We start from the raw sequence: 144,179 nt of genomic DNA on the forward strand, positions 1-144,179 counted from the left end.
TTCTGTGCTTTTTTTAGGCCTGTGATGGATGCCAGCCGTCCCTGGGCGCCCTCCGAAGCTTCACCAGAGAGGGGGATTAAACAGATTTCTCTTTTTTTTCAGAAAAGGGGATGGATGAGTGTAATCACCTATAATCTCAAATTCTAGGCCTCTTGATAATGAACCAGTGGCTGTTTCGGCCATTTGGATCAGCTCCCTCTAGTCACCTACTTAAACCATGAAAAGGACCTGTCATAATAGCCTCAAACTAGTGGAGAGGAAGCAGAGTTGAGGTAGACAAGCACAGGACTTCTAAACTCTATTTTCTGCTCATGTGGGCCGCACTGTCAAAACATGGCTCACTCAGAAAACTGAGCACTGAGAACCGAAGCCACTTCGGCCAACGAGCACTTGGCTATTGATCCTGACTAAAATGGAAACCCTTAGGAAGTTAAGCTCTCATCCAACATGTAATGGGGAGGATAAAACGGCAGACTAGGACATGCACTCTCTCTAATCTTATGAAAACTAAGAAGTGGAGCAGCATTTTAATTTACTGGGCTAAGGAAGAAATGGGAAAGCGTACATCTTGTGTTCCTTCAAATGCAGCAAACAGTCACAAATGCACGCCTATAAACATGAGTATACTGACCTATCTATCTATCTATCTATCTATCTATCTATCTATCTATCTATCTATCTATCTATCTATCTATCTATCTATCTATCTATCTATCTATCTATCTATCTATCTATCTATCTATCTCGTGAGTCATATCTCTATCTTTAGGTGAACAGGTGTAAAAACGAGGATTTTTTATATGCTCCAAAGCCAGTAAAACGAAATGATTAATAATCGGCTCACTCAATTTTAAAAACACTGAAGGATAAAATAGAGAGAAAGAGAGACAGATGCAGCTGTAGCTATATAGATAGATGGATATGCAGGATGTACAGTACCGCAGCCGTGCACTATAGAGGTGACATTGTATTTTTTAAAGATGACTTACCTTTGTCATAATACATTGGAAGTAAAAAAAAAAAAAAGACGGTGGGAGTGTTCATTTGAGTTAAAGACTTCCATCCTGTCAGAAATATCGATACTGCCAGACAGCCAATGCACTGGGGGTGTGCTCGAAAATAAAATTCATGAGAGAAAGAATAGCAGAGAGGATAGGTGTGAAAATTAAAGGTCATTCCTTGACAGGGATGTCTCAGAATTAAGCTGGCAGTGAGGTGTGACAAAGTTCTTTCGGTGACAAGGCAGGAGAAGACAATTGTCAACACTTTTTTTCTTCCTTCAACAAGTGCTGGCTTAGAGATGTAGCAGAGAAGGAGGGTGAGAGAGAGAGAAGGAGGTGAATGAATGTTCATTCTGTGTGGGCATGATTACACATATGAGCGCTGCTGTCTCCTTCATAAAGTAAATACATGAAGGATGTATGACATTTATCGAGTGATCTTTGCAGTTTGTATTGTTTGCACGTATCTCCTCCCACCGTATAAAGACATGTGTGTCAGGTATACTGAAGAGACAAAAACACGAGTGTGTGTATATGTGACTATACTATACAGCACATCTGTGTCTAAACACGAGCATTTGTGCCTATGGGGAAAATATCTATCTATCTTGTAACCTTCATTTATTTCACAATTTGTTACAATTACAAGTTAAAAAGCGACACTTAATATTATTTGACAAACCCTCCAGCAAAGTGATGGCTGCTATAATTGTAATGCTTAGCTTGACATTTGCAAACAAAACATAATTATTTGTGAATTTGAAAAAAAAAGATTGATTTTTCTTTCAATAATTGAAGAAGCAAAAAAAGAAAAGAAAAAACAAGCAAACAAATAAACAAATCAAAACAACATTGGTCATTTGTTAAAATTCATAAAGGAATTGTTTATTTAGGTAAACACCTGTATTGACTTTCCTGCACTGTCTGTGTACAAATCCACAAACTATTACTTAAACATTTCAGTAGAAAAAGTGATATAAGATGTTAATTATAGATAAATCTTTATTGTCAGTGTTAAAACACAATGGAAATTAGTTTGTGGCTCTACAGCAAAAATAAATAAATAAATATTGAATATGAAATGAATATATAAATATTAATGACATTTCAAAACATGAAGAGGAAGAGATTTATTTTAACCTTTTTCCACCTGACTCTAGTTCCTTTTCCCCCCTTTTTAAGATAAGTTAAGCTAACTGCCTGCTGGGTGTAGCAAGAAAGAAAGTAAGTTTGTTTCCCAAAAGTTAAATGATTATTACATTTTCTTGATGAGCAATCTGTTGAAGTTATGACATAAAGCATATCTTCCCCATGGGAAAATTACATGGTTGTTTGTTAAAATTATGTTTATTTTCTGATCCAAAAGTCGTAATTATCATAGCATTATTGTCATACCACAACAAATACACAGGGAGGAGGGCATATATTTTTGTTGAACCAAGGATGACCACGCACTGACCTCTCTGCTCTCCTTTTTCTTTCTTTTTTCATTTTAAATCTTTTTTTTTTTTTTTTTAAACCATGACAGCTGTCTCCTCTTAACTATAGAAGTGGGAGTTCAGAATATGCAAATGTGAGTCATTTTGGATCCAATATTGGTTATGCATTTGAAAACCGTCTTTTGTGAGGATATGTCTTGAAACAAATGAAAATGACCAAGAGGATTTCCAGGCCAGTATGATGCTGGATCCTATCTGCCTCCGCTTGGCTCTCTTTTATATCATTCAGTATTGTGATCAGGGTCTTCTCACAACTCTTTTGCTTTTTGCTTTTGAAAAGCCATTGGCAAGTTGAAGAGACTGCTTTTGGAAAGAACTCATCAGTTTTATGACCTTGGGTCTTGGGAGTAAATGTGTACCAGCATGCTCCCCTCTCTTTCAAAGACATGCTAATGTGGACCTCAGTCCAAAGCTTGATGTTAGTCTGTGCCATCTCTCCACATCTGATGCATCTCATGATCATATCCCGAGTCCCTCTTTGATCAAAGTCCCCGGTAAGCAGCCAGTTTCACCATAATAGCCTCATTCGATTACAACGTGTAAAGTACTCCATTAGTTTCTCTGTTCATGAATCATTAAGTGCTGGTTATGATGAACTGCAGATTGAGGAAATGGAAACTGCAGGAGCTGCCTGAGGTCGCAGGTGGATACAATATTCCTAAATGCTAAATGAACAAATGCATATTAAGGTGGCCTATGAGGTTAGGTGGTGTGGTAGTGTGTGGTATGGAGAATCAAGAACCATTCAACCATACAAAGAAATTTTGCATTAAAACAAAGCTATTTAAAGTGGGTTATTTCATTTTCTAGGAAATCGCTTGAGATAAAACTGAACACAGAAAAACAAATTAACTTTGTTAAACCATCTCTTTCTTCTGGTGTCATCCCTTTAATCCTAAATATAGTGTCTGCAGTGGAGAAAGAAGCACATTGGTATTTATAGTTGTTTAAATCTTTATTTCCTCAGCAAAAATTGCTTCACTGAAACATCAAAGATAATAAACAATACATGTATTGTTACATACATTTCCGTTCTGGTTTTATTTCTTTTTATGGGTTTCTTTGTGAAACATAATGATATCTCTGTAAAAGAAAATACCTTACAAGTAAAGTCATACAAGATGTGTGTTAAGGGGATAAGCTTTGGTGCCACATTGGCTGGAGATCATTGTATTTGTTTTGTGAGGGAGGGGTAAGAAGAAGTGAGAGAAGACTGTAGAAACAAAGTGGTTTGAATGATAAAGTTGGATCTTGAAGGAGTACAAATAGAGGTGACAGAAAAGAGGCAGAAAAGACATGTTGAACGGTGAAGATAGTACAAGAGGGTGAAAGATGGCGGAGTGAGTCACGGAGGACTAGACAGTGACTGTTATCCATAAGCCATGTGCAGTGCTTGGTAGAGTGAAATTGATTACTTCATCTTCGTCTCATTATTGTCATGATGGATCAGATTGCTGACTTCCCTCAAAGGCGGCTTAATGACTCGTTGACACAAATCTGAATGACTGGCTTCACCGGTGGCGTCCATTAGTGTGCCACACAAAGCGCTCAGATGTGCTTAAACAAAATTGATAATTAAGAGCTTTCATCATTATAATAAATGGCATCAATAAAGGGACAATTCATATTGCATTTAATACATTCAGTCCTGCTATTGAGGATGCCCAGGCAGTTATGAAGTCCACAGATGATTTTTAACTCTCATTTATCATTCCTTTGTTTCAATGCAACAATGAATTATAATAATCTCCATTGACAAATACTGTGGAATAAACACAGAAATGCCAGGTAAGCAAAATGATCTGACTGTATCATTGGCACTGTGATTGAGCTGTTCTCCCAGCCAGACCTCATGCAATACAGGCTATAATAACAAGGTGGCAATATTACCATAATTACAGCATCTTCTTTCTTGTCCAGCTCATTCACTCTCTTCCTCTATCTTCCTCCTCCTCTGGTTTGTGTTGTTTCTTGCCGTTGTTAATGCTCAGCCTCTAATGGCCATGGCGTCTTCTCCGACGAGGCTTAAAAACATTTGTCTGCCTCCTCCATCCCCTTACTTATTCAATAATGAGACCACACAAGGCAGTGTCTCTATTCATAATGGAGCAGCAACGGAGCCATCTTGGTTGGCATACAAATCCTGACAGACTGGAGCAATGCAGCAGGATAGATCTAATTGAGAGATAAATTAGACCTCTGTTGTTGATTGACTCAAGTACTAGTTGAACTGAGTCCCTGTCAGTATGGGCTCTGTGAGTCTGTTGAAAGTCGCTGCCTCCTGCGTTTACACACACAAACACACACACGTGTCTAAATATGGAGCTCTGAAGGCATTGTTGTGTTTGTGCCGGTGTTGTTTCGACATCCTGATGGTTGTTGGTGGCGGTGACAAGCACGCTTCATTGTTTATTTCTCTCTATTTGCGCTGGAGAGTTCAGGATCCCATGCCACCCCGTCTCATCTAAAAGAAAACAACAAATCATTTCTTCCAAGTATGATTTCAGCATGGTTGAATGGCATGGTGTCACTCTTACCAATCCCTGTATTTTAACATATATTAAATTAGGATCATAAACACACTGTAATCACACAACTGCATCATAGTATTGACTTTCTGTGCCATTTTTACTGTGTTGTACAGAATTTATAGATTCTGAGGGCCAAATGCAACAATTTTAATTATAAATTCCTCTCAGGCACTGTAGCGTTATTTACAGCAACAGAATTAAGAATTGGTTTGTCCGCTCTATATTGCTAGCAGTCAAGTAGGAGCCCTTCATATTTCACCCTTACAGTCCCCGGAGCATCACGATTCGTGTTGATGATGCAGGTGGGCAGTGATAAACTGGAAAACAGGGACAACACTTAATACGCAGGTGCTTGTATGAGCTTTGCAAAAAGCCAAGGAAGGCCAGCAACTGTCTGTGGGGATTTAACCATGTTACAGCTTTGATGCATTTTAAATTGACCTCAAGCATACTTTGGAGACAAGGAGAGAGGGCAGAAACACACAAAGCAGACGATCAATTACTATTCTATAATTGGACAGGGCTTTAATGAGGCTGGCGGATGCAGCCTTGTGCACCTTTGTCAGCTGGAGTCACTGACGTGGGTGGCCCAATCAAAGCATGTCCTCATTAGCATATCTATGCACATGCAACACTAGCCCTCAGAGTGAACACCACTTCAAACAGAGGAGTTTCTTCTTGTCCAATTTCCCCACGATGACCGACCCCTACACATTTCTGCATTGCATAATAACTCACAACTGACATGGTAACATATTAAATTCTTTAAGCAGCTAAACCAGGGACATAATGACAACAAAAACAGACTATGTTAAAGGGTAAATATCATAGAATCACAGCTTTTAAAGGGAATATCAAAGCAGATGTTCAGTGACATGCTGCAGCAAAATACTTATCTATTCGCTTTAAAGCATTACTTCAACGCGGGCAGTGAGAGGTTGAACGGAAAAGCTAGTGTTTTAGTCTCATACATCTGCTCTGGTGATCCACTCATCCCCTACACCAGGAATTAGAGCTGAGTCAGAGGTGCAGAATACTGCAATACAAAATCAAAACAACAAGGTTTAAGCAGCCTTTTGTGTTTAACAGCTGGCACTGAATCTGCACCATGTGTGATGTTGGTATTTGGTATTACTGTCTCATATGCTTTATTGTCACACATTAATTTATTCATATAATTATGGTTTTAGTTTGCACTACTGCTTTATCTGTTTGTGTGTGTGTGATGTAAGTGGGAGGTAGACTTGCACAGCTGCTTTTCTTCTCTGCATGTTTTTGTGTGTATGTGTGTTTGGGGGAGGGAGTAGAAGCAGATGATGGGGATGCGTCGTCTCTGAATGATGCATTGTGTTGTGTAGCGTTGAACCTTTTTTTTGTACTGTTTACTGTTTATATGTTTGCACCACTGACCAAATGAATTTCCTACATCAATAGTTAAGTTCATTCAGGCTCGGCTTAATTATATACAGGACTGTATCAATAACACACACACACACGCACATAATTATGATAAATTAGAATTAAATGTATGATGTTGTATGTATGTTTTGGGTACCTGTATCACATGGTATAATGGTTTTAAAAAGGTGGTGACGGTACAAAACCAGATGAGGGGCATCAGGAAAAAACACCTTAAATATTCCTCCTTCTGTCTGACACAAGCAGTTTTGAGTGAAGGCTGTAATGACATGAAAATAATGCAAATGAGTGCAAAGGAAGTATCCTCACACAGTTGTTTAAACATTTGTAGCTTTATACTGTGAGCTGGAAGACTAGACCAGCAGGACATCTGGTCCAGTCTGTTCAAACCATAGACTCTGTGAATCTGGAGTTCCACCATGGTGATGTTACATTTGTAGGCATTGCCTTTAGTTTTCAGACCTGGAACTACCTGCCTGATCTCAAATGATATTGTCAACAGTAAGTACCATTGTGGTCAAATATATCATCTAAACCACATGACTTTCCTAATTTTTTTATCACATCAGAAAAATCTATCAAAATAATATTGTATTGTCTTTATTTATTTGTACAGTACAGCTTCTACACAGCTCAATGTTACCCCTATTATCTTGCATCATCATCCCCCGAGAATGTGTATTTTCATTTTTTTCGTTTATTTATTTTTTTTGTAATTACCTAGTGTGTTTGTTTTTACTGTGGAAATAAAATGTTAAAAAAAGAGCCGGTTAAACCATGATTTTCATGAGCAATGAGTTGACCTCATTAACAAAGTCTGTCTTGTTGTGTCCTAAAAATCCTCTATTTACTTCCAATCTTTAAAGTACTTTTGTACTGTTGGCAATTAATATAAATACATCAGACAAGTAGGCACTTACTTACTTGGAAGCACTACAGCTGCAAGTACTGGGACAGACAACACAACTCCTGGTTCACTGTATGATTCATCACGCACTCAATGTCTGCAGAACTCTGCATCAATACAAAGCAACTTGAAACAAGTACTCTATTGTTTTTGACAATCAAAGTCAACATCCTGTGTTTTTTTTTTTCTGCCCAGCTGACGCCTCATTATGGTTAAATCACTTAAACCATAATGCTGTCTACAGGAAGCAGCCATGTATTAATGTTTATGTAGAGTGAAACATAAAAATTGACATTTCAAACTTTCCTGTCTCAAAAGTTATTAGATGGGATAAGTCAGGAGCATATGGGCACATGAGAAAGTGTGTACTCAATTAAATGTACGAGATTGGAGTATTTCAGCCTCTTTGATGCAGTTCTTTCAAAGCCAGTTTAGTTTGCTTTGTGTTTACTGAAAAAGCTGAGCTCACATAAAGGCTTCACATTAAATCTCTTTGCTGTTCTTTTGATCAACAAATAAACTCATATCCATTTTTTATTAATGTTGAAAAAAGACGCATTTGTGCGCATTTGTCTGATAGTAATTTCCAGCAGACTGGATGCTGAAAAACTCTTCAATAGTGGTTTGTTTTTAGCGAATATAGGAACCCTGAGACAGATGCAGAAACCACAAAGTGTTTATATGACTGTGGATGCATAAGATCCGTCAGTTTGGAGTACACCTGAACATCCTGTACATTGTAAAATGATATTGAGCAAATCAAACATTTTGTATCAGCCAGTTTCAATTACAATGGACAATATGTGCTGTATTCACATAAAATGTACCAACTTTGCCTCTGTCAGCCACTAATGGGGATGGACAAGGATATCTGCAATATTTGACAGCGAGGTTAAAATATACAAAATGAAGAATTGAGAAAAGGAACAAATGCAAATCTCCCTCTGGTTAGCCCAACTAGACGAAGCCAAGCCCTTTCAAATCTCAACCCAGTCTTCTACTGAACAAAAGTGGTAATCCTTTATTTATTAATAAAATCAAATTGAGCAAATGAGACTTTTGGTTGCTGTCTTGTCTATTATGCTGAAACTTGAAACCGTGGAATTCCTCTCAGACAAATTGAAGCAACGTCTCCATGCACGCAGGGCATTTTATGGTAGGTTTAGCAGGGAAATCTCAAAGGCTCATTAGACGTCTTCTGTCTCTGCTTGGCAGCTAAAGGGTATCTGCAATTCTTATCTGAAGTGGCAAGCTCGACTCAAATAAGACAAGAGCTATTATGAAACTAGGCCTCGCAAAACTTTATGAGACGTGGTACCCAAGGAAGAGGAATGCTTAATGTCCTTACCATGTTGGTGGAGAGAGGCACCTGCGATGATGCCTCCAGCCCCAGAGCCTTGTAACCCCTGTGTCCAGTTAAACTGATAGGCCACATCATTACCAGGTTTCCACAGCACAGTGGAGAGAGGGACAGGCAGGTACCGACAGGGAGGAAAGGAAAGAGCAGTGCCTGGGATCAGCTCACTGTAGCTGGTGGGGCTCAGCTGCCCTCATATGCAATTCAAATGTAGAGCATGGTGTGCTGCAACAGGTCTGTGCTGGACCAGGTACATCTGTATCTCTTCCGGCTCAATGTGGAGGAGGTGGTGAGTGACAGCAGGTGGGGATGCAGCCCAATTAGAGCAGAGCTGTTGGAGGATGATGAATGGGTCTGGCTTAGAAAGCCTAGGAGAAACATAGGCATAGGCAGGCTCGAGATGCCCACAGCTGTCTCGAATGAGTATAAACATGCTGAGGGGCTCCTACATACAGAATAATGCAACCAGCATGTGTGTGCCGCCCTGTCTTTTTCTACCTCTTCTTTACAGTCTTTGACAGTTATGAACTCACCTCCTTGACTGGCATGGCCTTGAACTAAATTTAGAGAATCATGCAGCTTGACACTCACCCCCTGTAGACTATATAGAGGCAAAAGAATACACTGTGCCTTGTACAAAATGCAGCTTTGTGTATGTGAGTGTAATGCTTATCTTTGTGTGTAGAGAAGGCTATTGTGTGAAGTGTGAGCACAGACCCATCACCTGTTGCTAGGGAATACAATGATGCTGTCATTGCGATGTAGAGCTTTCAATATGTTCTTAAAAATGTGAGTCTGAGTTTAGTACCCACAGGGGTAAGCATTTATATTTCAAACCATCAAACCTAATGCACAGATTCCGCTTTTTTTCTCTAGAAGTGTTGAAATAAGATAATTTCATTAGGGCAAGCAGATAAGCAGATAGATAGTATCATAAATTGTCAGTGAAAATGCAAACTGCAGATACAGCACTGCATTTGCCACAGGAAATACTGACTGTACTGATTTCAGGAGTAAGTCTGATAAGAAATGCAAATCAGACTTTAGAAGGTGTGCTGATTGGAGGGCTCAGGCACACCTGCGGGTGAGGGAATATCTTCCGAACCTTTGTGAAAGAGATTAGTAGAGGTTTATAATTCAATTTCATTACTGTATGAAATAGGAGGAGACTTCTTCCAGGCCACCTGTCTACTCCTGTCTTTCTGTGTCATTACCTTAATCCCCTAGTGTTAGGTGGAAAGGCGCTTAGCTCCCCTTTTCCTCCATAATGTAGGGTTGGTTCAACAATGTCTTTGAAAGTTAATTATATAAACTTCTTGTTTGCATACTGTGAGAAAGATATTGGCCGGGTTTGAGCAGGGAAGGACGTAATGCAGTACAGCAGTGTTCGGGATGAAGAGCATACCTTTGACCTGTTAATTCCCTTGTGAGTTACCTCGCCTTGCGTCAGTTAGTGGGTGAGATTGAATGAGCAAGGCGATCGAAGAACATATACAGTAGATGAAGAAAGATAAACAGCATTAGATGGCTGTAAGAGAGGAAGGAAGAGGAAGAACAGGGTGTGATATTGGATAAAGGAAAAGAAAAAAAATGAAAGAGAGAGAGAGACTTTACGTTGGTGATCCATATTGGTGAATACATTTGTCTTGTTGCACCATCTGCCACAGAAACGGACCCTGTTCATAATCAATGGTAATCCATAGCTTGAATAAAACAAAGAAAACCATTATCTACTGCCAGTTCCATAAAGTAAAGCTAAGAGAGGAGGGAGGGCGTGAAATTTACACTGCCCACATTAACCAAATGGTAGAAATGACACCATGCAGAGGATGTGAAAACCCAATAGTCCCTCAGTTTCACAGCAGCACGTCTTAAGGCCAGCTCTTATCAATCATTCACAACAACACTGGATGCAACTCGCAAAAAATCCCAAGACGTCTGATCTTAAACGCTCTAAAACTGGGCTGTTCACATCAAAGCAAAGCAGGCGGACACAGATTACCGTTTCCATAGCAACGACGCCACCCCACTACTTCTGCTGTGATCCATTGTATCACTGCAAGTGGATAAACTGGATATCTGTTTGTTTTTGATAGCCTGCACACTACGTTACCATGAGCAGATTAAACGTTTCTGCAGTTTAGCTGGTGACAGGTGTTGTTTGTTAGCTAACTTAACTCACAGTATTAGTTTATTAGTTTAACATAAATGAAAAATAACATGTTTAACTTACCAGACACACCCAGATGTCCTTTGGAATTGAGCAAAGGGTGTTATTTATGTTTATTTTATTGGATGTATTTTATGTTTTTGAGCTACAACCTAAAGTGAATGCTGTTTTTCAAAAAAGTGGGATGAGCTGGTTTGCCCTCTCACTCTCTGACCAGAAATCAACCATGTTTTTGTACTGGGCTGTGCCGAATTGGCCAAAGAGAAACAGCTAGGTCCTTATGCTCCAAAACTGCACTTTGACAAATTTGACAAGGTACGTAGGTCTTTTCAGAGCCTAGGCAATGGCTTCAGCCGCTCTTCACACCGCTGCAATTTTCTCTACAACATTCGCCTGTTTTGTCTCGTTGTGAATCATTGACCTGAACCGGCCTTTATGAAAACCTGTCGAGCTCACAACTTTAACAATGATAATGACCATGAAACAATACAAGCCATTTTCTCTCCTTTTTAAACATGTATTTCTTGTAGAAAATATAAAAACTTTGACAAAAAGCCTAACAGAACAGACACAAGTGGGGCAGACGGCTTACATAAATACATAAGAACTTAAACACAGAAATATCACAACAAATGACACTATTAACAACAACACTAATAGCAACTAAAACATCCAGCAAATGATGAATATGGCATTCAGCCAGCTAGTCATAAAGTAACTAGTAAGTAAGAAATATTTTCAAATTCAATTGAGATACAGGGTTAATGTAAGAAACCCACGCCCTTACTATATATCACCTGGACCACTACTAAAACTATTCTCATCATCAATTAATCTGTTGAAATGTTTTTGGTGAATTGTCATTAAGTTTCTAGAACCCAGGTTTACATCTTCAAATGTTTTGTCTAACCAGTGGATCAAATTCAACATTTGGTTTACATTCAAATGGTGAAAAGCAGCAAAACCCTCACCTTTTAGAAGCTGGTGTTTTTCTGACTCAAACAAGTATTTCATCATCAAAATTGTTACCAGTTAATTCTGTGTCAAATTAATTAATTGTTTTCAGCTATAACCACCGCTGAACACTGTTAACTGACACAATCTGGCTTTACAGAGAGCAATACATCATTTTCAGTGTTCAAAATCTATTGGTTTTAATAAATGTTAATTCTCTGAACATTTTAGTTCTATGGGCTCTCTCAGAAATTGGATCATAATGTTAGGTGATTTCATTTAACAACAGGAAAATCAAATGTACAAGGGTTTTAATTTATTGATAACAAGCTCAGGACATGAACAGAGTTTCAATTCAACCTTTTGCTAAAGTCAAGATTTTCACCTTGCAGAGGTGAAGGTTAGGGTCTTCTCTAGGCTGACAGGAATAATCCCCCCCTCCCAAACGTCTGTGTTCAAACACTAATCACCACCTCCAGCATAATTGACTGATCCAAGTTTGGCTTGGGCTAATTTATGTGTGCAACACCAGGAAGGCTTAAAGACAATCCTGGGGTGTCATTTATGTGATAGATCTCTCCCCTTGTGCCCTCCTCGCTGCGTGAAGTCTCATATGTTTACATATTGAGATTTGACAGTATTGGCAATGAAATGTAGGCTTTGAGGCATTTCCATCAAATGGTCCCACCCACACCTCAAAGCACTAAACATACATACTTTTAAGATTATGCTGCTGTTGATGCTAACATCTGTAATACTATAAACCTCTTATCATAAGCATGCATCAAGCTAACAAAAATGTATAGCGTTGCCTATGATTTGCGACATATTCACATATCTGTAGCTTACATTGCGGATGTTCATTAATGGGGGAATATCTTGGGCATTAACAGGGGATAAATTGATGAAATGTACTGATTATGTTACTATGCAAGCCTGATATTAGCATTTGCTTCTTTTTTTGTGATATTTTGAGAGGAAAGAATAAATATCTAAATTATATATTGAAGGCGCTCATACTGCAACTGCTTCATTCAAAAATTGGTTGCTCTGATTCTGCCTTTAAACCTTTATAAAAGGTAAACAAAGGTGCATTATTAGAAATTACATTTTTTAGTGATGATGATAATGAGTGGTTTTGGATGTTCTGCCCCCTGTTGAAACCCTGTTCTAAAGGATATTGAATACAATGATAATCTCATTATGGGCTGTTTTACAGTATAATGATAATTACATGTTTTTTATAATGTACTAAAAATCTATTTTTTGATTGGCTCTGACTTTGAAAGTCAATATTTCTTTACAGTGGGAGAGAGGACGAGTAACAACTTGCACAGAATGTAATGTTCAGGCTGTTGTGTTTTAAGCTTCCACTTTACACATACATTTATAGTTTTTTCTTATTTCCATATTTACATCCAAAACAACCTGCAAATGAATACATTTCAGATGATGTGAACAAAACCAGATTACCATCTGCAGTGGCTACAAAACAAGATGGACCTGAGAGCATAGAAATGTTTACATGTTAACACAGAATGTATATGCAAAATAGTGTATTCACTACAATATCCCCTTTTGTGTGATAAACACGTGTAAGATTATTTTAAGTCAATCAAGGCACTTTGTTAAGTTTACTGAGAAAGATCATGGTCTTGGTTAAATACTGGAAAAAGTCAAAAGTGACTTCAAACATAAGACAGGATATTTTTATTAATATTTGACTCACATCACTTTTTCCACAATGTTAACCAAAGTGTTCTTCTAATTTTTATTTTATTTTACTACTAACCACACACAGAATTCAGGACGCAAATGTTGTTATCTGCACTTTCATTGCCCATCATCCAGTCTGACCAGCTCCCCACTACATCCAGAAGTGAGCTAAAAGAATTGAGCACATATTTGAAAAAAACAAATACATTTCTATATATTTCTGTATAATATTGTAGGGTTGCCTTACAGCTTTACAACACTGGTAGAAAGACAATCTATACAGCAGCAGACGATTCAAGGACACTAAAGTTGTAAATAACTAATTGCTTTTAATGAATGACAACAGTTTTGGTAAATGCACATCCCACATTGGGGAAATGCACATTTATAAACCAAATGCACAAATGCTTGTTATCTTGTTCATATATTATTAACACATATCTGATCTGTGAATAGGCACTGTATGTGTTGTGAATGTATCTAATCTACATGTGGCAAGCAAATCTAAATTTGGTCACTGCTTGCTGGTGTGCAGGCATAGCTGCTACTGGGCCCTAATTAGTTGTCTGGTTTAGAAATTTAGAAGTAAACACATACTGCAAGATGGCTTCAAAGGTACCTCAGATACGTATAAAGAAGACCGAGTCAAATTACTTGCATCACCTATCAGTTGTATCCACAAGCTCTGTTCCTTAGACAGAAAGTACAAAAAACAATTACATCAGCTACTACTTTAAAATTTAAACCCTGAGCACTACACTGACCTGCCAGAAAATTGTTGTTTGGAGAATTAAATGAATTATGAAAGTGCAGAAAAAAACAATTTAGTCTTGCATATCCAGCTGCTATTCTAATAAATCAATGCCACCCAAAAAGAACTAATTTGTGTTGTTGTACTGCAAGCATGATTGATGAGCATGCTCTGGGTTGCACTAAAGGAGACGCAGTTCAACAATGCTGCATTATATCTTTGAAAATCTGAGAAAAAAAATCCCATCTTTAATCTCTTCAACTGGCATCCATTATTGATATTGATGCACCAGTGCTTTAATGTGCGAACTGAATTCCTCCCAAGCAAAAGCTAAAAGAATTGTACCTTTATTGTTTTTGCCGATGTTGTTTTCGTTCGGTGTGACAGAACAAACATTTGACAAACGCTCCACCTTGAAATCATGTGTTGCAGCTGTCACTTGTGACTGTACGGTCTGAATTTATTCCAGTCAAGCGGTGTCTGTATTGCCACCCTGCTGATTCTTCATTGTTGTTGACTACAATAAAAGCTATAACTTCTCCATTTCCCTTTCACATTTCCTTGCACTTGAGTGAGAGGAAGCTGCTTTTTTTAAAATAACACCTGCCAAAAAGTCCTCCCCCCCCCAGCTGAGATCATGTACTAATGATTCTGAGTGTGGATTGCATTATTCTAGCTTGTGGTGTCACATCTTATTATCATTTTCTATGTTGTCACATTTGATGTCTATAAGTCATTTTGCAGATGTCCCCTAATTCTTAAACCTTTTCTACAGTCCAAGAACCCTAAAAGGGACACATGGTTACATACTTACACAAACCAATGTAAATGTACATACAGCTTGCAAGCACACACAGACACATTCACTCTATCTTGGCAACAAATTGAGAGAGAAATACTGGTAGCCCTGAGTAGCAAAGCCGTGTTGTTGAATAGGGGCAGATCTGACACCACAGACATCACATTGATATTAATATCTATGAGAAGCCTTTACCTTTTGAGTTATAGCTCTAGCGGTCAAATGCCTTCGAGGGGCAAGGCACAGCTGAGAACATGAATGTTTAACAAGACTGCTGCATAGTTCACCTCAATGCAAGCCTCCAGATCTGAGCTGAATTATTAAACACTGCAAGGTTGGTCCAATTGACTACCAAGATTACAGTTATAAGTCTACAAACAACACATAGTCAAAATGTGTCAAAAATCAAGAAATCCCTAATGTAATTACATAAGTGACACTGGTAACAGTTTAATTTGCAAGGAACACATATGGGACAACATGAGTGATCCACGTGCTCCTGTATATGGTATCAATGATTGTTTAAGAGTGATTTAAAAAAAACAAAAAACAAAAAGGGGTAAACACAGGCAAATATTTAGAGTATGAGTCAAACAGCATTTCATATTTATAGATTCAGTGTATCTAACTTTGTGCTTACACCTGGAGCAGCAACAAGAGACAAAGATAGTGGTACCCATTCATTTTAAATGAGTGGTGCAGCAGAGAGTGCAGCGACAGACAGCGGGCACAGACATCTCATTGACTTGTCGACAGGAGAAAGTTTAGCTGAGTTCAACTTTATGCAAATGAGCAGCGATACAGTCCAGCACGGGCCTATTGTACTGTAATGAACTGCTTTTGACTTTAGTTCCCATCAAACTGTTCCTATCACTTTCAAAATGTAAGAAAAGGTAGTCATAGCCACATTCCCTGAAGAGTACAGTGTGCCCTGTATATGTACAGGGGATATCAGTAAAACGAATAAATCATGGAGGGAGGCACTCAAGGTGATAGGAATCTCTAAAGAGCTTTCTTAGAATATATTATCAAATAACATAATGTCAGTATATCCTAAATTAACCCATATTCACATATCAATTTAATGCAACTTACTAAAATTATAATGGTGCCTAAATCTAATAAAGAGCAGGACAGTGCTGCCAGTGCTAAACTAAACTGGTCATACAGCTGATGAAATGCTACACCGTCAATGTGCTAATTGTAAACACTGTAAATGTTTAGGTCTATAATGTCACAAACTGATATAGTTTGCTAATGATGTGCTCCTTTGCTTTGGGGGCAGGGTTAGGGTTAGGGTGCCAGTTTACTCAGTCATGTTTTTGACTTTGCATTTAATAAGTATCACTGTGTCTTTTCATCAAAATGTCTTTTTTCCAGAGTATTGATCTTACAATGGAAAAAGGCTTGACAGGCCTGCAATGCCTACTTGCTGTTGCTAAGCTATGATTGGACAATTGCTGTTTGGGGTAGGGGCACAATGAAGAGTCATTTGGGACAGACAATTTATTTTTTTTTTTTATGATAAATAGTTTAAAATAGTTACTTTTCAGAAAAAGAAAAAGAGTTTCACAATAACTATTGTATATCCCTCGACCCCATCCCACCTTACAATCCTAAGATCCCAAAGTAGGGGGGAAATAGAGTGGCAGCAAAAGACAGACAAAAGACAAATTCACTGCTGGTGGGTGAAGAAACTATGACAAACTCTTCCTTCAAGATGTATTTGTATTCTGTAACTAAGATACAGTTTGTCTTCCTGTCTTTGTGTCACTCTGTCTTCTTTTCCTTCCCACACTGACACAAACATAGACACACACTCACAGACCTGCAACTATTTGCACAGACAAGAGCCCTGCAAACTTGTGGCATTCACAGTGTACCTGCAGCGTTACTAAAATCACATTAGGAGTGGGATAACGGGAGCCCATGCCACACATAATGAACAGAACTTGCACCATATGTAGCAGTTATGTAGTGCAGATTAGAATGGGCAAACCAGGAGTTGGTCTGATTGGCAGCTGCATTGATAAACAGCTCTCTAATAAGCTGTGGATAGGAACATCCCATCCATGACTGACTCTGACAGCTATCCTGCACTGCTTCAAAGCAACACATCCACTTCTCACTCCAGCACCAGGCCTCATTTTCACAAACTGCTTCGGAAAAAAAAGACATGGTTGGCAGCCATCTCAACCGCCAAACCGACCGCAACACCCACCCACTTTCTCTGGTACAATACATATACAAGAATAACACTACAGTTTGTTGACACTGGGAGTTTCCTTCACATGGTAATTGCTTGATCTGTCTGAGAAGTGATAGTAATGAATACAGTAGGTAACCTCTGTTGGCTTGGAAAAACTTGAGTAGTGTGGCTTCTCCTGTGGATATGGGAGAGGGCAGTGAGATGTTGTGGAGAGAGAGGCCAGTGCAGTATGGTAAGAAATCAAATACACAGACATGTTGTTCATAAAACACATGCTCTGCTTGGTACATTGCTGGAAGCGCCTTGTAGGGGAGTCTGAAATACAGTCAGCTTCCTCAGGCTCTGGTGCAAGTGAGATATGTTAGTGGCCATGGCCGTAGCTACCATTGAGGACACCGAGGTCATGTCCTCGGTATTTTTTTCTTGAAGTTTTGTTTAATTGTGAAGTGAAAATAGCCGACGAGACAATTATCCTTGCATCAACGGACCGTCATGTGACACGTACTTGAAGATTCCCCTGCCATGTCAAAACGAAAGTATCCGGCTATAGCCAGCGGTTGAGTGAAGCCTTGAAATCGCCAGAAATATGTTGTCTACATTTGTGAATTGGATTTGACCCGATTTTGCAAACTGTTCATTCATTGGATGAGCCCTTTTCTCCCTTTCCCAGCAGGCCGTGCTCCATTCCACATTTTAAGAACAAACAAAGAAAATAATATATTGCAGTTATAATTTTTAAATATACAACCATGGAAGTTGTAGAATACTGAAATAGGAGTTGATTTAAGTTGCACAATTGGAAATGATAAGAAAGAACTGGACCACAAGAATGACCATGATTGAGAAATGCACAGCAAGAAAGCAGTATGAATACATCATGGATTCAACCGAATTCACATAAATTGTAGTCTCATTTTTGACCTCGGTATTTGAAAAATCCTGGCTACGGCCTTGTTAGTGGCTAGCCTTCTCCATCAAACAGCAACATATACAGCACTGCACTGTACAGTCATGTGCTTTATATTGCCAAAAGGGATTGCATTGCTTTAGAAATAATCACAGTTAAAATGATACATACATTGAAGAATGTATTATCATTTTTGCTGTTATGGTGATGTACGAGGACTCGAGGTTTGAGTTTCAGCACTCTACGATTGATTGATGTAGATTATGACAAATATCAAGGGTGCTATGATAGAAAAAAGACACCACAAATCTGATTAACATTTCTCAATAGCAGAGTAAAGACAGTGTCTTCAATGGCCGTACATCCTGTACTGTTCATGTTTCAACACAATAAAAAGCGATTTTTAAAAAAAAGTGATTGTCTCGATTAATTTGTCCACTCTGGTTTCAGATTTCTTTCAATCTATATGCAGTACATTTATGAAAATATAATCCATTGCAAACTTTTACTTCCATTCTCTTAACCTCCTATTATTATGATAGAGCATTTAGAACTTTTTGTTCTATATGCTTAGAACAAAAAGTCCTGACCTATTGCTGGCATACTCTACTGTTGGTGTGTTTATGAAACAACAACAAAAATCAGAGAAAATATCTACAGCATGTTGTAAACATAAAGTACTGACAGGGATAATCTCTTTTGTTCTGTGACCAGGGTAGCACAGCCTAAATGTCAAAACTCCTCACTTGAACCAGTGTGTGCAACAGGGTTGAGTATTCTCACCTACAGAGAACCTTACCAATGTTTCTCACCTCAAACCTCACCTGAAGTCAGTTTGCTTGGTTAGGCCAAGCTCACCAGCAGTCACATAGCTCGTTATAGTGTTGAGGAGAGGAAAAGGCTGCCTCAGTCATGTGTTTTCAGACTGGAAAGCAGGTAAAATCTATACCCTGCTTAAAGAAATTTACTGAACTCTGAAAGTAAAGTCTGAAAAAGTGTTGCTTGCATGCAGTTCTCTAACAATGTGCATTTGTTTTGTTTTTTTAATTTATAAATTAGATTCAAATTTGCACAACATTTGGATGGAAGCCTAGCTACTGGCTTACAGCAGCAGTCACATTGTTATATGATTATCATACCATTCTGATACTGTCAGAATTTTGTCCCAGGCTATCTTTGGTTGCAATACTATATCAACAGCCATCTTTGAGCCTCTCTCACTGTGCAATGTAGGACCACCGTTTTAGAGCCAAAGGCAATATCATCACGTTTCTTTCCATTGGTCATCTTTCATCAGGGGTAGCCCAAAACCGCACAGTGTATACCCAGTTTAAGGAGTTATTTTGGGCTTCCCTGGTTTTGAAAGTAAAAATCCACTCCATTATTTCTTTGTCATACATTGTATATGAGTCACAGTTGGCTTAGGCTTGAATGGCTATGAAACTCCCAGTTAGTATCATCAGTACAAAAATGAACTACAGCGTTTCAAAACATCTTGTTCTTTAGTTTAAAAAAAAGCAGAAAATACAAGTCTGTGTACGCAAGACATTTGGTGGAGAAGTTAGCTACCACTCCTAAGGTGCATGACAGCAAGAAACATCTGCTAACAGAGCCTACAGTTATGTTGCGTGCACAGCCGACAGTGGGAGGAAGCCAAAGATTACATAGTTGAGAAAGCTGAAAACACAAAGGTGAGCTCAAGTAAATATTTTTTCAAGCAAACTTTTTTAAATGCTATAACCTGAGCTGCTGTGTTTTTGCTAATCTTGTAATAGCCTACAAAACAAGCTAAAAACAAATCACTGCTGTCCTGTTTTGATTAGACATGTGAATGAACCAGAGTTGCTAATCTTAGATTGTAAATTAAAAGATTGATTGACATGCTAAAGATTATACATCTAAAGTTTCACCGTCCTCAAACTGAAACAAATATGTAACAAAATATAAAAATGTATGTCTGAAGAAATGTTTACATTGAGCCTCCAGTACCACCAAGTTTGAATACATGTGACAGAGTTGTGTAATTCGTATACAAAAAAAGGTAACTGTATTTCATTAGAGTTAAAATAAATACATCAGAATACCATTACATGTGGTAAGAAGGGGGATTATTAGCAGGATTATAACTTGCTGACAAACTGTGGACAGTCAGCACTTGTGCGTGCTTGCAGCAATGTCTCTCGCTCTGTCATAAAAGCTGCAGCGTGTGGTTGGCACACCCACGATGGCTTTAGGGTGTGGAAGCAGAGCTCTGCACACACACTGCATCCCACGGCAGAGGAGGGGTGACTTTTTGAGCTCTAACCTCAAATGTTTCCTCAAAAGTGCTACATTTTATAGATTTTTAAAATAATTTCAACTTTGTGTCATTTCCCCTTAGTCTCTCTGAACAGACCGACAAATCAAGTGGAGGGTTATTGTGTGTGTCGTGTTGCATTCAATCGCATCATCTCAGTGAGCAAACTTGTGTAGTGAGGAGCCAGAAAGAGGGAAGAATTGGTGAGAAGAGGACAGAAGTGGGAATCTGGATTTGAGTAGTGAGGAAGACAGAGAAAAGGCAGGAGTGAAAGAGAGAGTGAGGAAAGAGAATGACAGAGAGAACAGGAAAATAAATGTGAAAACTTGTGGAACAGGTGAAGAGAGACAAGAGACAAAAATGTGATGAGGAGAAAGGAGTGAAGAACAGAGGAGTAAACCAGAGCAGAGGTGCCAGGAGTAGATATAAGAGAATAAGATGTGCATTTAATATTTTTTGCATCTTAAGTTCATGATTAGAAATCTTAATACTTTTTTTGTTTTATGTTTTTCTTCTTGCAGTGGAGGACATTAAACAAATGGAGCTGAGAGAATGAAAGACGTTAAGAAGAGAAGAGGAGGACAGTTAAAGTACCATAAAATAATAATATATGCCCATGTTGTTTATCCTACTATGCTAGTCCCTAAAAAACATAATATAATTTGAGTAAATGTTCTTCTGTTGGTCTAATACTTAATTTAGAGTATTGAAGACCACATTTACTCAGCACTTCTGGCTATCCTCAATTTGCAATTAGAGCAGCCCAGATTATTATGGGATGGATTCAAATGCAGCAGATTCGTCAGCTTAACAATAATTATGTAAACTCTACTCCTGCATACATACAAACCAACACAAATAGGTTTTCAGATTAGTAATGCTTTATACACCGAATTCCCACCCTACCGATGTTACATGACCCATCCTCCTCCTAATAAGAAAGTTGGCTCATGTAGATGTCATCTGAACTACACTTTAAATGTTAACATGATGATATGATATGATATGTATTGTTGAATTGTTATAATGCTACATTTTACACATTTTGAAAGTATTGAAACCGACAATGCCAACATTTCATTCTGGCGACTGGGCTGGCTGCCTCGCTGTCACACTGATAGTAACTAACGCTTTAGTAACAGCATGAGAAGATGCACCTTATTGCAGTCAGTGCTCGGCTCAATCTACTGAACACTGAAATACTCTTCTGGACCTGCATTTAAACTGCCATCGATTTTTCTGCTGTCTTACAGAATCAAGTAAGTCACCTAAGTTACCCTATTGATATTTATTTCCTCTTGTCTTTATTTGCATATTTTTTACAGTAATCTAGTTACATTACATCTAGATTACTAATAACATTTTTTATCAATGAATCGGTAAATGTATCAGATTACATCCTAAACGTAACCTCCCCAAAGCTGTCAAAAAAAAAAGATGTTAAATTACCATAAAGTGAAACTTAAGGTTAACCTAATGTTACAGTTACTTAATGTTAGACCTATGACTGGAGAAAAGAGCATACATGTAAAGAGACAACTTGGAGCTGTGTGTGCGTGTGTATGAGTGAGAGAGGTGAAATCAAAACCTGACCCCCCCCCCCTAGACCTGTGATGACTAGGATGGACCACTGAGTTCAAATAAAGCTAGTGCATCCCAGCAGAGTATTTCAACAGCTCGTCTAAGTGCTTCTGAGTACAAAAGTGAATCCAAAGAACAACAGGCAAAGGAGGAGGGCACAGCAAAATGGAATGGGTGCACAGGATTACTGGTCACAATGACTGAAGGTGAGGACTTTATTGTTAATGATGGAGACAGTAAAGGTTATCTAATTATTCATGGAGTGTCGGCCTGATGCTCATTGGTGATATTTTGTTATTGTCTGAGATTGACTTCTGTGAAAAAGCAAGGCCATATTACATGTTTCTTTTGTATGAGACTTGTTTTTATTTTGTATTTGATTTTAAGATTATTAAGGACATGTTTCATATCACAACATTTAAAATGGTTTGTATTGCACGTTCAAACCTTAATACCAGTCTATTATAACAGGTAAGCAGATGTTTCCTGCAGGAGTCTATAATGAGTTTGTAGAGCAATCTGTGTACATACAGGAAATTCATTGAAAATTCTAAAGAAACATCTAAATAATGCATTACAACTAAATCTGCAGTAGATTTAGGATTAGGGTTAAAATGTGATGACATTTATTCAACGACAGCTAAAACAACATAGATGACTAAAACATGACTAAAACTAAATGGCATTTTAGTCAAAAGACTACAACTAAATCAAAATTTGCTGTGAATGTTGACACTGAAAAGCTTTCATCTAGTTTGTTTAGCACTTGTCGGGTGCTTTAAATAATTAGTTGGTAGCTCATTGCAACACTTGCAAAGACTGGATAACCAGGATTTAGTGAATCAATAAATATCTAATGAAGAAAAGACACAAGGTCATGTATGTGGAATATGAATATTTCCTCATAAATTGTTTACTCTAATACATTAGCTCATTGAATCAGGGGGTGCTTGCTCTTCAGATTTTTCTCTAAAATGCAGCTTTCTGTTTTTGTTCTTGTTTTATTTTTGTTTTTTTTTGTGTTTTTACCATGGGTAGAGTGGCCAGGTCAGGAGCATAGAGTAAAATGAACACACACACTTCGACCAGCCGGCAGGTCACTACACAACTGGGAGCCCTTAAAATGAGTGCAACCTTTGAAAGAACTGTTGTTTGCTGAACCAAAAAAAAGCTGTGGTCACAGTGGAAAAGAGAGCACAAGTACTTTTTCTTGTAAGCACTGAGATATCACAACCACGAACCTGCTGCTAATATTGCCTGTCAGTCTGGCAAGGTCATTTGACAAAGGCTTACAGAAGAATCAGGCATCTTTGGATTGCAGTTGGCATTGTTCTCAGCTTTGCTTGCCAGAATGCGTTAGTGAAAGCACTTCTTCCTCCCGTCGTTTGTGCCATGTGGCCTCTGTTAAATCAAAATGTAGACTAAATGGAAGGGGTGAAGGGAATGAGGCGTTCTCTATAAACTTCAGTTGTTAAAGCTGAACCCTTCACTATTATTAGAGTTTTCATGCTGTGATTTTAATTGCATTTCAATTAAATTCAGACCCACAAGCATTTTGCAAATAAAGTTAGTTATAGGCTAAATCAGTCCTTGGCTAAGAAATGAGCAAGGACACAAAATACAAACACATTATGTTTTTCTAAACCAGTCATTTCCATGGTTTGAAAATGATTTTGCAGCATTGATCACAGAGTCATGCAGAACAAATTAATAGGCCAATTAACTGAGTTTAATAACTTAAATACAACTTTAAAGAGAAATGTAGTATGTGATTGACAGACAGTCAGGTATGTTCCTTTTCAGTTGAATTTGAATTGACCTACATTTCCTATATATTAGTAAAAACTGTTTTAGGAGAAATGTAATGTTTGTCAGCTTATCTTTTATCACTATATTTACTCACTTGGTCAAAGCAAGTGATTGGAAAATGGTTATTCACCCTCCACCCTGACCACCACAACCTGACAGATGCTTAACATCAGCATTAAACAGAAATCACTAATGCAGGATAGTCAGAAAACAATTACTGAATAGTGAATTATTAGCTTCATTTCCTTTTTTAATGGCTGCTTTTTAAACTCAGATCTTAGACTTAAGTATGGCTAAAAAATGTGAATGGAAATAATTGTAACGAATACAGATTGTCCTTCAGCATTGAGACAATTGGATTTGGTTGAATATTCTGTTGCTATAGCAACCAGTTAAACACTGTTACGGCCACCATTTTGTCATATCTGTGACTTAACAAATGTTGGCAAACATCCTATATCTGCTCTCTAAATGCCTTGGTCTAAAATATGAAGATATTCTGTTTGGATTTTGGGACTATAAACCTGCCTCTTTAGTCTGATAATGTTTTCTGGTCACCATTTCATTTATTTAATCATTTATTTTTATTGTAGTCATGTTTTAAAATATGTTATCCCCCCTTGTCTATTATATTGTTTTTATACTCTGCTTTATTGATTATATTATTACATTTGGGAGAGGGCGCAAACCATAAATAATGTGAATCTTAGAGACACATGTTGCGTTTTTAGGATTTTATGCTTTCTCTAAGCCGGTATACTTAAATTCAGACTCATCTCAGCTTCCTCAGAGTAGAAACACGATTACATTTTGGCCTGTGCCCTTTAACCAATGTCGTCTTACATGTCAAGACAAGATTTTTTTCTAGCTTGTCATCAGATCTTATTCTGTTCACCACCATGCTTAGATTTAGTCCATCAGCTACTCCCCAAATATCTAGCATTTACTGTTTATCCGTATCTATTTGACAGCTTTAAGGGAGGAAGAAAAAAGCAACTTTTTTGATTATTTTCAGGGAAGAGTTTAAGACAGAACATTTTTGGATCCTGGATATCCATAAATTATTCCACTTGTGCATATTTAAGGCTAAATAGCTAAATTAGGGCTGATATAAAAATGGAGATAGGGGAAAGAACAAGTTGCGATGCTGATACCTTAGTGCAGGCCCTGAGGCCACTGCTCCTCTGCCTTCCAGTGGGAGGCAGATAGAGTCATCATTAGAAAAGGCTTGAGAGGGAAAGGCTTGAGAAAGAGAGCGGGTATCAAACAGAGAGAGAGAGACAGAGAGAGGAAGAGAGAGAGAGAGCGAAATAACAGGTTTAAACTCAACTCCCTGCTCTTACCAATTCTGTTTGAACTCACAGCCAATTTTGCATGCTTGCGCAGACCTTCGCCTGTAAGCCAGAAGAGCCCAGCGCTTCCGACATCTAACCCCTGTGTTCAACCTGTGGAGCTGACGCCTTCCTCGCTGCCTCAACTGCCTGCTTCAGAACAGGGGCCAAAGTTGAGGGAGAGAAGTTGAAACACCCCTTAGCTTTAGTAATCACCTGTGGCATATGCTTCCTTTTCTCTGCTGCTTGCGTGAGACAGTTTTAGCCTGAAGATAAGTGGTTTTACAATGGTAAGCGCAGCAAAGCACATTTTGACCAAATGTGTTGAATGACAAGTAGAAATGCACAATGGTTTTTAAAAATGAAGGTAACAGCTCACATTTTATTTCACACACACATAGATATTGTGAGCACAGTAATTGATGTCATTATTGCGGTAACAGAGAAACTCTATTAATCTTACATATGCGCATACTCTTACAACAAGTTAGCATTAAAGGGGAACTCTATTTTAGACATCAAAGTCAGTTTGGTCTTGGGGAGTATAACCGCCCATGTGAGAAAAAAAAAGATGGGTAGAGAGTGATGTCATGTAAGGCAATATTGGTTGGGGCTGAAGACTACAGGTTTGAAAATTAAAAAAAAATATGTGGGTGTGGAGTTAGAAAGAAATGACCTTTATAGCCCACACTCCATCTTTTCTTGAGGCAAGCAGCTCAAGGCTACATTAGCTACTAGTGGCATAAGACACCTGAATCACCATCATCACCCTGAAGTGGGAGCTTAAAATCAGCAGCCTCACGGAAAAGGCTGAGCAGAGGATGTACTTTCTGTGGCAGCTGTAGGCATTCAGCCATCTCTGAGTCCATCATGACATCCTCCGTCTCCATCTTATGTGCTGCTGCTATTGCCAAGGACAAGGGCAGACTGCAGCATATCATCCTCTCTGCTGAGAAGGGGGTCGGCTGCAACCTGCTGCACTCCAGGACACTGAGGTGAGCAGGAAAGATCATGGCCAACTCCTCCCACCCTGGACATAAACCTTTTGAAACGCTCACCTCCGGCGAGAGGCTGCGGTCTATCTTGACCAAAACCACAGTTTCTTCCCGTCTGCGGCTAGACTCCTCAGCAAGGCCAAGGACCCCCACTGAAAGGGACACCTAACATTTGGCATAAGCTCATGAAAAGCTAGAAAGGCTTGCATTACTGTGACGTAACGGATATTGATACCATCCATCTGTACCTTATGGTAGGAAGCTAACATTAGCATGACTGATAGCATGGCAATACCTTGAAACCATAAATCCATATATTTTGTGCAAAATCACAAAAGACAAATCATATCCCACAATACCTTGTTCCTGTTACAGCTAGGTGTTCAATTATCAAATTACAAGTGCTTAATCAATCTTGTGATGGGCTCATTGCATGACTACAGTGTGCTCTCAAAAATATAAAGTGCAGGTCTCCTTCAAAAAACTTATGATAGATAGAGATAGATAGATGCAAACTTTATTGATCCCCTTGGGGAAATTTAGGGTCCAGCAGCTTAATACACAAAGACATCAAAGAACAATATACTAAAACATTAAATACAAAATACTATACAAAATACTAAATACTAAACACTAAATACTAAATACTAAATAAGAAGAAAAACTAAATATTAAATACTAAATACTAAATACTAAATATTAAATACTAAAAACTAAAATACTAAAATAAGAACAACAAGGTCTGAGGATGAGGCTGTGTGATAAAGTGCAGAAATAAAATAAAAAACTGAAAACAAACCTAAAAAATATAGTGCAATATACAATTTAAAGTGAATTCAATGAATATACTTTTTACAATTTAAATTTACAATTTAAAGTACAAGGCACACTGTAGTGTTTGTGTAAAAAAATAAAACCTTCATTTCACATTGCAGAGTTTTAATGACCCTATAAGAGCTTAATATTGCAGAGCAATGTCACATACTTTTCCTTCCTTCTGCTCATGTCAACTCACCAACTTTACATGCCAGATGCCTGTTTCCACCGGGGGGGCGAGGTGTGTGTCCTTGACAAAATGTGAGGTATGTAGGTTTGTTAGTGGCCGCTCTCGCCACCATTCAAGCAACTACTGTGTATTTAGAAATCCCCAGACTTGGCAGAGATCTCCAATCTTCTTGCATCGCAAGACTACATTTACATACAGTATACTGTACTACTACACTATGTACATGTAATTCCTGGTTAATATTTTGTATATTTAATTTTGTTCTATTCTCTCTCAAGCAACTGTTTTGTATGTGCAAACCTTCTTTGATTCTGAATCTGATCTCCAGCAGAACTGTTGGCAGCCAAGTTGCATTGTGGGTAATGCAGGCGCCAGGTTGACAAGGAAGAAGAACGCATGGAATGAAAAAACGGGTCCTATTTTCCTGAAATAAAGCACAGGTGCGGAATGACTCATGTGGATGTGACCATCAATTCTTTAGCAATTTTCCTGACCATCAGCCATCAACCCAGGATTATTAATACATTTAAACTCTGCAGTTCTGCTCCTATTCTGCATATTTGAAAGCTCTCATTTATGCTTTTAAGAATCTTCTTCAATAAACAAATACAGAATTGGGTTTGGAAATCGGCCGGTTAGTATTTGAAAAGTTCCATCAGTGTTTTGTCACAATATTTCACTAAAGAATGATCCATGCTGTGTGTAAAGATAACAGGATTTAGAATAGGATTTTGTTAGAACAGGATTTTGTTTTTTTCAAAAGATTTTTTTCAGCATAGACACCTTTATTCAGAAGTTGACAGACAGGAAACATGGGAGAGAGAGGGGGGTGGGACATGCAGCAAAGGAGCTCGTACGTGGCATGCGCTCTAACCATTCAACCACCTGCGTGCCAAACCTGTTTTAAAACGTTTTCACAAACAATGTTTTATTTATTCATGGCACATAGGAAGTTGATGTATACCTGCTGTGTTTAGGAAGGAGCGCTCACGACACAGGACGTCCGGTTGTCAGAGGCTGTTTTACACGTCCATACGCGGAACTGACCACTGCAAATATTTTGAAACTTGACTGCAAGTAGCATTACTGAAAACTCACTGTAATAATCCCCATGACGTGATGGAAACAATTTGATCCTCTAAACTCAGTTTGAACTTTTAGTCAATAAAAATGTCCGGATAGATTCTATGGAGCTCAGACACATACTTAGGACAGCCTTTAAATTGCTTTAAATTATTTCATTGCTAAACTTGGAATCTGTGAGTAACAGCTTTCCAGTCTTAGTTACATTAGATCCTGACGGATCCTGTCGCCACATTGGGAGATTAAAATAACTAATGAAGTTTCCTTAAGATCCTTTACATTTCTTAACATATGTGTCCAACCACTATCCTTCCCCCCGCACTCTTTGTTTCAGCACACCACTTCCTGCACTAGCCATAAATTGTTAGGTGTGGAATTGTCCAATACCGACACAATTATCAGGGATACTGTGCAGGTCCAATATCCCACTGCAGATACAGACTTTGTATCGCTATAATATGGAGTGGAAGTTATTCAACAAATAACCTGACCTTTCTTGATAGTCTACACTATACACTCCAGCCCAATTTCTTCCCCAGATTCTTGGAGAACATTTACTGCTCCATGAGAAATCTAGTAACTGCTAACTCAGACATTGAGCAGCAGATTGTTCTGCTTGTACCACCAAACAAAGCTCCCCAACAGATTCTTACCATCTTATTCTTCTTGCCCTATGATATATCCCACAAGAGAAAAGGAATGAAGCGACAACTCCTGGAGGTGGCAGAACCCAGAGTTGGATCTCAAATTAGAGGAGCTGTGGATGAACAAGAGAGGGGACAGCATAGATCCATGAGTCACCCCTTGGTATGTCTAACACTGCTCTAAAGCTGAAGGAAATTCTGTCTGTTTGAGAGTAAGTCATTTATTCTATGGTTGAGACACATCCTCAAATTATAGATCACAATGTTTGCCTTCATACAAAGTTCTGATTTACTGCTCAAACCCTGTTTTGGGTGATGTTATGAGAGTGATTGAGGAATTTTATGTTATGTTATTTTACAGATATAACATTTTTTTGCACAATATTTGGCACTGGATGCATGAGAGGGAGACAGAGAAATCAGTGGTGAGTCAAAGGTGCTAAGCAAATAGAGTCTGATGATGTCATGATAGCAATAACAATTTTCTGTTCTCCAACAGGCTAATGTATTTTCAAACAGACAGATTTGGGCACTCTCCCCCTCATTCCAGAGTGAGTTCACACATTTTCACATGGATTTGATCATTTAATGTTATTGGAGAGTGAATTCTGCTGTCCATTTTATAAAGTCAGACTGGACAAACAGAATAAGAAGACAATAAGTTGACAATAAGTATCATTCAATTCCTATTTTCTTACATGCTTTATATAAAGCATTATGCTGGATATTAATTTATAAATTCATGCAGTTGGAATGAAAAATTGAAAAAAACCTGGAGAGAGTGCTCATTAGAATATTATTGTGGTCAAACAACCAAACTTTTTTTGACTTGAAATTTGCTCTTTTACAGTGTTTTCCATTTTATTAAACTAACTAAGACAGTGGATGTGTTTTCCTTGTGATGGTCTTTGCATTGTGTGTGTGTGTGTGTGTGTGTGTGTGTGTGTGTGTGTGTGTGCGTGTGTGCGTGTGTGCGTGTGTGCGTGTGTGTGTGTGTGTGCGTGTGTGCGTGTGTGCGTGCGTGCGTGTGTGCGTGCGTGCGTGTGTGCGTGTGTGCGTGTGTGTGTGCGCGTGTGTGTAAGTGTTAGAGACATATTAGAAAGATTCAATCTTAAGGTGTGTGCATCTCTGAGTGAATTAGCACATTAGTTTTCTTTTTCATGTTGTATTATTGCAGCTACCTGTGCTCTCCAAGAACACAATCAGTGCAATTGTTGATGCATTTAGTTGCTTTGTTCCCTCTAAGAACCACGGATACTAGCTATCATTACTGGCAGAAATATAACTTCACTGAAATGCAAGTTGCTTTTCATTAGTGAAATGGATCAAGCAGAGACTGAAAATGCATTTCGTTGTAGTTTATGTTTTAAATGTTGTTTTTCTATTTATTAAGTTAAAGTCCTGTTTATTTCATGTAAGAGGGGCTTTCAGCTAATATTTCTCTCTCACCTGCATTGTTATCGTAGCCCATAACAAGCAGGCCTGAGGTTGTTGAATCAGACCTGTTGAGAAAATGTTTCACTCCTTTGATCCTTACTCATTTCTCTTCACTACTCAGGAATAGAGTCCTTGCTTATCATTAGAAAATAATTGCTGTGTCATACTGAGCGTGAAGTAGGCATGGGCACATGCTTATTTGTACTAAAGGTGAACTGACTTACAGTAACTTTGTGTGGATGTTTCGTTGGGAATTGAAGTGAATCATCTCATGCTGCAGTATAAGAGATGGCAATTAAAAATGTCATGCTTCCTGAAGATGTCTCATCAAACCTTCAATATGTTTAAAGGTGTGGAAATAAAATGGGATCTGTTTCAGGGCAAATGTACACTGAGCATAATTCTTCATAATTTCTTGGCTCAGGTTCTGTAGGTGCCATTTTGTGCATTTCATGTGATCTTATAGAGAACAGACTTAGCAAATATTTTACGTGCTGCGTGTTAGCAAATCTCCACTCATGAATCATTTTAAGCTTGAATCCATGAACTTTGAAATTAAATTACATTTCACCACTTTAGAAACTGTATGGCCAGTGCATTGTTACTAAGGAAATAGATATTTTATTTAAATGTGTGAATACCCCTCCCCTCCCCCTCTCCTTCAAAGCACATAGTAGAACCTATGGTGGCTGTGAAACTTGCGAAAAACATGAAAGGCCTTCCTTAGAGCCAGTGTTTTATTTGTCCGTTCTGGGCTACTGTAGAAACATGGTGGTGGAACATGGAGGACTCCATGAAAGGGGACTCGCTCCTTCTGTAGACATAAAAGGGCTCATTTTAAAGTTAAGGTTTAACAACAATTTTCATGGGATTATACACAAATTTAAACATGATGAATATTATATTCCATTTCTGCCAAGTCTGTTCCAACAGTTGCCACTAAATTCTACACCCTTATCTTTTAAACACTTTACACAAACAAATGAGACATTTTCTATTGTTTTTAGTTGCTGTGTATCCCAGTGAGGTCGGTGCTGCAGCTGAGGAGGGGCTGAGCGCGCCCAGCGGCTGTGTCCTCACTGATGCAGTCCAAACTCAAAGAGACACCATTTACTCAATTAATGAGGTTGCCTAGGAGTAAAATAAATCAGACTTGTTTTATATGACATAAGCTGGACATTGAAAGATCTGCTTTATAAATAAGGTTATTCTTTTCCATACTTAGTGTTTTTACAATCAATGCATCACATCCACATGCTGGCACATGGCAGTAACATTTGGCTTAGATGCCAAGGGATAGGGGTCACAGTTGGGGCCAACACAACCATTAGCGTCAGGGTAAAGCCACATTATGTAGCAGAGCACACAGCCCTCACAATTTTGTAAACCTTTTCATGCTTGTATAAAAGTTTTCCGCCTGTGGAATAGAGGCAACACCATCTGCCCTTCAGAAGCCTGATGGTGTACAACAGCGTGTGCCTGGAAATGCCTGGCAATGGCACAACTTGTAGTTTCTTTCCTCTGAGCTGTGTGGCTTGGAGAAAGGGGTGAGCAGCCACTGCTTGAGGGGACCCACTGTCGCCTGCAATGTTACTAACTGGGCACTGAAATAGAGAAAATTTGCAATTGATTTAGAATTTCCTAAATTAATCATTCGTTCCTAGAAGCCAGCCATCTTACACAGCTCCTGCTTCGAGTCTGTGCCCATCACTGCTGTTTCTCCATATGAATGACTCATGGGTTGACCCAGGCCACCAAACCACTACATTACCAAGTACCATGTCTGTATCACATATGATTTGGACATTCTCTTTGTAGACATTTTAGAATGAAAATGCTTTTGATTAATAAACGCAGATTCATTCTCACTTGATGCTCTTATAGCAACATGAGGGCAGTCAATAGCTCCGATTACATTTCGGAAACTGGACATTGCTGCAAATGGCACTTCCTGTTCACCCACCATGTGTAAAACCATATATAGAAATGTGTGAAACTAGCTATAACTCGTAACACATCTGGCATCCTTAAGAGCCATTTAAGTTAAATGACTCTTAAGGATTAACCTTAAATGATTTAAGGTGTCTTATGTTCAATCTAAATAGTCGATTTTTGAGTAAGCTACTAGTCACACGGAGCAACTTGTTTTCCTTTCCTTCCACATCCAACAAAGATGACTACTTAGAGTCAAACATAAATACAGCTTTCTTTACTCTTAGACAGTTTTGCTGTGAATGTGTATTTTGTCCTGTCAGTTATCTGAAACATATTGTCGACATCTATTTTCTCCATCACCATTGGCTAACGAGATGCCTTGTTTAAACTGTCACTGGTTAGTCCTAAAAAACAGACGATGGTGCTTAGCATTGTTGTAAGCATTATAAACATCATGTTTACTGTGGCTGGATTTCAAATAAAAATGGCAACAAAATCTCGAGAAAAATCAGCCGTTTGTTTTCTTGAGATAGTTAGATAAATTAACCAGTTCTTCAATTATTAAAAATGTTGCTGATTAATTTCTGTGAATAAAAAACTAATCAAGTAGTCATTTCACCTCTACAAAGATCACCTGAAACCCTTAAAACTTAATTTACTGCTTATTAGCACATTGAGGGATATTAAACACTTGAGGCAGAGAAATGTGTTAACTTAATTAACACAATTAATTAACAACTTACTAATTACCTAAATGGGTTTTATATGATACCAATTATATAATATATTATATAATCTTTTTGCAAAATTACATACCAGTAAAAGTTAGGATGGCTTCATATTAGTACTCAGAGAGAGGCTTAAATGAGCAAAGTGCCAATTTGCCATTGTAACTTACAGGTGCAGCTGTATACATGGAAAGCAGAGAAAGACCTGACGAGTAATTCTCATTGCGTTCTTAAGAGATGAAAAAGCATACCGTGTGGAATGCATTTGACTTTCCTTTCTATCAAAGAAGGCAAACATCTGGGGGGCAGAACATCCACTCTGTGCTCTCTATACACATCCACCCACATGTAGAGCGTCTACTTACTTTGCCGACATGGTGTGCAGTGAAAAGGAGCCTCTATTACAAATGGCTCTATTAAGTGCCCTCAATGGAAGATTTTTAAGTAGCCTTGTGGTAATGATGGCTCCCACCTTCTCTCTCTGCTCACTCTCTTACTCTCTTGCGCCTTTCCTCTCTTTTCTATCTTTTTCTTTGCTCCAACCGACCCTGAGAGCACTAAAAGACACTTGTCTCCTCATCTCTTTTCAACAACTGAGAAAAGAAGATGACTTTTCTCTCTTATTCTGCCCCCTTATGCATATCTTGGGCACTTTTAAAAAGGGGCCTTCAGAATTTAGCAGGGCCGTTTTGTATTCAGCCTGGCCAGCTTATGGTAGGGATGAATGCAGATCAGTGCTTTTACACGAGAATGTTTGATAGATCCAAAAATCCCTCGTAGAAATGATTATGAATTCTGGGGGAATCTTGGGCCCTGTTTGAATAGGGCGAGCTGTAGGCTGATTCCACTGCTAAGAAGAACAGAGGAGATCAGCCTTCATTGTCAGGCCTGACAAGATTAAGCCGACTCAAAAAGCTGATCAAACCAAGCCAGATTCTGCGTGGCGAGGCGAGAAGTGGTGGCATAGGTGGCTGCTCTGAGGTGTAAACAGAGTTCTGACATTGACAGGGACACTTCATCTCACCCTGCAGGGCCAGACAGAGGCCGTACCCTCCCTTGCATCACTGCAACCACACAACCACCTTGTGAGGAGACGCGATGGCCATGAAATCCTTATCTCCGTCACTTCAGCACTAGCAGATATTGCTTCACAGTGGCATCCTTGCTACAGTAAAATAAGTGGCAGTCAGGTTTTATCTGTCTGCAAAGGGATGAGTCAACTGGTTCTGTTTCATTTTTTGCAAAAGTGATCATTATCTTTAACCTCATTATTCCGGTGGACCTATATGTACGTTTTCTGAGAAATTTCCCTCACCTCAGTTGCTGAGTTTTCTTCTCTTTTTTTAGCTGTGTTAATAACTGTCGCCTGGTAATGAATGTGGTTATTAAAGGAACAGCTGTACAGAATGGTACAAACATAAATTGGAATTCTGCTGGAGCAGACAACCCATTTAATAGCATAACCGATAAATACATCTCATTTGAAATGTCACCTCATGCACCCCTCACCCATCTTCACTTATTCTGTTTTATGTGTGGTCTCTTATGACCAGCCATGCTAGTTGATTATAACATTAGAAGAGTTGCCTGCTCAGCAGTCGAAAGTATTACAGCCACAACTACTGTAACAGCCATGTGTCTTCCTCTCGACATTTTCATCTCCTATGCAAATACAGACCCAATGGAGCCAGTAATCATTCATCAGGAAACTGTCTCCAAATGGTAACTGCTTCTGTCCTGCTCATTCATTATTCATCACCATGGACGGGTCAGGCAGCAAGAGGCTCCACTAGTACCACATACACAGTCAGCCTCATTCCACTGTTTATCTCGCTTACTCTGAGTATTGAAATAAGGGAAAAGTCCAATGTTCACTTACTTAGCTCTCTCCTGAGTGTCAGAAGTGAATGTGTAGCTTGGTTCACTCCTCTGCCCCTGGTATTGATAAAACACCTGGCCCGCTGCTGATACTCCTGTTCATTACTGTGTTTAATGAGAAACTTCTGCATACACTGCACAGAACACACAGCGATTGCACATTTCACAAATAAGAGGGAAATGTATTTAGGAGGAGCTGGAGGCAGAGTTTCATCATAAATATGACAGGCGATATGACATGTAAGAAACACCCTCATAAACAGGCCAATATACAAACACCATAGTGGTAACTCATTCATATCAGTAATATAGTGTTGCGCTCTCCCGCTATCATGTGCAGTGTTTAATTCAAATTACACAGAGGCAGTGAAAAACATCAAACCAACATGTTAACCTAGCAAAAGAAGAAAAATGAGCTTCCTTGGATGCAGAAGCACCGCGCCACTGTTTCTTTCTGGTGTCTCGTCTTGATCCCTGCAGGAATTTTCTGTCTGTGTATTAATAACCACTTCAAAGAAGCGAATACGCTCCCCTGAATGTGTTCTGCATGCATTTAGAGGTCTATCTCCTTCTGTTATGATCCCCTGCAGCAGACTACATGTAAACATACCAAAGGCAAATGCATGCCGACCTGCTGGCTGCATAGTCTATCACTGCATGTAAGTCAACTGTTTGGGCTTTTGGTTGTTTTCATGCAAGAGCCCATACATATGATTGATGATTTCCACATGCAGTATTCATCAACTCTGTCAAATGGGTTACTTGTCACCATTTAAATGAATGGAGAATACTATTTTTATAATGCTATGAAACTATTGAATGGCAAAATTTAAATGTACTTTGCTAATGGAACACATCCAGAAATATTATATGCTTTCTGTCTTCAAGTTTGCTGATAAGCTAAATTTATAGTACCTGACTTTTGCCCTGAAGCGACAACTCCAGCAGGGAGATGCCAGGAGTTTTAGTTTTCAACTGTGAGGGTTTTGTGAAGTTTATAGAAGGGGCCTGGATACATCCCCTCTAGTCTGTCATCATACTTAAGTGGAGCATTGTCTAGGCCCTGCAGCACCCCCAGATAAAACTGCCAGTGGTGCAATTTCCCAAGACCCCTCAGGGCCCATAATTCTCTTTGTAGGTTGTCTGACAATTTGCTAAGCAGTTGAGTTGGGGACACAGGAAGACTGAGAAGTGCTGCAGCTTACAGTGTTTTCACTGAACATGAGGTTCTGCAGACAATTTTACAAGGTTATGTGCACCGTTTAACTTTCAAATTTACATATTAAGCAGTGAAAATCGAAGTATACCTTCTATCGTTCATGGCTATAGGATGCACACAGCACTGCAAACAGTCACGCAAACACACTAGGAGTTTAGTGGTGATCATCCAAAGAAAAGGAAATCCAACAGATATACCGAATGAGCCTCAGGAACCAGAAGGAAAAAGAAGGAAAGGATTTTGAGTCCTACTCCATCTAGCACTGGTGCTTTCTGGGCAACCCAGATTTAGTGCATCACATGCGTTAATCACCTTGCCAAGTGTAAAAATTGCACCAAAGGAGGGCGTTGGCTCTAAGCTAAAATGACATACATTCCACACACAAGACACACCGACTGATGTATTACTGTACATGGAGGAAGCCAAGTCCTGCAATGATGCTCAATTTTCCCCTCCACTTGTCATGTTTCAGACATGATGATGAGGGAAGTGTTTGTGTGTGTGTGTGTGTGTGTGTGAGAGAGAGAGGGTGTGTGTGTGTGTGCGTGCGTGTGTATGTGTTTGGGAGGGGGGGTGATCAAGCCATCTGTAATCCTGAAAGTTACACTGAAAGTTAAATTTATGCAGAAATCTGTTGCGCTGCCTGTAAATAACTTTATATTTGTGGTGATTTATGTGTATGTGTGTGTACAGGTAAGGAGAAGAGAAGGATGGAAATTTTTCTTTCTTTTCTTTTCTTTTTTATATTGTTACAGTCACCCGTGGATGTAAAATCATATTTCCAATCTTTTCTCACATTTTTCTCCTCACAGTAAACCATTCACAATCAACCTGTAATTGATTGTAAGAATGAAATTGCCTGTTACAATCTGGGATAGAACTACCAGAGGGATGGCATGAGGGAACTAAATAACAAATGAGAGGACAGGATGAAAGACACTGCTTTAATTCACCACAACTGATTTGATAATAAAACTCAAGCCCATTTCACAGTATAGCCAATTATGTCTTCAGTCAGTTCTGCTGTCACGGCTGTTGGAGCTCTATGCCTCACAATCAATTCTGTGGCATATTCAAAACCGATGTGTTTTCTGCCACTTTTTGATGTTTTTGAGAATACCTTGACATATACAATTATGCAGATATTACACATAATTAAACACCAAATTGTGATAATATGAATACCTTTCATTATTTAAAACTTTTCAACATGTTTTAAAGCCCTCTCCACTTTCAAAACTTGTATTTTACAGCAGGGGCGTCACTAGGTTTTAAGGACAGGGGGGGCTTAGCCCCCAGGAGATGCACAGGATGTGAGCGAACGTTTAATTTCACAAACAGTTAACAAAAACTGAGAAACTGCTATTCCACTTTTTGGACAGATTTAACAGAGATACTTTACTGTGTAAATGTTTTAGGCCACCATTACATTTTTAACACAGTACAACAACAAACACAGGAAGTACTGTATGTTTACAGCATTAACAACAACAAAAAAAGAAAAAATCCACATAGCTACAGTGCCGTATTCAACCAATGCTTCTTATTCATTAAGAGCCCACATGTATTATCGAAAACTGTATGCAAAAAAAAGAGCACTGTGTTCTCACAAAGTACACCATTTTAAAATAACATGGCTACAATTGGCAGTTACTTGGTGGGTGGAAGCATCAAAGAATGTCGTCTGTTTTTAAGGGTGGCAAAGTGTAATAAGATGTGTCATTGTGTGCTCATGTGCGTCCTTGAGGAGGGTGAGTTTACTATTTGTGTGTGGTTGGCGTTTTATGTGATTATTGTATGTAAAGTGCACTAAATGACGATCGCTACGGTGCTAGCTTAGTTGCTATGATGATCGCTACGGCGCTATGTTAGTTGCCATGACAACCGCTACGGCGTCAGTTTAGTTGCTAATATTGAAACCAGTTATACTTGAGACAATATATTTTCAATATATTGAAGAATATATTGTTAACACTCAAGTCATATATTTGAGTGTTGTTTGATCTTAATTCTCCTGTAATCATATATGTGTCTCCTATTTCACATGTGTAAGATAAGCTAAATGGCAGAGTTATGATCACTTCTATCTGTATTATTCTGATTCAGTTCCTGCAGCCGTTGGCCTGGCCCAAATAGTACAAAAAAGTCACAACAAAATACACCTCTAGTAAGAAGAAGAAGAGCCATTGACTTATTATTAATGAATCAAAAAATCCATTATTTTAACGAGTCTCAGGTCTTCAGTTCAGATAAACAATCATACTTACTTTAACGTTACATCACTTCAGACACACACACACACACACACACACACACACACACACACACACACACACACACACACACACACACACACACACACACAGCCAAATCGACTGCCAGTTCACACAAAGTAAATAAGTTCATACACAACATACCATGGCATTTATCGCGGCCGCTAGTCTACTTTTCTCTCCTTCTTGCCGCCTCTAGATTGTTGTTGACGTCTGTACGTCATACGACGTCTTCTCTGGAGATGCGTTAAATGGCTACCGTAATAACTGGTAATTTTATCTGCGCGCATTTTTCCCCCAATCAGTGTCAAAATCGGGGACATTTCCGGGGACAGGTCACCCACAACGGGGACTGTCCCCGGAAATCGGGGACGTCTGGTCACCTTATCCTAATGCTACTCTAGTTGCTTCTGTATGCTCCGCTCACACATGCTGCAGGTACCCAGGTAGAGAGTGCAACCCGGAAAACGTGGACTGGATTTCTGTGATGTGGGTGTGCTCTATAGGAACAAGTGGAATGGATTGGATAAAGACGCACTGACTCGGACTCTCTACCCTCCGCTACGAAGTGAAGGGAAACTAAGATTTATGATCTTATTTAAGTTGATAATGACTGGTTATATGATTATTTATTTGAACTCATATTCTGGCCACATTATATTGAATTTGTCTGCCCTTTTTTGTAAAAAAAAAAAAAAAAAAAAAAAAGAATTAATAAATGAACATAAAATTATTTAGGGGGGCTTAAGAATATTTTAGGGGGGCTGAAGCCCCCCTAAAATAGGCCTAGTGACGCCACTGTTTTACAGTGAGCTCTTTTAACCAATTGGGCAAGGCAAAACACACAAGAGGACTCCAAGGTGACATGAAGTATGAATCAATTCTTCATGTGAAGGAAGTAATTAATTAGGATGTCAAATTCACTGAGCATCCTCGCCTCCATTTTTCTTCTTAATTGGGGAATAATTTGGAATTTGGAGTGGCGGCAGATCACACGTAATGAAGATTGACACCTGTTATTTCTCGCTGTCTCCACCACCCACCAAAGATTTATTATTGGCCATGCCCTTCTGTAAGGTTATATACACGTACTCCTTCTGAGCTCGCTGTGCAGTCACAAGGGTCACGTCCCCGTAGACAGCGACGATCGGTGGGCTGCTCGGCACCACCCTTCAGGGCAGACCTGGATGACAGAACAAGACTGTTCTCTCGGGCTTGGTTGCTCATATCCCATGTAACAGCTGTCTCTCCCAGAGTGATGACTTCATTTTGACTGCAACGATCCCTCCTGGATAGCTCCTCAGCGCTATTGCCCCCCTGAAACTAATATCAGTGTTAACATATGTCAAAAGGTCAAATACGTGTGTTTTCACCTTTCACACAGCACGCTCCAACTATGATCAGCCCACCTCGAAATTAAAGCTGCTGCCTGGATGTAGAAGGAAGATTAATTGCCCTCTGCAGTCTGGTTGCACTTAATCTCACATCCTCGAAGTGTGGCTATGTGAGATTAGGTTGCACTAAGCCACTAAGCGCTTGGGGCACACACAGACAGGGACATGTTTAACAGCATACAGACATACATATGTAAAACAAAACACACACACAAGCTATGTGGGTGACTGCCCAAACATACACAAATTGAACCTGAGCAAAAGCATATGTAAACAAATGGTACACACAAGCACATGCACACACGCAGCTACTAAACCAGCCACCAAATGTCAATCCTCAATCCAGACTAATTCACTGGAGACAGAGACCCGTGCTGTGCTGTCACAGGACAGAGAGTCTTAATCAAACCTGAGGTCTGTCAGTCTACTGCTCACCTTCTTTTCCCCAGACAAAACCTAATGAAATGAAAGGAGGTGGGAGGTGTGTGTGTGTGCGTGTGTGTGCATGGAGAGGAACTGGTGGGAAACAAGAGCAACGGCTCCATCGAAAGCAAGACTAAATAATCATTGTTTGCGTGTAGCAGATTGGGCAGTTTGAAAGGGTTAAGCATGAGTGGATTAAAACGCTGGCACACATCCGTTTCCATACTCTAATCCTCTTAGTGCCCACTCCTAATACATTTTTATATCGTTTCTATCTCTCAATGAGGTGAAATATCAGATTAGTTGCTCGGCTTTGACTATATCTTATTACAACCTTATCTAACACTGAGGGATTGTGAGCTTCCAGTTAGACAGGGGCAGAATACTGGGCATTGGCCTCACTGCCTTTTGTTTAGAAAATGCAGAAGAGCTACAAATTAAGGTTTTAGTGTTGCTGTGGTCACTGGGATTAGTCCCTAAAATAGATGATTTGCCCATCATCCTCTGATGTGCTAATGTATTACTCTTCCAAACTCTCTTGTTTACAATGTAATGTGAAAAATCTCTTAGTCCAACCAGTGATTTGGCTGTTTCATATGAATTAGTCTGAGTGAGTGTATCAGGGATTATGCCATAGAGACTCTTTGTGTTTGCATCAGGAAAAAGTGAATCCAAGCACTTCTCATTGCATCTGGAAATACTGCATCATGTGCAGACATGTTGTGTATAGACACTGACATGTGTAAACTCTTTGTACACACACATACACACAAACACAACCCATGTAATAATCCAGACCTAGTGTAAATACTGTAATCAAATAGCCTCTCAACCTGAGACCTAAATTTAATTTACACACTGCCCCCAGCTGAACTACACCTCATACTGCTAAAATCAATCATTTTCTTGCAAAAGTTAACGAAGCATAGAACACAGGAGTTAAATCGATGAATGTGTTCTCATGGAGGGGTCCCTAACGCCATATAACAGAGATTGTCCATATTTCACAACTATCTCATGTAGACAATATTGCAATTCACAGTATACTGATGGAAAATTAGATGTTCCAGGGTGATAAACTATAGGCGGTGTACTTTCACAGAAAAGTTGTCAATTTATATTATTCACTACAGTATATCCAGCAGAGTAGCTTGTGCAGTGGAACTTTTCTATTCACACCAAAGGTTATTAGGTCCACTTTAACGTAAAGAGGTCCAGCTGGAACAAAGCCTAATCAGGTCACCTTTAGAATGAACTTCATTCAAGGCTGCAAAAGAAAGCCAATGCTGAGTCACTTTCCTGTTTGTTCAGTAGTACTTTGAATGTAGGATAGTTGGCATGACCCTCTGCCTCCCAGTGGCCGCCAGCTTCACCAGGACCTGCGACAGGAATGGTAAAATATCACACATTGGCAGATTATAGGCTTAGTGGGTACGTTGTACATTCATGCCATGTTAAAAAAAAATAGAGAGCACAGGAAAAAGTCCTGTTGGTTCTACTTAGGAATGTTGCCATATTATTTAAAAATGTTTTGTCCCTTGACAAGTCCTCTACTCACACCATACAAATGGAAAACTAGCCTTAATGAGCTCCTCTAATTGATTCACATATATTTAGCTGTTAGTTAACAAGTTAAACTAGGTATAAACAAAGTGTGCTGGCTATTTAGTTCAACTTTAATTAACTGAATCAATTGTAATGAGGTTAATATTGGATTTTATTTACCATCGAAATTCCAACAATAGTGCTTTGTAAAAAATGTTGGCACCAGTTCATTGACACTTCCACAGTGTTTTCCACAAGTTGGAGACATCACAACTCCTCCTAACTGCTGGGTGAGTGATGGAATCATTATTTCTCTCTCAGATGCTAATTTTTACAGTCAGTGTAATATGACATATACACATTATACAGTATGTGCTAGAAGTGTCAAGAAGCGGTAGCCACAAATGGTGCAGGGTGTTTTTAATGTTATGTTAATGTTGTTTCTGCCTTCCTGCTATTGTTGCACTGTTTCATTTCACTATTATGTTAATGTTACTGTGTTCCATTTCTTTTTGCCATTACTTTGTTCCTTTTTCCATAATTGGTTTAATAACAAACTATTGAATGCATGCCTCTGCCACCATACCAGTCAACAAACAAAATACTTGCTCTGCGAGTCACCTTTTCAGCCTGATACAATGCCAAACAATACACCTTTGACTTGCATACTGTGCCTGCAGTGCTCATATAGTGTGCCTGCAATGCAGTGCACTTTCATATCAGCATAGAGAAGGCACCAGTTAATCCACAGGGTTATGATAGTGAAAGTCCTGCTTTATCCACCTTAAGATGATCCTGCTTTTGCAGTCCTGTGCAGCCCAGATATCAGTCAAGAGCCGAGGAGGGAAAAAGTATACAAGTCTGCCTTGAATGTACATCCTGAGGTCTGCAAAGGACCATGGTGGCTTGCCCACAAACAGTCTAGGGTAGTTCCACCTTTGAGATTACTGAGGGACACAGCACAGGAGGACCCAGACTGCAGCACTGACAGCAGTATAAACACATATTGATGGGGAAGTTTAACAGTGTAGCTGCAGGAGAGGCTAGAAGCAGCTGTTTCCAGCCTCTCTGTTGTTTGACTAGACTTAATAAGGTGGGCAGTGGCAAGAGTTAGTGTGTGTGTGTGTGTGTGTGTGTGTGTGTGTGTGTGTGTGTGTGTGTGTGTGTGTGTGTGTGTGTGTGTGTGTGTGTGTGTGTGTGTGTGTGTGTGTGTGTGTGTGTTGTGTGTTTGTGTGTGCGTTTGTTACCTCTTTGGGTCCTTTTCCAGTATAAACACCAACCTTGTCGGGGCCGATAGTCCTCATGGGGACCAAAGCCATGTCCTAATGAGGCAAAACATAATTTCTGAGGTTAAGGTGTTAGTATTTTGAAATCATAACATAGTCCCTTGTAATCAAGATGATGTCGGAATACGCATTTTATGGGGAGAGCGCTGTGTGTTAGGTCAGTGAGTACATACCATGTGTGTAAATGTATCTTTGTAGGACCTTTCTATTAGTGATAAAGCCCATCAAGCACTTGAGTTGAATAAAAGAGGAAGTATGAAAGAAGAAGCACTTCTGCTCTATTGTATATGAAATATCACATTTCTGAAATTCAGATTTATACAGTGTGCTCGGATCTGAGTGAGTTTTACCTCCAGTGCTGCCATTCAGAGTTCACTTCCACCGTGCATTGATCCTGAACTACTTCTTGGAAAGTAGCCAGTGCCCAGGGAGCAAGAATAAAACTGTTGAGTAGAGATTGCGGACATGACTGCCGCCCCCCCAGAAAGAACTGCTGACATCATCTTCATCTCTTGACTTATATACAGTGGCTGTCATAAATTCAAATACATGGTTGGTTAAAACACATGAATGAGAGAGAACTCAGGTGGAATACAAATAGCATGGCTTTACAACCAAATCATTAAGCGGTTTCCAGGGAGGCAGAGCACTTCAGTGTGGACATCTCCCTTGCTATCTCGTCCTTTTCTCTCTGTCTCTGTCTCTATCTCTGGCTGCAGCATGAGGCTAGCTATGGGGAAATTACCCATGAATGAAACAACTGTTGACACAAAGAAAATTATTTTTTTGCCCTTGCACCACTGTACGGGCAGTGGATTATGAAATCCTGTGATCCATCCTCAGTCCTCAGGCCTCAGTAAACATTAGCTGACACATGGGGGAAAGGAATCCCCATAGCCTCAGGGCCAGATTGCCTCCTGACAAAATAAGCAGCACCACCCCACTACATAGTAAGAGAGATAATGAAGCCAGGAGGTGCCAGAAAGAGCAATTATCTTAAATATTCTGGTATTAAGCACCCTAGCATGCCTTGAGGTTGAATGGCAAGAAAGATGCACAGAGGGGAACATGTGGGGGAAATAGAAATAGAAATAGAGAGAGCTAAAGAATGTTACCTTGATATCTTGAGACTACACCGAATGATTTGTATTGCTTCCTTTACCGTTATACCACTTTTTGTCATTGTCCAATGAAGACTAATCAAAAATGGTTGCAGCCTAACGATGACTTATGAGGAGACTTAAATAACGAGCTGCTTGCTAGCACACCAGTCCTCACCAGAAAAAAAGACAACATTGGTCATTTGTCAAATGCGTAATGCAAGTGGCCGAGTTACTCATGATATTAGACGTAACAGTCGCACAGAAAAAACCTCTTCTAGAGGAGGTTGGGTGGATTTCCTATTGTTTTCTTTTAACCATGTATTTGATCTTTTCCTGGCCTTAACCGAGATAGTCCTCCCTAGAAAGAAGACAGATCGGTAATTTAGTGCTCCAAAACAACATGAATATACATTCAAGTGACAGGCTGAAGTAATTATGACTGGAGCAAATGAGGCAATCAGATAGCGACAAAGTCTGCATAGGACCGTGGTCAGTGTGGATGGACGGGTCAACAAACATTAGACTTGGAGAGAGACACGGAAGATTGTTGTTGGCTTCCTAATTGTAACCATCTTTACTTAATGTGTGCGTATCTACATTTGTGTGAAGCAGGGTACTGCTGAAAAACTGCATGCAGCTTCACTCCTGCATTGCATAAATTAGTGTTAACAATGAAACCATCAACCCAGTTAGAAGAAAGGCTTGGGGAGTAACGGAATACATGGTTATATAATTATAATAATTGGTCATTACTTGCTGTGGCAGTCTCAAAGACTCATACAAATAAGTCAAATGAGAGCTTGAATATATGACACCTATATATAACTCTCCACTGACATGACTGTGTGTGACGTTCCCAGAGCTGACCATGTGTCACTTGTCACCGAGTGCGTTCAAGACTGAATGAGTCAGAAAAAACTCAGACGTATCACACAGATAGATGAATTAAAGGAAATGTTGAAGCCCATGATGCCGCAGCACATACAGTATGTCCGCCTCTGCTATTCCTCTGAGAAGAGCTGTGGAGGTGGACAAAGCTCTTGTAGAGTGGGCATGAATACCCAGCGGGGGGTCTTCCTCCGCTGCGACATGCAGTATGCCTGTGTGATAGCTTTACACAGCCAGTGGGCCACACTATAATGCATATCATGTGTTGTGCACTTTCATTGTAGATCCATAAACTACTGGCTGAATTTGCTTAAAAAAATAATAAAAGCAAGTTTTTCTTTTAAAATACAGAGGACACATTTTGATGCTAAAAAATCTTGGCTCCTCCATTTTCTTTTCTAAGGTTACATTTTTCTGTTGGCTTACACTTTTATTAAAGTATTTTTTTCATGTTCCTTTTTTCTTGTCTTTATTTGCATATTTCATATTGAAGAAATCTAAAAGTAAGAGAAAGTAGTCAAATACTGTGATACTTGGATTAGATGCATTTTTAATAAGTCATTAGTTATTGTATCAGTATAAATTTTTAATGGGTGAGTCCACCTGCGTTCCTGCATTCTTCTCTGGATTTTTCAAATGGAGATACCGACAAAGCAGTTAGCAAAAAGCACTGAGGGAGCACTGATGCGCCCCCCAAACCCCCCACTACCACCACCAGCACACAGTGTCTTCCTAACGCTCACTCCATCATGGGAAACAACTGCTGAGTGCAGGGAGCTCTGGAGGAGAGAACCGGGAGCATAGTCAGAGCTTCAGTATGAATAACACCCACTAGTCACACTGGATTCTGCTGAGATCCGGAGCCATTTATTGGCGAGAGGAGAGCTCAGAGTTAATTTTTTTAACTCTGAGGAGCAGCAACAGTGGATGCTCTGTCTGTGTGTTTGTTAGTATTTTTAGCGGAGCAGCAGCAACAGTGCTCAGTTTGTCTCTGTGGCTACTGCTAGCCAATCCAGGGGGTTTATGTCAATATATATGTAGCAATACATGTAGAAAATCCTTTAAGAAGAGCTTGGGAAAATGGCATTTTGAAGCTTCAACATATGTACTTCGACCACAATTTGTTTTTCGGGAAGGTACAGAATGATATAAAAACCTAAGAAACTCAAAATAATACACCCACACTTTTAAAAAAAAACCTCCCAACCCTGTTAGTTGATTAGAGGCTCAAACTGACTGTCTATTTAAATGCATAAAGAGGGCAACCAATTTTAATACATCTATGATTTGATGTATGCAGCTCCAACTTAGTGTTATGCCATAAATCTACAAAATATGGCACCAATACAACATATTCTTACATTGAATAGGAATCATCGCCTCGGCTGGTTAACCCTCAGGTCTCATTGTTCACACATTTCCACCATGTAGCTCATCTTTCATTACAGTTGATATCACATGTCAAAAATATTACTTACCTCGGCTCATAACTATCAACAGCCAATGTGCAACTCATCAACACCAATCTATCTGCTACAAATGAAATGTATGTTAAGTGCATTATATGTTAAGTTAATTAAGTAACATTTCAATGTTTCCTTCAGATCTGTAGGATGTGCTGATTGATTGTAATTCTTCATACCCCAAGTCAAATGATCAATATACTACATCACCGTAGTTGTAAAAATGTCAAGTATTTTTCATCTATGTACTGTGACCACTACTTTCCCAATATAGCCTACACTCAGCATGTATCCTTTTTATTCCCTGTGTGCATGCTGCAGCTGTCACACTGTCACAGAGGCTAAAGTCATGAAGCTGTGACTTTCCCTAACATACACTGACTAAGTAACCAACTAATTATTAAAATAAAATGTTTTCTGTGGTGGAGCAGCAACATGTGTCAGATTGTCACCAATCTTCTTGCCAAAAGGAAGTGAAGAAAGGATCAGAAGGCAAACCAGGCGCATCTCTCAGTCCTGGGCTTGTCTCCATTGGGCTTCCGTAAAGATTACAAACTCTAATGTGCTTATTTTAAAATGTTAAGGACCTTCAAATCTCATTGATCAAAAATCAGTGTGTATAAAAGTCTGCTCAGTCCAGACCACTCTGTATAGGATGCACAATTAGTTTATACTGAACAGCATGATATTCCTTTCATGTGCCATTTCCTTAATCCCACATTGCACAGAGGGATATGAGTCTCCAAAGGAAATCAATCCTTCTGTATCCCCGCATTTTCACTTACCAAGATATCTGCAAAGGGAACTGCTACCTTCTTGTAGCACCTTACACCACCTCTAACGCCAGAGGCTTTGAAGGCAGCTAATTTCCATACTAATGTCTTTCTTTTCTCCCTTCCCTCACTGTAATTCCAGACCAAGCATGAGGCGAGAAGACATGTGTCGCTTGATCTGATGGCGGAGGACTAATTGCATTCTGGGACACATGGCTGGAATTCAGAGTGTTCAACAAAAAAAGTTTGTTGTGCAAGCAGTCAACATACAACATCAGGACAATTAATAACCCTCCTTCAGGGGAGAATATTTGGACTGTCCAGTCTCCCAGAAGACTGCACTGCTGCCTTTATTGATATCTGTGGCCAGAGACAGGCCTGCCATCCCCAGACAGCGTGACTCCACTGGGGCTCCACTGTGACTGGACTGCTATGAGGCCAACTTAGCCAGCCTGCTCCAATCATAGGAGCACAAACAAGCCCCTAACCACACTGAATGCTAAGCCAGATCAGTCTCGGGGGTGGTTTGTCAGGTTTTGCAGGGATAACATAGCATGAGATTATTTTTTCTCTCTGTGTCTCTCTCTAGCTCACGCTCGCTGTCGCTCTCCCTCTATTTCTATCTCTGTGTCTGTTATTTTGAATTCACATCTCTCTGAGGAGGAGAATGCCTTTTCGACACATGCTGACACGCACTCACATCCATACATAGTGACATAGACACAAATATGGCTGTGTGCTTACTTCCACCCACACACACTCTCACCTCCTCTCTCCCCTTGACATAATCCGCCAAACCGTCGATATCTCCATTTATATGTTTCAGATGTGGTTCAGTGGAGAAATTAAAATGAGGTGTTGACAAGCTAATACTGAAATAACAAGACCCACTAATTTGTGGCCAGCCTTACGGAGCTCGACGCTGTTGCATCAAATGTTGCTGGAGCCCAGTATTAAGGTGATGAAGTGTAACATTTTAAACTGGCACAATCATAGGGCAAAGTCCTCATTACCAGGAAGGCCCTGGTGGTACATTATGAAAAGCAATAAACATGACCCCCTCCTGTTGCTACTGCATCTATCACACAGACAACATATGGGTGCCTGCAGGGGTGACTGTGCTTACCCGCCTGGGGTTTCCTAACAACACTGTCATGGTCAGCGTAAAAGGTAATGTCATTTTCTAAAAAAGAAAACTAATTTTTTACCAGCAGGAAGTGAACAATCACTACCATGAGACAACTGTTTTGTTGGGTGTGTGTGGGGGATAGACAGAGGCAGGCAAAGAGGATGGGTGGTATTTGTGTGTGTTGTGGGTAGGGAAGTTATCCTCTGTGAATATAACCTCGTTCTCTCATTTTACAGCACACAGCCTGGTCAGGCTAGTCAGGATTTAGAGTATTACCACAGCTAAATCAGCTGCAGCAGCTCAAAAAAAATTAGATATTAGATTAGATAGATGGATTAGAGAGGGAATAAAAAGCCCCTACAATATGTTTTCCCTTCTTGGGTCTCCAGGTTATGAATACAAAGATAAACTATTTACATGAAACTGACATTATGTCAATAACTTTTGAAAACCGCTAAGCATGGCATAGCATGGACCAATCCAAAAGCACAGTGAGAGGCAGTGACCATGATGTCCCTGTTCACTGCTTCACTGCTGAAGGGGTGAAAAAGGTACACAGCCGCACTAATTTGTCTTGACGAGAAAACAGCTGTAAACACCCCCAAGGGGGTGACGAGATAAGTACCATGTTGTAGAGATGGTATCAGATGGAAACAACGTCCCACCCAGGCACCATACTACATTTTCAGGTGTTCTATCCACCATGTTGCGCCTATTAATCAGAGCTGACATTGAATAAACACAGCAGCACAAAGCTAATTGACCGTACGCTAGGTGAACAGAAACTTCTGTGCTCACATATCCTGTCTATTGTCTGTTCGGAGCCTTGGGTTTGTGTGTCTTTTATGTTTTTTTATTTTTTATTTTTTTGTCTCTTGGTAACAGTCCCAGCCTCCTAACAAAGACAACTGATTTTGAATACTGGGGTAATCAGATCAAAATGAAATCTCCAGCAAAGCATTGTGGCCATGATTACACCTATTGTGCTTCATGTTATGGAAATGTGGAAGGAATGTTAAATATCATTATTTAAACAGTCAAGCATTCAAATACATGCCGTTCAGAAATCTATAATCAATACAGCAAACTTTGTCCAAAACTCCCTGACTAAAAGAATATTTTGCACTGGCCTGGGACGCCTGAAACATTAATGACTACTTTACAATGTTCAATTTCCCAATTCAGTAATGTTTTAAAGAATTCTGTTGAGAGGTCAATCATGAGAAAATGTGGGAAAGAAGCACTTTGTTAATTTGGGAGAAATACTGCTGCAAATGGAAAATATAGAGAATAATGTTAGGCTCTAAACAATCTGTAAAGTATGTCTTCTCTATAAAATGAAGCGTCTGCAGGCAGAGAAAAGAAAATCAATGAGTGAGCAATAATTCAGTACTTCCACTGCTGTAGAATTTTTCTGAATATGTTGTCTATCTAATTGTGCAAATGGTTAATTTCTCTAACCTCTACAAACTGTTCTGTATTTATATCTTGATCTGTGTTTTTAGATGTGTCTGTATAATTGTTAGTGTGATAGAGATTATGTAATGGTGTTGCCTGTAAATGAATGTTTTCAATACCTGGAGATTGTTCTGTGTGTACCTCCTGGACGACAAATGGGAATGAACTAATAGCTAAATCTGGCATAAATGATCTCTTCTCATTTTGAAATTAGTGCATGATCTTTTTTTATATAAAGACTAAAATATTAAAAATGAAAAATGAATTCTCCGATAACATTTAGCAACTCTCATGTCTATTTTGTAAAGAAATAAGAAACTGAAAGGCTAAAGACAACTTAAAAAACTGTCATGGCAACAAATAGTATTTCACTTACATTACACTTTTTTATTTTAGATCTTTTTTTTTGCACAGGAATTCCTTGATGAGAAAATTATACTAGTAGCATTTTAAATAACCTACAATAAAGTGAATTGCCACTGTTCTAAAACTGTAATGCCACTTTTAAGACAGCACTTTAACAAATAACCATTTAGAGTTTAAATTGCTATTTATCATGCAGACATTCAAAGAGAAACAGTGAGAGTGCATTTGGCTCCAAACATGAGAGGACTGTACACAAAGTCTGTTAATTGCCATCTAACAGCATAAATAGCTAAACCAATTATGCACAAATAGAACAAGCTTCTCTTAAACATGTTTCATTTCAGAAGTAAATGGGTCATTGGGTTACTAATTATTAATTGTTTAAACATCAACAAACTGCATATTAAATTAATGCAGCTTTTGATGATCAGGGACCCCACCAACCATGCAACTTCAAACAGCCACATTCAACAATTCTTCCATTCATTTGCATCTGTATGTAACAAGGGCCACATCTATTCTAATACAAGACCATCTGCATCCATTTCCTGCGCATGTCAGGCAAAGCAAGGTGAGAGCGCTAATTTCATTAAACCCGAGAAAAACCTTTGACATTTCACGAAAACAGATCAAATGAAATATGTGAAAATCAAAAGCAGCTCTTGTGCCGGTAAAAGAGGTAGACCCAGCCAATTTGTACCCAACCAGTGTGTCAGCCATGAGAAAAGTTACAGATTTGTTCTGGTGACATACACTCCAGTAAATAACAGAGGAAAATACAGAGCCCAAAATAGGCACCAAAACAAATACTATCACTTTGTTTTCACTCGCTGATTCACAGAGAAGTGATGGGGAGAGAAAAATGTTTTAAATTAACATTGATTGAATGACACAAAGCCTAACTGTAGCCACTGCACTCTTTCCATCTGAACTCAACCATGATTGTGGTCCCAGGCCAATGCTTTGGGGACATTAGGATTAAAACAGGTTTAAATTAAAAGAAGCACAACAACAACCGCCAGCACAACAAAAAGTAGTTGGTGAAGAGCTGAAAAAGAGACAATTTTGCTGTTGAATTGTACTTACAGCCATATTGGTGAGCCCAGGGGACTCTGTAAACCCTCAAATGGATGCTGAGAGTTCATACTAATTGATGTATCATGGACAGGCACAGTGTGGAATGGAGTGGAGGGCGTATCATCATTGACGAGAGGCCCATAGATTAAGCCTGTCAGTTCCCCTTCCTTTTTATGCCTCCGGCAAGGGGTGCTCAGGAGGAATCAATTTTTTGAGAAGCTGTATGGATGAGGACCATAATAATAATGTAATCTTCAGCTCCAGCCAAAATAAGCATGGCCATCTTGCCCATTCAGAATCAATGCACTGCTGTCTTGTGCTAGCTCGTGTAAGTCCGCGTCTTTGCATGGGCCAAGTTCCAGTGCCGGGCAGGGCATAGGGGTGATAATGCCAGCATCTGTCAGAAGAGCTTAGATATTCCTTTCCAAGCAAGCAGCGGGGACAGACTACAGACGTGTGCCATTCCTTGGCAGCAGAGAAAAAAATTATATGATATAAAATCAGAAATTCTCTGTGTACTTTCAACTGCACTGGTTCAAGCATTCCACCACAAACGCTTCAGATATGTTCAAAACCCGTGTGAGGTTGTGAAATTCCCATGGACTTAAATAGCCAAGCTCTGCCTTCTGTCTTCAAGTTAAAGAATAAACCTCTGCACAGCCTTAAAGCTCACACAGTATGGTGCTGCATATATGTCAGGAAATACATTTAGATATTTATGTCTTCACGTGTCAACAAAGAAATTTCATATTATCATTTTAAGGCCGAAGGCTGTTTCTCCTGAATGTAAGCCGATGCTTGTGGACAGTGAGCACACAGAACATCTCACTGTTTATGGATTTGTAATAATTTGTCACTCATTTAATTCTGACTCTTTGTCAACAACAACAATTGGAGGTAGCCTGAATAGGTAAGATCACAGTTTTGCAGTATTTTTGTCTGTAATTTTAACAGTATTACTGTTGTGTTAAAAGTGCATTGTCTAATCTGTAATGCACTTTAACTAACACTTCCAAACTCCACTTGATTTATGTTGTATTGATCTTTTTAGGTGAATACTTGATGGTAGCTATACTTGTGAAGAAACGCTGGTGAAAAGCAGAAATCGAGCCAGAACATAAAGTGCAGTCAAGTCAAATGCTCGCAAGCTTGATTGGCTGACAGTTTGATGAATCAGCAGACAATTAAACTCAACAATCAGTTTTCCTCTTTCTTTCAGCGTCCAAATGATGGTGGTGGAAACAAACCCTGATGCTAAACAGTCAATACGCCACCAACTCACCACAGGAAATTTAAGGATTTTAACATAGCAGTACAATCAATAAAGGACACAAAGGAACACCAACAGCAGGAAGTATATTGAGGTAGATTGTAGCTCATAAATGAAATATGCCACCACTCTCTGAGAGAAAGAAATACATTGTGGCTAAATTACTGCGCTATAGTTTATGATCAACCCTGCTGCTCGAGGCAACACTGTTGCCTTTTTTTCACCCTGCGCTCAACTGCAGGGGTAAGAACATCTGCAACATTTTTAACTCTCTTAGCCCATCATCATGCACTGTAGCACTCCAAATTGGACAGAAACGTTCAGTTCACAGATAGCCAAAGGATATTTAACATTGTTTAGTTGACATTGCCATGAATCAACTCAGTGCCTTAACCCCTCAAAAGAATGAGACAAGAATATTCACTTATAAACACATGGTGCAATAACAAAAGTCCATATGCTCACTTATTTTCTACTGTTCTACTGCACATTCACAACGTAATGTAAAAAAAGAGACCATATTACTGCACATTACTCAGTACTTTAATTAACATTTTCCTGGTAAAACGTTTTACCTGCTCAAATTACAATCGAGCAGGCAATGCAAGTCTCTGTAAAGATTATCTCAGACTGATAAAGATGCAAAACGTACCATGCACTGTGTTGTACATACGGCCATTAAAAAGCCCTGAGGAAAAGGAAACGTCCCCTGCCACTGCCTACGGTTGTTTAACTCGCTGACATTAAGAATTTATGAGCCTAAAGATTCTTCTGGCACTCTCCTTATGCGACTGCAACATGTCTTGGAAAGTGTTATGGAAGAACAAACAAGTTGCTCTGTTGATACTTGCTTGTTTGTCAAGATGTGACTGCATTATGCTGCAGAAAAGAAAATATTTTCACTACAAGAATATCACATCTGAGGCATTTAGCAGAGATAGTGTGGCTTCAATAACAGTATTATTGTGAGATGGTGGTGAGTAATTCTGAACCTTTAAGATAAATTACTTCCCTTGCTCCTGCAACCTGTAAGATATATTCACACAGGTTTTTTTCATATCCATATATTCTGGGTTATATTTACAGTTTTATTTATTCTATTTCAGTTCAGTGCAGCTGCTACATTCACCCTCTAGTGTTTATTAGACCAAGTTTTTATAATAAATAATTAAAGTAAAGGTATATATAAGATACATGCCCACATTCCACAAATATGACCTAATTCTGCTTTGCATATACAGTTCAAACATACTTTATTGATTAACAATGATTGGATATGGCTCAGTACTAATTCACCTCTTGGACAGCATATTAATTGTGGTCAAACTGCCGACTTCTATTTCAATATAAAGAGGAAATTGATTTGCCGGCCTGTTTCATTGTTATTCTCGTGTTGTTTTTCAGTGGGGTGAAATGTGAATGAGCTGGAATAACAGAATCGAGCGGCGGCTGCGGACGCTAGGTGTCACCCTTGTGACTTTGAAATCGGCCTGCTCTCCACCAGGGTGTGATGGCGGCTGAGTGCGCGATTGGTGAGAGGCAGGCAGACCGGCTGCATGGGAGGAGAGTGTGTGTGTGTGTGTGTGTGTGTGTGTGTGTGTGTGTGTGTGTGTGTGTGTGTGTGTGTGTGTGTGTGTGTGAGAGAGAGAGAGAGAGAGACAGAGAGAGAGAGAGAGAGAGAGAGAGAGAGATATGTGCAGGGGCCACCAGTGGAACTTGATATTTACCCTTTTCATTCTCACAGTAGTTTTCTTACTTTCATTGGCTGACATATGACAGAAAAGGAGAGACTTGTTCGCATCACGAGGAGCTTAAAATAATGTCTGTCTGAATTATATTGAGATAACAGGGATGGGAAGGGACGTACTCAATAATAGCCAATCATTGATTTGGTTTTGGAAAGTCAATATTAACCTTTATAAATGTGGACTTTGCAGCTGAATAACACAAGCTACTGAATAACACTGAAGGGAATTAAAATATTTTCTTGATGTTAAAAATATTTTCTCTATAAGTAAGCATAGCCCATTGTAGGCTGACGTCTACTGTTGACGTGTTCATCTAAAAATACTTAATATTCAAATCATTAGATGCAATTTATAGTAACCAGCCATCAAACAGTCCTTGTCTATTGGCTTTGACCTTAAATAAACTGAAATCAATTACTGACCAACACATGCTCTTGACATTTTAAAGAATATAACTAAGTATTTAACGCAATGTGTGTGTTTTTGTGTAATTGATGGGGGGCTCAAGGGGGTTATTTACTCGGAAAACCTTTTAGATTTGTATTTTCTTGACACCCATGAAAAAAAAACGTGAGTTATTAAGTATTGATTTAGCCTATGGCAAGATTTCCTCCCTGCATGTTGCAACATGAAAACGGTAATCTAATGTTTGTTCATTATGGGGAATTGCCTCACTGTGCTGCCGGAGGCCACATGCATAAAAATCTGTAGATTCATGACTAAAACTGTGTGTTCCCACAAAGCCAGAAATATGCATACCTATTCTTTTCGTCAGATTTATAAAGCCGCGCGCACGCATGGTTCAGTGTAATGAATCTCAGTCACTGTGGAACTGGGCGCAAATGCGCGAGCCTAATTTCCACTCCCACAATTAGCCATAAATGGATGAAGACACGCCCTAAACCAGATGTTTTTATATCAACATGACGCCTGCTCCATCAGTCTGTACACCTGTCAATGAAACAAACAGGAAAGAAGACGTGCTGTTTCACAGATTGTGTTGCACCGTCGAGGTTCCCCAGCAAGAACAGCTGTCATTACGCGCGACCATTACGCACAGCTGTGCAGCTCTTTATACCGTCCCTATTATTAATTCATCACATGGACCTGTTAACCATCGTCGGCAATGATTAGTTTGTAACTCATATCTTAACCGACTATACAAGGTGTGTCACAGCTAAGGATAAAATAAAAAGAATATTGACAGCAAAATAAAAATGGACTCCCATGTAAATTAAAAGGATGATCATTTGAATCACCATTATGGTTGTAAATTGATGTGTAATCGCTGTGTAAACGCAAAAAAACACACAATCGGTGCAGCTGGTTATCAAGCAAAACACAAACGTTTTACTAAATAATTTCATCTGGCACCTTATATTTCATGCCAACCTCATCACTTCACCCTCAGGTCGCTTTAGAAAAACAGGTGTGCGCCTAGTTGCATGAGGTGCGCACACTCTTACCGCACAGTCTGTGTTTATAAATACCAGCTTATGTGCGTGAAATGGTGTATGCGTGGCTTATGCATATACGCATCGTTTATGCATCTGGCCTCTGGTGTTGCTCAAGTACACCGTGCACAATAGACGCAGGAGAGCCACGTTACACTATCAGTGATGTAACATAATGCGTACAGTTGCAACCGCTCTATAGATCAACAGACTTGTCTTTCATATAGTACAGAAGAGGATAACTGGAAATTATGTGTTACTCTACAGGGATGCTTGCACAGAGGTTACCAAACTTTGACATGAAACTGAGGCTCAAACATCCTACTGATAAAACCTCAGAGAGATTGTGTCCTCGAGATCCCGCTTAAGAGGGGACATAACCAGAAAAATATGACTTGTTACACATAATTGGCTACTGTAGCTGAAGAGAAAACAACAAGGACAAATCAGTAAAAAGTTACCCGTAGCTTCCTTTCTCTTGATCTGCTGAGGGGAATTAGTCTGCTGTTCTCTTTTTTTCTGCAGGACCCGTGAGACCTCTCTCGAAGACCCCCATGGGTCCCCAGACCCCACTTTTGGAACCGCTGCTCTAACGATCATCTAATACACAGCTCCATGTTTCAACTTGTACGCTGTAATTGCCCGTTGAGTCGCCCATCTGCAGGAGGACAGGTAGTTGGCCGTGTTTCATTGCTGTACTTTGCCCCACCCATCAGCAGCTCCCAGCCCTCCTGTGTAACCCCTGATTGGCTGAGGGGATTGCGGGTCCTGAGACTGAGCGCTCGGCTCGGAGCTGCGCGGCCGCCAGTGTGCACCAGTGAAGCGAGAGGAGCGCTTGGAGTCAACTGGCAACGAGTGGTGATTTCTTTTTTTTCTGCTTCAACCAGACTGGATATAGGCTACTGTGCTTCTAGTTTGCTGCAGCCCAACATGAAATACGTTTTGTACATACAGTAGGCTTTTGCATCGTTTCCTCCCACTGGCTCTACATTTTCAACGGATTTTTTGTGCGTGTTGCATGGACTAATTGTCGAGATATGCGCTGCCTTTCCAAGTGAGATACGGGGAAATTAATTAGTAAGTAAAAGCTTCAAGACTTGCGAAGGGGATTTAAGACTAAATGTGCTGGAAATAAAGAGGTAATCGGGACTTCAGTGATGTGATGAGACATTCCTGCAATTGCACCCCTGGTCTTTAGGCAAAGATATCCGGACTTAAGCTGTTGAATAATTGTGTGACTGCTGATCCTTTTTAGCTTTTTTCATCTGATGTGCAGTTTGAAATCATAAAGCTGCCGATCGAGGAGGAAATCTTTATCACTTGTTATATATCACCCAAAGAAAGATGTTTATCCAAAATGCGACTTAAATATTTGCTGGCATCAAGGCGGAGAATTTAAAACGGACTTTTGAACCCCATCACTCCATCTGCACGGAAGATATACATTTTTATTGTGGACTTGATCACAGGAATTCTCTATTTGTGTCTATGCAGTCCGAGCATTTTTCCTCCTTTCAGTTCACTTCAAAATGGACAGTTCCTCTTATGAGCCATGTGTAAGAGCAGTTTGCCGCTTGATGAGAGCTGCACGGATTTACACGGCTAAATCACGGTTGTGAGAAGATTCAGCATGTTTTCACAGATCTGTCGTCCCCAATGTTTCGTGCGCCGCAGTAGACCGGAGGATGTGCTCTGCCTGAGAAGAGTAAAATAGGCTAAGGCACTTGTTAGAATTATAGCTTCCACACCATGATATAATTTACATACACACAAGCTATTCGTAATCTTAACACTTTACTGGACATTTTAATGAGATTATTCATTTGGAACATGTTTCCTGTTTTCTATGACATGCATTATTGTGCGTAATTATCAAGGTCTTTATTAGGCAGAGAAAAACTCAACAGGTACAATGCAGACCAAGCAGATGGAATTAATACAATTAATTGCTGTGTTCCTCCTATTCTGGGTCGGGGTTGAGGCTGTTATCAACCTTAAATATGGAATAAACGAAGAGATGAAGCCCGGGTCAGTGATTGGAAACGTGACAAAGGATGCACTAAAGCAAGGATTTCAGATCGCACCGCAGCCCCCTTACTTACGGGTTATTTCCAATTCTGAACCACGATGGGTGGAACTCAGTCCAGCCGGAATCCTTACAACCCAAATGAAAATAGATCGGGATGTAGTTTGTCGACAGAACCCAAAGTGCATTATTTCCCTAGAAGTGATGTCAAACTCTATGGAGATCTGTGTCATCAAAGTAGAAATTGAGGATTTGAACGATAACGCGCCGAGATTCCCAACGAGCCACATTGACATTGAAATTTCAGAGAATGCCTCCCCTGGTACCAGGTTTCCCCTAGAGGGGGCAAGCGATCCGGACTCGGGGATCTTTGGAGTGCAATCATATTCTATCACCCCAAATGAGCTTTTCGGACTAGAAATAAAGACCAGAGGGGATGGGTCCAAAATTGCTGAACTTGTCGTGCAAAAATCGTTAGACAGAGAGACCCAGTCTCACTATACATATGAAATCAGCGCAGAAGATGGAGGAGACCCTCCAAAGATAGGCGCGGTCCAGTTAAATATCAAGGTAATTGATTCTAATGACAACAATCCTGTTTTTGACGAGCCAGTGTACACAGTCAATGTGATGGAGAATTCCCCTATCAATACATTAGTCATTGACTTGAATGCAACGGATCCTGACGAGGGCACTAATGGAGAGGTTGTGTACTCGTTCAACAGTTACGTCACCGAAAAAACGAGGGATGCGTTCAAAATTGACCCCAGAACCGGGATCATCACTGTCAACGGTGTTTTGGATTATGAAACAGCGCAAATATATGAGATCGACGTCCAGGCCAAAGATTTAGGTCCCAACTCTATCCCAGCTCACTGCAAAGTCACAGTGAATGTGATGGATACGAACGATAACCCACCTGTCATCAGTTTACTCTCACTGAACACAGAGATGGTCGAAGTTAGTGAAAATGCACAGCGTGGATATGTCATTGCATTAGTCAGGGTGTCTGATAAAGATTCTGGGGCAAACGGCAAAGTGCAGTGCAGGCTGCAGGGCAACGTACCGTTCAGACTTCAAGAATATGAGAGCTTCTCCACTATACTTGTTGATGGCAGGCTGGACAGAGAGCAAAAGGACACATATAACCTAACCATCCAAGCGGAGGACAGTGGCATCCCTCCTTTACGCGCCACAAAATCTCTAGTAGTCAAAGTCACAGATGAAAATGACAACCCTCCCCACTTCCTCAAGCCACACTATCAAGAGATGGTGATGGAAAACAACCTCCCGGGCTCATGTCTGCTCGCAGTATCAGCAGAAGACCCGGACCTGGGGATGAATGGCACCGTTTCATACTCCATAGTCCCCGGTGAGATTAAGCACATGGATGTAAACACATATGTCAGCATAAACCCATCAGGCCGCATTTACTCCATGAGATCATTCGATCATGAATACACCAGGACTTTTGATTTCAAAGTTTTGGCCAGAGACAATGGCAATCCCTCTTTATCAAGTAACGCGACTGTGCGTATTGTCGTTTTGGATGTCAACGACAACACACCTGTTATGACAAACCCTCCTCTTGTTAATGGCACCGCAGAGGTTTCCATCCCCAGAAACGCTGGGTTGGGTTACATGGTGACCCAGGTGAAAGCAGACGATTATGACGAGGGGGAGAACGGGCGGCTGACTTACACCATCTCAGAGGGGGACAGGCCTTTCTTTGAAATCGACCAGGTGAACGGTGAGGTGCGCTCCACGAGGATGTTTGGAGAAAACGCCAAATCCACCTATGAGATCACAGTGGTGGCCAGAGACCACGGCAAGCCCTCCTTGTCCGCCTCGGCCTACATTGTGGTGTACCTGTCCCCAGACCTGAACGCGCAGGAGTCTATTGGACCTGTCAACCTTTCCCTCATCTTCATCATCGCCCTGGGCTCTATCGCAGCTATCCTGTTTGTCACCATGATTTTTGTGGCAGTCAAATGCAAGAGGGACAACAAGGAGATCCGGACGTATAACTGCAGGTACTGACTAAATCTCGTGTGTGTGTGTGTGTGTGTGTGTGTGTGTGTGTGTGTGTGTGTGTGTGTGTGTGTGTGTGTGTGTGTGTGTGTGTGTGTGTGTGTGTGTTCATTTGAGAGAGAGAGGAGAGCGCGTGCACCTGTGCGTGTCAGTGTATTGTTGCTTTTGTCATGCAGCATGTAGTAGGGGCCCGATTGTGAGGACTGCAGATGTTTCCACAGCTGCAACTGAGGTAGACGATAAACCTGACTGCTCTAAATCAGACTCGTTCTGCTGAGGCCCACTGTTCCGTGGTACGGAAACGTGATTGATTGGTTTAATCCTTCCATTGTAACCAATTGACTCATAAATATGACGGTTCAACTGTCATGTTCAATTTGCGGGCGTGTTGCCGGACAATTAACGTCCCGCTGGTTCAATAGCAGTACCAGACATTTATTATTTAACGTCCACCATGGCTGATTGGCTGTTATCAACTTTAATCTACTGTGATTATGGACAGTCCTCTAGGATCATGCAGATGTAACTCTTTTTACTTCTGTACTCAAAAATATTAGAAGCAACTACAAAAACACAAGATAAAAATGTTTAGAAAATAATAATAATAATAATAATAATAACATAATATGTAAATTATAGTTTAGATATAGATATAAAAACATGTAAGTAACATTATTAACCAATTTCCTTGAAGTAACAGATTATTAATTTTGCAATATCTTGCATATAACATTCTGTTTTGTTCATCAATCTAAACATCAGCTCTGGCTTTGATTTCCCTGTCCCATATTACCACTATAAATTTACATATAGATTGGATTTGAGACTTTAACCTGAAGCTATAATCATATTTTGCTCCAAACATAATTTTGATGATTTGAAGTTAAGTTAGGCAATTTTTTCAAGCATGTAGTCATAAAAAATATTCTAAAACAACTAATATTGGTCATTTTTTTCTCAATGTATATGAGAAGTTCAGATTTATTTATTGTTTAATTCTTGTGTATTGTTTGGTTGAAATGATCACAACCTTTAAGTGTTTTTTTAATATTTAGCTAATTATAGAGCTTGGATATTGAAATTAATTCCTGTGCTTTTTTCTAGTGGCTCTGAAGAGGATTCAGCCACAAATCTACACCAGTTTAAATAAAGGCCTTACTTCTAGATTAACAAGCAGAACACGCATCTCTTTTCAGTATATGAACAGTTAAACTGCTATACATTTGTTGTGTAAATCAAGTCTGATTCGATGTAGAGTGAATACCAGTGTGTTGGCATCTTTATCGACACAGCTACTTCCCGCAATGTCATATTTTTGATGTAAGTTATACATTTTGTTCAAAGAGGAAACGACGATACACAACAACAAATTCAAAATTCAAAACTGCTCTCAGTACTTTACTCTCCTAGTGTGAGCCACTCTCCCTGCTGTGTACTTTAATCAGCACTGATGTGCTGTGCTTCTCAGTCACCACCTCGAAGATGAGGAGCAGTTATCTCCAATTTATTGCTTGTCTTCTGTCAGTTTGTCTGACTCTAAAGATTTCCCCTCCCAGATTTCAATATGGGCACGAAGTAGAGAGACAACATGTTAAAATGATAAATGAAAAAGAGATGGAGCATTTTCTACCCTTGCAGCTGCCCATTTCCTTTCCTCTGAATCAAGGGGGAGCAGAATGGGGGCGGGAGCTGTTTTCAAGATGCAATCTGAAGGAAAAATGAAGAAGACAAACTACAATAGTGCTTCTTAGCCTGTGTGATTTTAGAAGCGACAGAGGATTAGAGCTGCATTTTAGTTAGGAGCAGAGGCCAGTTGGTGCTTGTACAGCAGAGACGTTCCAGGCAAGACAAGAGACAGTAACAGACATAATCCAGATATTGCAATTTCATGTGTAACTATAGTTTTGTTGTGGGCTTTAATGGGAAATAAACCATATGCTCCATGCTCTGAGGATAAAAATGGCCTCTCTCACAGTTTGAAATAATGCAGATGGTAAAAAAAAAAACATCACAAATTACATAGAATATGTCTAGCAAAGTTTCTAGTCATCACTACAGAGTACATAGCATCTGTTCTCCCGTGGAAAACTGCAAGGCTGTGCGAAGGATGGATATTTCCCCCCGTCTGAGGATCCTTTGATAAAACATAGCTGTGTTGCTCATTTGCTCTTATTAAAGTCAAAATCCACGGTTCAAGTTTGCAGCAGCCACTGAGAGCAGCTAAATGAATTTGAATCTGCAGTTCTCCTGCACTCCATATTGCTAGTGGGCTCTCTTGATAATGAAAGAAAAAATGGAATTACTGTGGGTTGTGTGCTTTGAATATGTCTGCATATACCGGTAGTGCTGCTCAGTACCAGTGTGTGTTTTTTTGCTTTGCTTATGTGGTTTTGGCATGTTTGCATATTGTCTGCCTGTTTGTGACATGTTGATTGTTGAGCATGCAAATGCAAACACAAACAAACAAGGGATGACAGCTCCATTGCAGGCCAGGAGTGGGAAGTCACTTAAGTGTGCTGATCCACCCCTGGACACATGCAATGGGACTGTCTGGCACCCATGGTCAAACAGCGCCCTAGATGGCATGGCGGGAGAGCTTTTGGACCGTGTGGACAGGGGAGAGAAAGACGGAACACTGCTTTATTGAGTCTGTTCAGTTTCTTCTACTTGCGCAGGGTGGCGGAGTACTCATATGGCAGCCAGAAGAAGTCCAGCAAGAAGAAGAAGCTGAGCAAGAACGACATCCGCCTGGTGCCACGTGACGTCGAGGAGACAGACAAGATGAATGTGGTGAGTTGCTCATCTCTCACCTCCTCGCTCAACTACTTCGACTACCACCAGCAGAGCCTGCCTCTGGGCTGCAGGCGCTCCGAGAGCACCTTCCTCAACGTGGAGAACCAGAACTCACGCAATGCAGCTCCCAACCATGGCTATCAGCACCCGTTCACTGGGCAGGCCCACCAGCAGCCAGACCTCATCATCAACGGCATGCCACTGCCAGAGGTGAGATACAATCCACTGTGCTCTGTCCTAAATCCTGGGCTGGGCTGCTTTGGGCAGGAGGGGTAGAAGCAAAAAGGTGGGAAAGGTTTCAGCACCAGATATTAAACAGCCAGCTTGTTTAGATTTCCTCCATCATTAATGATTATTAACAGGTCTCCTTGATTCTGGTAAATATTAGGAGTAAAATGTATACATTGTTTACCACATTTTAACACATCTCAAGGTCTAGTGATATTTAGTATTCAATCATAACAAAGATTACGGTGTCAATGAAATGTCTGTCTCTTATTGATGGAAGGCTAACCTATTTGAAATGGCATGTGTGACGTTATGTCAGTCGATATGAGTGGAATCCTTCAAGGCCTTTCAAGAGAAACTGAAGCCGACCTGTGACTGAGAGCGCTTTGCCAAGCAGAATTTGGAAGCCTGACAAAGTGGATTATTTGGCTTCTCTTACTCTACTTGTTGTTATTTTTTTATTTGTGTGTGTGTGCTGAGCTGTTGCAGAAAGAACAGGAGTCTGAGCACCTGCCAGATATATTGACCCAGCTAATCAGTTCCACCACACGTTTTTCAGGTGCTAGCAGAAAGAATAATCATTGCTTAAATGCTTTATCTGTGTGTTGTCCGTTTGGCTGCAGTGTTACAGCATGGCCGCTCTGCACAGCCAGCCATTGAATTACCCTGACATACCATGCATGGCTCCAGCAGAGCAGTGAAGGTCTGATGAGAAAGACCATTCAAGTTGACAGAGTGTATGCCGACCAGCTGATCTTTAGTTTATAGATTCTCGTATGTATGAACTGGTCTATTGGATTCCTTGGGCAACCTTCCTCTTTTTCCTCATAACACACTTCTCCTTGATCCCATGGGAGAAAGGGACATTTATGTTTGTGTGTGCACCCGAGAGAAAATGTGCATCAGTGTGTGTGTTTGTGCAAGAATGTGTATCACCCCATAGACAGCAGCAAATAAGCTTCAGCCTCACACACACACACACACACACACGCACACACACACACACTCACGCAGACAGTTGTAATTGATGACTCCAATCTTTGTTTGACATTCAGTTAGAAGAAGGTGGGGTGAGGGGTTGGGAGTGGGGGTCTTAAAACAAGAAACACAAGATGGATATTGATGTATTGACTGGATGATCCAGAGAGATCCAGGCACCGATGGATCCTGAGAGGTCAATGAGACCTACTTACAGGCATGCTGATTTACTGGGCCTGTCTGGACTGTTCAGAGTGAGCGTGTGTGAATAACACAGGTGGAGAGAATGAGACATGTTGTAGGAGGTGGGAGGGTGGGGGTTGTCCTGTGGTGTTATCTAGTCAGTAGGGGCAGATGTGGGGAATTCAAGCAGGTACATGCAGTGACCCGTATGCTGTGTTGTATTCGCTGGTAGGCAGCGATATGCAGGCCACTGCTTTTTCCTCAGCCAAAAAAAAAAAAAAAAAGTGGGCTTAGATACACGTAGAAGTCAGCCCACACTGCAAAAGCTCCAGCAGCATCCGGTCTCTGTGGCTTAACCATCCAATAAAAGCACATTTGCCGCAGGATTAGGAGAGCCTTTATTTGTTTCAGCTAATGAAAAAGTGGAGAGGGAGACAAATAGGGCAGGAGATTGATTTTGATGATTCCATATGCAAAGCGTGGAGTCGTCTTGATAGAGCTGTGTGAGGGCAGATAGAGAGATAAGGAGGGAAGAAGTGAGCACGGGTAAATGAGTCTTAGTGCCAGGTGTCTGAGCCCTGATCCACGTTTTCTCATCTTCTTAGAGGCAGTTGATTGGCTTGATAGTGACTGGGCCTCTTTAGCATGCAGCATCCATCGCTTTCCGTCTTGCACATGATGTTGACAAACATCCCTTTGACCCAGCCTTTGCATATTTTCCCTGGACTGAGGAAATAGTGTGTGTGTGTGTGTATGAGATACTAAGTGAGAAATAGTGGTAGTGAGAGCATGCCTTACCCCAGCGCAACAACAGTTGGCATTGTTTTCTCTGCTCCCCATTGTGACATTTGGGAAAAACAGATGCCCTACAGTATGAACAAATGTTGCTCTTAAATAAAAAAAATTTTCAGTCTAATTACAATGCCATTTATAGCACAAACAGCGATGAAATGACTGATAATTGCTTTGTTACAATGAGCAAGCCTGGGCTTGAAACCACTTGACTCTACAAGTCCTCAACCCATATCCATTTGACTGGCTAGGACACACGAGTGGCTACACTGTTGTGATTACTCAGGCTGCTTTGTCCCAAAAAATTGTTTTCATCCTGAGGGCAACCTCACCAAAGCCCAATGATGTCTCTCTGTTTGTTTATTTTCCAAACATGTAGTTTAAAATTATCATAGCCATCCGAATGTGTGTACGAGGTCAGATATGGTTTGCTAATGGAGGAAAAGAGGATATGGGCTTGTGTCTATTTGTAATTTATGTGTTTGATCGATGCAAAGTTCTTCTCCATTGTTAGTGTATGTGGGGCAGCGAGCATCCTGCATGTGTCAGAGCAGCTGGCGTAGAGCTTTTCCTGCTTCAAACAACGCATGCTGGCACACACACACACGCACACACACACACACACACACACACACACACACACACACACACACACACACACACACACACACACACACACACACACACACACACACAGACACACTAACAGAGCAGACTTGGCCAAGATAACAGTGACAGGTCTCCCCAAAGGCCTCATACCGGCAATTGCATTGTGTATATTGTATTCTCCCTTGTGAGAATGTGTACCAGTATATACGTCCCTGAACATCCCTGTCCATTGTTTTGAAAAGCGTCAGCTGTGAGATGTTTGTTAGACCTGCCCATGGTAGCACTAATATGAACACTCACAGGAGAATAGAGCTGTCTTCCATGGCTTAATTATAGTGAATCACTTGGTGGGGGAGACAATTATACAGTAAAGGAATGGCCTTTGGCAAGAATGTGTTTTTGAATTTGTAATGTGTACTAAGGCTTCTCACACCTGTGATTCTAGATAATGAGCATAGCAGGAAAAATAAGTTACATTACTTTATTGATTAGCTTTATTCAGATAAGAGATTGCAGGTGTTTCTTTTACTCAGGTGATAAATGAATCAGAAAAAGATGATAAATTAGATAGAAATAAGGGGATGGTCTTTGCACTAGACGGTGTAAAACGTTCAGTATTCGAAGGCGAGTACGCTTCACAAGTTTAGTTAATTGATAATCAATGCAGTCATCTTCCAGATGCTCTGCACACTGTTTCCTTAAAGACACCGCAGCTACACAGGTTTTACTGATACAGTATTGTGATGTATGCCACACTGTTCAGGTTTAGATCCTGACAAATGAGAAATGGATGCAGGTTTTGTGTGTGTTTACTCAGCTCTCTCAGTCAATCAAAGGACCTTAAATGAGAAAATGAAAATTGAAACAAAACAACTGACAAGGTATCTCAGTGCACCAGTTGTTCTGTTTTTCCCCGTTAGTAAGAAAGACGTTTTGATATTGATGTAGGAGAGACAACAGGGAGTGGTTCCAGTGAGGCTGCACATCCCTCGCTATCACTTCACATCAGGACAATATGCATGGGAGCATTCAAACGTGTCATATTGAGCATGCAAAGTAGATGTTATGCTGTCAGCGCATACTACACGTGTTGAAACTGCCAATCTCCCCCCACACAAGTACTCATGAATACACACACACACACAATATTTCCTTTGGAGTGTCACATTTATTTGAAATATGGACTGTGACATTATCATTTACATCATTATGGCCGACTCAGAAAACTCAGAGAGAGAGAAATGAGAGGCATAACCCAGCATTCTCAATAATCAAACGTTGTTGTGATTTTGCACTGACAGTACTCTCACTCTTAATGTTGTTTTGATATTGTCATATATTATTATTATTGTCATTATCCCCTTAGTGTTAAAGATATGGTTAGCTATGAATGTTTCTAATCAAATTTCCTTGATATTTTCTGTCATTTGAGTGTTAGATTTTAAAGGACAGTGTTATTTGAAAATTGAAATCAGATTATTTTGACCTATGTAGGCTTTTCAGTATTCTTCACACCTTCTTACATTAAATAGAAAAAGTGGAAAAAGTTTCAAATAAAGCTTTACTTTCAGTTTATATTCACAGAAGAAGCATTTATCTTTGGTGTGTTTGTCGATTTCAAAAGTCTGTGATTGACAGCAAGTAACCTCACAGATCATCAGCTGCAGGTCGAAAGTTAAACTGGGTGAGGACAACATGGAAAGCAAAGAAGTAGAGCACAGAAGTAAAATTCTTGTCTAGTCTCAGCTCACGTATTCGTTGCTGAATACACATATGAATGCATTTGGAAACCCTTGGCTCAGACTTCTTTTAAAATGTAAAAGTTCATTGGCGGATATTAATTTTTGCAGTACATGACCGTTGGCTCTCTATTCACAGTTTTCAATGCCACTTGAAAGTGAATAGTAGTGAATAAGAATTTCAGCAAGACTAATTGAAAAATGTCCGCCGTCAGAGTTCATGCATTTAAAACAGGATGAGCATTAGAATGACATAAATGAGAGAAATCACACTGCCCTTTAAATATACCGCTTTTTTGGGAGGAGTACTTCAAACCAATCCCTATTTACTCCCAGGGTGTAAAATCCCTATTCACACTTTTATGGCTAGATACCAATAGTCTCTATATTAAATATAGTCTAAATGTAATGATTGAATAATCAGTTTAATCTTTCTAAATTAACTATATATTAAAAGAAGCTAAAGGGCATATAGCCAATGTCTTTTCAATAAGCTTTATGGGAAAAAATACCCAGATGCTCCCATGATACAGATACTTCAGCTCTGTGTCAAAAACATAGAAAAATCATGATGGGAAAGGCACAACAGATACACAGATATTGTGCAATAAGGGAAGGGATACATGACTGTCTGAACTTAAAAGTCTGTGTTTTTTTTTTCCATTTATATTTTTATATTTTGATGTGTCGGAAAAGTGGGGAGGTGTATGTTGCATTCTTTAAAGTCTCCTCCTTTCAAAGGATTTGAGAATGAATCGTTTCATCTACGAAAGCTTCAGATGCGTGCTGATTGAGTGGCAGATGAACCTGTTAATTATTTAGAGAGGTTATTCGTAAGGCAGAGACTTCAGAAATGCTCCGCTTTTCAAGTGTCAGTGTTTATAAGGTGAAATAAAGCCTTGTCTGTCAGAAATAAATTAACATTGTGACAGTGATGTACTCGGTGCCCTCTTATAACATCTCTCATTTGGTCCCTCCCGTTGTGTTTAACACTCAAAATTGGTGAAGCTGTAGGGTGATTTAGTGACATTACTCAACAAGATGGTTTTCACTTCATGCACAAACAGTACTAGTTTTACACTCTGTTGGGTTTTTATAGCCTTGACCCCAACCCGCACCACCCCATCCCTGCATGTCAGTCTCGATGTTGCAGAGGTACAATGAAATGACATAACATCCCCAGGCAGCCAGTCAGAACTGTCCGAGCCCGCCGGGTTGCCACCCTCTTGTTGGGATCAGAGCATCCAGCCAAAGAGCTTAACAGTCAAAACACATGAGTGACGGTGTCTGACGTTCGCATGTCACTGTACGTGTCCTTAAACACATGTGACTGCTAAGGAGCATACAGAGGGAGTAATACTCTATAGAAACGGCAGGGTCTGGAAAAAACGAGGAGAGACAGAGAGGGAGAGAAGAGGGGAGAGAGCTCTATTTATAGAATGCCAATGATTTTCCACAACCTATTGCTACTGCCTGAAACATGTTATTTTTCCCTGTAAAATGTGTTGTTAGAATGAGGAAGAGATTTTATTGCACAAACCATATCAATCTGCACCGAAAGCAATAATATCACTTTGCTATGTTAATACAGTATGCTTTTTTTATCTTCCTGAAAAAAATAAATGTCATCATTATTTCAATGTACCTGCAAACATACACGGTCGCCCATGAAGTTGGAAAAAAATATTTTTTACTTCTTCTCATGAAATGATTGTGACAATGTGATTTATTCTTGATAGATAAAGTGTATATATTCTCAAAATTGTATTGATCAATCTCAATGCACCTGGTCAAAGGTGATTACTGATGTGTATAAATAGAAAATAAAAAGAGGAATGTGTCTGAAAACAAAATTATTCCAACTTCATGGGCGACCGTGTATATACTGTAGGTGATATTACCAAAAGACGGCAATTCAAGTATAAGTTTTGAGTTTTGAATTGACTCAATTTCTTTAAAAATGTTAAGGTAAAATTGTGGAATGGTTAAACAACCTGAATATGTCTGCAAATTAAATATGCTACACTATGACATACGTGAGGAGTTTTAAGCACAGAATGCAACAGAAAAATCTTATTTTCATCATTCAGCCAAGTTTCGAGATAATTACTGTATACTTGGTTCAAGACGACAGCCACGAAAAGTATAATATATTTTACTTGCATGTAAAGCTGTATCATGCAGAAAGAATTTTGTATGAAACATCAAAGGAAGGGGATTTTATGTGGATAAGTCAAAGATAGTCACATAGTGGTATAAGTCTTTAAGCACTTTATGTTAAAAGATTTTTACTGGGCTTGTACCTAAATGCGAAATGGGTATAATAGCATTGGCCTTAGGTTGATAGGTCCAACGTAAATGAGAAAAGGCTAAATGGAGTGAAGGAAATGGACATAGTGATGATGTTTATCGCTGGGGAAGGGGACATCATTACGCACCTTGTTAAGCCCTGCAAGCAATGCTGCGTGGACGTAATTACCCATTTTAAATGAGTTTCCAGCAGCGTTGGGTTTTTTTTTTTCTCAAACTAAACTCGGTGACACAAATATGCCCCATTGTGTTTTCATTCATGGAAATAAAGCAAATGGTGGTAGGGCATTTGAAACAATCATATATAGCCTTTGACACTTTTTGCTTTATTTGTCAAACTCAAAACAAACACAATTTCAGTTTGGAGTAAGTTTTCTAATAAGACCAAACAAGGCTCAAGAAAACTTACTGTATGTCAAGGGAAGGCTCCAGGAGAAGAAAAAAATAACCTCATCTCTCATTAATGCAGATTTTCCTGCCCATGGTCGAAAATGCCTGTAGTTACATTAATATAGGATAGAAAAGGTCAGCCTACATATTAAAAAACACAAACCCAAAGACTTGTTATGGCCACGAGAGAAATCTATTTGCAGTGGAAGCTCACAATACTGTTTGCTCTGTCGTACCCAGTGTATGTCAGTGAGGAATGTGCCCAGCCCTGTCCCTCTGGCTTAGGAATATTAAAACAGAAGCATTTGTACTGTTATGTGTATCAGCATGCACTCTAAGAAAACATTGACACTTCTTCAATATATTTGTCTCTCTTAGCAGATAAGGACATGTAACAATCAGTCTTTGGGGATTTTTTTTTTTACTTCTTCTAATTTATTGTTGAACAACATTTTTTTTCACTAAGTAAACCAAGTGAGAAAAAAGTAATTACAAAAATCCAGTAAAGACCATTATGATTTGCATGCTAATTTTATCCAAACGTGGAGAGAGAAAAGCTGTTTATTAAAATTCATGGATATCAGACATTTTGTGAACTGTGGGTCACCAGACTTGTTGCCACACTGTTGAGAGTTCCCAGGGCTTTCTCCAGAGTGCTGATCCTATGCTTTTTTTTTTTTTGAATGACAGGGAAATGGGGGAGGGATACTGTGAAACAACAATACTCGCTGTGAACAAAAACTTTTCCAAGCAGCCAGCTCTGACACTAGGGAAGAATGACCTTTCCAAGTGTCCTGTTTTTTGCCTAAAACAAAGAGGAAGCAGGAACATGTTAGTTAGCATTTCCCCTATCAGATTAAATGTCAGCTTCTGCATGCATAATTGTAGGATGGAAAGAAGAGAGACTTGAAGTGAACCAATTTGCTGGTGAATAGATGAATCCTGAGCTTATCTGCATTGCAGATATGTCACAATTCTTTTGGCCTCGTCCGTTTGCACTTCACTGTTTTAATTGTCGTTATATTTGGATCTATATGTTAGCGCTGCACACTTGGCTTCACAGTAATTGTAACATAGGGTGAAACTTAATTTAACTGGGAAAAAAGAAGAATTATTACTTTGTCACATGTCTACCGTTTTAAAGAGCAGATAACAAGAACTAAAGGAAGGCAAGGCAGACAAAAGGGAACCAATGTCATTGTATTGCTCACACAAACACTGCATTATACCTTTGTTTTGTTTGCTCCAGTGGTGGAGCAGTCTTTCCTGTTTCTCCCCTCCTTTCATTTGAGCAAATTCATACGGCTCTTTTGTTTCTAGACATAAACCTGGATTTGCATTAGGGAGTGCATGTATGGGATGTTTGATGAGCGCAGAGGCTGTTGGCAGGCAAGCCACTATAGCAGCAATATCGGTCGCCTCAGAGGCATGCAGTACTATGGCTAGAAGAGCAGCAGGGTAGCGTAATTGTGCATTGTTCATCCACAGAACAGAGACAGAGCATGTAATGAGCTGTAGCATTTTCACCCAGCCAGCCTAATGGGCTTTGACCGAGTATAGGCCTCTCAGAGCCCTCGCGTTCCCTCTGCCCTGCATGGTCAGTGTCTTGGGCCTTTTCTTTTCTCCCATTCTCCCCTTTTTCTCTGCGTCAAACCATTCCTTCACCCCTGTTATCCCCCTCCTTTATATCTGCTCCCCTACCCATTGTCCCCCTGTCTGAAGAGATGGTGGGACCCCTAATGTGTTCAGTGTGTGGCTCCTTTTCTCATTCATGATGTGTGCAAAGCTCTAAGCAGTCAGTCTGATTCAGCCTGACATAAATCAGAATAGCTCATTGATGGAGTGCCGTATGCAGTGTGATTACATTAAAAATCCAAACACAGCATACAAATAAAAGTTCAGGAGGAGAAATTGCTGATGTTAGGTGTAGGGGATTTGTTGTTAGAAGTCTGCTCATTTTTCTATCAAAGGCTGTTTTGCATTTTGATTATCTAGGTTTCCTGAAAGCAATTCAGGTAGGCATGTTTTGCACAGGTTTGTTTTCCTGGGATTAGGGCTTTTTAGAAAGGGCCTAGGCATATTATTTACACTCATATCTAGTTTCCAGGGGGGGGCGGGAAACCATTTTTTTATTTGAATGATACCAGTTCAAGTTGGAAAGACAAGAATGTGTGCCAGGCAATAGATTAGATATCTACTCTAGGCTGAGTACAGAGGATGAAAACGCTACTAATGATAATAGTTATGATTGCGTTGCAAGGGAATTGGTAATGACTTCACTTGCCTCTTTGTGCTCTCTTACGGCATCAGAAAACAATATTCAGGGTTCAGTCTATGTCTGGTTGTGGAGTACAAAGGGACGTCAGATTTGACTTTCCCCTCACGCCCACCATTTGACATAGCACAGCACAAGCGGCCAAGTTAATGAATGAAAAGCACTTGGCCTCTGTAGGACTGCTCCAAGTGCAGCACTTTCCCCAGTAACCTCCTTCGTTCAAAATGACTCTCCTGTACTGTTAGACAGGTGCTTCCAGTTTAGTCTTAGTCAAATGTGCGCAATGCTTTTCAGTTAGTGTAGGGGAGGTAGCATGTCTATACCTCTTAAAGGGAAGATTGCATATAATCTTCGTACTTTAATAACAGGGATTTGCTGCTCCTTTAGTGCACACGGCAGGAAGGTCACTGTAGAGCTGAGTTCAAGTGCTCTTATGTATGTGTAGGGACTGGAACATCAAAGCAAGCTGTTACTAATGCATTGCCATATATAATACATGCACACACATGCATGCACAATTGGAAACATGAAGACGGTTTTAGTTAAAAATGCTTCTTTAGAACCTTTTTTCTGCATCATTAAAAGAATATTAGTGTAAATTGTTAAAAAATGTGACGAGAAGAATGTACTTATTAGCATGGTCAAAGAGAATTAGATGAGAGATTGCTCTGTGATGTGTTTAGCCTAGCTGAAAGCAGAGGGAACAGTTAGTTTCCCAAAGTGGTAGAATATTCCTCTAAAAGAAACTGTTGAAAATGTGTTTAAAGTTGGGAATTGAAACATGATAGCTTTTAAAGTGTAGTTGTGTGGCACGCTCATGGTGATAATAAGAACCCAGGAAGTCACTGAATGGTGAAAACTTGAATTTTTGCATGGAATAAACAGAAAAAATATAATGTGTTAATTAGTCTTTGTGCTAAGCTAAGCTAATTGGCTGCTGGCTCTGCATACAGGAGTGAAAATGGTGTCAATATTCTCATCTAACTCTCAGCAAGAAAGTGAAGAAGTGTCTCAAATATGAAACTATTCATTTACCTTGTGTATATTTGTATTTAAATTGTCTAACCCAGAAAAAAAAACAGAGAATGCCCAGCAGCATTTGTTTTCCATTCTGGCAAAAATATTACGATCCTAAATGTTAATGTGAGCCTGGCCTCGTTTTGTTTTTGTATGATAGGACAGTGGACAAGATACCAAGCATGAGGGGGGAGGACAGACATGGGAGTGGTGTTCTGACTTTTCATTTGTTCGCTACCCAGTAATGATTATTTTAGCCTCTAAGCCCCAGATTTGGCCTTGTTTTGCAGTGGGAAGCAGCGTCAATGGGGACAGGGCAGCCTTGCCCTGGCTGAGAAGCTTGTCTGTGGCTAAGCTGGTTGGCAGAGGGAGTCAGGTACACAGCATGGAAGACATTTTGAGCTCAGTCACAGGAGGTCAGCTCAGAAGGAGAAAGAGAAGAGAAGGGCAGAATGATCAGGTTAGGTAGGAGAGGATAGAGTTTGGCTACACCTTTACCATGTTTGCTCGCGTTGTGGCTGAGTGAGAGCATTTTCTAATTATAGACCTCCATCGTTTGCCTTGTTAGTAGCGCTGGTAACAAGCCAGTCCCCAGCTTGCATGAGCAACTGCAGAAAGCTGACTTTTGGTTTAATTTGGAGGACTAGCTATAATCCAGACTAAGTCTTTTAAAGCTGAAGCCCCCTCCCTCCTCCCACCAATGTTGGATTACGGGAGTGTCTTTAAAAGGATAAGGACCTGCTTATCACTGCTTCCCTCAACACTTGTTTGGGACTTCAGATGTGGGGGAGGACAGTTTGTCGTCACCCAATGTGGCAAGTGTGGATGTGAGTCATAGAGATTAGGCATCTGACGGCTGAGATCAATGATAATCACAATTTACGTTTTTTAAACCCCCACAATCACAAAGGCATATGGATCTAAGCATATGCCTCCACTCCCGCCCCAGTGAATTTCGTCAGTAAGTTGAATCTAACAGAATAAAACAGTTAAATCAGATGTCCAGCTGAGCTTTATGAGTGCGGCGCTTGCTGCCTTTAATCACTTTCACTCAGACATTTATTAACTGTTTGACACAACGGCTCTAGCCTTTGTTGCGGAAGAAATATGGATTTAAAACTGCTGGAACATCAGAAATCATCTGAGCATTCCTGATCAAAGCTGCAATAAAAAGGAATGTGCACATTTGCCTATATCTAACATTATCTCCATGTTTACTGTTGTCACAAAATGAAAACAGTATTTACTTTTTAGACGGTTTGTCTTCTTTATAAAAGTGGGCCATGCCAATTCCTAGTGCCAGTGATGCTAATGTCTGCTGCTCTAATAATCACTGAAATACTATTACAGCATCAAACTGACGTTTTTGCCTCCCCCCATTTATTTATTTATTAGAAAAAATAGTTGGCCATTGTGGAGTCTTATCATCACTGTGAGGTTGCCAGGTAACCAGCGGAGACTCCAGCAAGTCATAACCCCCCGGAAACTCTACAGATTCTCTATTCTACAGATTAAATAAATCAAATATAATACGTTGATCAGTAAGATTTAGAAGTGCTAAAAGGCAGATTTCTTTTTACCTCTGTATGCTAAACTAACTGTCTCCTGGATCCAGTTTCATATTTAATGGAGAGATATGACAATAGTATGGATTTTGTCTTTTCACCCTCGTCCAGAATAAAGCTAATAAGCCCCCAAAATGTCAAACTATTTCTTTAATGCTGTACTGAAATGAATATAAACTGTGAGGACAGGAAAAGACATTTGAAAATAAAAAATAGGGTTTTTTGTAGTCAGTGATGTACAGAATTTAATTTGTAATAATAATTAATAATGTGTAAAATTGGTGTTTTGTCACTATTCAGATGATTCGGGTGATACAATCAGAGACAGGAGCTATAGGAATAGTTTATCCTAGTTTAAGGCTGTTTGTATCACTCATTGCTAATGAAGTGTTGTTCGAAGTTGGGTGAAAGGGAGGGGCGACATCAGTGTTGCAAGAGGGAATAGAGACCAATCTAGCACACATAAGCATATGTGTTGTTTGAGATGCTATATTTGAGTGTGAGGCTGTTACTTATCTCATTGGGGTGTGATGGTGACGAGGTTAGGGAGCGCAGCGAATTCCTTGTGGAACCAGGCTGTGAACTCTGAGCTCAGCTTAGGAGCAGTCTGGGAGTTACAGAGAGAGTCAAACCACATGGGGGGGGGGGGGGGGGGGGGGGGGGGGGGGGGGGGGGGGATAGAAGTATCTCACTGTGAATACTTGTTTACTTCGGTGTCAACATTTTTGACTCAGCTCATTAACCTGTGCACTTGAGTGGAGCAACACTCTCCGTCTCACTCTTTCCTCGCTTTCACAATTAATAACAATAACTAAGCGTAAGCATAAACACATTAAACTCAAGCTAATGAACAGATGAAACGACAGGTTGATGTGGAGACTATCACACCTCAAAGGCAGCGAATCGATACACAGTTCACAGATACACCCTGTAGCACTTTTCTCAAATCTAATCACGGATCCATTTAAACTACGTTAGTTGGGAGTCTACTTGCCATTAAAATTGTTTTTTCAGTTTCTATTATTTTGAGAGCATTGGTTGAAAATGAACCAAATGTAGAGGTAAAGTTACAAGCAAACATCTTACCTCTCTTAAGGATGGAAAAGAAGAGGAGTCTCCTCATCTGAGCCCTCTCCTCTCTTCCCATTACCCATGCAGCCGGCATCCTCTCTAAATTGTTTTGCGTGACCTTTGCTACAGTAGCTCTAATTATTACCATCACACAGGCCCTGTAAGGCACACAGCTAATTATACTGGATTTATCTGAAGGGACATTGGTGCCATTCTTCATAGGCATGTCTTGGCTACTGTCAGTGCGGGTGATCTAAAACCAGAATAAGGTTAATTTGGGTAATACAGTAATAGTAATTAGAGTCACAATAATTACAAGCATAGTTGTAATAACAATGAAGACCAGGCTATTAGCAATCAGGATCCATATTAAGTTGCTACATGTATGCACCTTATGTAATTGAGAAAAACGACATTGCCAAAAAACGTGAGGGTGAGAAGTGCTGTGCAATATGCATAATGACATTATTACAGAGGCAGATTGTTGCTGTTTCCTTTCCATTGCTCTGAATTGATGTTTGACACTGGTAGTTGAAAGATATATTTTCAAAGGCATTGTGGGATTATCCGCTAATGTAGGTACCAGGACCTCTAGTCATTGCATCTCATAAAGAGTTGTTACCAGAGGAAGCAATATTTTTCAAAGCTCCAACATGAATGAAGAGGGGCAGTTGGAGCCGTCTTTTGGCTGGCGGGCAACTCGTGTAATGAGCCTAAGAGGGTTCCAATTATTCCACTTGCGATCAAAAAGGAGAAGGAGATTACTTCTCTTGCCTCTTTTTTCTTTGACATTTTACACAGTAACATCTTTTGATAGGGGCTGGGGGAGAGGACGAAAAAACGATTGCTCGTGAGCGCCTTATAGTCTTGAACAGGCTCCAGCAGTACAGTCCTCTCTGTCGAGCAGAGACGAAGCAATGCTTTTGCAGCTCGCACTTTTATCTTTTTATGGGTGGTTTGGATGTGTTTGTAATGAAACTACTTTTTCCAGTGAATGGTACATTAGCTTTCTCTCAGACTCTGTCACCTGCACAAGACAAAAAGGAAGCTTTCTTATGACCGCAGGCTTTGGCTACATCAGACTTGATGGCTGATCGTTGCCATATTTTTCCACAGAGCTATTGTAAATTGTGAGGAAGCATTTTGGGCACTCAGTCACTCACTGCAGTTGTTTTCCTCCTCTGCCTAACAATGTAAGTCATGTTCCCCAGAATACAAAAGGGAGTTGAATTATTCGATTGTGTACAGATTTTTTTCTCTCCTTTTCATCTATTAAATTCCCAGATTACAAGTAAAAGCACATTAGATGCCTGGGGGTAACTAAAAGGATTTTCAACTATATGATATCAAACTATATCAGCATAGGAGAAATAAACGATGAAAAAAACAAGACAAATAATATTATGTACCACTGCACCGAGACAAAGAGAACTCCTCCAATCTGCATCAGCCGAGATAAACATCCACCCCTAAGATATGTTCTTGGTAGATAACAGCTTAGTGCACACACACATGCACACAAACACACACAGCACACAAGTGCACAGAATGGCTGTTTATGGTGGCAGAACAAAAGGATTCAAGATCTTCATTTGAAGAAATCAAGCTGTGGAAAGGTGGATGCAGAGTCCAAGATGCATTTCAATTGGATAGCTCTTACTTTGTAATAGACATAACTAAGGTGAAACAAGATATGTGCTCAATTGTGTGTGTTTGTGTGGCTGCGGTCTGGGAATACACTGCCTTGCCTTCCCCTGTGGATCCACTGCGGGGGTAGGAGGCAGAGATCCACCGTCTGCTGCTGTTTTCCATGACCCTGTATATCCCCCCACAGTGAAAAACGATGTTTGCCCCCAAAGACGGCCCTAATACAAATTAAATTAAATGAAGTCAGTGCAGCTAATCCCTGTGTGTTTCAGCTGCTGAAACCCCCCCCCCCAATCCCCCCTCACGAATGAGTGGGTCAAGCCCGCTGCATCTGGCCCCCTCTCCACTGTCCCTGCTCTCAAGCTGCTAGGCTCCCAGTCCCTGACGGAGACAACAGCAGGCCCCGCTCCGACTTCTCTACCCCACTGCCACTGCATGTGTGTATTTGTGTGTGAACATTTGTCTTTCAGTGTACATTTGTGTTGCGTTATTCCCTCTCTGACTCACTGGGAATGCGCAGTGTTTATTCCCCTTTGCTTGTTTTGCATTTGTGACTGTGTGTCTGCATGTGTGCATTTCTTCAAGAAAGATGTACTTTTGTTTGTGGCTGGCTTATACATTCACACATTTATTGTTTATTTTGAAGGTTAGGGTTTGTTGTTTTTCTACATTTACAGTCATAACATGAGATATAATAGAGTCACATGTTCATCTACTGTATGTCAGACAGTGTACTGAACAGTAGTGTAACAATAGCATTGGACCACACAGCATTGGATGTTTTGTTCTGCCTGTGCCCTGCTAGCAGTCTTTCACAGTCCTGTTAACAAGCTGGATTTACAGATGGTGATGGTGGTGGTGGTGTGCAAGCAGCTAATACTCTCCTGTCAATCCCAACGCTGACAGCTGCCTAGAAAGACCATCCCAAATATTAGCACCAGATGTGCTTCACATTGAAGCACCAGCAAACAGGATCAAAAAGCAAACTAGACTTCCATAGCCGGATCACCGATAGGCGTAGCCTTGTTGTGACATGAGCTAAAGATCTCGTCTGCCCATCTGTTTAATAAAAAGCCCCTTTCTATGATACGTACTTTGGCATCAAGCCCGATCGCCCAACTCTGATTTGAGCACCAGCTCTGATTTGTGAGACAAAGTGCATCAACTGAGTTTTAGCAGCTGGTGCACACAGATATTGTGTTTAGGGGGTTGTGGGCTTGGAGGGCGGGTGGGTTTTGATGAGCTTGAGTCTGGAGTACATGTTTGTATGTGTGTGTGGCAACTGTATGTGCATTTGTGTGTGTGTGTGTGTGTGTGTGTGCGTTGCGGATCTGAGCACCTGCACACATGCCCTTTGAAAAGCTCCATCACCTCTCCATCCAGCCAACGCACAGTGTAAACATGGTTTGTTTGAGCGAGTGGCCTGGGGTAGTTGGATTAATGAGCGCTGATGAAGTTCCACTTGTATCCTGGGTGCTGCTTCCCTATTTGCTGGAGTGGCTGTGATGTGGTAGTGTGTCTGGAGGCGGTGACTCATTCCCTTTACCCAGTGTCAGATTAAGGAATGTCAATAAACAGACCCACTCAATCCATCTCCGAGTGACTGCATCCGCTCACAGAGCCTCCCAGTCTGTAATGAGCTGCTGCAAATCTCCATCCAACTAAAATGTCTGGAAAGATGCCTTGTCACAGTGAGCGAGAGAAAACGAGACAGGGAGGGAGGAAGAGAGGGAGACAGAGAGACTAAAGCAGCAATGATGTGACTGCCAGTCACCTTTAAGCTGCTAACAGAAAATAAAGCTGCGCTCTACAATGTTGTAGAGTGCAAGTTGATCATTTTTCCTCACAGATGCACAGATTTCTAATTTATGTCGTCCTCATGTGCATTTAGATAATTAAAAATTAATTTGATTTGAGTCACTTTTGAATTGCAGAATTCAAAAGTTATGCTGTTTATTCAGTCACGGCTCTCATGTAAGCATTTATGGGAAATGTGTTTACATAATCTGCAGTGCTTCTGAATGTTTATTTTTAAGGCCTAGCCCAGGGGAGGTGGGGGAAACCTTTGGGAATTCCTTGTGCACTAAATTAGTGTGCCCCCCTTCTCCTTCAACATTGGCTAATATAGGGCACAACTGAGAGGAGAAAATGCTATCTAGTAATTCTCTCAGAAAAAAATAATTGCTAAAAACATACGTTTGTAATGCTTATTCCCAGAGGGCCCGGAAACCACAAAATCTACAAAGATTAGATGTTACCCTGAACGTTTCTGAAGTCTGTTCAGAAAATCACCACCTACCTCTCTCTGTGCAAAACACACCTTAACGGATTTCTGGATGAGAGGAGTGTGAAAACTTTTCGGTCTGACATCCAAATTAAAGAAAATCCCTCAAGACTTGCCCAAAGGGGAAGTTCCTGCCTTTTGAGTTTGATTAGGCTCCACAGGCTTTAAGAGAAGTAAGCGGATTTCTTTGAAGAAACAGTGTAGATAGTCAAGTCTTTTTCCGCCCTCCCCCCTTTTTACTATGTAAAACCATAAATCTTAATCTCATAGAGATACTCAGGTTTTCTTTCTGACTTGCCGATGGAATAAATCTGTAAGCACATGCAGACATGAGCACTGAACAGGTGTTAAATGAAACCCTATCCAGTCTTAAGTTTGGTGACGCTGTAGACCCCTATTCATTAACACAGTCTGAGTGGACACTATAATTCCATCTGAAAGGCTTAAAAGCACCAGCTATGTCTCTTAGACAAAGACAAAACAAAAACACCCACCCAGGAAGCCACATGGCCACCAAAGTTTTCAAACATGTTGGGTCTGAGCAGTGATTCCCTGGTAAGACAACAGCTCTGACTTAAGCCTCTTAAGCGTCAGTTGACTACACTGGAATGCAGACGTCTGCAAAGGGCCTATTATTTAAAATCTTTTCATCATGCTGAAAGGGAGGGAAATAGCTTTGACGTTGAGAAGTTCATGAATAATTAATGTTATTTCTATCAATGTATGTATAATTAATCACATCTCTACTAAGTGGACTTCTGTGGTGCCTGTATGCCTGAGTGACATGGAGACTGGTCGGACTATTGTCTCTGTTTCAGAATAAAAAGACATCTGCATGACCTGCAGTTTCCTATGTTGGGGTGATACACAGGTGGAACAAGGCAATAGCCTGACCACTTTGGCCTTTTTCCTGACTTTATGAGGGCAGGGGGGATTGTTTTGGTCAGAATGGGCAAATATTTGCTTGATTTCACACGGGAAGGCAGGAAAATGAGAAGGAAACACAAGCAGGAAGTGGTGTTGTCTTTACGTATCTGTTTCATTGTGTTTGAGAAAGGCTGTTATTTAGTTTGGTCAAACAATACTCGACACGTAAAACACGTGGTCACGGAAATAAATCATAATAGCAGTTTCATTCACCCAGTTTTTTGTTTTTTTTTGTAATGCATAAAACACAGAAGCAGTTACAACGACAGCAGAAATATACAAACTACAGTGAAGCAAAAAAGCTTTTTAAAACATTGTCTCCCCAGAATCATTCACATTCATAACATGACTGATCGGGTTTGGGTTGAATTGATGGGCGATGAAGTGAAATGATGCAGAGAATGTGGCAGGTTATTTGTCACACGTGTACCCCTCTGTCACAATTGATTGTGTATAATTTGAGTTTGCCGGGGAGCCAGTTGATATTAAATGGTAACAACTCTCTGTATTCATCACGGCAGGCCCCCTTTAGCAGGCAGAAATAGAAAATGTAATCTCATCCACAACCATAGCTTTGCCTCAGGCACTCTTTCACCCTTTTTACCGCTGATCCTCCCTTAGGGGCCCTGCCCTCTCTAAAGGAAGAGGGAAATCTATAATCTAGCAGATGGCAGAGGATCTATGGGAAATTCTATAATCGGGAAGACATTGGTGATGATGGTCGTCAGGGTAGAGGGCAGAGGGGTGGCAACTCAGGGGTAGAAGATGGTCTCCTGCCTTGCACAAGGTAAAGAAAATATAGTATAAACCTGCTCAAAACAAGTGTGTCTGTAGTCTGTGTCTTTGTTATGGGCGTCACACAGACTGAATGTCAGCTGCTTAGAGGTGCTGCAGGGTGCCGACCCAGAGGCGAGGTACTTGGCTGCCAGCACATCCCTGCAAGTCAGGGATTGTCAAAGCACTGTTTTCTGAGAAAAGCAAAGAGTCTGTATGTGCAAAAATGTAAATGTGCAAGAAGCTCAAAGAGAAGCATTTCTTTTCATAGTCAGAGTGTATAGGATGAAAAAGTCACCTGCAGCCCTGTCTTACACACACGCGCGCGCGCGCACACACACACACACACACACACACACACACACACACACACACACACACACACACAACATGCACAGTCCTCTGCATCCTCACTGCAAAATTACATGAGGGGAATACATTCATCTGTAAACAGGCAGCTTTAGACAGTGACCATCCTTCAGCCGCTGGAGTTTTTATTCCAATTTCCTCTTCTCTCTTCCCTTTTTTACCCATCACTACTTTTAGCTTCGTCACAATCAAACCTCACCATATAATGGAGTTTTTTTTAAAATTCCCTAATTGAAGTTTGCTTGCCCGGAAAACCCCCCGGATCTTTTTCTCTTCATCCTTTCCTTTAGCAATGGTATATCAATAACAAGGAATATTATGTGTAACATTTCCTTCCCGGGATCGAGAGGAGTCCATGAGCGAGCTGCAGCAACAATAAACAAAGACTGAGGCTAAATCTTAGACTGGTCAAACACAGAATGAAGCAGCAAAATTTGATGTGACAATCTTGATTGATTCTGTGTGTCTTTTGCCCTGCATGTTGAAACTGTGCATTTCAGTGTGGCAGTAAGAGAATTTGTTTCCATCACAAGCAGGACTGGAGGTTTTTTGTCAGCTGAATTGACAACATTAAATAGTAGCAACCATGACAGACATGAAACATTCCCTTCTTTAACTGATAATTGTTTCCTCTTTCAGATGCTCAACTTTTTTTTGAGACACAACCTGCCCCACCCTGCTTAAAAATCATCTGTTTTTAAGCAGTTTAACTAATATGAAATACACATTTATCTCCAAATGTTTCTTTTCTTAAAAGATTATGATCATATGCATCTGTGTTTAAGCAAAGTTTCATCTTGTCATTTGATAAATGGCAATCTTTAAATACTTTAACATTTTTTTCATCCTGGTAAAGGACTTTTTTTTTAATCATCATCACAGTATTCTGGTTTCAATTCAGGCTTATTTTTATACTGTAATTGAACAAAGGGAACACAAAACACTAACTATAAATGTAATTATTGACATTGATGATGACGCTATTTTTTATGCATCTTTTTTTTTTTTTTAAATAGCATCTTATTTGTGCATGTTGCTGCATCTGCACATATTTTCTTTTCTTGCTTCCCTGCTTAAATGTTTCGATGATACATATAGTGGGGCAGCTGTGTGACATTTTTTCTCTCTCTTTTTCTCTCCTATCTGTGTGACATCTGCTGAACTTGTCGGGTGTTTACTGGTGTAACAACTGGTGTCTTCACTTCCCCACCCCTCCTCTTCTCTGTGGTGCTCCCCATGCCCCCACACAATGAATACACTTGCATCCAGACTACAGAACCAATTGTCACGCTGGGAGGAAGGCAAATCAAATCTTACGGCAGCAACTAGGCGAGGAGATTGCTTTTCCTCTCAGTGGCAGAGGAGCGAGCCCATCGTCTCTGTGCCTCAGGTTTTACTGGAGAGAAAGAAGCAAAGGGTGAAAAGGGGGAAAGCTACTGGGCTGCAGCTGGACCACAAGACTCAGGTCAAGTCTCACCCATTTCCTTCCATCCTCACCCTCTCTTTCCACTTCCCTCCCCACTCATCCTGACACTACCTATCAGTCATTCTGCAACACCAGGGACTACATTCCTCCCTCCAGTCCTGCAGATGAAACGGAACAATAATTATGGGGATAGAGTGGCTCTGGCCGCCAAACTGGGGCCGCTCAGATCACAACAACACATTGTCCAACCTGATTAAGTAGCCATTTGCGGCATCCTCGCTGTAGTTAAGCAGTCCTCATCCTCTTGCATGAAACTTGACCTCCCAGCAAGATATATTGACATGTCCTCCAATTTGAGGTTGGTCAGAAAAGTGGGGACATTACATTTCTTTACAGGAAGCCAGGGCTAATGCATCCAATTCTTTCTCAGAATAGGCACTCCTGAGTGACTCAACAGCACCCAAGGTTATACATTCTAAGGTTTGGTGTTTGTTTATTTCGATTGGCAATTTGATAAATAAGGGAAAAGTGGTCATCTCCTGTAGATCATTTAATTAATGAGTAACTGCTGTGTTGAAAATGAGAGTGTAGTGGAGTAAATGGTGAGGCAAGTCCAAGAGGGCCTCCTTTGCTTATGCCTACTACACACTTAGGGGGCTCTATGTAAAAACCCTGAGAGAGAATTGCATTATGGAAAGTACAGTTCCATTTCAGCACTGGAACAGCTTGAGAGCTGGGGCACGCTGCCTTCCTCTCCAAGCCATGCTCACACAGAACCTGCCATCCAAACCAATTATAGGCTGCAGCAAGAGTGACATTCACAAGAAATTTTCTATCTTGTCTTTTAAATGAAGTTTTCCCCTTGTTACTCATGCCTTGCATTTTCATTAGTCTCTCACTGGATGCGCAGTCACTGTAGAAGATGAGGCAGTTTAATTTGTGCTCACTGGGACCAACGTGGAGCAACACAAAACATATGCATATACAGTGCATGTTTATAAGAGCATGGAAACATCACTGATCGGTAATTCTGTGAAGGTTAAGATATTAACATTTGATAAAACACCACACTGTAGAACGTGGCATTATTTATAAATTCATTAAATAGCATGTTAATATTTAATTAATGATTAATCTGAGTTGCAGTGTGTTGCCTCTGCCGGTTACCTTTGATACTGTACTTAATGGAGTCAAGCTGAACAGGAACAAAAGGAGTCAGGGGTAATACAAGAGAACAAACACGGTGTGCTCCAAATTAAGGCCTAATAATAAAGTGTTAATTAAATTCCTTTTTATGAATGATCTCCTTTATAGTAATGAATTAAAGTTTAATTAGGGGTAAATGGTAAAAAGGGGACAGGATGATGCTAACCTTCAGCACAAACACATTGCATCATAATTACAAATCCCAATCAGAGGCCTGCCCTTGCATTGTTATTTTTATGATTTAATTTTCCTGCAAAAATAATTAAGATTAGAGAAGGTGAGATTGCAAACAACAGTTTATCTCCTGATAATTGAAGGAAGACCTATGCCCTTTTGAGAATACTGGAAGATAACTACATTTCTGACATGCACACAAGTTCTTTAAAGTTTACCGAAACAAAGGAAACAAGCACAGCAACAGCATCAGTCGGATGATGATACTGCACAGTGCATATGTTGTCTTTGAAGCCACAAGAAAATGGCATCAAATGCCAAGAATCTAAACAAACAGCTTTGCACTTCGTAGCATTAATAACCCATCACATATTTAATAGACTGCAAACAGGTAATGGGAGCTATTTGCTGAAGGTAAACTCGGCTGCTGTGATCTGCCAGCATCACTTTTATTTATTTATGCATTTATTTCTAAGATCCAAGAAGACTGGGACTAATGTTTGACATTTCCTGTGCTCCCCTGTCCTCACTGCTCAGATTCCTCAGCATTGTGGGTTTACTTCCATGCAGACGTTGAAAGAGTTCAAAATGTTCAACTCCATTAACGCCTAATAAGTAGAGTGTGCGCACAGTCACACAGTGTATTTTAATCCAAATCTGTTTGGTCACCATGTATGACAGCTGTGCATGGCTGGTGCTACCTCAACAGCAGGGCTGTGTCAAATGTGTAGCTCACTTAATAATCAGCAACTGCGCTCCAGTGCCTGCATTAACCTTTCTTATCATACGGGTGACTTTTTTTCAACAGGGCTTTGATATCAGTATTGTAGACTTCCCTCGGAAGTCAGCCATTGACTCACAGCTTTTATCAGGATACAGTATCTGCATGGTGGAATTTTAAGTGAAGGCTCTGTTTTCTTTCTGCAGAAAACACCTGCATCTTATCAAACTTTGTCGAAAGGGTTGTATCCTGGCTTTTCGCAGGACTGGGAAAGTCCTTTGAGAGGCTTTGATACCCTTTGACCCGCTGACAACTTGCCTGGTGTGAGGAGACGCTTGGCAGACACAGGAGGGGCTACCTGCTCAATGTACATTGACTCCTCTGTCCATGTGCTCTTACTCGTCAGACATGCTCATTGCTAAATAAATGTAGGAAAAAATGAATGTAGGATGCCTTTGAACTGTGTTCTCTAATGTGGGTCAGAGATCTATCGTATGCATATTCTGAAAGTCTTTTCATCTGCAATTGCGGAGTTAAGATTCCCCTGGTACACTCTTAATTTCATCTACTTCTCTTGCAGTTATTTATTTAATATTTCTACATTAATGTCTTCTCAAACATGGTGAAAGTGAAGAGTTCAGAGAAGAAAAAAGGGAAACTTTTCTTCTCCTTCTGTCTGCATGATAGTCCGTCCTCCCTAATGACTCCATTTTAAAGACGGTGGGCTGACTGGCAGTGGAGGGAGGGAGCAAGGGATCGAGAGCGGGAGGGTGAAGAGAAGAAGAGAGGCTGCGCTCACTGCAGCACTCTCCTCAGCTCTCAACTCCCAGTCAGCCTCTCTGTGTGTGTGCTTTGAAAGAGAATAGGATTCAGCCCTTTGAAAGCTGAGGCTGCTCACCGGGGCCTTTGTGTAAAATAACATTTCTACTGAAAGCCAATTACTGCTAACATTATTTTGGTTGCTTCAGTTATTAAAAGTACCTCTCTCTGTTGCCCCCCCCATCATCCTTCAACCACAACCCCCACCCTACCCACTCATCCCCCCCGCATTTCTGTGTTACAGACGGAGAATTATTCCATTGACTCCAGTTATGTGAACAGCAGAGCCCACCTCATTAAAAGGTATGTCTTGATTAGGAATTGTTACCAGCACCTCGTTACCATTGTTATCTGTAATTGTTTTATCTAATGAGAGCGCAGCTACCGTTGCAGCAGTTTGCATGTGTTCTTGCATGTCAGTTTAATTGAGATGGGAGGATACAATTTGGGGGATAAATAGCATTACTCCATAATGCATTTAGTAGACACTTGTTGAAATGAGCCACAAACTCATACTCTCAGATTATTAGATTACGCAGAGCAGCAGAATCTGCAAGTAATGATTTTCATATTTACAGATAACCTTATTACTCATCTGTAATTCAATTCATTAGTAACACATGTGGCTCGAATTGCATCAGGTTATGGCTTAAAATAACTATTCAGTGATTAAATGATATTTCCAACTGGCTTTTTTTAAAACAGTTTTTCAATATGGCTGGCTCATGAAGTGAAAAAAAATGTTTTCATTGTGTAGATGAAGCCTATCGGGTGTTTCAGTCCACCTTGATATAAGATACGGTTGCGAGAATGCAGGGTTAAGAGGTGAGATGGGGGTCATATAATAATTCCCTCCAGCCATAGAAATGTTTGGATCCAGGCTTACTTCGACACTACAATACTACCTTTTTTACCTGGAGCTGTGGAACATTCCAAGCTTTCTTTTGTTTGGGGCCATCCTGGCCTTTTGAAAACCCATTATGGCAATTTCCCCCCCCCAAAAGATTCCCTGCATTAATGTAAACAAAGAGCATTCAAGTGTGGGCCTCTGCAGCACACTACAAAGAAATCCCCTCAGGAGCCGGTGAGCCTATGGTCTGGGACAGGTGCAATTACAGTGATAACATCAGAGAGCCAGCATTACCCTCCACTGCAGTCCTCTCTCTCAGGCTGGAGAATGTTAGGCCTGGTTTAGGAGAATGCAGTTACCTTGTACTGTCCTTCACTTCTTCTACCTTTCTTTTTGTTCGCACATATTTCTTTACTCTCATCTCCACTTCAGTCAGTTTTTTTCCCCTCGCTCTAACCTCTTTTCTCCCCTTACAAGAACTCATTCATATACTTTCCTCTCCTGCAAGAACACATGTTCATATATTCACCCCTATTTAGTCTTGTTTGTAAAGCGGAATTTGTTCCAGTGGGATGGAAATCAAATGAAGGGAAATCACGCTGTTACTGTGCAGCTGTTGATTGTCCCCCCCTCCCACACACACACACACACACACACCCCCCACCCTCTTTATTGACTGTGAGCCCCAAACAAGACAGATGCTCAGTTTGTATGCTTCCAGCATTTCCTACATCCATCTTCCTTCCAGGAATTCCTGATTACTGCAGTATTTGTTTGATTGTAGTGAGTGAGTGCCTCCTGTTTGTTCAATGCAATGTCCTTGAAGTCAGTGAATCCATTCAAAATGTCCCTGTCTAAAACACTCCATAGCTGTCATGCTATCTGTGAAGTTAAAACATGTCCACTTAATCCAAAAGGGCTTTCAACTTTATCTTTATTTCATGGTTACTGCAAGTACAGGGAGATTTTTGCTCCTTATAAATATGGAGTGTTTAACTAAGATTTAGCCTGAAACAAATGACTTATTCATCCGTCCTGAATGCAGTAAAGTGGACCATATAAAAAGGTAAAGAATACACTTGAAGGACATGAAAAGGGACAGAGAGAAAAAGACGGACAGCTCATCACAAACCATCAGAGAAGAGCGAAGGAGAGCATGTGAGAAAAGGTGATGCGACAGTTAATCAACATTTCCCTCTTCTCCCTCCTGGCCCCCATGTAGCACATCGACATTCAAGGACCTGGAGGGGAACAGTCTGAAGGACAGTGGCCACGAGGAGAGCGACCAGACCGACAGCGAACACGATGTCCAGAGAGGACACTATGTTGACACGGCTGTCAATGACGTGCTGAACATGACTGTCCCCCCTAATGTTTGCCAGCTGCCTGACCAAGGTAAGAAAATGTGTGCGTGTGTGCGTGGGCTCTGTGATGTGTTTTGCCAGTTTCAAGATAAGACCAGCGCGTATTTGAGTGTTCACCTGAGTCTGTTAGAGCATCTTCTAAGGTGCATTATGCCCATTGCGGGCCTCAGATGTGCAAGTATGAATAACATAACAGTTTTTTTTGTCTTTGATGTCCTGCTAGAGCAGCTAATGTGAGGGATCTGTGACAGCTAAGGCTACCCTTTGATACAAGCTTAGGCAACATTATTGACTGATAGTAGCTATGTCTGCTCTTGAAGGCAGGCCAACTTCAGATGTGCTTGAATGGCAGCAATTAGGCCCACAAAGGTAGAAGGTGGAAATCTACATATCTCCACGTGCCCTCATCCATTATTCAGTGGGATCATTTAGCAGGGAATTAATGTTGATGTTTCATTTCTGACTCACCGTTTAAAAAGACATCCACATGGTTGGCAGAAGTCAGTGTAAGGGTCATGTTCGTTTTTAACTACTGCCAGTCAGGCTGAGGAGAGAGTGGGTCAGTGCTATGGAAAGAGAGAGAGAGAAAAAAAAAGAGAGGGAGCAGGATAAAGCTGTCTGGAGCAGACCTGGATGTTACTATATGCACCTGAGGGTATTTACAAAGCTCTGAGGAAACACTGCATGCACAGGTGCAACGGCTCAGTAGAGCATGAGTGCCCGTATGTGTGTGTCTGTGTGTGAACATTTTAGGAAGAGTCACATTAGCAATTTTTATTGTGAGCGAAGGGGAAACACTGGACATTTTATTTTGCAAGCATACTCTTGAGGGTGGCGCTTAACAATATCACTCATATGTTATATTTGCGCTGTGCTCCAATTTGGGAACTTCCAAATTTAGGTTTTTCTTCCCTCGGTTAACGTCAACATTATTTTGGTTCCTTTTTTACTAACGCTGCCCCAGTAAAGCTGTCTACTTTCTCACTACTCCACTTTCTTCTTGCTCAGCTCATATAGGAAATAAATTTTAATGAGCAAGAGAAAAATGAATCCTACTTTACAAAAATGCATAAAGGAATGATGTGAGATTTGTTTTTTATTATTTATTATTTATTCACCTATTCTTATCAGTGGTCTGTGAAGTGTGCGTGTGAGTGGTTGACAAAGCAGTAATAGACACATGTGAGCCCTTCTCTGTTACCTGGCATATTTAGCTAACCTCACTCAGAGCAAATTTGCTGTAGATGCTATTTGACTGGAGAATGATAATATTACAACGTATATTTTCATGTTATTTGAGAGTAAAAATGGATCTCCATACATTGCTAGTAGCCCATTGTAATTACTTGGCTGAGAGGGGTCAGGAAGTATGATGACCATTAGAATCAAGTTGTACTGGGTGTCCTCTTTGCAGCATCAGACGATAATGAACAATGAAAAGTGAATTTGCTGACTATTGGCTGCCAGCTGTAATTACCTCACAACCCGCAAAAATTCCTGTACCGCTAAAAAATGCATGCTGACAGGTCGTCTAGTAGTGGGATCTCATTATTGGAGACAATTAGAAATGATGTACATGAAGAATATTACAAGTGGGGAGAGCTCTCTGAGGCAGTTCTTTTTTTCATTAACACCACCAATGATTGTATCTGTTTCAGTAAAATGGATGCATGCCTCCTGAATGTGTAATGCTGCGCCACATTGCTGGTAACAGAACAAGAGTCTATTTCACAGTGCTGTCCGTTCTTTTGACCAGAACAAATTGATGATAACAAAGTATCTGTTTGGAATTACAATTAGGTGGTTTGTTATTGGCTTTTGAAAAGATTATTATTAATACTGCGGTTGTCTACAAAAATGTCTTCACTTGGGATTTTTTTACCCTCCCTTTGTTTGGAAAGTCAGTCAGCAGTAGTGGTCACACCAGAGAGTAATGAGAGGCTGTTCATAATTATTAAATGAATTGACCAAAGATCCTTACACGTGCAGAAATGTAATAGCACAGCAAAATGGAATCGTCCCTCTATTACCATCCTAACAGTCTAATTACATAGTTAAAGGGCATGGTGGGCTGAAAGAGATGGGCAGATTCAGCATGACACAGTTGAATCTGTCTCTCCTGTCGTATGAAGACTTCACGTCATCACATTCTTCTTTCTGTCTGTGGCTCCTCAGGAGAACACTAGCTTCCTCATTTCCCTGCTTCTTTCTCCTCTGTGCAAACTGACTCGAGCACAAAGGCAAAAAATAGAACAGTGGAGGTTGATATAATATGAGAGCCACGGTGGTTACAGTCATGTGATGATGTGGTTTTGCTTTGAGCTCATCTGTCTTAATTGACAAAAATGGACACTGTGCGCTTGTTATATTGAGTGAATGGAGGGAATTGTCAGAAAACAAATAGGCATGTTCACTAAACACCCTGCTGCTTAGATGTCTTCTGGGAGTAACTCTGTTGTGTGGTGCGCCTCTCCTGCCAGCTAAAGCAGAAAACAAGTTGAGAGACTGCAATTGCCAAAGGACAACAACACACACAAGCCGAGGATAGAAGAGCCTTGTTTTTTGTGTGTTTTTATTGTTCTGTTTTCTTGTGTTGATAAGTGTTGAGAACAAAAGGAAGCTGGAAGAAGGAAGGAGGAAGGGTTAAACTCTCGGGCTTTTACAGTGCAAATGTTTACCCTTCCCAGTGCCATGTAAAGGTGTTGTTTGCCCAGGGGACAAGGTGTTACCTTCATTGTTGTGACAAGACTCAGCTAACTAACCAAGATCTTTATTACAATGGACATTTTCTTTCTTTCGATTGCAGTTTAGGAGTTTGGTATTTGGCTTTTGTCCATGATTGTTTTATGCATACATCAATCCCCCTCCAGCCACTACTGAGGTAACTTTCAGCGAAGTGCTCGTGAAAAGATTTTAGACTTAAATCTGAGCAGATGCCTCTTCTTTTGAATCCCTGCCAAGAATCTAAAGAGGAGTGTGTGCTCTTTTTGAGAACCTGACCTGAAATATCCTCACCCAGTGGATTAGATTAGAGAAGTATCTGAAGAACAAATTACATTAAATCTCTTAAAATCTATAAAGGAAGGACTATCTTAAACATGTAATGGCTCCCTCATATTTGCCAATAGAATATAAATGGATGATATCGCTGTGACTATAAACTGAGAAGAAGAGCTATATAAAATGAATTTTTCTTTATCTTTATAGGCATGTCTGTGAAGTTAGGGGGATTTGGTGGAAATGTGCGACATGCTAGCTTTGGCTCTGTAGAACCATTAATGTCAAGGGAGAAGTAAGGGAACAGGCTCCGAGGGGGCTGGTGACAAAGGGAGCTAAATCTATTTTTTTCAACTTCCTTTGATTGTCATAGCTCACACTTAATTCCTCCCGGATATGGATGAGCCACGGTTTTTGAAGGATTAAGATTCATGTATTGTTAAATCACTCGAGTTATCTCCGCAGGAGGGGATGGGAGGGTATGATGTCTTTTTACAGTGTCCGATTTGTGGGTTTAGAGGTTCGTGGTCTTGGTCTTGGAATTATTTTCAGGTCAATGTGTAAGTGTTCATCAAAAATTTAAAAAAAATAAAAACCTTTTGGCTTAATAGACCCTACGGGATCCAAGACTGCTCAATTAGCTGGAGCAGGGAACAGGCCTCTTTTATTTCTGACATTCCTTGGCTTTCACCTCAGGAGAATATATCTCATCTATCTGTTAGCTCCCTATGGGTGTGTGCCTGAAGCTGGAGCACAGGAATGGAAGCCCCCTCCATGGGCCACAGACTTCTCCATATTCCCTTCTTCCATCGGCAGATCCACAGGGTTTCACTGTTCCTAATTGATTTCAGCCCCCCTTCACCACCTTTTCTCTCTCTTTCCCTCCATATGTCTTGCTCATTCTCTCTTTTTCCTCTCTTTCCATCTACTGCGTGAAACATCTCCAACCCACATCTCCAACTCTCTAACTTTGTGCCAGTCAAGCAGTTCCCTTACCCTGTTGAATTAAAGAAAGAGTAAAAGCACCTTACATGTTTCTGCTGCAAACTTGCCCTAAATTCAACACGGGAACATTTCTAGTTTGCAGTTCTCTGATCTACTAACGAAAATGCTGACAGGTGTCAGATTCAGGAAGGCAACAGGAACAGGGCTGTGCTGACAACACGAGAGGGGGAGAGCGAGTCTGTGTGTGAGCGGGACAGAGATGGAGAGATGAGCTGAGAGTCTAGTAAGCAGTCTTGGTGAGGGAAAATAAAAAAAAGAAACAATCTCACTGACATGTAGGAGTGATTTTTTTTTTTTTCTTTCTCTCACTCATAGATAACTGTGTGAATGTGCCAGAGGATTTGACTGATTCTCAAACAACATTTGATTGAATTAGGCATCAAAACTCATCTTGTGATTTGGGCTGGCAACAACACGTGTTGCGTTATGATATGTTATGATTAGATTAACATACAAACTCTATACTGGGACCATCCATTTTGATTTGGATTTGCCTAATCTAATGTGGAACCCGTGGAGGTAAAATGGCTGACAGTGACAAAGAGCTCAGTGCAATACAAGCATTAAGGAAGATAGAGTGCACACACTGCATGCTCAAACACACCAGAGAGTGCTTGCAAGCAGGTGTAGCGAAGTCTGTAATGAACAGCCAAGATACAGATTTTGCCTCTGAGATGTGAGGAAATATAAGGAAATAAAATGTTATTTCAAGCTGTGTCCATCTGTGCCCATCTTTTTTAATCGGGCTTACATCGGTGAATTAAATGGTGTGACTCAGTGAGGTCTCTGGCTCTGTCTTATTGAAATTACACTTAATATAATAAAACGGAGCCGACTAATATTGATTTATCCCTTGCTAAAATAGATGAGACTGCTATCACTTAAAGGGAAGATGTGATTTTCTTTTTCGTACTTGTGTGAAGCAAGTCTGTCACTGCGTTTATGTGTGTGTTCTAAAAAAGATTTTTTTAAACAGCTGTGGTCTCTTGGTAGCATTTGTTTGCAGTTCTTGCATAAGAAAACAACAATTTCTTTAAAACTTGTGTGCATGCCCGTCCCTTTTTGTACTTAATTCCAAGAGGGAACAAGTTAGGAGATGTGAGGAAGGATTTAAACAAACTTGACATGTTTTGATTCTCTGTTAAGTTTCTACACGCGGCTCCTCTCGTTGCTCTTCTTCAACCCGCTCACACAGACACAAACAAAAACACATGCAAAAGGGCTTCATCTTCAGCCCTGATGCAAAACGTACAGTAATGTTAATACTATAATGGCATCCCCCGAACCCTCATTCTGCCAAAGCTCTCCTGAATATACCCTGTGTATTTAATCAGCTCAAGAGGGGACTGCTTATCTCTCTGCACTTGTCATGGATAGCGTATTGAACATATCAGAGAGAGAAATGGGAATAGTTCATTATTTTCTAGGGCTCACGATGAGCCTGATGTATCTCATTGCAGGCCCTCCACTGACAGCTCATTTTCTAGACAATCCTGGCATTCAGTTCACAACGCGGCAGGGCAAGAGCGAGGGAGAGAGAGACTGAGAGAGAAGGAGGAAACACAGAGAAAAGAGAGAAAATAGGGCTCCGGATCTCCATTGCTTATTCATGATGCTGTGGCATGCTAGGTGTGTTAATAATCTCCGCAGAAACCAAGTGAATCACAGTTGTTTGTTGAACACCTAGCCAAGCTGGGCCCCAATCGACAGCAGATGGGAAAACAGGGGGATCAGAATGATCCCAGACAGAGGGAGGGAGATTAAGAACAGGTAATGTGCTGAAGTTGATGGGGGGCGAGTATGTATTAAAGAGAGAGGAGAGGAGAGAGTACCTGAATTTTAAATCTCTCTGTCTAAGAGTGTGTACATACTATATTTGTGTGTGTTTGTGTGTGTGTGTGTGTGTGTGTGTGTGTGTGTGCGCGCGCGCGCGTGTGTGTGAGTTTGTGTGTGTGTGTGTGTGTGTCTAAAGGTTAACATTGGAGTGGGGGGTGGAGGGGGGTTAGAAAGATAAAGACATGGCACAAGATAGAAATACTATAGGCAGGGCCAAGTGAAATTGAAGGAGCAGACCCATAGCATTCTCAAGGCTACCAGCCATGTTGCTCCAGTTGATTCTAGTTCTTGTCTGAGGAAGTGAGGCAGCAGGCAGCGGTTTTTCCAACCGCAACATTTTGTGTTTAATTCTTTGAGGTCACCGCGTGGGCACAACCCCTTCTCCACTGCAATATACAGCAAGCAGTAATAAGACGGTGGGGTTAAACAGAGGGCTTCAGGCTAGAGGGAATGCAGCCTCATTTGTGCTTGTCACACACATTTAATAGACCTGTGTTGGGAAAGTTACCCAGTAAAAGTAATATTACTGATTGCTGATCAGTCTTAATAATGAGATTATTTTACTCATTAATTAAGGAGGGACGTAGTCACACTTGACAGTTACCCTCTAGAAGTCCCTGTTCTGTTCTGTCTTGAAAACCTCAGACACAAGTCATTTCTTATACTACATCTCCACCCCTACAGTGATAACTGCTGCACACTAGCTCACAAATTTATCTCAGCCTAGCAGGAGTTGACACATTTTGACCATTACTGTATCTATAATGGGACAAACTTTATTGTCCCACCAGTTTGCCGCTGTGGACAGGCGATTCTAATCTCAACACAATTTACATTTACAATGATAATCTTATCTTTGTGTGATATAAATTCGGCATAATGAGAGATTAACAGAATACATGCCATGGCGCTCTTTATTTACCTCCCACCCACAAACAGAGCAGAGGGCTCTGCATGCACCCGTGTCGTGACATTGAAAGAGACAATGAGCCTAAACAAATTATTTTTCCTTCAGAGATATGAACACAGGTTTTTATTCAGTGAATTGTAGCATAATATAATTCAATTAAACCAGTTCAGTAACTGTAATACTGTATATTAAAAATGACACAGTGGTCTGTTGCATTAGTGTTTCTGGGAACAGTAGTGTATTGACACTAAAATACTATCTCTCCCAGTGTGATTATTAACTTCACTCATTCTCTTTTCTCTTGATAACTGCAAATCAGCTGAGGGTATGATTTTTGTGGCACTGCCAGGGGAACACATCCCCAACTGATTAGCCATTGTTGTCCGTCGTGTCAGGCATGCAATTTGTGTGCGTAGCAGTAAAGTTGGCCGCCAGAACTGCTCTGCCCTCAGGACAGAAAATTGCAGAATGTTAAACTCCAGACTAGGTCCAGATCATCTGTTGATGCCTTGAATTCCTCTCAAGAATTCAAAACACACCTTTACAATAACATGACATACCACAGCTTTGTTACTGAAATGGTATGACTCCACTGATACCATGTGGAGTAAACAACCTGATGAGGACATACTATACACATAGACTAACTCAAAGGAGACTCAGTGTGTGGCTGGAAGTGGGCAGGATAGTCACAGAGTGACTGCCAAAGCAAAGCAAGGCTTGTATTACAGGGATCCCAGGATATCAGACACCAGGCGGCTTGTGCTCCCTCCAGGCAGGGCAGAGTCTGGCAGCTGGCCCACAGCCCAGATAGCTATAATCAGCTCCATTACCTGTAGCACTGACTCCCATTTAGGAGCCCTCATAGTGGAACCATGGCTATATACTGCCGGGACTAAGGATGCTGTGAAATTTACGAAAAGAAAAAATAGCATGCATTTGCACATGCTATAGCTACACCTGCTGCAGATACATACATTGTTCACACATGAGCACATTCATAGCTGCACACCACACTGGCGTATAGTGAATGGGGGAGAGATTTTCTGGGCATTATGTGTCTTGGCACGAGGCATTTGTTTTATCTTCTCCCTCAGTGAAAGGAAAGATTAAGAATATACTCTGCTCTGTTTAAGGGGAAAATCAGCTGTCTTCTGACAAGTACATTGTAGCCCGCAGTTTTCTGTCCAGAATACAAAGAGACATTTATCACTGCAGCTGGGTAAGGGAGGAAGAGAGAGAGGGGGTTCTCTTGTGCTGCAGCAATGTGCATTTTTTTAACCCCTATTACTTCCTTTACTGTGGGAAAAACATTACACCTACATCCTCTTTAATCCATTTGAGATTTCCCAATGTTCTATTTTTATTTCATTTCATTGTCTATGCTGATGCCTTTGTCATCTCCATCCTGGTTTTTATCTTGGTTCTCATCACCTTGTTTCACATGACAACATTATAACTCAGAGGGAACATGTAGCAGGAAGGTGTTAAGTTATGCCGTCCTCCTCAGTTATGGCAACAAAAGGTTACTACCTCAGGCATACTGCTATAATATTTCCATATTTTTCTCTCCTCATGTATATTCAGTAAGAATGATTTATTCTCTTAACATTATATTGCAGTTGAAATGCAGACTTTTTCTCACAGAGACATGGCATATACTGTGAGACACAGCACTGTCAGAATATGTGCTTTGGATTTCTGCTCAGCCTAAGTTTAAAAGAGGTTAAAGAGAAGTCATCCAAACCGTGTCTATCATTACTATCATTCATTCACCAATTAGTGTCAGTGTTACCCTCGCTGTCCCCTAGATGACCTTGCAGGGATGAGCTCACTATGTTGTAATTCAACATTTTGAGTAGGTCTCAATAGTGGGAGGCTGCTAGTGACCCAGATTATAAACTATTGATGAGAGAGTGAAGACATAGTAACATAGAGAAGGGACTCACAGAGGTATGTGGATCCATGGAGACCCTCCCCCCAACCTTTTCTTCCACCGGCCTCCACCAGACCTTGCTTGGATTTTGTCTCTCAACACGTCTTCATTTTGAAAAGCTCATTTGTGAGGTCTTTTTTTCTCATTCAGTGCATTAGCATGCATGCTAGTAATTCAGACTAAGGTGAAACATATTGTTTATGAGCTTAACATGGTTATCTAAGATTTAACAAGATATTCAATTGATCAGAATCTCCAGAATTGCAATCTGAGCAACTAGAAAAGTAGTTATTTTGACTTACTGTGCAATACTTGCTGTAGTCACATTACTGTTTGTTTAAGTGTGGAAAAGGTCAACAGCTGAACAGGAAGCAGAGTGGTGTTTCTACATTGTGGCGTGGCTGGCGGTGGTGAATAATCAAATTAAAGTACATTCATCAACATTAAAAACATTATTCACAAAGGCTGTTTTTGTATTGCAGTACTAATAAGATGTTTCCTTTAGGCTATCAAAAATCTTTCTGGGCATTAACCTAATTATCATATCAGATTAACATATTATGTGAAATCAGGTTAATTTGAACCATGTAAATACTACAGTAACTGTTACAATAATCTGGTTATTTACAGAATTGCATTCATAGCATGCAGAAATACTTGTGGTACAGGTTTCAGGAAGCGCCATTGTTTTTCCTCTCATGTTCATTTGAACAAGAGACAGAATTCACCGAATGGATGCATCTTGCCAGCCAAATGTGACTTTTCAAACCCCCGCTGTCCCCTGCCTCCTTAAAGGGGAGGATAAAAGGTAATAGGAGAGGTCGGCTGTTAAGTTTTATGGCAGACAGGAAAGTCTCCGAATGGCTCTTTTTAATGATGTGCCTGTTCTCATGCAGTCCTCGTTAAGGATTAGGCCAGAATGCATGCAGAGGACAGAGAGGGAACTGTGGACAGACTTTGCACTACCCCCAACATCTAGGATCTGCAGTGGGGGTCTTGGGCTCTTTTGTGAGTTCTCCGGCACATCTTAGAAACCCTGTGCTCCTTCTGTATTCAGCTCACATTAGCATCAGAAAATAAATAAAGCAAGCAATCAGGCCGTGACCTCTTATATCCACAGTGCTTCCAACCCACCCACCTCCCCCTTCACCCACCCTCCACCTCCTCCTCTTCCACTGCACTCTACATACAATAGGTTTAACTAGCTTGGATTTGCAACCGAATGTCAAGCATGGTGTTTGGCTTTACCACAGGGCAGGTTGTTCCTTGGCTCTCTCCAGAGAAAAGGAATTCGAGGATCTAGAGGAGCGAAGGGAATTGGATCTTTGACACCTGTCACTTCCACTCTGCTGCACCTTGCTCCCTTGCCACACATAAGGACTTTTCATGTCACAGCTCAACATGTTATCATGAGTGGGCACAGGGCCTGAGAAATCCAATTACTACCACTGTGTCAGACCCCTGCCATCATCCTTATGTATGCTATAGTCATGTTCCTCAAATCAGAAAAGATGTGCCTATTAGTTCCTTCTCTTTTCTTTTTCTCCATTTCAATCTGTGTGTCTTAGATATGAGCTGTAGTTCTTCTCATGGACTTGCTCACTGCTGACAATCTTCTATATATTGTAGCACTGGCTGGTGGGTGGCTAATGCTACAGACATTGGCTCTGACTGGTTGATATTAAGTGGTATCATGGTGCTGGCCTCACTGTGGTGATAATAGAGAACCTGGGAGAGAATCAGCATGCCTTCCAGATGCCAAACAGAATGGCCTTTGTGACAGGGAAATATATAGTGTGAGAAAGGCTTCCATCTTACTTTTCCTCTGCCCAGTAGGTGTAAATCTAATGCATCTACACACAGCAAGGACATTGCTGTTTTTCCTTATTTATTTTATTTGCTGCTCGTCCCTGAGTGACATTGTCAGTCTAGTTCAGTGGGGAACAAGGGGACTGTCTTTTCAAGTCGTGATCCATGTCCCAATGTGGCCCACCCCCTATTACTGTATATATCTCTGCATGCTGAGCTTAACCTGCCCCTCATACTTCATACAACCACATTAACCATGTTTCTATGTCCTACTTCCAGAGGTTGTTAAAATTGTCGGGAAAATGGACAAGTGGAATTTCTTTTTGAAAATGAAGAAGAAAAAAAAACGAGAAATGAGAGAAAGTTGGAACCATGCTGGTGCTTTTGCGACAAGATAAAATGGAATATAAAACGCATAGTCCTGCCTGACACAAAGTGAACATGACTGAATGAGAAGGCACATTATATTAATTATGTAAGGCTACTCTTTTGAGGCAAAGCTGAAGAGGGAAAGAGAGGGAAAGGAAATCCTAAGATATTGGTGTGTTGCCCAAGTGTGTCGTCCTCAATTGTTAGGACATAGACACACTGACAGGCGCTGAAGTATTGTGTTTATTTCATATGGCTAATAGAAATAGCAGTTGAGAAAGGGAAAAAATCAAAAAGGAACATTTATGAGACATTTCTCTTTATAGCAAATATGTGAGGATATGATGGTTTCTTATTATTCATAGATTATAGATTGTTTAAAACCATTAAATCACAAATCCGTTTCTAGAAACATGATTATCTGTGTTTTCTGACTATATGGAAGAATAAATACGATCACAAATAGAAATCTTGGTGACTGTGAATCATATTTAATTGGCTTCCTAATTGTTTGAAATTATTATTTATTATCTATGCAAAGACTGCAGTGTTCTTTTTCTACCATTAGGTGTTAGCCGTTAGTTTCTCTGACATATTGTATTTTATCCTATTTAGAATTGTTGAAACACTTGTAGTTGCAGAATAGTGATTTATTCCAGTCAATAACACAACCAGAGATTCAGTTTAGGAATGTCTACTTGTCAGTCATTGTTTAGGAATTAGATAAATTGACTTTAGCGGCTCACCTCACATAAGCACTGTTTTATTTGTCACAGTCAATGATCTCACCACCATCCCCAATCCAAAAACTCTTTTCCTCTCCATCCCCGCTCCCCTTAAAGCTTTCATCTACCCTCCCAACCCCATTCACAGATGTAATTTAAGAGTCTGTTTCTGTCCCCCTTGCTTCACTCAGACTCAAGGGTTTAGGAGTAAATTAGCTTGCTAGTTCGGTCAAGCTTAAACACAGAAATGCTGCAGTTGTTCCTGTGTATTTAAAGATGTCCTCTGCCGATGCATTGTGGAGGAAACGAGCCAAGCAGGCAGAGGCAGGCGGTTTGGCTGGCTGGCATGGCGGAGTGGGCTGGTCTGCAACTGGGACGCCAACAGCCTGCTGCGCTGAGTTTTGGGAGTGCATTGTACTATTGTTGTGGGCCTGCAGCGCCAGAACACAGGTTAATTTGAAGCCCATCATTAGAACGGCAATTTGGAAGCTGGGAATTGACAAGGGTGACATTTGCTGTGTCATTAGGTGAAGTACATCACAGTACAACACAATACTTGAACTACTGCATTGATCAAATACAAATACAAAACTGGAAAGTGCTGAATTAAATGTTGCACCCACTACTTATTATTGTTTTTGTTTTGGCATTTATTAACCCAGACCATTTCATATCTCTATCTCACTGAAAGCAACCACTACCATGAAAACCAAATTCAAACAGATAAATTCAATCAAATACAATTGCCAGTCTCTACCGCCTTTTGAATGATTCCTCTCTGCGTGAAGTTTCACCACAATATCCTATTTTAACTGAAAATACATAAAATTATGTGATGAATTAAAATAACATTCATTTTGAGTTTAATTTTATTATTGTTTTTATTCTGTATCTTTAATATTTTGAAATAATTATCTCTTTAAAACAACTCATCTGATGAAAGTCATCATCTTGGAATCGTTATATATGGTCACAGAATTGACAGTAATGTGATGCTCACCATAATCTCGTAGCAGAAGAAAGCACAGACATATTAGTTCTTTTAAAATGTGCAGTTATTAGCTGTATTTATATAAAGTCAAATATTTAACCAAAGTAAGTAACCATTTACTCAGTGTTTTTTGGTCCTTTGTGTAATTATTATGACTTGACAACTTATGCCAATATGACTTCAAATAAAAGTGTAACTTGTACAAAGTTGCAGCCCAAATGCTTCATTATTTGATAGTTACTTAATGTAAAACAACCAGCTGCTTGGCCATATTAGTGTGAAATAAATTAAAATAACAGTTTAACTCTTTGTGGCCAGAAAGGTACAAAAATTGTGTAGGCAACAATATAAGTAGTTTGCTCAGGATAACGGCATCACACCTGAACAAAATCTCTATATCTGTGGTTCATTTTCTACCATCATGATCTGTATGTCAGTGTCCAATAAGGGAGGAATGTTTTCTCTCCCAAGTCTCTGCATGTTGCTTAATTGGCAGTATGGTTGTATGATATCAGTCCAATGACACCTTCACAGAGGCTTCCTATCCTATTCCTATCTTGTGGACCTATAATTGTGTTGTATTGGCACTGTTTCCTATTTGGAACCTTGTTTAACCTCCTTTTATCTGTTTAACCCAACTCAGCCCCTTATAAAGTCATACTTCTTTTTCTAGGTTAAATCCGTTCAGAGTTTTTTGAGAGAGCTAACAAGGTTGAGTAATGTATGAACGCCTTGGCATGAATTATGATTTTTGGTTGATCTAAACACCCTACAGAACACACAATCATGTCCCTAGATGTGGAAGAGACTTCTGCTGAGGCACTGCGACCTCTAGGTGCCACAGATGGTAGGAGGGCACAATAAGATGAGAGAACCCTCTCAGCAAAATAGTATTTGTTGCCAGGGCAATGAAACCAGCCCACCCACATATGTCATCATGACAACCAGCTCACATCGTTTCCACTACATCAAGCAGTCCATTGGCTAGTGGTCCTGGTTTTGAACAAAACAGTGCTCTGCGATGACACAGTGATTTATAAAACAGCATAGCAATTGCTTTTTTTCCTCCCACTGCTGTTATACAGCTGTTAAACAGATGCTGTGTGTACCAATTTAGAAGCTAGTGCATTGTTTGTCAACACCAGTTTGGAAGTTCATTCTTTATACCAGGACCTGCTATATAATGCACATGCAGGGCTGGACAGGCCAGCGGTGAGGGAGGGAGCGGAGACTGTGGGAGAAAATGTTTCCTGAATGTGGCTTGAACTGTTGTTATCTTTTAAAACAATGTCAAGTACATGTGTAGAATAGCAAGTGTAAGACTAGTGCAAAACTAAGTTAACGTGACATTTTGTATTAGCTTTTGGGAGGACACGGGCAGGCTTGTTGGAAATGACAAGCTGTCAGACACTCTTTCCAGTGTTGGATGGATTAGACAGTGAATCCGTCCATTCTTGATAAATTGAATGGTACTAATGCTCAGAAATAGAACCAGGGCCACATGAACCTCTGGCTTCACCAGCCATATGACAGTACTAACAAGACCACCCGGTGAGTCTAATTTCCTTTAAAATTAATATTTGACTGTAGAAGTGTAGAAGGAATTCTGGCCAGATAGGCAGAAATGAGAGGAAGAGATTTTTGAGTGAAGGATTTATTTAATTACACTAATGTACGTGAGACAGAAGTACTGATGAGATGAAAGAGGACAGAAGGAGGAGAAGCATAAAGGATGGGCTTTCGTGTAGAGCTGCAAGGGATGAATCAGGGGGTGTTGGGCAGGGGGGATAGCTTGATGTGACTGAACCAGATGCTGTGGGGAGAAGGAGAGGACTCTGTGCTGTGCAGAGAAGGATGGCTTGCGTGGCACAGTAAGGGTGCCCCTCTACTGTTTGTAAAAACAAGACCATCACACTCCATCTTGCGGGTCCCGCAGGAGCCAGGCCTCCAGGCTGATTTATGGCCCACAGTCTGAATTGGCTGGCTGGGATGACAGCAGTGCTTGGACTCTCCCTGGTGAGTAGTGTAGAAGGCTGCTTGGCCAAGCCTCAGTCTCAGCTGGCCGTAGAACTGTCCTCTGCTATAGTTAGGGCAGACTAGATGTAAAGCCTCATCCCCAGTTTTAGGATCAGGCAGGGGCAACAAGGCCTGTTAGGACTCAAACATACATTGGACTCTGAGCACCAACCAACCACAGACAACCACCCTTTATTCTGCTGGTGCCATATTTTCTGAATTTTCCTCCCATGTGATACTTCCATCAGCTTCTGCATCACAGGCTCCATCAAGACCCTGTAGTAACAATTTAGATTTAATCAATCTTTGCCATGTGACTGCCAGGATGGAAAATTAATATGGAGAGCAATTAGAAAACAGCCATTTCACTGTCAAAGATACGATGGAATAACAGGATGAGAGCAGAAAGTGGATGGCATTTAGCTACAAAGCCGTCCTTCTCTACTCCACTCATACATAGCAGGCTCCCACGTTGTCCTCAAAACCGGTCAGCTGGACTGCGGTCACAATTATTTCTTTTTCTGAAAAATAGAATTGTCTACTAGTCCAAAGCATAAATGGAAAAAGACACAAAGCATATTGACAGAGCTGCTGTTTGCTCCCTCAATCACCGGAGTTGAGTAATTGGCTTTTCACAGGCTATATTTGATGGCTTTGTCAGAGCATTTTGATGGAGTTTAATATCAAAGACCATGAGGAAGTGAAATCAAAGGGAAACATTAAAGTCTATGCAGGCCACAAGTAAAGTGTATATCAAGGTTTAAATTGCCCTAAATTATTTCTTTTCATAACAGCTACATCACAGTAACATCTACTTCACACTGTCTGGCTGTCTGTTCAGGAGTATCTATTTTCATATGACAAAAAAAGTCAGGACATTCATTATTAGCTCTACAACAAAAATGTCAGCATACAGAAGAAATACAAAAAAGTAGTTTAAGCCAAAAGTGGCAGACATTCTTGATGAAATGATTTATCATGCCACACAGCTGTTCCAAATTCGTTTTAGGGTTTATATGCTGTAAAACCAAACTGACTGAATTGTGTCATCCTGCAAGTCCCCATCGTCTTGTGGCTCCAGTTAAAGTAAGATATACAGAATGAAGACTTTGTCACCTGAATATCAGTTCACACCGACCCAACCCCCTGTCTCCGGCCCAACAATCTGGCCACATTTTATCGTATTACATCATTGTTTTCAACCTCGAGGCTGTGTGCACTACATTTGGAGGGAAAAGCGCCTGTGTTTTCCAAGTAAGGCTCCATGTGTTAGCCAAACAGGACACGAAAGAGTTGGCGAAAGCTCAGGGAGTTTTATGGGAAGTTGTCTCTTTCAGTGAACACATTTGTGTCCCGGGGATTTTAGTCTTTTGCTGATTCCTAATTTTTTTTGCTACATTAGCAACACACAAATAGCACCTCCAGCTGTATGACATGAAGGGATCATTATAGTGCACAGGGGTAAATTGAGCAATGAGCTTGTCAGGCTGTGGGATCCCCATGCTGAAGCCGAAGATCTGCATGCCGTAACTTGAAGTTAAGACGCCTTCATCTGATTGAGGGAAAGAGACAGAATTGAATCGGCTGCTGGCAGACTGCAGATGCTAGATGAAATGACAGGGGACATGTGGGTTTTTCTCCCCTTGCTGATGCGAAGTGGTGCTATTCCAGGTAACTACAAACAGTAAAACATGGCCAGCATTATCAGGAGAATTTTGCTTTCACATTTGTCAATATTTATTATTTTCCGATGCATGCACATCATTACATACATATTTAAAGTGCTCGACAGTGTCTTTGCCAGTCTTTGGACCTTAATTCAGTATTAAAGTGCAGTATGTCTGATTTGATAGCAGCACTCTGTCACTTGATATACTTGATACATGGATTTTCTTTAGATTTTTTTTTGCATCCGCTGCCAATTAGACTGTTTGTATTCTAAATGTGGAGCACTAAAAAACAAAAGCAGCCTCCCACTTCCAATGGAGCTCCCTCAGTAATTAATAGGTATTAAATCATAGATAGGAAATGTTCCCAATGACATCCTGCTCCATACTGTACTTTACGTCTGTTCCTGGAACTGATTGGCAAGCTTATTTTCCTGATGACTTTGAATACAGATTCACTGCAGGAGGTGCCTTCACTCTCTGCTATTCTCTAGTTGTTGACTTCCAAGCCTAAAGTAAGCTATGAAAAACTTTCTATTACAGTTTGCTCATTTTTGTTTGTTTTTTTTTTTGGGTGGGGGGGTTCTTTTTCTTTTTTGAAAATGGGAGGAGATTGTGTTTTGTTGGAGGTCGATGGCCTGCCACTTTTTTATTTAAATTTTGTTCTATTTTTTGTAGGTCTTTTAGAGCAACATCTGCGTTTTATGAAGCTCTAAGCAGAAGCAGGATGTGTGAGTGTTAATGGCACTTGGCTTTCATGACAATATCATTTACAACCCAGTTGCTCTCCCATAGACCCCTAAAAGAAAGCAGCAAAAAACAGCATTCACTGCATATGCATGTACTGCTCAGTAGAGAGCTTACAACTTGTGTATATTTCTTTGTGCCTCGAGGCTTTTCATGCTTTAGAAAGTGCTCCGGGCTATAGAAAAAAGCAAAAGAGGAAATTACATTCATTACCAAGATGCTTGTAAATCTTTAATCAGTGGAGAAAAAGATCTACTTTGTCAAACAAGATTTTTTTAAGAAATTTCAAATTACTAAAGCTGAAGTCTAGCATACAAGTATATGTGTAGGCTACAAGATTGAGATATATGTTAAAAATGTATATTACATATTATACAGTTGTTCATTGCCTGCACTTTCTAATACAGTCTTTTTTTACACATAAACTCTCCGCCTTCTAAAAAAAACTACAGAATAATTTCAGCAAGTGCCCAAAAACAACATGTCCAGAAGCCCTTTGTAACCATTGATTTGTCACATCATAAAACATATTTATTTTTTAACAGTGATTTATAATGCTTTTGAAAGGCGCAGACAAATAACCGATAACTTCGTCAGATCAGAAAACACTTCCACAGTTTGTGTCCTTGTTGAGTGAAAGGACCAACAATATATATTGTCATTTAAGACATTTGTCATTGGAGGAAGAATATACTATTCAGGCTGCTAATATCTGTCAAAGAAAAGGCAGCAAAGGGCTAAATTCAAAATACAGCTCAATACAAAGCAATAGGATTAAAAAAAGAACAAGGGATTTGAAAGGGCTTTTAAAAAAAGACTATGGCAGTGGACAATCTAATCTACATGTGTAGGCATGTTTTTGTTTTTTTTAGTTTTTTTAATTCATCGCTCTCTATTATGTTTCCAGTACCTGGTAAAGACTCTCTGTTGTGATTGCATTATTACATTCTGATTGGATCCCTTTTCTTTAAACAAATCCCCCAGCTTCATGCCTTTTGTCTCCTTGATTGCCGCCAGTGGAGTTTCTTGGACCAATCAGCGTTCATGCAAATTTATATGCATATATAGAGTTTGCAAGGAGTGAAAAATGTATTTATTTTTTCTCATTCTTGGTTTTTAGTTTTATGAAAAGAATTTCCATAAACTAATTTATATAAAATTACCTATTCCTGCTACAGTATTGATAATGAATATAATAGTAGATGTTAGTTAACATTTGTTCAGTTAATATTTTCACACTGAACTAAATTCTGCTAACGTGTGAGTGTTTTGAGAACACATTTATTTACTTGTAAGCGAGAGGATGTCTGAATCTGCATTTACTAGAGAGAATGCCATCTCTGTGTGTGTTTAAATATGTAAAGCTTTATTTATGTAGCACTTTTTGAAACACACAGTTACAAAGTGCTTCACAAACACACACATGCAAAATTAATACAAATAGATTGAACAAATAAAGTTATTTACAATATAAAATATAATCGAAAAACGGACCAAACTGAAATGAAACGACATGAGAAGAAGAAGGGAAGTATATAAAAAGGCTTGCCGATACAAAAAAAGCATTTTTAGGTGTCATGTCATATTGTGTGTGTGTGTCTGTGTGTGTGTATTTAGACACACATATGATCAAAGGAAACTAATTCAGTGCTGCCACTGTCTCATTGTGGGGCATTCATGTGGACTGTGGTCACTAATGATCTGCATTCTTGGTGCTGGTGTTCATGTTTTCTGCCTACAGGCAAGATGATTATTTCAGAACTTCAATTCCCATATTTGGATTCAAACAGCCCATGATACCCTTTACTCATTTATTCAGTCATTTAGTCACTGTGTTATCTGTCAGTCTCATCAGATTATACTTTATGAGAGACAGCTCTGGCATATCTGCCCCTGAAAACCCTGTCTCCAATCTTTAAATATCGATCCCCAGGGCCTAAGCAGAGGTGCCTCTCATGAGTGCAGGAAAGAAGGGAGAAAAACAGATCATTAGTGATTTTAATTAGGTGATCTGTCAAGCTGCGATTGCCAGATGTAAGCGTATGCATTTGGGTCGATGGCAATCCCTCTCACAATCCTCTCTTGTCACCTTGGGCCTCTGGAATGGAGGATGGCTCTTGCTCAGATAGGGAGAAGCAGTGTGGGAGCTCAGAAATGTGTCATTGCATATCTCTGTGGCAGGTTCTTTCATAAAACTGGAGCTGGTGGAAACAACACTACAGCACAGTGAAGGAGGGGGATGTTATGAAAATGAATTGTTATGTTTTCTAGGGCTCAATCATTTAGAAAGAGTGTGCTATACATTTTTATTATTATGATCATTATTTTTCATCAAATCTACAGAATAGAATGACTGCATGCATTATAAATATTCTAAGCACAGAGTACTGGTCTATGGGCAACTGAAGTAGGTGTGTGAATTAAAACAAATTACAGCATTTTAATTCGAGGACAAGGGCATGACACTTTTTTTGTTATTGTAATGATGCAAAAATGTTTTTTAAAGTCCTTCCCTAACACAACAAAGACCGAAAGAGTTCAGTTATACAGACTCAGAAAAATCTTTTTTTCACTCCGGCGTTACACATCATTGCATATTTATAACTCGGCGCCAGATGACAGAGGCAGAGAGGGAGGGAGAGATGAACCAGGCAAGCAACAACACCGCAACTCGTCTGGTGTCTCTCTCTGTGAGATATCTGATTGCACTGTTTAAACCTTCCTTTCACCAAGTGTTGCTACAGGAAACCTAATTATATAAGAGCTGCAAATGGAGTTTTGATTTAACAATACGTAATTTAATTGATATATTACAAGTGCCCCAAACATTCAGCTATGGTTAGCAGTTAGCAGTGTTAACGGGGATGCAGTCTTGAGCAGATGCAGGAATGAAGTGCAAGTGAAAGCAAATCAATCAAAAATGTTTTACTTTGCTTGTTCTAATAATACGTTTCTGCATTGTTTTTCATTTACTTATTCTATTAATTCATGACCGACAAGCGATTCTTAAAAGGTGAAAGTAAAGTTGGTTTAAAAGACAAATCTAACAATCAGTTTTTCTGTCCCCCCCCACAGATCCCAGTGAAGGCTTTCACTGCCAAGATGAGTGTCGCATCCTAGGCCACTCTGACCGCTGCTGGATGCCTCGTGTCTCCATCCCAGCACGTGCCAAGTCACCTGAGCACGCCCGTAATGTCATCGCTTTGTCTATCGAGGCCACCACAGTGGATGTGCCCCACTATGAGGATGGCACCACCAAGAGGACTTTTGCCACCTTCGGCAAGGATGGGCCTGAGGACGTGGAACGGGGCGAGATTAAGGGAAAGCGGACTCAGGAGTCTCAGGTGTGTAGCCCCAAGGCCAATGGAGGGGCCGTCCGTGAAGCTGGCAATGGGCGTGAGGCAGCTAGCCCCATTACTTCCCCTGTGCACCTGAAGAGCCCAATGTCCAAGCCGTCATCTGCCTACAACACATTGAAATGCCGCGACGCAGAGCGAATTGCCAACCACAGCCTGCTGCGGCAGCCGGAGGGGAAGGACAGTGAGCCGGCTGTCAGGGAGATCAACACGCTTCTCCACGATGGCCGAGACAAGGAATCCCCAAGCAGCAAGCGCCTGAAGGACATTGTGCTTTAGCGAGCTTCTCTATGACACACACCAACATGCTTACACACATACAGTGTAAACTCACGTATATATACCCCGCAATAGCTGTGTGTACACAGAAGAAAGTCAGGCTGTGGAAGTAGAGAGACACACCCATTTGCAGTATACAATAACCAAGAACCAGCTTGGGCTGAGGATGATGAACTGTAGTATGCTGCAGCTAGTTGTGTGCTCACGCAGAGGTAGTGGATGTGGCTTTGTTGTAGTCGCAGTACTTTCTCCTTGTTTGCTTTTTGTTCAGTTTTCTTTCTATCAGTCTGCAATGAGTGGACAGGCAGGTTACTGTTGACTGCATGGACATGGCCAGTGGAGGTCTCCAGCCCTTGCGCCAAAGCAGGACACTACATGTTTGGACACCTGAGGTGCCAGTTCATAAGTACAGTTATGCCTTTTAAACTTTTGTATCACAAACTGATATTTGCCTTCATTGGTTTTGCAGTTTGTTCTAGCTGCCAAAATCGCTCTGTGTTCCTTTGTATAGTGAGCTCCGTCAATGTAATAAACAAGACATACACAGGATTCATCTTAAAATATCCTCAATTTACTCCTTCAACAGTTTTCAGTGCATTCAGGAGAAGGAAAGGGAGGCTTCTCAGTCTCATCTGCCCCTCTCCCTGACTAATAAGAGAAACTTTCTCTGCGTATCCCTGAGGACATCCTAGTGTCATCAGACTGTGAGGTCTTTACAGTATTTATATTTTATCACGGATGGAGCTAAATGAACTCTCGCTATCTGCCCAGCCGCTCTGAACACTGGAAGTGGGACAGACAGATCCTTGTGTTCAAATTGAGTTGTATGAAAAAAGACTTAATGCTTTTGAAAATCTCCTGTGCCCAACCTTGATTGTAGCCAGTGGAGCACAAATTAGAACTTTGTGCTCTGGTCTTGTACTTTTTTTGACTTTTGACTATGGGGCTAGGATAGAAGGGATCGTCACTCATGTCTTGCTATGTGAAACTCTGTATAGGGTTTACTATTATCATTTTTAATAACCTGTTGTTATGTGACAATCCCTTTAATGTTTTGTTTCAAGAGAAAAAAACAAATAAACATTGGTGTTCAACTGAAGCTACAGTAGCGTTTGTTACACAAACACAAAAATGAAAAAAAACATATATGCCAAAATATATTTTATAAATAATTTAAAAATGTATAATGAGAATATTTAATGATGTGTAGTTATTTTATGAGTAAGTTATACTTGAAATTAACTTGCTTTTGTTCATTTGTCCTTTGCTTTTATATTGAACCTGATTTGTTTTTTATTTTCAAAATGAACTTGGATTATTTTTTTGTTTACTGTGTGACCCCTGGCAACTGTTGACTTGCAGTCTACCTTGTTGTAAAGAGTTTCTTATTGGTCAGTTCTTGTGCCATCAAGTTTCTGTGTGGGCTACTAGAAAATGTAAAAAGACAAAAAAAAAAAAAAAAAAAAACAACAACAAAAAAAAGCGATTTCAGCACCAACATTAGTGTCAGTTCAATGAGCTTAGAGTGAGATAGCAAAAGATACCAAAAAAGATGCAAACAAAACCTTAAAGATTGCAGGATGTTGCTTAATCTTAGTATCTAAGGAGGAGAAAGAATGGCTCAGAGTGTTCATCAAGATGGTAACAGGGTTTCACCTATTTTATCTGTCGAATGAGTCAGCTTTCTTATTGGGCCAAATCAAGTTTAAACAGGACTTTTTCAGCTTCAGCTGAGGGTACACGGACATGCAGACTAGCTTTGCTCAGCACTGCTGACACCCTATGCCATCTGTGTTCAGTTGATCTCAAAGATAAGGTTGAGACCAGAGTGGTATAAACAAGGCTCTCCCCTCCTACGAGCACCACACAACAGACTGGGTGGAATCGTGTTTGAATGAACTAAGGTCTTGGAAGAACCGTGTTGCACATCAGCAATGTGGTTTTATGTTGCTTTGCAGTAAACTATGTACAATGTGGAAAATATGAATGAAAATGGACAAATTGCATACAACAAACTAGATTTTGTAGCTGAATGTTTTGCTGGTCTCACCCATGGCTTCTGGCAACATGAAAATCGGAATAATCACTGAATGTATACAGCAGCTTATAATTAAACTATTAAATGTGTTCTGCTTCCTTGTCTTTACTCAACATAAATCTGTTTTAAAATCTAACTAAAATTTAAATTCTCCTCACTTTTTATGTGAGGCAGTATAAGCTACAATGGTTCTGCAGCAATTGTACATATTTTTTCTACTTTTCTAAAGGGAAGAAATACATATTTTAATATTTGGTGGAAACATTTTGAGTTTTGCTATTTCACTGTCACCATCATGGATTTGACTGTTGCCATCTTGGATTTTTGGAGCCAGAAGTGACCATATTTGGACGATCCCAGCTGCTAGCTGCTGGCTCTGGTAGCACAGTGCATTTACAGTCTATGGTTAACTGTGATAATGCTAATGATAATTTTTTTCTACTGAAAAAAAAGGCTTAAAACCATTAAAACAAAATATGCTTACTGGAAAAAACTGAATGGCCAAATCTTTAGAGGGTCTTTTATAGGTGGCCAAAATTTTACAATTAACTTTCATGAACTGAAAACACACTGTGAAATAACAACATTACAGATGCACCTATACTCGGTGAATCTGAGGTAATGCGATGGTTACGTTATGTTATCAACATTGTCGCTGTTTTAGCAACCCGTCCATGTAATCAATCAAATGAGAAGTTTTTCATAGACTTTCATACAATCAGACTTTTTTCTGGAGCCAGTGGAGTCACCCCCTGCCGGCCATTAAAGACACATTAGCTTCACTTTTCAACAGTGGTGTGCAATCAGGGGCAGCAAGACTAGCACTGCTAGCCCTGTCAAAAATGGCTTTTTTACTGTTTTTTCCATAATTAAAAGGTCATTCTGAAATGTATCTGGAGTCAATTACTTGTTCAGTATGCAACTTTATCCAGAAAATGAATGGTTATATTTTGTGGAGCTCAAATCTCCTATATCCTATAAACGCATCACAGCTCCTTTCCTCTGCTGGGGCCAGCACTAGTTGCATTGCTAGCCCTCTGATCGAGCTGGACGCTGCTATTGGGTGCGTAACGTTGAGTGACCGTATTATCAGCCAATCAAATTTTGTCAAGCAGAGTTTCTAGTGCTGGCCTGGGCGTCGTCATTCAAATGAGCTTGGCTGATTGGCCCATGGGCAGGTGCGTGATGACGCACTGTCTGTTATTCTGGAAAGGTGATGGCGGTTGATTTAACAGCAAGATCGGTAGATAAAGATATGATTGCGGACCTGCTTCGGGTGCCTTTTTCATCATGAAAGATCGCAGGATGGATTTCATCTACATGTAATCGGTGAGTGCTAGTTTTTTTTTTTTTTTTTTTTTTTTTTTTTTTAACTTTCTCTGGACCAGATTGGCGCTGCTGTTGGGTTAATCTCTCTCTCTCTCTCTCTCTCTCTCTCTCTCTCTCTCTCTCTCTCTCTCTCTCTCTGTCTCTCTCTCTCTCTCTCTCTCTCTTTGTGAAGTAAATTTAGAACCGTTTTTGGAACATGTTTGTGTCTGTTATAGAAATTGATTTTATTTTTGAAGTGATTTAGAAGTTTCCTCTAAGGGTGCAGAGCAGTTGGGCAGTATGTGCTGTTTTTGATGTTGTGTCACATGGTATGTGCATTGTAAAGTTGCCAGGGACCTAAGGGAAGATGATCTGATGGCGATGCTGCACAGTGGTGTCTTGATGCGTTGCGGATGTTGATCAGCTGTCATGTTGGTGTCGATTAAGTGCTGTTGCATAATAGTGGCCTTACATTGGATTCGCAATGTGTATGTATTGTAGGACATAGGCCTATATGTGTGCGGCTGCTCTGTTGGCTGTATCGGCATACAATACTTTCTTTTGGGGCGGGAGAGTTGGATTTTGGTGCTGGCTCTGACTGAAACACCACCACACGCTACTGCTTTTCAGGCAGGGAACTACCTGCTTGGGTGGAAACAATGTCTAAGCCTCTGATTGGCTGTTTCCCCTTGGCAACGGTTGACTGACATCTGAGGACCAGCGTGCACCGTGAACTTCAGTGGTGTGCTATTGAGAGGAGCCTTCTATAGTCTACAAATATTGATACAAAACCAAGGCCACATAGCATAGGTCATGCATTTTAGCAATTAAACAGTCTAACCATAACCCTTTTACAACATTTTACATCAGGCTATTAAGTTTGTATTTTGCTTGGACAGTGGAATCTAGCAAGCAAGGCTAACTAGCTTCCACCAGGAAAATGGAAGCTAGTTAGCCTAGCTTAAGTAACTGGCAGTGATTTGCAGTAGATGTTGCTTTGTGTTTACTTTATTTTAACACCTGCAGCTGCAGTCACCAACAGCTTCTGCACACTCAGTTTGTGTCCCACATTAGACAAAATAAAATGTCTAGTGAGCATCAGCTGTCTTTTTCATGTGTACACATGATGGCAAATGAGTAGACAAAGTAGTCAAAACTACAGGTAGTCCTGTAACCTCAGCTCTCAGTACCACATGATTTGAATCATCATACAGGAAGTAGTAACATTGAGTAAGCAGCTGCTAACAATGTTGGTCACTCAGCCAGCCAACTACCTGTGTGACTGTAAGAACTGAAATTATATTAGGAGCTATTTTTGTTATTTTTAGTGCCCTTCCAAAATGAAAACACAAACTAGAAGTATTGACATTATTAGTCCATCCCATCTAGGATAACACTACTGAAGGCTTTCACTGCAGAAGAAGGAATACAAGATTTCTTCTTTTAGTAATTTACAATTTTGACCACAATAAGCGCAAAAATCTAATAAAACTGAAAGGACATGGCTATACCAATTTCTTAGTAAAAAAAAAAAAAAAATATTAGTTTGACATCAACATTTGAGTTTAATTTGCATTGAAATGACCATGAATTAACTTAGATAATCTGAAAGCCAACTAATGATGTGAGTGTGTGCTATGCATCGAGTTTTTGTATTTTAAAGTAGATTTAACCTTGACATAATTCGTTTACAATCTGTAATATGATGTGAATGTCTGAGAACTGCTCTTTGAAAAGCATGATAACACGTGGAGTGATGTCTATTCTATCCGTCATAATAAAATGGAAATTAACAGTTTGAGTTGAGGCTGGATCCAACTCTACATTAATATTCCATGCATTCACTGTTGCTCTTTCCCATTATTTCCAAAGCAGACCTTTGGGAATGTTCCAACAAGTGATGTAAGTGTGTGCTAGTGTCTATTTCTGATGGTAGTGCTCTTTTCATTTGTTAGAGTGGGTCACACATGCCATTTTTAGGACATTAAACATCCCCAAATGTCTCTCAAAATCCTACAATACAGACAGTAATCAGGCAACCCAGTATTGTGGCTGTTCATGAAAAAAAATCATAAAATATAATCTATATATTTGTGTACACAGGCAGGAATTTTCCATTTTTTTCATGAAACTCAGTACTATTTTCAAATTAATATATTTCAGCTGAAAGCATCTTTTGTGCCTGCACCACGTACAGCGCTTGAGCACTAGTCTGGTGGGCGGACTGAAGGACTCAATGCCGGGAAATATTTTCCTCACTGTCACTTCCTGTTAAGAATTTCCTTTAATGATATTGTTAATATTTCCTAACACAAAAACTTGAAAGTGTCCTTGATAACTCAGCAATACAATGCTGGTTAATGCTTTGGCCATCCATTTTAATTATTTATCCTTTGATATACTGAGAAATCTTTTTTTATTTTCTGTCAGTTTGGGATAGTGGAAGCTTCGTTATCCATGATCCTCCGGCACTGTTAGTATGGAGATGAAGACAGTCCACTTTGTTACCCACTTCAAAACTTTTATTTACTATTACATCTACTATTTACTTTTAATTAACACATTTATTCCAAAGTGATTAAGATTTTGTATGCGTTCATGAAGTCCTCCCCTTCACACACAGCAGAGATAGTGTTGTTTGGATACTTGTGATTGAGGCTGACTGGCAGCAGTATGAAATTAAATGAATCCCACCGATGACTGACAACCCAAAAAAGGAGACAAATGCGTCAAGTCCAAACACAACACAATGCCCTCCCCAACCTTAACCTACCCTTACACAAAATTGCATCAAATTTTGCACCATAACCACATTAACGAGATGAAGATGGGTTGTCAAACAGAGTCTACATTTCATATCACTCATTTTATCTCTGCACTTGTCACCTTTCATATATTTCATCACTTTAGACTGTACATTGCATTCACCTCCACTGTTGCATTATTCAATTATTTATGCACGTGTCACATGTAATTTTTGCTCTTGTCACCTTCATATATTTAATACACTTCATTTCTTTGTCCATAGCACAGTCCATATTTCCTTTGTACAGTCGATGTATTTCAAGTTTATATCCCGTTTCAAAAGTGTTTCTTTTTGTAAACATTCTGTAAATAGATTTAAAAATGTTTTTTTTTTTTTATATATTAGTTGTTTGTGTAGTTGTTTTCCATTTCATTATCATTATTATTACGTTACATTTCTCTATCTTTTTCTCCTGTATTACATTTTTTTGGGCACAATCGCAAAGACTCATTCTTAGTATGCTTGCATTGGCTAATGAAACTGATTCTGATTGAATAGGCTTTGTCATTCTGGATATGTTGGATATTTGCCTGGGCATCTTTGCAGCCTGGTTTCCTCCTTTAACGATAATCAAATCAAATAATTCAATTAATGATGATTAAAGAGATCATAATGCCTTATATTTTGATACTGATGTTTCATATTTGACTACAAAAAGTTATGAAGTGGTCATAACACAGGTACAGCAGGATAATAAAGTTAATTATAACACAAGTATAGTTCATGCAGAAACCATTCAGTCATACTGCTTGCCTCTGTTTATTTGCAGACAATTATTAGTTACACAAAGAGACAAATCATGCATAAATATGACTGTGGAGCCTCATGTTGCAAGATTACAGATAAATGTAGCATGTTGCTAATGGAAAAAAAGATGTAAAAGGCCCATTTGTGTAGCCCCACAGCTAAACGTCCTGAGCCAATAAGTGATGGCAGCGAGTTAAGTTGTTTGTAATGTGTTGTTTATAGCCTGTAAGCTTTGTGGGGTAACCAGAGCCAGAGGGTCAAAAGGCTTCTAAGCATGCAGGACCCTGACATAACCAGAGCAGGTTCGGTTATATTGTAGTGTTGTTATTTAAATTGACAATTGTTATTATTTCCACGTGAAAGCAATTAATATACAATTATTTAATTTTTGCTTAAGTCACAGTTCAAGAAGAAAGTTCATTGTACAAAAAAAAGAATAACTGAGGATGGATAAGTGATAGATAGATAGATAGATAGATAGATAGATAGATAGATAGATAGATAGATAGATAGATCAAACACCAGATCTCTCTTAAAATATTGATTTATTAGATGACTTTGAGTGTAAGGGTCTTCAAGCCATGAAATAGCATGAAAGGCAAGACAGAGCCAGACTCTTTCCTCTGCTAGTCTGCAACAGTTTCTATGACATTTTCACTCAATAAAGGCTCCACATTACACCTCCCCCATACACGGCAAATCTTTCTCTTGAGTAAGTTTGTATGGATTGATGAAGAGAAACAGAGAATGGATGTAGAACAGGACACATTCCAGCGCTGCAGAAAGAGAAGGGAAAACGAGCAGGGGGAAACACACAGCTGCCACACAGCTGCCCTGTATGATAAGAAAAGGAGGTTGGCTTCATTTCTATAATTAATTTGCCATTCCCTCTATACCCTCTGGTGGAGCCAACATGAAAGCTGGTCTGAAAGCGCACTTGCTAACACATCCATTAGTCTATAAGGAGGATCTTGTTTCTTCCAGCTAAGTTCTCTTCTCATGGGCAATACCACTATTCTAGCCCTGCCCCACTCATATGAATTACTCATGCCCTTTCGGTAGTGTTTAGACCCCTGGGTCTCCATAACAAACTCGCCTGAACTAAAGGTACAGTCCTGCCTCCAACTGAAAGACAAAGTATGCATTTTAAAAACCTTTATAAAGAAACCAGTCTCATTATCATTAACCTAAAAAACTGGCTTAGTAGCACAATATTGTAATGATAATTTCAAAAATGTACATGTGAAAAACCGTCGTATCAACAGGGTCCCCCTGAGTCAAACCTGATTTGCAATGCAGGAACCATATTTGTAAATCCCCAAAATGGTGCTTGTCCACGCATATTTAATTACTACTGATTCACCGTGGTCATGGAGAATATTCTCCATTATGGCGAGATTTATATCAAAGGTTACCAGGACACACATCCTATTAACATCCCATTAATGCTTCAATTATCATTTTACAAAATGGTGAGAGGGGGAATCAGAGAACAATTAAAATGATTTATTTCTGACACAGACATGCATTGAGAAAGAGTACAAGGCAGGCCTGCAGCCGTGCATTCCTTCAATACAAAATAGTTTGTAGCCTGTTCTTTTGAGTGAGACTCCCCTCAACCAACCCCCAATCAGGCACACTGATCTCTGTCGCTCTGGTGACCTCATTCTATCAAAAGGGCTTGCAGCTGCTCCTTCCTCATTATGACCAACTTCTTCTATTCACTAACCACTGGTGGAGGTTCACCATGGGTTTAGGTGACAGCTAACAACATGTGAAGTAAGTGTCTTGCTGCAAATATCGGGGGCTTGCCAAAATCTCCTAAGAGTTCAATTCAATGGCACCCTGTTAGGTCGTTATTTCAACGACTGCAACCTCGTCTACAAAGTATGATTTTCCTTCTCTGATTCACTTCAGTTTGCCAAATGTATTCTATTTCAGGCATGCAAATGAGTCATTGACTTATGGCACTCATATCTTTTTTATATTCTTCCATTGAACAGCATGTTAGGTTGCCTAGACTTCAGAGTCACAAGGTAGAGAAGTTCGGGTCAAACATAAAAAAAACCTCCTTACTTTGACAGCTATTCTTTGCAACTTTAGCTAAAACTTGCTAATTCAAAACTATTGTGTATGTTCAAAGTATATAATTTTTTAGTTCATTGTGAAATTTCCTCAGTGATGTACCCTTAGGTCTTCCCTGAGCTGTTTAGCAAAGAGATAATGTTTTTTTCCCCCCTAAGAGCCACACCTTTAAGCAAAACGATTATCATCCCAGCTGGAGGGGAATCAAACCTGCCCAGAGCTGGGTTCTCCTCCTCGCCTTGTATGTGTCCTCACAGCACATCTGCACAGCTCGCAGTTTGGGCCTGGGGGGAGATTTGAGGTCCTTGGAGGACACAGGTTTGCACTGCACTGTGGATGACATGTTCAGACTTTGCCATTGTTAAAGCTTTGCTGCAGTCACAGTCATTTGAAACTCCCAACTCTGAGAATGGGATATTAACTTTGTGACTGTGAGATTGAGGTGCAAGCATGGAGAAAGTTTGTAGAAATTATGAAGATTCTCAGGTGTATTTTTTTTTTTTTAATGAACGAAAGGCAACTATTCAAAAGAGAAGAATAACCTTTTATTATTGCATCGTATTGTATTGAGGAGGTTAGTCTTTGTCACAATGAGAAGAAGAGGGATGGTCATTGCTATCAGTAAGAAGACTGATTACCCTCTCCATTTCTCCACCACAACTACATATCTAATAGGCCTGGTCAGTGGCCACTTCCCTTTGTGGCAGTCACAATGGAACTTTGATCATCAGTGAAATGAGTCGCTCAAACAATAGTCTACATTCACTGAACACTATCGAGCCCTCAGTGAAATGGGGAGCAATGAGTGCCACATTCCTCCAGCCAGCTTTAATTGGAAGTGATGCTAGACAGATCATATCATAACCATTAGTGATGCCCTGATAAAACTGACCTGAGAGCTGCTCCATAAAGCCTCTTTGTCTGAGAAGGGTCCGATGAGCCCCAGGACCCCTCAGCCTGCCATCTTCAGCAGCAATCACAGCCTGACCCCAGCAACCTCTCTCAGCCCTTAATGCCCAGGACGCTGGCTCTGAGGCTGTGGAACAGGGGCAGTTGACCTCCCCCTCTCCAGAGGATAAAACGCTGATAGCGGGGACAAGAAATTAAAGACTGTGGCCTTTGAACGCCTCCATTATTGTCAGCGGGGGCACAGCAATGAATCTCACTAGATCTCTCCATGGACATGCATTATCGGAAGGGTGATTATTTGACCTAAACTCTCTGCTTGCCAATGCTTTATTTTACCCTGGCACACGTATGGTCCCTGACCTCTCTGCCCTTTTGGAGGTACAGAGAGTGACAGTAAACACCAGAACTGTGCTGGACTTTTGATCATAAGTGGAACAAATGTTTCACGAGTTTTCAGGGAACCATTTTTAATCCTTTTTTGAGTTCTCAAATCTGTTTTCATGTCTCTGTGGAATGACATCTTTTACAGGAATATACAAGGGACTAAAAAGATTGGATCAATTGTTCCACTGCTCCAGTAATTCAGAAAGATGGATTGCAGTCCAAAGTCAGACCAAAAAGTGCTGTGAAAAGCTAAAACCAAAAAAGCATGTCACTTCAAATGTCACTTCTCATGGTTACTGAGGTATGCTCGCAGACAAGAGAGCAGTTTCCTTAAGTGTGCAGTATCTTCAAAAACCTTTGCAGAAGTGAAGAGGTCTTTGTTTTCTGAAGTGCTTCTAGTTGTTGTTCTGTTTCTTGTGATCTTCTGACAGAGGTACATGTAGTTTAAAGATCTTCACACAGAAAATAAACCGAGCCAAAGTGTTTTCAAAGATGGAAACACCTTTTTTGCTTTGCTTTGACTCAAACTGTAACTTAATGTTACCTTTTTTCTTGATCATCCTCTATGCATTTGATGACATATTGATTTGAACCTTTTGTATTTCTGCTACTATAAAACATGATGTTCTTAGGCGAGTTGTACAGTTTACACAGTTCATTGCTCATTTCTTGGCCCACTGCTTTCATATGGAGTGCCAGGGGAAATAATTCTTCCATTGCGTGCAGGTAAAGAAAAATGCAATGGTGAAAATCAGCGTCTTTGTAGGCAGCCTGGTAAACCTCAATACTCAGCAAGCACTGAATGAGGATGAGCAAGCCGTCATACCTGTTTTTGCTGTGTGTAGCACAGGTGGTTGTAGCTTGCCCTTACCGGCAATCGTCCAGCACATTCAGTGTGTTGGATTAAATCGTTACTGGAGCCAGTCAATGAGAGAGAGCTGTCTGACTTCCTTTTCAGCCTAGTAAACCAGCAATTTTTCCCATTCAGTGCAGTTTCTCCTTATTTTTTTTGCCTTTGCCTTTTATTTTCTTCCTCCAGAAAAATAATACTGGTTGACAATGCCAGAGCAAAGCAAAGCAAATGTTTACAGTGCCAGTTGAGAATGTTTAGCAAGCAATTTATTTCTCTAGTGTACAAAATTTAAACATATTCACAATGGAGTGTAAGACATACATAGATACTGACCTGTTTGATTATCTTCTCTCGCTGAGGAGCAGATCATGTGTGCATGTTGGCTCTCAGTTGATCAGGTGTTTTCTTTGAGGATTGATCAAATGCAACTTCTACCAAAGAAGTCAGGTGATATACGGTAAAATGTTTGATCAGTTGCCTTTACCTTGGTGTGTCAGAGCCCTCATACAGTAACCATCATGTTAAAGCAACTTGGATGTGGTAGATCATGGAATAAATGTGAACCATTTCAACCATGATGATAGTCAGCTTTATTGGGGCGGAAAAACGACTGGATATGAACATGTGAACTGGATATACAATGCTTTGCTCCATTTTTCAGCTTTTTTCTTCACCCCACGTCAGGTAACTAAAGATACTTCAACTGCACAAAGAAAGCAGAAAAAAGTGTCTCCCAGCAATGAAGAAGTAATAAAAACACATGGCAAAACTGGACCATTGCTTCTTCTCCTATGACCTTGCTTACCTGTTCAGAAAGATATGTTTTCTTCTGCTTCAATACTGCTGCTTCAAAGCTATTGATGTGGTATTGACAAGTGTAGTGTTGGGTTTTTCATTCCACTATACAGTTATGGTCCTGTGCTACTCTGTGGCTTATAGAAGGAAAACAATATATGTAAAAAAATAAATAAAATAAAAAAGAAGAAGAAAAGACATAAGGTGCTTAAAGAAAGATATGCTGTATTTTCCTGCTGGCAGAGGAAACAAATGATTTAAACAGTAGAGAGATAAAAAGCGGGCAGCTGGCAATATAAAAAAAACACTTGTTTTGTCCTGTCACCTGTGATGTCCCGTGGTGACACAACAACAGTGGTTTTTTTTCTTAGCTGCAGTAAATAACAAAAATGAGTTACATCTGATCCAAAACAATATTGGTCGTTAAATATTGTAAATTATTTATTATTGTTTTATTATTACCAAGAAGAGCTACATTGAGATAGTGATATCAGTATTTTGTGATTCAATTGTATCTGTAAACTAAACTACACTATTGCATCATGGTCCCAATAAACAAATCAAGAATTTATAGTAATAGAAGTTATTATGATATTTATATTGAAGAAATCTGAACATAAGTTACACAATGTTGGTTAATAATTTAAACATGTCATGTCTCATGCTTCAAGTCACTTTTGACTTCTCCAAAGTTTAACCAAGACCACAATCTTTCCCTCACATTTACTAGATGATAAATATAGACATGAAATATTTATCATATTTTATTTGCTATATGACTGGATATTGTGAGACAAAAATAACAAAACTAATTGAGTAACAATTTTGCAAATTCATTCAGAATCAACACTTACTGACTTAGCAGATATGCTCATCAAAATGTTTCCTTAGTATGTTGATAGAAAACATATACTATTTCCTGATGCAAATGATTAGTATATAATGTAAACAATTCTTGGAGCCAAGGTTCTTTTTGCTGAGAAAACAAACAGTTTTTAAACTGTTTAGTTTAACCCTTCAATGTATTCCAACAGTACTGAATTTCTAATGCAGTGAAACAGTTCTGTTCAGCAACAAATCAAGCGACATGCTTACAAAAGACATGAGGGAGCATCATATGTTTATGAATCTTTGTAGTATGCATAGACACATAAAAACAGTGTACATTAATACTTAATTATACACAATATGAATTCATTATTGAACCAATTGAGAAAAGTGTATATATAGTTAACATATTTACATATGCATAACATTTACACAGGACGGCTATAAATAAATGCTATTGTATTCTTTTTAAGAGGCAGTGACAATAAAGTGTTCAATGGATTTCACTATTCTGCAGAGAAGAATGAGAGATTACTCAGTGAGCTGAAATTGGAACGGTGTGTAGAGTGCACGCTGCTTATTGTTCTCTATGTTATTTAAATCTCTGAACAAAAGTGAATGGATTGCCTGCAGCTTTGACTACAGGTGTGTGTAGCTTCTAGTGCAGCTGGTGGAAGAAATTGGACATGGTTTTTGTTTAGCCTAAATTGCAGAAATACTTTGAGACAGATTTCTCCACTACACAAAAGGAGAACATGAAATAGTGTCTGGAATAAAGCGCTGAAATAGAAAGAGTGCGCTCTGGACATGGTGGCTGGTAGCTGAATCATCACAAATACATCTTCACAGATTTCTTGTGGGTGGTTTATGTAATTTGTTACTAGACACCAGGACGGCCGACACAGCAGTGTATATATCTGCTGTGAGTATTGTATCAGTTCTATCCTATAGCTCAGCATACAATAGCTGAAGATTATCACTTGTGGTCACAGTTTTGATTTAGAATGCCTGCAAGACATCTTCATGTGAATTATTACACTGATCATATTTGTGTTGCCAAATTTTATTCTAAATCTTCTCAGTTTAAATGTGCAAGCTTTGGTGCTAGTGATTGAAATCAAATTGATGTGTAAAAGACCCTTTTCCCTTTAAGAAAGTTGTATTGTGACTCACCTAGCCAATGTAGTGTAGCTCAGCATAGCAATTTGATGCTTTTAGAAGTCACAGAAAACCCTGGGGGATAAGTGTCTTTGTTTAATGTGACCTCATGAAGAATAAGTAGCCTGGTGGATGGTTTTCCCCCTGAAACACTTCAACAATGGAAGGCCTGGGTGATACCACCAACATTGCAGGAGAGGGAGAGAGTAAAAATCTGCTGTGGATTCACAAAGAGAACGTGTGATTATCAGAAACCTCCTACTCCCATCTCTGCTGATTCTTCCCTCTCCCTTACTGAGTCACGTGGAAGCTTATTCTCAAATTCAACAGGGTGGTTTCTAATGAACCTGCACCTCAATTTCTAAAGCAAACTAGCATTTTTATGGAACAGTGTGCCACCATTACGAGAAGGTCCTTATGGGACTTAGTTGAGACTGTATTACAGCTTCAGTGGTGCAGCTCATCAAGTCCCTAGATCAGCACAGTATAGCAGACTACTGCAATGGAGGAGGAGCAGAAATGTGGATAGACCTTGTTGTCAGTGATCTATTTTGGTTACAAACCCACAGGTCAGACCATAGTGTAGCAAGTACTGGCAATCACTAAGCTGCCATGTTGTTGTTTTTTCTTTTTATCATGCAATTAACATAGTTCATATGCTAATGACTGATTTGTAACTTGTACTCACACAGGTTCCTACATCATTTGTCAGGGAGATATCACCAAAATGTTACGCTCCATTCAGACAAGAGCCTTTTTCAGTTATTAAAGCAACATGACATCTCAGATTACAGTCAAAAGAATATGTAACAAATCATCAAACCTGCTGTAACAAAAAGGGAAAACACAGTTCTTTTAGTCACATAACACTAAATTGGTGCATGAAAAAATTATACAGGAGATAAAGGTCAAACATAATTTGAGGCAATATTTTCCCTCATGATTGTCCCACAATATTCTCTTCCAACCTGAGTTCCTCCTGAACCTTAGTAGGAACACTTTACTTCTTACTGCACATCAGTGGATTATGATAAGCAATGAAAAGCAACCCCTGCTACTGCATAATGTTGCCATAGAAATATGATTATTTTAATAATTGTAAGATAAGACCAATGTCCTTGTGCTGCAGTCATTTACGTCATTGCTGGGATAAAAAAAAAAAAAAAAAACTGAGCTGAAAAAGTAATGTCTAACTAGCCAACAGGTTTTATTTCCTTCTTCATTTACCTAAAAAAGATCACGGTCAGAGGGCTAAGGATGCCAATACTTTCATTAAATCAAGACATCAGTTATAGAAATTGCAGTATCAGCGTTTAAAATGTAGGAACACCAGTCATTTCTTGTAATGTGTCTCAAATGACTAATCCAATGTTAAGAATGAGCAGACAGACTTATAAATATCCATCAGTGAAGATTTGCCAGATTTCTTTTTACCAAAGAATGTGCCCTTACAAATGAGCAAAGACAACAGACAAGGCTTTTCAGATTTTAATAATTTATGTTTTAAGGAAATACACAATATGAACATAGTTAGGCAGTGTCATCTGCATACCCATCATTTTACCATGGTTCCAGTGAGGTCAAAAGAGCAAAGCTTGTAGCTATGGAAATACAATTGAATGAAAAAGAAAATCATCATTACAGTTAGAAAAATCACATTCTTGTCCTGCTGCAGTGCCACAGCTTTTTGCCCTGAAACAAAGAGCATTACTAGGCTGATGCAGGCATTCATTAAAATTGGTATTTGGCATTATTAATGATACTTGCAATTTGCAGAGAAAACGTACCGGCTCAGTCGACGCTTGTTGAGAAAAATTGGAGTGCATTGGGTAAAGGGGTGGGTGGTCCTCCTCTCTGTGGAAACCCATTTGCTCTGTCATGTTGCGTTGTGCTGCAATGCCTCTCAGGGACCAACTCTCTGGAGCACAATGACTTGATTTGCTTCGACAAGAGGTCTCTTAAATTTTATCTTTTTCTTTTTTTCTTTTTTTTGTCCTGATCATTATTTCCTCATTTTGCATTTGTTTCATCAGAGATAATTTATCTCTGCCTGCTTTAATGAAGTGATAAGTCCATGATAATTAACGTAATCCTGCACCAAAGCAAATTTGCCTAATGACTGTTTGATAGTCAGAGTTGGTGCATGGGAGAATGTCCACACTGGGAGGAATCAAGGCTCGGTGCCAAGCAGAGGAAATAGGAGAAAGCGGAGTCAGGGGCCAAACGATGGAGAAAAGTACCAGAGAATTTTACTTTGTGACCTTAACTTTCTGTGAAGGGTTGAGGGGACCCCAGCACTTTTCATTCAGCAGTTCAAATAATAGGGTGCTAATAGGTCGGCTCAGTGAAAGAAAGCCTATTTGGTCTGCCCTCTTATGTCTGACTACAAATATGACTGCCTGCAGATGATGAGCCAGGTAAGGGAGGGTTTGGGCCAAAGTATTGTCCCTGACATTTAATTTGTTCTGGGATACCAACTTTGACATTTCATTTGTTTGGTATTTGTTCGACTCACATGCCAGCAAAGTTTAACCTTTTCAAATCCTGGATTATACATCCATACATACTCCCTTTTCAGTCAAAATCGATAGATTAGTATTTGATAAGGCATCAACAATATACAAATGTGGGTGCATATGCCAATCCATGCTGATAGATGTTACAATAAGCATTCACGAAAATAAGCATTCCAATGCAACCTGGGAAACTTTCAGTTTCAGCTAAAGTGGGTGTTTCATGTAAAAACATTAATTAATGAATTAATTAACTTCACATTGTGGTTTAACTGCCATTTTCCATATTTGCTAGTTTTTTTCAGCCTTTGCACATACATAAAGAGGGATAGGTAGGCAGAGCAGGAGACCCAACTCTCACTCTAATATGTTTCAAATACCTGCCTCTTGAACTTGACTCTTCACACTATACTTTACATAAACGGACAACAATGGAGTTTGAGTGCCTAACTCATACATTTTCACACTTGACATGATATCTATAATGTTACACTAGGATTATTCAACCCCTTCACTTCTGAGGAGATAAAAAAAGGCATAAAAATACAAACATTTCTGTAACACTGACAGTTGAAAGCCCATATTTCATGTTTTGCTCTTCTTACATGCTGGGCCAATGGACGGCTAAAGATTAACAACATTTTTCTATAATATAATACTGAGGTGCTCCTTGTGATGAAAAACCAAACCTGAGAGTTTAACCCCTATTGCAGGTTGCACATGTTGATTTACTGGAAACTACACAGAAACTAAAGAAGCAACTAAAACACCTAACCACACTTTACAAAAACTGACTTTCATTTGACTCCTGACAAACATTTATTTACTGTATATGTACACTTCACTGTCTTTAAAGGTATTTTACGATTTAAGCACCTTGAGTTACAACAACTGTATGAAGTGCTATACAAATAAACAAACTTGATAAACTTGAAGTAGAAGTATCAATCTAAATACTAATTTATATCATTTTCTTCACGACTAGAATGTCACATGGGTCAATATTGCTTCTTGCAATTTATAGTTAAACAGAGGATTCATTGTGACACCTCATTAAAATGTTTACAAATGAGGACCAAGCATGTGTGGGTTCAGTTTGACACTGCCAGAAGGAGAACATCGAGCAGAGAGTGAAATTAAATAAATATATTTATATAAAGTGTTTTGAAACTGCTAGCAAATGAAACAAATTGGGCTTTTTTTTTGCGACTTTTTTTTTTTTTTTTTTTTTTTTGAACTTCCTTTATGTAACAACAAAAGCACAAAGACAGGCCTGGATTAATGGCTTTAAAGGGAAAGTGGAGCTGGAACATCCAGCTGGCTTGATCTATCCACTGGCTCACCCTGGATGTGGGGAAGACTGGCAGCCAACAAATCACCACCATGTTTGTGTGTTTTACATGATTAAGCATATGGAGGGAACATTAAATCACCCTTTCCTTGCTTGACAAACTGACAGCTTCGAGACCCCCTTCACTTCCCTCTGTATGTATTGACAGAAGGTATTTCCATTCAAAATTAAGATTAATTGTCTAAAACAAAGCTGTGTGCTTTACTCATGATAATAATGAATTAACAGCTTCCTTTAGTGAAGTCCTAGGCCTCTGAGTGCCCAGTTGATTACCTGCTTTTATTTCTGTGTAGTAAGGTATGACTTGATAGTTAACATTAGCAAATATATGATATATTTAGCTTTTAGCACTATACAAACCATGCATCATTACAAAATGCCTTTCTCATCATCATAAATTAATTTGGCTTTATCTGTACAGTAGATCAACAGTATTACAGCTGCTCATTTCATTTTATTGAGGAATACGTTACATGTGAGCTGCATATTGCGGCATCCTGTAAAGAGGTTTGTAGAAGTTGTGTGACATCTGTCATACTAAAACAAACTGATACTCGTACTCTAATTAGACATTTTTCCTTTTATACATGAGGTGACAGTTTCTGCTATTTATTTTGTCCTAATTTACACAGTGGAATGTGTAAATATACAGCAGCAGATGGCCGCTCAAGAGTGAGCAAAAAAATGTTAAAGCAATTGGCCCCTATAGAAGTTTACTGGGGAGCTGCACGTCCTGGCAAGCAATACGCAAGTGGCTCCATACTGAAGCAGCTGATAAGATTTGACTCTGTATTGATTATAATTGTAGATAAGTATGAGAAAGGGCCTGGGTCAGAAATGATTATGCTTTATATTTACACATGTTGAAATACTTAATTCTTTCAATTAAAAAACTTAAGAAACAGCACACATTTCGTTGACAGAAAGTCAAATCTTTAACGATAGACAAATACAAAATTCCTCTTATTGACCACAGTAGCACAGGAGCAGACATTGTAAGACACCATTTATTGTTTTATTTGTTTTTTGTTGTGTGCAGATATTGTTAACACCCTAAATATCGCCAGACAATAAATACCTGGTCCATGAAAATGCCTAAAAATGCATTGGATAGATTAAAACCATTACAGAAACAACAACACCCAACAACAATGTTGTATACTGTATTTTTGGTTGAGGTGTGATATTTGTGAGCAATTGGCCCAAAATAGACTTAAAGATTATTTTCAAGAAAGTGCAGCAATTATCCTCTTATGTTATTACCTAAGCACCAGGGAGCTCACAAATGGCATTCTGCTCATTGTTGCTCTCTGGGAACTGGCCCTTCAAGTCCTTCAAATGTTCTGGACAAACCACTACAGGAAAATAATATCGCGTGGAATTACAGCGTGATGTCTGAGGCAAACAAAATTGATATTTTATTGATGAGGTGATAATTATACTCAGCACACTTAGGCTTCTACAGGGGAGCCAAAATGGACGAGTTGACTACTTTTCAAAAACTGTGGTTGCAGAATTAAAATCTACTTTGCAAGTGCTGAAATGAGCTGCTACTTAGTTTGGAAAGATGTAATGTCATATAAATATACAGAATGAATGTTAGAATTTACATATTTAAGATTAATGTTGCATTTAAATATCTCATAACATAATGATAATAGACTATTTTCATAATATTATTGACAGGTTGATTTTTGTGTCATGCACACAAATTGCCCAACCCTCAAAAGTACAGTTGCAGTGGTCAATCATTTTATTTCGTTACAAAATTACAGATTATAATACAACCCTGTTTTAAACAGAATATTCTGCCTTCTCTTCCAAGTTTCACAAATACAATCTGTTACAAAAAAGGTTCCCTTCCTGAAGCACAATTCAATTTTTTTCGTAATCATTCAGCCCAAAGAAATCAACATAAATGGAGGACATTTTAATATAAAATATACCTCTTACGTTCTCATAGACATAACAGTAAAAGAAACAAAAAAAAATATATATAAGGCCATTTTTCTTTATAAAATGTCCATATTAAAATGTCCTCAATTTATGTTGATTTCTTCGGGCTGAATGATTACGAACAAATTGAATTGAATTGAATATATATATACATAAGAGAAACATTTTATTCCTAATATCCTGAAAATCACAAAGTAACCTGTTCTGGAAAATGATTGATAAATTGTTCAAATAAAATAAGGATTTCAACTCATTAGCCAAGGGATGACCATGCAAAATGTCCCAATTAAATGTCCTTTTAGACAAAGCATTTGACAGTTATGTCTGATTTTTGGAGGTCCCCTTCCCATATCTCCACTAATGGCCAAAACTGAAGTAAAATGATGGACTCTCCAAAAAAGATTGACTCGAAACACAAATCAGTGTTGCAACTTGTATGTATGTATGTTCACGGAAACCCAAAACACTAGAAGCACAGTCAGACACAGGACACACACATGAATTATAGATTTGTATACAAGTACAGAATCTTAAATCACCACATTGTTTAACTTTGTTCAGTACAGATCCCAGTGCTCTGCTCTGACAGCTTCTTTAAATGTCATGTGCTCATCCAGTGTCAAGCCAAGATATTTATACTGATCATCATCAGAACCATTTAAAAACAAAAAAACTGAACTTCTCTCTTATGATTCTTTGTCAAAATTGTACTATTTATATTTTGTCTTGATTTACCACTACATATTATACCACTACGCATTTGTAAAAGAAGCTACTAGTAAACTTATAATTGAGAGCAGATTTGGTACAGAGAGAAAATCACTGCAGTTCATCTCACTTAATGAGAAAACATAATAGAAGGTCTTTCAGATGCTAAAGTCCAGCTGTGGATAGCTGTGTGGAGAGACAGGGTTGTTGCTCATTAAAAATCTCAATTTGCTGGGAGAAGAATGGCAATGGGCCCAAAAAGGCCTCTGCAATGCTTTGGATCTGCACACCCTTTCACAGTGGTGTGTGGGTGTATCAATTAAGGGGGCTTGTTGGGTTTTTCTCTTCAAAGTATCTAAATAATTTAAACATCAGGGGTCAGATCCTATTAACCAGTGTGATATCAGAACTACATTGTGGTAGTGTTTATAGAGCTACAAATTTTTGGGAAAGCTAAAGAGAAAAGGGGTTAAGAAAGTGCCACATGGGTACATTGTGGTCTGTGTGCAGGCTTTCACACTTTGTCTGACAGTGAAAGGGTATCACTGTTATAACTACAAGTATCTGGTACTCAATCGCTACTAAGGTGGGAGCTGAATAAATTGGCTCTGCTGATTCTTAACTGCTTCCATCAAACTAGATTAGGAAGGTGAGCCGGAAGATGGACCCCTGATGGTTAATTGAAGTTTTATTAATGCTGCTGAAATTCAACTGGAAAAAGAGCCGATATGACCGCAGGGTAGCAGGGAGCCTTCCACAATGCAGCGTTTTAAACCAATTATAGGCATTTTCCAGTGTCTTTATTCTTACATGGTTGGCAAAGAAACCTATTTTATTTGACCTTGAACATCCCTCTGCGGTTGTCTGCTCTGAGGATACAGAGTAGTTCCCTAGTGAGGATTCTATGTATTCAATAATTAATAATTCATCAGCTCGTCGCTAACAGATAGCAGTCTGGTGGAAGGAGTGACACACTACTCGTTTGGGGTAGTCTCTTCACTCAACCTTAATGAGGTGTTTATAGTTGATTATGTAACAATACTATATTCTCTACTGACTTTCTACTTTTCCATTATGCCCTCTCAGGAGGCATTCTGTCTTTCCCTGTGTCCCAGCCTGTAGGTGGCTTCACAAAAAAAAAAAAACCATATCCAATTTACATTAAAGCTCCAACACTGTACACACTGGTCAGATACACACCATGTACAATAATTCATTTATCATCTTTGAACTAAAGGGCTGCAACTAACGATTATTTAATTGTGAATTAATGTGATCAGTTTATTTTCTTGATTAACTGATGAATTGTTTGGTCTATACGGTGTCAGAGATTTGGCAAAAAAACAACAGTCCAAAACCTAAAGACACTATTTTTAAAGAACAGTAACATACCTCTAAATGTAAAAGTTGGGACTATGTTGGTATTTTTGCTTGATAAATGACATATTAATAAGTGAGCCATAGAGGTGCTGGTTAGCAGATTTTCATCTAACTCTGGGCCAGGATGCAAATAAACATATTTTCCAAAATGTCAAATGATTAATTTAAGAGACTGATAACAGCTTTTTTTCCTGCCTTTTTTTTTTAGGATGTGTGCCTCTTCTCCCAGTGAGTTTCTAATAAACCATGAAGACTTAAAAATGTTTTGAGAAATCCAAACCAATCTATGTCCTACTAGCAAGTTCATCAGCCAGAGGAAAAGGGTACAGTATGATGCTGATGCTGTGGTTGTTTACTAACATATCTATATGGATGAATTGACACGTCTGCTTGCTGATTACTGCTGTCCAGCAAATTAAAAACAGACAGAGGTAACTTTCATGAGTGGTGCTGTGGTGCCAAACACTGTTTACAGCCTTCCCAAGATCAAGGTTGGATGAACGGAGCTGCTGTGGTTGTCCATGCAGTGCACACACACAGTTTTACCAATTTGGTTCACTCTTCTCCAGTAACAACACATACATAAAATTACACCCTCACAACTTCTTATACCATGTATGCAGTCATTGAGAATTAGAACATCCACCTACACTTTACATGTCTGAATAATAATTTCAAATATTTCCAATTGATTAATAGTTTACCTTTTTTTCTATAGGTCTCCTGTGCATGTGTTTAGGAGTAGCTTGTGTCTTGCTTCTCAGTAGACAAGGAAATAAACTGTCAACAGGACTTTGTATGTTGACAGAGAGAGATCGGACCCTCCCAGATAGATGCTATTAAGTACACCAAGAAATTGTCAGTAACAGCCTTTACACTGACGACCCCCCTTCTTCTACTGCAGCTTCCCGTCTGTATGACATTAATATTCATTTTCTTGGTTTTAACGAAGCAGGCAACAGGCATGGTGTGCCCCGGGAGCACTGCGTTTAGCATCAATGGAGATACAGTCAAACAACCAAACACAGAGGGAGGAAGTTGGCTGTCTCCTTCCCCTGGGCTCCATATTAATGAGATAACGCCACACTGCAGCCAATTACAGCCACTCCCAGACAGATGCCTTTAGTCCAAGACAACCTCCCACCGTAGACTCAACCCTCACCTCCTCCCAGTCACCATTCCCTTACATTTCCCCCTGAAAAAATCTATACAGGTTATACATTATACATGGTTTTCAGATAAAATAGCCACCAACAATGGACTAATAAAGGAAAAAAAACTCAAGTGCAGAAACTCTAAAAATGTTCATTTAACCCATATGTAAAGCTCCATGTTACAAAAAAAATGTATTTGATTCAATTTTTCACTTGTCAGTTGTCTATCCATCCATTTTCTGAACCACTTCTGTTCAGGGTCATGAGAGCTATAGCGATTCAAGCACACACTGGCCAAGAAGCAGTGTATGCCCTGGAGAAGTCAGATACAACACATACAGATAAACAACCACAAACTCACAACAGATGCACAATTTTACAGTCTCCATTTTAGCCCGAAGACTGTCCTGTTGGAGAAAACCAGAGCACCTGGAGGAAACCAATAAACACATGGGGAGAGAGCAAATTCAAAACACAGTAATTGTCTAGCCAGCTGGTTCAGGTTTGAAACCATGACCTTCTTGCTGTGAGCTGACCCACTTCAACATGACTCATCAAAACCTTCCCAATTGAATATTGCAAGATTTTGGATCATGGCTGCCATTATACAGCAGTTCCTAACAGATAACCTATACAATTTCATCCTTTAAGTGGCCAGCCCAGCATGAAAAAGACTCCAAATAGGAGTGCTCTGGAAAGTACCACATCATTTAAATGGCCTTGTCTAACCTGTGTGAGATGCCTCATTAATTGTGCATTACAAAGCTGAGGCAGTGAAAATAAGGCTACCGGCGTGGCATCACAGCAGCCCGTATATTGGATGGTGAAACTACATGCCCCTTTAAAAAGGCATGCTTAGTGGTGTGGCTATACTCAGCACAATGGGAGTAAGCAGCTGCTGTTTGCCTACTGAAATCTGAATCAAGACTAAGAGCAATGATCATAGCCCAAGTTCCTTGGAAAAGTAATGTACATTTACTCAGAGATGCACTGATGCACAGCTGCTACAAATCACTACCAGTTTTACAGGACGTTTCCTTTTAAATTGTCATAACTTTCCATAAATGTCATACTTAGATGTATTGAAAAGAGAAATATATCACTATCTTGCTGTTATACCAGGTGCAGATATTTCACCATTTCGGTTTAAAAAAGGAAAAGGCCTTTGTTTTTTTCTTTTTTAGCATAATTTGGTCAATCTGGATTACCAGGTTAATGTTAGGGTTGAAATGTCATATTGAACTTGTCACAAAATTAGAAAGCCTTCAATTACAACATAGGAGATGAACATCGTTAAGCAAAAAGAAAAAAGAAAAAACAAATTTGCACTTAGGCTTAGACTAGGGAATAAAAAGGGCTGAATTTGATGACTGAAAGACTGAATCTGCCACTGGCAGCTAAAAAGTGTGTGCAGACAAAAACTGGTCCATTTTGAGAGTGGAGGCAGACAGATACCAATAGGGGCCTGGGGACCTGAAAATCGTTGGGCTTGGCTGGTATTCAGGGTGAATCAGGGCCAGTAGTACAGGAGGGGGAGGGAGTGGCATGACTGGAATTAATTCCCTGTGATTGAGGCAATTGCCAAGGTTACTGCAGAGAATCAAACAGTGGAATGTCACAGGAAGTGTTGTTTTCAGAAGCACAGTATCCTTGGTCACAGCTCATACCAAGGAGATGCTAATGATGGCTTTATCTTGCATCACTTTGAAAAATACAGAAATTCCCATGCTTCCAAGCTTTTCCCATGAGACAAACCTATTTCTTTAGGTAAGAACCATCAGAGTCTCATTTTCAAAAGAGATCTATCCAGCACAGCCCTCTCAAGTAGTTCATAATTTGCGGTGTTATTGGCATGGTGAAAAGCAATAAAGGAGAGGGAGACATGTATATGTATGAAAACAATTCAGTAGGCAACACTGAAGCAACATCCTTTCGATTGCAAAAAGTCAGCACACACCTACCTAAACTGAGCAGACACATAAATGAGAGATTCTGGTGTCCATGATGGATGAGTATACAGTGGTTAATTCACTTCTGGGTAATTACACCTTGTGTCGGGATAGTAAGAAGCTATAGAATTGAGTGCAAAAACCATGAACAGAAACCATGAAACTGAAATAATTTCACCTGAATTTAAGACTGTAAACCTTCTGTAAACCAGCTGTAAACCTTGAGTCAACTGCAACTGCAGAACCCAGGGGTCCTCTCCAGACAAAAAACAATCAAAAAGAAAAAAATAAAAACATTAGAATAGACCCAACATGGCAGTCCTTGCAGGGAAAGCACATGGGTTACTCATAACATTAACGGATTTATGAACTTTTTCTCTAATCTTTGATTTTTGGTGAAATATTGGATCATTTGAATATTTACTGAAACCATGTGAGAAGTTTAGAGGGTAGAATCCCTGCATGTTTAGCGGAGCTGTTAACTACTATACAAATACTCCGAAACACAACGTAATGCTATCAATCAGCTCTGCAGTCATTGAGCAAATAAGACATTAAAACCCATCCTGGATGATTGAAATTAATTGTATTGCAGATGATGGACTTTACCTGCACTCTGGTGAGGTAAGTGCTCATTTTATTGAGTAACAAACGCTCGACTTTCAATGAAATTGTCTTGAACTTGTTCTAAGAAGTTCGCCAAATGTGTTTGTTTTCGATGGGCGTCCAATTAGCAATTTTTATCAGCACCAAATGTCACGTCGTTAGCTAACCATCCTGAAAGTGATGATTCTGCGCTTCAGAAATTCCAAATGTGCTCCAACTTTCTATTTTGTGCCACTAAAAACTCTGTGACAGGGACAACCTCTTAAGCCCAAACATTAACAACAGGTGTCATCAGTTAGCATCACTGCCAAAAGGATACTGTAGCCACAGACATCAGCAGCAAACATAGTGATACTGTAGGAACATACACATTAGTCGCACTGCTTGCATCAGCGAGGGAAGAACTGTTTGCTTGGCAAGGATTGTGAACGGCGGCTCTTGTGGGGCAGATAAAGCAAAGAAGAGAGGGAAGAAGAATAGCCCATAGACAGCAGCAGCAGCTCTGTGTACAATGGCATTGGCGGGAGTTTGGAAACCAGCAACAGGATTACAATATTTATTCACATCCTAAATTATGAGGTGCAATTATGAATCAAGTCAAGAAAGCAGCTATTCATCAAGTCTTTACAGAATAGGACTTACAAATGTACTGGACTCTGACCTTGGAGGAAAATTATTTTTCCTCACCAGCAACCTGTTGTATTGCTGTCTTACAAACAAACTGTCACACAGTATTGTGCTGTTTAATTGCAATCAGCAGGTTGGGTATATATGGCTGTGTCTGTACATTGTTGTCATTGGCCCAGAACCGACTGACTGTGTCTTCCATTGCTGGCTATGGAGTCTAACCTGGTGTGATCGATGGAATTGGCGTATTTGATGTATCAGTTTGCACACACAAGGTCAAGAAAGAAACTCCCCTAAAGGTAAGACATTATTCTATTACTTGTGAGCAGTATGGTTCGGATGTTTGTGTGTATAGCTTGGTTGGTGGAAGTTTATCATCGCTGGTTTCTGTTTGGCTTGCTTGTGTTGCTTAATGAACATCCCTTCTATTATGGCTTCATCTCTTTGTTACATTGTTTTCCTAAGCTGCAGTTTACACTGTCACATCAGCACTGGTGTGCTCAGTGGTCGGTATGATTGCTCTTTGACAGTCTGTTACCTTTTGTTGCAAGAGTGGAGTAGTGCTGTTTAGTGCTGAAGTAGTGGTGGGCAGCAGCAGTCATTCAGATAAGCTATCATGTCTAACTGTAATTATGCAACTTAACACACTTTAGATGTGCACAGCATGAGTGTTAAAACAGCTGTCTCTACACCGATTTGACATTCAGGCTGAACAGTGGTGGGACTGGTGACATTTTGGACATGATGATGTCATAATATATGAGTAGCATGTGGTAGTTTAGTCTGGTGTGGATACAGTATTTTTGTGTTCTAGGAAACAACAGTAATTTCCTAGAACACAAAATGCACCTGTGGGCTAAATTATAGTGTTTTTACTACACATTGTAAGTACCTGGTGGTAGATATGGTAAGTTTTTACTTTGCACAGTTAACACTCAAATCCACTGTGTAAACTCAATGTGCAAAATTAACTTTTGTCCACCCGCCAAATGGCTAGTGAATGTTTAATTTTTACCATCCACTCAAAAGAAAACCCTTGTTTTTTTGGCTGGTGGATCTAATATACCAGCCACTTGCATATTTCACAAGCATTTAGCGTTGTGCCCTGTGTAAACTACTGTATTTAAATACTACAAACAGTGAATCTATGATGTGAACAGTTTTATTAGTACTTCCCATTTACAGACTGTGAGCTGTCAGCAGCAGACTGGACTGAAGTTGCGTATGTGTTGCATATGTGTGCTCTGTATGAGGTAGCTTACATAGTGTCTCTGAGTGTCATCTAAACTATGACATAAGTCAAAGGGAAAAGCTGTAAGAGATTATGAGGAAATGTATCATTGAAAAATAGGCTGAAACTGACAAGATTTAAATTATCATCAAGACCAAAGTTAAATTGATCTCCTTAAATGGGAAGAATAAACTTATCATTGCAAAGCTATTTGGTATACTTGTGTTGTAAGTACATTTACTTATTTAGTAAGGGATTACTAAATATGGTTCCTTGAAAGTGGCCAAACAGTAACAGAAATATGGAAAATAAAATTAAAATGGGCCCAGAGACATTTGTAATCTAATCGTACCACACTAAATTCAGCTTTATTAGAAATACTCTACAATGGAAGGTTGATTGCTAAGTATTTTGTCACAGTAGTTTTACTACAAACAAAAAACAGGGTCTTACTCATGTCTACATTGTACTGTTAAATCACAATTTCCCAAACTTAATGTAAATGCAAGAATAAATAGCAGAGTGGGAATGCATTTTGTAATGTGGTGTTACTATGCATTCAGAGCACAGCTCGTCTGATTGAAGGGAAATGAGGTCCAGCCACTTTACATTTGTGGGTGCTTGACTTAGTGAGAATTACATTGCAGTAGAAAAGGGATTCAGAGGTATTCAGAATATGCTTACATCACCTTTTTATTATAGAGACGGAGCGCAAATTGCCCTTCCATAGAACTTAATTTCTTTTAGTAAAGTGTAGAGTGGAGAGAGATGAGAAGTTTGACACAGAGAGATCAGGACAGACCTTTGGAGGTCTCTGATCTACATATGATTTCATTGTGTCACTGCTTATAATCTTGCAAATAAAGTTTACACTTCAAACACAGTAATGAAGATTTATGGCTATATTAGACAATTGTGTTATAAATTATACTTCGATATAGTCTTAAATAGAAGTTGAGACAGTGTCTGAAATACACAAGCAACCCCCATATAATATGTTTGAGATGTAATCTAACCGTTTTTGTTGAACCACCAATTAATAGTCATATTTATGGGAAGCAAATGTTATGCTGGCAGTATAAGAATACATTCATAATATCTCTTGATTGATGAGTAATAGCAGACTCTAACCAGCAATTTAAAATATGAGCAAGGATAAACAAAAATAAACAATATTAAATGGCTACAGTATGAAATGTAATATTAGAGAGATTTCAAAAAGAGACACTTAAAAATGGGGACACAGGGGTACGGTGCCTGTTTGGAGGCACAGTTTCAGAGCAATTTGCTTACTATTGCATTAGTATCTTCTCATCATACAATAAAATGAAATGGCAGAAACATTCGAAGGGCAATTAAATTTTGCCGTCCATAAAGTCTTAAAAGTATCACACTCAAAACTAGCATGAAGCTTTGTCATGTATGGTGATGAAACAAACACAAATACAGAGGTATTGTAGTTTCAAGAAAAAGGATTACACTGATTTATTAAATTGTTTTTTATGAAAGGAGTGTTAAATGTATATAAAATTAAAGAGTATTCCCCACAAAATGTGTATATGGAGACAAATTGGGTGACATCACCTGAAGTAATATACAGTACAACAAATACAGAAGCAGGTCACACCTTGCCACTTTTATTTATTTGGAAAGGGAAAAAACCCCACAGCAGCTGAGATTGTTTTGCCTGGAGACCATGAAGTATGGTACCAGTGGATATCAACTTAAAAACTACCCTTTGGCAATGACTGTCCAACCTTGGAGAGGTCACTTTTTCCTCTGTCCCTGAAACATCTCTATGTTGCTGAGGTCTGTTCCATAGTGACAATTTGCCATTAGGTCTAAGTAATGTGATGTGGGCAGATAGAGGTGCCCTCTGCCCTCACTGTTGCTTCCCACAAGGCAAAGAGAGGCTCCTGTCTTGTCTAGGTCAACTTCCCTTTCAAGCAGACAGCACTTCAAAACTGCAGGGACTGCAGTCACCTCTGAGCTACCTGGGTGCCTCACAGAGAGCCTTGGCCCTCTCACCTTTCGCAATTACCGCCCCAAACACCACACTGCTGTTGCATCTGCAGGAGCTGTAACAAGAAGAGAGAAGTGTAAACAAAGAGGTGGTTTAGATGAAGCATTGACACTTTTGGGCAATTACTCATGTCTGTGGCCTGCAATTGGCTATCTGGAAGGGGGGAAAATGGGTCTGAATCGAAACATTATTGAGGTCCAGCTACAGTAAATCTAATTTTGTTTTGTTTTCTCTCCATAACTCCATTGCAGAAAGAGATTTGTACAAGATTTTAAGTTTTTCTTTTCCTACCACCTGGCATCCATTATAATTTTTTGTTGATAAATTGTTGATATATCCATCTGTGGAGTATTATGAAACATTCAAAACAAGCACGTCTACCTTTGAAGGAGACACTCTCTGTTCTCTGCAACTGAGAAATGTAGATCGCCTTGCAATGTCTTGTCAGGTCGCGCTTGTGCTGGTTTAGAGAGCCAATAAAGTCGTCTAGAAAAACACTGATGGCGTGCTGGGAACAACGTTTTTCCTGCCAGGTTTGTATGTATTTTCACTCATCAAAATCAAACATAAGCCTGAGCGGGACTGCACCTAGCTGACAGAAGCATTTTCCAAGTTTCGCAGTGGTGCTTGATTAAAGTAAATGGCCCAAATTCCACATCGACTCTGTTATCTTTGCTGTATCCCTTAAACCACTCAGTTTACCTCAGAATCAAATGTATTTATTACACAGTAGATGTGCCCATGCAATTAATACATATTGGACAGTTGTTTTCCTTACATTAGGTAGCATGTGTGCATTACCCTAATATTATGTGAGTGTAAAGCGACAGTGATAGTAATTCATACACAAATGAATTCATAGCAGTAAAAGGAAAGGCACAGGCAGCAACAGTTAGACTAAATATACTGTAGAGTTCATGTATGTGTGCTGAATGACAGTGTACATACGCTATATGTGCTTATTAAATCGGACATCAGTTAGTTATGGGTGAATCACAGAGGTCTAGATCTCTGTTCATTGAAGACGCAGTTGTAAAAGAAGTTCGACATGTGCGTGGTTGTGTTGGTGTTAGCAGTTCTATAGCATATGTGTTGGCTGGTGTGAGTCGGGTTATGAAAGAGATGTGTATTTAAGTTCACCCCTTGATCCTAGTGTCACATAGGCTTGGAAGGAAGGCATGTTGCATACAGTGATTTTCTTGGCTGATTGGATGATGAAACTCAGTCTGTTTCAGTCACATTGGATGGCCACTGGAAAATAGACAGTGAAAGACAGAATGGACCCAGTGATGGTGGTTAGTCTCTGTGGCAGCTACGAGAAGCTGTGATGTGACTGTTTTTTTGCACAATTTGGTGGCTATTCTTGTGAATTGGCGTGGAAAACCAAACTCTTTCCTTTGAGGGCAGTCCATGGCTGCCTCCAAAAGCCCCACTTTGCACATTGTGGTACAATCTGACACTTCAAAAAATGAGTCTACTGTAAAGAAAAAAGAAAGAAAGAAAGAAAGAAAGAAAGAAAGAAAGAAAGAAAGAAAGAAAGAAAGGGAAAGCTGCCTTTTTTCCTGTTTGTGAGGTTTGTATCAAATATCAAACAGCCAGCATTTACAAATGTTTGGTAGGCTTTTAAAAAATGGTGTTTATTTTATGGTTAAAAAAAAGTAAGAAAGATGTGACTGCAACTAGCAGCTTATGCATCATCCTCGACATCAAATTGCACAGTGTATGCTAATCAGCATTGATACCACTCCTACTGTGCATTGTCTCTCACTCTCCGACGCATAGTTAATTCTATAGAAAGTCACTGAAATGCCAAATGCATGACAACAAGTATGAAGGCAACCAGGATTTCATAACACTCAGATTTGGCCTCACAGATCACAGTTCAGCGAGCTCATAATATGATTCTGACTCATACATGAAAATGGAGAGAAAATCCAGACGAGATATCACCAGACAATGATTAATTTTCAGTAAGAGAGCTGTTAGGGTTTCGTTCAGGCTTTAGACTAATGGGGCTGCAATTTATGCTTATTTTCATTACAGCCTAATCTTCTTGATTAATTGATAATCATTTTGTCTATAAAATGTCAGAAAAAATGCCCATCATAATTTCCCCACAGGGATGTCATTAAATAGCTTGTTTTGGGTGACCAGCACTGCAAATTTTGAGACAATCAGTTTATTATGTAATAAGACAATAAGATGAATTGAGTAACTAGGGTAGTTTTACTTTCAGTTGTTTCGTTGTCAAAATGGTTGCTGATTATAGCCATGCGATACCAATGAAATGTGGTTATCCTTTTTATGTTAATAAGGTATCAATAAAGTTTGAGCCCCCGCTAGTCTTGTAGATATCAGCGTACATTGTTGCTGGAATTTTGTCCATATTTCAAATACCGCCGATCCAGAATCTTTTGTTTTTTCATGATGACCTAGATATATGAGTCCAGCACTACTTCACCATGTACTATACTATATATATTCTAAATCATTCTTTTAGAAAAAAACTGAGTGTATATTCTGTCAAATTAATGGTATTGCAAAGTGAAAGAAACAAGAGAAAGATTGACAAAGAAAGACAGAAAACCTATTACTGTTCCCCTTCACGGTTTCCACCGTACCTCCTGTGTTCTTGTGAATTAACTTTCAAGGGCACAGAGTTTCAGCAAATATTTCATTTCCCAAGATGGCCATCACTCAAGCTATCACTTGAACAACTCAAATCTGTCTTTTGTGAGGGAAAAGGGAAAAAGATAGAGGTTATATAGAAAGTGGAAGATGACTGAGATTACTTTGTCCTTTTTTTCATGTGTCAATATCTGGAGACAGAAAGTTGGAATAGTGCAGATTGGAAGCCGTCAGATTGCTCTGTTATTACAGGACGAAACACTTTACAACACATCTCTATGTGATATTGAAAATAAAATGTATTCTGATTATTATTTATTGAAACTGCACCTTTGCACATAATTTCAAAGGATCAAATCCTCCTAATTAGGATTAATAGGACCTATTTCTTAGAAAAAAAGAAAACTGCTTCTGACACTGTGTTAAATGTTATTTTTGCTTACTTCAAATGTATCTATTTTTAATTGATTGGGTCTTTCTTGGCTTGTTTGTCCATTAATCATTTGATGATGTGAGGAACATGGCAGTTACCCAGCAGCGATGTAAATTGGGCTTCAAAGCAATGGTTTATTTTTAAAATCAGAGAGCTAGCGGTTCTTATTCAGGTTGATTATGTCTACATACAAAGGCTCGGTAAAAAGTGTTAAAGAACAAACGGCAGCATGTGGAATCAATGCATTCCATTTCCTTTACACATGTTGGATTCTTTGTTCAGAGAGAAAACATCATGATAGGCTTCATCATGGCACTTTGAAAAGTAATGGTCTGTTTTCATAGAGCATATCAGCACTCTGATAGCACAGTGCCAGCATTTTCTCGGTTGAATTAGGAATGTTGACAACAAACATGAGTAAAACAAAAAGCTGGCATGGTCTGAATTTGAAAATGAGTTCAGCAAGCATTTGAACATTTATCACACTTCTGTGTAAAATGCTTTTTCTTTCACAGTTTTTGAATATGATCTTATTCTTTATTTATACTTTAGGGAGGAGAACACAAAAGGAATGTGTGTGTGTTGAACGTGCATGTGTCCGTAAGGGAGGAGGGGTCGGGGGGTGGACGTGGAGGATACGGCTCCAGAGGTCAGCGTCTTACTGCTGTGGCTTTCACCATGTTGAAACAAGAGGCAGAAGGTCAGATTCCCCCCACCAGGATATGAAAAGAGAAAACAGTGCATTAGCCAGCCTTTGTTCCGCCAAGATACATGGGCTTTTCCCACTGGTGCTGCTGGTTCATTGTCCCCAAGGTCTCAACGGGTCACAGGCTTTTGGGGTAAAAAGGACAGGGAGTTGTCATACTGCTTTCCAAAGGTTGATGTCTACGTCTGCCATACCCCTAAGCCATCAATGGGAAACAACTGTTGCTCTGCTATCGCAATACAAGGATATTAAAGCTATTTATCTAGATGGCCTGCCTCTATGAGACAGCTTGGAGGGGCTGATGCATACTTAATACACTAATCACACTCTCTCCCTAGGACCCCTACTTGCTGCCCTAATCTCTTCCCCTCTCTGTTTCTCACTTTCTCATAACTTTGATAACCCATGCCATGCAATCACCAATTGACAAGTAATACGCCCACAAAACTACTGACATCCTCTGCACAAATACATCACTGTGCGCCAGCGCGGTCATCTGCTGTCTCATTTACAGACAGTCAGAACAGGCTGGTAGAGGTGTGCCATCAGGGGACATGTTTATTTTTCAAATGTGGACGGCTTCCTATAAGGGCTATTTTGGTGTCCGAAGCCCTGTTCCCATCTTACACCTGACCTCCTTCTGCATGTCCATCTGGTGTCTACATATCAAATTATGTGGGCTAAGTGTGTGTGCGTGTGGTTGGTGGTGCCGTGCATTTCTATCAGGACTGCTGATGCAACAGACATGATACTATTATCCAGGCCTGGATATTTTCAGTAGTAGCTGTAACTTGTTTTTGCTCATTTGTGTTGCATGGAGGGCTGTCTTTAACAATCATTTTCATTATTGATGAATCTGCAGATAAATCATTTGGTCTGTAAAATGTCAGAAGACTGTCCATAACAATTTCCTAAATCACAGTGACCTCCTCAGATCACTTGTTTTATCTGACTGTGAGTCCTTAATCCAAAGATATTTAGTTTACAGAGAAAAATCACAAATACTTATATTTGATGAGCTGGAACTGGTAATATGCGGCATGTTTGCTCGGAAAACGATTCAAAGAATTAATTGATAATCAAAATCGTTGCAGATTAATTTTTCTGGTGATTGACATATTAATTGACTAGTGATTTCAGTTTTAGTTGTTTATACATCAGCATTAGGTAATAGGATTTTAATTGTAATTAGTATTATTAAAGCCCGAGTTTTGAAAAGAGGTGTGCAAATTGATTCTGACACGATCAAAACAAATAACTGTAATCGTACAAACACAACCATTAATACCACACAGATACTACAATTTCCTGACTTTTCCTACCAGAACTACCTTAATGCATGTTGACACACAAACAATCCTGAGTGATAGTAATGGCATGTCAGGCACTATAGCAGAAACCCATATACTTAAACATCTCTTAATTGTGCTCAATTACACTGCTGCTCAGTATGAAGCAAACAGCACCTCGATGGATCAATTGGTTTCCATTTGAACCTGTTCATGGGGCTGTTATGAATCAATAGCTTTTAATGACTGATTGGATGGACTATGTCTTCTTGGTTATTAGTGTCAGTGATTTTTTTTTTCTCTCCTTCAGAAAAAAATGAACTTGACAGTCAGATGGTTGGATGCCATTAACCAATTCTTGCACTATAGCACTACTAAAACTAATTTTCCAGCCATTTTAACACTTCAAAGTTAGTGAAGTTCAATATGAATACTAAATGCAGGCTAGTCAATCCTTTTGCTCTAAACTCGCATTTGCTCACTCTTCAGTTTTATCGGTTTTACTCGTTTCTATAAATTCCCACTGACAGCTGTGTTCACTGTAAATGACAGGATACCTACAAAACCAATTCCAATGTAAATGCATGCTTTTGTCTGTTATATTTTTAAACTTTTATGCAACTGATAGAAAATGAAATCTATGTCTCCTCTACCGTAAACAAGCTGTAACAATCATCTCCTTTCACGCACA

At 39.8% G+C, this 144,179-nt stretch overlaps 1 protein-coding gene across 1 annotated transcript; it reads left to right on the top strand.

The window, feature by feature from the left end:
• Positions 1-57,684: 57,684 nt before the first annotated feature.
• Positions 57,685-109,078, top strand: pcdh19 (protocadherin 19). Its single transcript, XM_062425007.1, has 5 exons — positions 57,685-59,871; positions 62,545-62,872; positions 86,411-86,469; positions 88,239-88,411; positions 108,464-109,078. Exons 1-5 carry the CDS (start codon positions 57,725-57,727, stop codon positions 109,021-109,023), a joined length of 3,267 nt encoding a protein of 1,088 aa, XP_062280991.1. The 5' UTR covers positions 57,685-57,724; the 3' UTR covers positions 109,024-109,078.
• The last annotated feature ends 35,101 nt before the right edge of the window (positions 109,079-144,179 follow it).

The sequence above is a fragment of the Scomber scombrus genome, chromosome 9 (assembly GCF_963691925.1).
Source record: "Scomber scombrus chromosome 9, fScoSco1.1, whole genome shotgun sequence".
In the NCBI taxonomy this organism is placed as follows: Eukaryota; Metazoa; Chordata; class Actinopteri; order Scombriformes; family Scombridae; genus Scomber; species Scomber scombrus.

Coding starts and splice junctions, on each gene's coding strand:
- pcdh19 (XM_062425007.1), top strand. CDS start 57,725: ATGCAGACCAAGCAGATGGAATTAATACAATTAATTGCTGTGTTCCTC. Junction 62,873..86,410: donor ACGGCATGCCACTGCCAGAG/GTGAGATACAAT, acceptor TCTGTGTTACAG/ACGGAGAATTATTCCATTGA. Junction 88,412..108,463: donor TTGCCAGCTGCCTGACCAAG/GTAAGAAAATGT, acceptor CCCCCCCCACAG/ATCCCAGTGAAGGCTTTCAC.